At 42.9% G+C, this 121,998-nt stretch overlaps 2 protein-coding genes and 3 pseudogenes across 2 annotated transcripts; 3 read left to right on the forward strand and 2 right to left on the reverse strand.

The window, feature by feature from the left end:
• Positions 1-402: 402 nt before the first annotated feature.
• Positions 403-14,733, forward strand: LOC136377055 (geranylgeranyl transferase type-1 subunit beta pseudogene; annotated as a pseudogene).
• Positions 14,734-16,784: 2,051 nt separating this feature from the next.
• Positions 16,785-19,609, reverse strand: LOC136377056 (large ribosomal subunit protein bL19m pseudogene; annotated as a pseudogene).
• A 3,869-nt stretch (positions 19,610-23,478) lies between these two features.
• Positions 23,479-84,276, forward strand: GCH1 (GTP cyclohydrolase 1). The gene is made up of 6 exons (XM_066342353.1): positions 23,479-23,967; positions 59,222-59,331; positions 67,873-67,928; positions 78,985-79,016; positions 80,160-80,244; positions 81,536-84,276. The coding sequence occupies exons 1-6, from the start codon at positions 23,628-23,630 to the stop codon at positions 81,660-81,662; spliced, it is 750 nt and encodes a 249-aa protein (XP_066198450.1). The 5' UTR covers positions 23,479-23,627; the 3' UTR covers positions 81,663-84,276.
• On the reverse strand, positions 27,661-28,122 carry LOC136376333 (small EDRK-rich factor 2-like). The gene has a single exon (XM_066342280.1). It carries the CDS (start codon positions 28,038-28,040, stop codon positions 27,903-27,905), a length of 138 nt encoding a protein of 45 aa, XP_066198377.1. The 5' UTR covers positions 28,041-28,122; the 3' UTR covers positions 27,661-27,902.
• A 15,354-nt stretch (positions 84,277-99,630) lies between the features above and the next one.
• Positions 99,631-100,510, forward strand: LOC136376697 (translationally-controlled tumor protein-like; annotated as a pseudogene).
• Positions 100,511-121,998: the final 21,488 nt, after the last annotated feature.

Consider the following 121,998-nt stretch of genomic DNA (forward strand, 5'->3'; position numbering starts at 1 on the left):
TTAGTGGGAGAGGAAGGGAGAGAGAGAGAGACAGGAACATCCATCTATTCTTGAATGTGCTTTGACCGGGGATGGAATTGGTAATCTTTATGCTTTGGGATGATACTCTAATGAGCCGATCTATCCAGCCAGGGCTCCTTTTTTTCTTTAAATTAAATTTAGGGAGAAAAGAAAAAGAGAGAGAGAGAGAAAAATCGATTTGTTGTCCCACTTAGGTGCCCTAACTGGGGATGAACCTGCAATCTTGGCGTAACTGGACAATGTTCTAACCAACTGAGTTACCCAGCCAGGCCCAGACTACTTTCTTTTGGTCAAGTCAGAGCAGGGCAGTTAGGTGAGGTGGGGAGGAGACCTGCCACATGCAGATTACAATGAACAGAAGTGCCGGTGGACATTGACAATATGGACATTGGTGTGCATCCCCCTGGAGTCTGGCTGAATGCTGGGGTCTTAGGGCAAGGTAACAGTTAGTAGACAAATGGTGCATGAAAGAAACTGTCAAGATGAGTGTCTGGGCTCCAGGTTGTCAATCCTCAGTTTTCCAGAGCCAACCTGAGGCCAAAAGAGAGCTCCTCCATTCTTTTTTTCCCGAGGCAGGGGCTACATTTTGGGGGAAAATTGCTGATAACTTGGTTTTCCTTTCTTCCCATGGGGGCTAGAATGGTGGCGTGGCCCAGCTAGGGCTTCAGGCTACTCACCAGCTGAACAAGTTCCTGGCATTCTGCAAGTAAAAACCAGTTTCTTCCACTGTAAAATGGGAATAATGATCTTTGTTTTGGTCAGACAAAGAGATACAGGAACATCTAGAATTTCTGCCACATTAGTCAGTATAGGGATCAGCAAATGCTTTGCTTCAGTATTAAAATAAAAAATACTCACATTTTTTTAATTAATTAATTTTTTTTACAGAGACAGAGAGAGGGATAGACAAGGACAGACAGACAGGAACGGAGAGATGAGAAGCATCCATCATTAGTTTTTTGTTGCGCATTGCGACACTTTAGTTGTTCATTGATTGCTTTCTCATATGTGCCTTGACCACGGGCCTTCAGCAGACCAAGTAACTCCTTGCTCAAGCCAGCGACTTTGGGTCCAAGCTGGTGAGCTTTTGCTCTAACCAGATGAGCCCGCGCTCAAGTTGGCGACCTCGAGGTCTTGAACCTGGGTCCTCCACATCCCAGTCCTAGGCTCTATCCACTGCGCCACTGCCTGGTCAGGCAAAAAATACTCACATTTTTTTTAAAACATCAGGCATAAGCTAATCATTCTTTTTTTTTTTAAGCTAATCATTCTTATAGAGAGCTTGCCTTCATGAGACCATGAAGCATGAACCCAGGAATCACCTTCTCACAGGTTGGAAGAAGAAATCCACAGCACGACAAAGCAAAGACTCAAAAGCCCAAACTCATCAGGCAATAGCTGTTATCACAGAATCCAGAGTTCAGCGTGAGGATGATGATGAAGAATGAAGAAAATACATGAAAGCAACATCAAAGCATGGCAGTTAGTGCTACTACACTTTAAATAACCCTGGCTCTGCCACTCACTAATTCTAATTGTGTGATCTTGGATAAGTTACCTAGCTTATCCGTGCTCTGTGCACCTACAAAACTATTATAATAGTTTCCCGCCTACTGAACTATTACAATAATAGTCTTATGTTTTGGGTGGTAGTGAGGAATAAATCAGTTAACATAGTTCTCAAAACAGTGCTTGGCATTCATAAGTATCATTCAAAAAATGTTAGCCCTGGCCGGTTGGCTCAGTGGTAGAGCATCGGCCTGGCCTGCAGAAGTCCCGGGTTCGATTCCCAGCCAGGGCACACAGGAGAGGTGCCCATCTGCTTCTCCACCCCTCCCCCTCTCCTTTCTCTCTGTCTCTCTCTTCCCCTCCCGCAGCGAGGCTCCATTGGAGCAGGGATGGCCCGGGCGCTGGGGATGGCTCCTTGGCCTCTGCCCCAGGTGCTGGAGTGGCTCTGGTCGCAACAGAGCGACGCCCTGGAAGGGCAGGGCATCGCCCCCTGGTGGGCAGGGATCCTGGTCGGGCGTATGCGGGAGTCTGTCTGACTGTCTCTCCCCGTTTCCAGCTTCAGAAAAATACAAAAAAAAAAAAAAAAAGTTAGAAAAAAAGTGCAAAATTTACTAATCTTGGTGGGAAAAAGGTATTAGTTATCATGATTGTCTTATAGTTTTGTCTAGAGCTAGCTATCAGGAAGTCCAACCTAATTATTATTATTATTATTTTTTCCCCCCTGCATTCCCCTGAAGCTAGAAACGGGGAGAGACAGCCAGACAGACTCCCACACGCACCCGACCGGGATCCACCCGGCACGCCCACCAGGGGGCGACGCTCTGCCCCTCGGGGCATCACTCCGCTGCGACCAGAGCCATTCCAGCGCTTGGGGCAGAGGCCAAGGAGCCATCCCCAGGCCCGGGCCATCCTTGCTCCAAGGGAGCCCGGGCTGCGGGAGGGGAAGAGAGAGACAGAGAGGAAGGAGGGGGTGGGGGTGGAGAAGCAAATGGGCGCCTCTCCTATGTGCCCTGGCCGGGAATCGAACCCGGGTCCCCCGCACGCCAGGCCAACACTCTACCGCTGAGCCAACCGGCCAGGGCCCAACCTAATTATTTAATCAATCTGTAAAGTGTTTACTTCCTTGGAGCAAGGCATAATAAATTGGCAGATAAGTAATATAAATTCAACAAAAGCAGGGTGCTTACCTATGTACATTCTGAAGTGAGACAAGGATAAGATAAAATTCTTCCTTTAGTTATTCAACAACTTATTAAATAGTTTCTCTATGCCAGCCACCATGTGAAATACTTGGATTATTCCTCTTATTTATGTGCCTAAAGTAGAATGCATTTTATAGTGTAAAAGGCACAGAAAATATAAAGGATCATTCTTTATACCCAGTAAGAAGTCTTGGGATGGCAAAGCTGTTCTAGAATGACTCGACAACAATATCAACAACCCGGATTCCATCTCTCTTCCTACTCTGTCATCATAGTGATGACTGAGGTACAGCAAGCAAGATACAACAAAGAACATTTTGACCAACTGTCTTGCCAAAACAGTGGCTACTAGCTTTCCAGACCCCAGCTGGTGGACCCGTAAATCCTTGGTTCAAACACTTAGTTTCTCATTTTACTTGCAGCATTCCACTTACAGGTACCAAATTGTATTACTTAGGAACTGTGCTTGGCTGCTAAGGACAGAGACTCAAGCTAGTGGCTCAGTAAGTTGTTGCATTTTTCTAAAGTAATGGGAAGCCTAGTAGGAAGGGGTTCAGGGCTGGAACGCAAGCTTTGCTGTGTTCTCAGGGATTCAGGATCTTATATTTCTGTTCAGTTATTCTGAGCATGTGCTTGTGGTCTCCTGGGTACAAGACGGCTTCTAGCATGGTTTTTGCCCTCCTGCCAAGAGAAAGAAGGTAAAGGGCACAAGGCACCCATTAGCCGAGCACCGATCTGCACCCCTTTCCCAGTCGTGCCACCCAGCAACTGAGAGCTCATGGACAGAACTACATGTCACATGACCAGTGCAGCTGCAGAAAGCTTGGAAAATGTGTTTCTGGCCAAGTCCCAGCACACTGCCTCTCTGAAGTAAGTTGGAGATCTTTCATAAAAAGAAAAAGGGGAGGAAGAATATACTGGGTAGGCATCTAGCAGTAACTGCCAGAAACCAATGGCCCGTCCTGGACAGCACTTCATCTTGCTAGACGGCACCTCTCTGATGAGAGGTCATGGCTGGTCTCTCAGATGCCATCCTGCAAAGGCCCAACCGGAGTCTTGAAACATCAGATCATTACAGATTCACATGTATTTTTTTAGATACCTTCTTGGTAATAAAGATATTTTCCATTTATATAGGATTCTTTCTCCGGTTATTTAACAAGTTAGTACGATTTTAAAATGTATTAAAACAGTTTCAGATCCATTACTGTCATGAATGATGTCAGGAAATATTTGCCAGAAGCCAAACATTTGAATAACTTAAACTATAGCATCAGAAAAACTACAATTACACTCAGGAAAGAACTGTGTGATGTGTGACATTAAAATGCAGTTCCGGTGACGTCACGGAAATGGCGCCGTGAGCAGCGCGTCCGACAGATCTCCCCAAAATCACAACAAATTTATCAACTAGAAACAGGAAAATTTATCTTCGGAGCAAACTGAAGGCAATAGGACTGTTATCACTCGAATCTGAGAGACGAGGGTGTGGAGGAACCTACCGCAGGGACGTTCATTCAAGCCGCGAGAAAGTGCGCCTGTGGTAAATCATCCCGCACTCGGAAGCCGCCGCCGGCCGCCGCCGCCAGCCGCCGCCGCCGCCGCCGTCAGCCGCCGCCGCCAGCCCGGGTCGGTTGCAGAACGAGCGGCGAGCAGCTGCTGGCACGCTCCCGGTCTGGTTGCAGACCGAGCATTGCAGACCGAGCACCGCTAACGTTCCCAGCGGCCCGCGCACGGGGAGCGGGAGAGGCCCCAGGGCGGTACTCCCTACTTGGGAGATTCTCCCCGCGGGCGGGGCACCTCACCCAGCCATTCAAGCTAACAATCAAGCGTTGGGGGAGGGGCGCGCGCAGGCAGCCTGAAATACCTTTGGGAGCACAGCTGCGACCCAATTACTAAAATTAACTTAACCCGTGAAATCTGCGCACCCTCGGTTCTAATTGATAAGATCTCTCTCAGTTCACCGACCCAAGACAAGAGGCGTGATATTTTTTGGTGCCTCTCGCTAAAGGGGCGGGGGCAACTTCTGATTGATAGAGCCTCCATATTCAGGGATAAACGCTAACAAGAAGGACTTGGCAGATAATAAGATCTATAGCACACTAGTCGCAAGCAGAGACTAGTGCCTCTTCTTACCGGCCAAAACAGGCTACAAAGTGTGGAAAGCCTGGGTTGAGAGGTCCAACGGAATGCTAGGTGCTGAACAATCACCTTGACAACAATTGACTCCCACCCCCGCCTGATTACACTGGAGGCCCTGACTGTCAGAGCCCTTCCCAGAGCCTTGCACTGAGTGGGGATAGAGTGGGGATTTCCCAGCTCTTTGAGCCTCTTACTCCCCAGGCAGAAGCAGTGGCAGCCTTGTGGCTGGATCGCCAGGCTGCTGGTTCGGGAAGGGGGGACTGGGAGAGAGAATCCACGAAAGCGAACTCTCTCGTCGGTAGACCCTGCAGACGCCGGCAGGCCTTGACTACCAGCAAGACTAAAGCCAATTGTGTGACATTGCCGTAGAACCCCATCAATTGCAAGTCCCTGCCTGGGTGTGGCGCAGGGGCAGGGCCTGGGGTGCAGAGTCGCCGACCGGGAAGAGGGAGAGAGGAGAAGGAGGAAGAGGTTGACATCTCAAAATCAGGAAAAATCCACAGACTTTGCAGCTTGTTCCACTGTTTGTTTTTGTTTGTTTGGTTTTTTTTGTTTGTTTGTTTTTTGTTTGTTGTTGTTGTTGTTTGTCCCTTCTATCTTATTGCCTTTATTTCCTCCACCTCAGTCCTTCTATTCTCTGCCCATCTTATGCTTCCCTTTTCTTGAACTACACTACCCATAAGTGTTACATTTTATTTCTCTTCTTCATCCTCACCCTCCTTTGGGGTTATAATCCAGGACACTTAATTCTCACTCTCTCCTCTTTTGTTTTTTTTTGCCTTATTTTGTTTTTTTCTCTTCCTTTTTTATTTCTTCCTTCGTTTTTCTCTTTTTCTTATTTTTTCCTTTCTATTCGTTTTTTCTTTTCTCGTTTTACTTTCCTCCCATTTAATCCTCAATCACGAACAAATTAGTTAATTTGGGACTCAAGGGTTTTTTTGGCTTTGTTTTTCTTTTTCGGTTTTGTTTTTGTTTTTTTCTGGTTGGTTTGTTTTTGTGGCATTTTGGGTCCTCCCAACCCAAGGTCTCCATTGTATTTGGTCTTTGCTCCACTTAATACAACGTATTTTTACTTATTATTTTTATTTTTTCTTCTTGATTATTCCTTTTTTTGTCCTTTTTTCTGGTTCCCTCTTGTCCCTCTCATTATATCTCTTGGTTGACCGTCACCCGCAGGCAGATCAACTTATGCTTGTCTAAGATTTTCTTCCTTTTTTTTTTTATTTTTTTTTTTATTTTTATTTTTTGCCCCCTTGAACTCTACACCGCAAACCAGGCCCTCCATTATAGGCACGATATTTCCCTGAGGAGGGGAGAGGAGGGAAGGAGAACAAAGAAAAAAAAAAGGGGGAAATAATAAATTATTACTGCTTTTTTTTGTGGGGTGTTTTACCCTTTGTTTTTTGTTTTTTTTTTTTTTTGTTTTTTGTTTTTTTTTTGTCTTTTTTGTTTTTTTGTTTTTTTGTTTTTTACTTTTTACTCTTTATTAATTCTAATTAGTGCTATCAACAAGACCACCCTCAGATGCCAATAAGAAAGAGGAAATCGAATATTATGGATACAAAAGAAAGAGAGGTAACACAAATAGATGTGGAAAAATCTATGGAGAAAAGACTTAACATATTGGAAGCCTTGGAGCTAAATGACAGAGAATTTAAAATAGAAATCTTAAAAATACTCAGAGATATACAAGAAAACACGGAAAGGCAATATAGGGAGATCAGAAAACAACTCAATGAACACAAAGAATATATTACCAAGGAAATTGAAACTATAAAAACAAATCAAACAGAAATGAAAAACTCAATTCACGAGCTGAAAAACGAGGTAACAAGCTTAACTAGCAGAACAACCCAGATTGAAGATAGGATTAGTGAAATAGAAGACAAACAACTTGAGGCACAACAGAGAGAAGAAGAAAGAGACTCAAAAATAATAAAAAACGAGAAAGCCCTACAGGAATTATCTGACTCCATCAGAAAGAATAACATAAGAATAATAGGTATATCAGAGGGAGAAGAGAAAGAAAATGGAATGGAGAATATACTCAAACAAATAATAGACGAGAACTTCCCAAGCCTGTGGAAAGAACTAAAGCCTCAAATTCAAGAAGCAAACAGAACACCGAGTTTTCTTAACCCCAACAAACCCACTCCAAGGCACATCATAATAAAGATGACACAAACCAATGACAAAGAAAAAATTCTCAAGGCAGCCAGGGAAAAGAAGAGTACAACATATAAAGGAAGGCCTATTAGATTATCATCAGATTTCTCAGCAGAAACTCTACAAGCTAGAAGAGAGTGGACCCCAATATTTAAAGCCCTGAAAGAGAGGAACTTTCAGCCAAGAATACTATACCCATCAAAGCTATCCTTCAAGTATGAAGGAGATATAAAAACATTCACAAATACAGAAAAGATGAGAGAATTTATCACGAGAAAGCCCCCACTCCAGGAAATACTAAAGGGGTTTTTCCAACCAGATTCAAAGAACAAAAGAAAACAACACCACAAGTAACAGCTCCACCAAGAACACAATAAAACCAAACTTAAACTGTGACAACAAAGAAAAAAAAAAGGGGGGGAGAGAATGGAGATTAACAGTAGCAAAGGATGATGAAGTGCAGAAATACTTATAAGATAGGGTACTACAATGAATATGGTAGGTACCCTTTTCATTACTTAATGGTAACCACCCTAGAAAAAACCACCACAAAAACACATGACTTAAAAAAGATAGCAACAGAGGAAAGAAGTATGGAACACAAACAAACAGAAACAAATGATAGAAAAACAAAAGAGAAGAATCAAACTAGATACAAAACTAACAGAAAGCAATTTATAAAATGGCAGTAGGGAACCCACAAGTGTCAATAATTACACTAAATGTAAATGGATTAAACTTACCAATAAAAAGACACAGAGTAGCAGAATGGATTAAAAAAGAAAATCCAACTATATGCTGCCTACAAGAAACACATCTAAGCAACAAGGATAAAAACAAATTCAAAGTGAAAGGCTGGAAAACAATACTCCAAGCAAACAACACCCAAAAAAAAGCAGGTGTAGCAATACTCATATCTGATAATGCTGACTACAAGACAGAAAAAGTACTCAAAGACAAAAATGGTCACTTCATAATGATTAAGGGGACACTGAATCAAGAAGACATAACAATCCTTAATATATATGCACCAAACCAAGGAGCACCAAAATATATAAGACAGCTACTTATTGACCTTAAAACAAAAACTAACAAAAATACAATCATACTTGGAGACCTCAATACTCCGCTGACGGCTCTAGATCGGTCATCCAAACAGAGAATCAATAAAGATATAGTCGCCTTGAACGAAATACTAGAACACCTGGATATGATAGACATCTACAGGACACTTCATCCCAAAGCGACAGAGTATACATTTTTCTCTAGTGTACATGGAACATTCTCAAGAATTGACCATATGTTGGGCCACAAAGACAATATCAGCAAATTTAGAAAAATTGAAATTGTACCAAGCATATTTTCTGATCATAAAGCCTTGAAACTAGAATTCAACTGTAAAAAAGAGGGGGAAAAACCCACAAAAATGTGGAAACTAAACAACATACTTCTAAAAAATGAATGGGTCAAAGAAGAAATAAGCGCAGAGATCAAAAGATACATACAGACAAATGAAAATGAAAATACGACATATCAGAATCTCTGGGATGCAGCAAAAGCAGTAATAAGAGGAAAGTTCATATCACTTCAGGCCTATATGAACAAACAAGAGAGAGCCGAAATAAACCACTTAACTTCACACCTTAAGGAACTAGAAAAAGACGAACAAAGACAACCCAAAACCAGCCGAAGAAAGGAGATAATAAAAATCAGAGCAGAAATAAATGAAATAGAGAACAGAAAAACTATAGAAAAAATCAATAAAACAAGGAGCTGGTTCTTTGAAAAGATCAACAAAATTGACAAACCCTTAGCAAGACTCACCAAGGAAAAAAGGCACAGGACTCAAATAAATAAAATCCAAAATGAAAGAGGAGAGATCACCACAGACATCATAGATATACAAAGAATTATTGTAGAATACTATGAAAAATTATATGCCACCAAATACAACAATCTAGAAGAAATGGATAAATTCCTAGAACAATACAACCTTCCTAGACTGAGTCATGAAGAAGCAGAAAGCCTAAACAGACCAATCAGCAGGGAGGAAATAGAAAAAACTATTAAAAACCTCCCCAAAAATAAAAGTCCAGGCCCAGACGGTTATACTAGTGAATTCTATCAAACATTCAAAGAAGACTTGGTTCCTATTCTACTCAAAGTCTTCCAAAAAATTGAAGAAGAAGCAATACTTCCAAACACATTTTATGAGGCCAACATAACCCTCATACCAAAACCTGGCAAGGATGGCACAAAGAAAGAAAACTACAGACCAATATCTCTAATGAATACAGATGCTAAAATTCTAAACAAAATACTGGCAAACCGAATACAACAACATATTAAAAAAATAATACATCATGATCAAGTGGGATTCATCCCAGAATCTCAAGGATGGTTCAACATACGCAAAACGGTTAACGTAATACACCATATCAACAAAACAAAGAACAAAAACCACATGATCTTATCAATAGATGCAGAAAAGGCTTTTGATAAAATACAACACAATTTTATGTTTAAGACTCTCGGCAAAATGGGTATAGAAGGAAAATATCTCAACATGATAAAGGCCATATATGATAAACCATCAGCCAACATCATTTTAAACGGCATAAAACTAAGGACTTTCTACCTTAAATCAGGAACAAGACAGGGTTGTCCACTCTCTCCACTCTTATTTAACGTGGTGCTAGAAGTTCTGGCCAGAGCAATCAGACAAGACAAAGAAATAAAAGGCATCCATATTGGAAAAGAAGAAGTAAAGGTATCACTTTTTGCTGATGATATGATCCTATACATCGAAAACCCGAAGGACTCCACAAAAAGATTATTAGAAACAATAAACCAATACAGTAAGGTCGCAGGATACAAAATTAACATACAGAAGTCCATAGCCTTTCTCTATGCCAACAATGAAATATTAGAAAACGAACTCAAAAAAATAATCCCCTTCACGATTGCAACAAAAAAAAATAAAATACCTAGGAATAAACATAACAAAGAATGTAAAGGACCTATATAATGAAAATTACAAAGCATTGTTAAGGGAAATTGAAAAAGATACAATGAGATGGAAAAATATTCCTTGTTCTTGGATAGGAAGAATAAATATAATCAAAATGGCCATATTACCCAAAGCAATATACAAATTTAATGCAATTCCCATCAAAATCCCTATGAGATTTTTTAAAGAAATGGAACAAAAAATCATCAGATTTATATGGAACTATAAAAAACCCCGAATAGCCAAAACAATCCTAAGGAAAAAGAATGAAGCTGGGGGCATTACAATACCTGACTTTAAACTATATTATAGGGCCACAATAATCAAAACAGCATGGTATTGGCAGAAAAATAGACACTCAGACCAATGGAACAGAATAGAAAGCCCAGAAATAAAACCACATATATATGGTCAAATAATCTTTGATAAAGGGGCCAACAACACACAATGGAGAAAAGAAAGCCTCTTCAACAAATGGTGTTGGGAAAACTGGAAAACCACATGCAAAAGAATGAAACTCGACTACAGCCTGTCCCCGTGTACTAAAATTAATTCAAAATGGATCAAAGACCTAAATATAAGACCTGAAACAATAAAGTACATAGAAGAAGACATAGGTACTAAACTCATGGACCTGGGTTTTAAAGAACATTTTATGAACTTGACTCCAATGGCAAGAGAAGTGAAGGCAAAGATAAATGAATGGGACTACATCAGAATAAAAAGTTTTTGCTCAGCAAGAGAAACTGATATAAAAATAAACAGACAGCCAACTAAATGGGAAATGATATTTTCAAACAACAGCTCAGATAAGGGCCTAATTTCCAAAATTTACAAAGAACTCATAAAACTCAACAACAAACAAACAAACAATCCAATAAAAAAATGGGAAGAAGACATGAATAGACACTTCTCCCAGGAAGAGATACAAATGGCCAACAGATATATGAAAAAATGCTCAGCTTCATTAGTTATTAGGGAAATGCAAATCAAAACTACAATGAGATACCACCTCACCCCTGTTAGATTAGCTATGATCAACAAGACGGGTAATAGCAAATGTTGGAGAGGCTGTGGAGAAAAAGGAACCCTCATTCACTGTTGGTGGGACTGTAAAGTAGTACAACCATTATGGAGGAAAGTATGGTGGTTCCTCAAAAAACTGCAAATAGAACTACCTTATGACCCAGCAATCCCTCTACTGGGTATATACCCCAAAACCTCAGAAACATTGATACGTGAAGACACATGTAGCCCCATGTTCATTGCAGCACTGTTCACAGTGGCCAAGACATGGAAACAACCAAAAAGCCCTTCAATAGAAGACTGGATAAAGAAGATGTGGCACATATACACTATGGAATACTACTCAGCCATAAGAAACGATGACATCAGATCATTTACAGCAAAATGGTGGGATCTTGATAACATTATAAGGAGTGAAATAAGTAAATCAGAAAAAAACAAGAACTACATGATTCCATACATTGGTGGAACATAAAAATGAGACTAAGAGACATGGACAAGAGTGTGGTGGTTACCAGGGGTGGGGGGAGGGAGGACAGGGGGAGAGTTAGGGGGAGGGGGAGGGGCACAGAGAACTAGATAGAGGGTGGCGAAGGACAATCTGACTTTGGGCGAGGGGTATGCAACATAATTTAATGACAAAATAACCTAGACATGTTTTCTTTGAATATATGTACCCTGATTTATTAATGTCATCCCATTACCATTAATAAAAATTTATTTAAAAAAAAAACAAAAAAACAAAAAAACAAAAAAACAAAAAAAAAATGCAGTTCCTTGCCCTGGCCGGTTGGCTCAATGGTAGAGCGTCGGCCTGGCGTGCAGAAGTCCCGGGTTTGATTCCCGGCCAGGGCACACAGGAGAAGCGCCCATCTGCTTCTCCACTCCTCCCCCTCTCCTTCCTCTCTGTCTCTCTCTTCCCCTCCCGCAGCCGAGGCTCCATTGGAGCAAAGATGGCCCGGCGCTGGGGATGGCTCCTTGGCCTCTGCCCCAGGCGCTAGAGTGGCTCTGGTCGCGGCAGAGCGACGCCCCGGAGGGGCAGAGCATCGCCCCCTGGTGGGCAGAGCGTCGCCCCCTGGGGGGGGCGTGCCGGGTGGATCCCAGTCGGGCGCATGCGGGAGTCTGTCTGACTGTCTCTCCCCATTTCCAGCTTCGGAAAAATACAAAAAAAAAAAAAAAAAAAAAAAATTGCAGTTCCCCAGACAACTGAGAGGGAGATAACATTCGATAAGAACGGAGCTTCTGTGAACGGCTAAGATCTTATAGAATTTGCAACACCTTTTATTTATTTTTTATTGACAGTTAAATTATCACTTGAAAGCATCTGCTGACTAGGAAACAAATTCTCCCCAGTACTCTTAGGCTTCCTCCAGAAATAGCTACCATACTAATTATGGAGGAGATCAGGGAAAGGCTTGAGTAGTGGAAATGTGCAGGTGGGACGTACAGCCTTGTCATCAGACATGGCTGTGTTGGAGATGGCACTTTTTGCAGATGTAAGCTGAGACAGTGTCCAGATAATCTTTGTCTCAGTTGACAGAACGCTGCCTCAGTGTACTCATCATACATGAGTTTGACAACCTTCCTGCCTTCCTTTTTTTTTTTTTTTCTTTTACATGAGAGGACAGGAGATAGAGAGACAGACTTCTGCATGTGCCCCGACTGGGATCCACCCAGCAAACCCCTGTTTGGAGTCAATGCTCTGACCAACCGAGCTATCCTCAGCATCTGGGGCCAATGCTAAGACCAACCAAGCTACCCTCAGGCTGATGCTTGAACCAATTGAGACACTGGCTGTGAGAGAAGAGGAAGAGAAAGTGGAGAGGGAGGAGGAGAGAAGCAGATGGTTGCTTCTCATGTGTGCCCTGACTGGGAATCTAACCCAGGAATGTCTGCATGTTGAGCTGACGCTTTATCCACCGAGCAAACCTGCCAGGGTGATAACCTTTCTTGAATTCTGTCATTTCCACCATGCCTGCTTGAGAACTCAAAGCATGGGTGTTTAAGGCCATGGCAGACAGAGCTGCCATAGCAGCTTGGTGGCCATGGAGGTTGAGCAGCAGGCGGTGGCTGTGAAGGAGAGTGGCTGGACTTCCTGTGGGCAGGCACGGGTGGTTCTTCCAGGGCTGCCTCCACATTCTACTGAAGCATTCTTCTTTGCTGAGACCAGCAGGTTGACAATTACATTTTTTGTGCTCTCCAAATTGGATAGGTTGGATTCCCTAGATGTGGTGAATCAAGATAGTATAATAGGGCCCTGGCCGGTTGGCTCAGTGGTAGAGCATCGGCCTGGCGTGCGGGGGACCCAGGTTCGATTCCCGGCCAGGGCACATAGGAGAAGCGCCCATTTGCTTCTCCACCCCCCCCTCCTTCCTCTCTGTCTCTCTCTTCCCCTCCCGCAGCCAAGGCTCCATTGGAGCAAAGATGGCCCGGGCGCTGGGGATGGCTCCTTGGCCTCTGCCCCAGGCGCTAGAGTGGCTCTGGTCGCGACAGAGCGACGCCCCGGAGGGGCAGAGCATCGCCCCCTGGTGGGCAGAGCGTCGCCCCTGGTGGGCGTGCCGGGTGGATCCCAGTCGGGCACATGCGGGAGTCTGTCTGACTGTCTCTCCCCGTTTCCAGCTTCAGAAAAATACAAAAAAAAAAAAAAAAGAAAAAAAAAAGATAGTATAATTGAGTGGAGGTACTCCCCACAGAAGGCAGAGCAAATCTATATCACTGTGGTTTCCAAGGTTCTTCATACCTGGGCATTCCATTCAATCCATCAAAGAATCCTGAAACAGCTCATGACAGTGGCCACATAGCAAATTACCTACACTGACCTTTCAAGTTTAGTTATTCTTGGAGACATTTAAGCTCAGTAAATAAAGAAGCTTGCGTAGCAGGCTAGAGAACCCTTCAGCTAGAAGGTGAAAGTTTTTGTGCAGTACCCGAAGGCAATGAAAATGACGTAATTTGCATTCTGTGCTTCTTGTGTTCGCTATATGCTCAACAGCTTGTCCAGCATGGATAGGAAAAAAGCCATCAACTATATCTGGAGAAGTATATCCTGTGACAATGGGTTGGAATAGGGAGCTGGACTTGAATCTCAGGGAGGAGCAACTTTTTGTGTCATTGCATTGCTGTGTCTCATGGGTAAACCAGGAGTTTTTACAGAACAAGAATTGAATAGAATAAATACATGGTACATAATAAAGCCACAAAACAGTTATCATGGAAGACCAAATAAGCCTGTAGGCACCTGTCATTGTTTTTGGATGGGAGCAACTCTAAAGCTTCTGAAAAATTTCCAATACACTATGAGAAAAACAGAAATTACATTTTATCATCTCAAGATCGTCTTGTGGGGGGACTTGCCAAATGGCCAGAGAGTCATCCAGATGCTTTGCATACATTTTTTTTTTTTTTGAGATTTGTGGCCTGCCACTGATGGAGGAAAGTGGCATTTGTCAAGTTCATCTTGTCCTGAATGTAAGCACACGGCCTTCTGAATGCCTTTGAGATCTCCATCAGGGCTGGAATACTGAGGAGTCTAAACAATGCTCAGAGAACGTATACATCTCCATTAGATTGGGAGGGTGGGGGGATTTGTGGCATAACTGTAGCTCAGGGTTAACAGCCATGTATAACCAAGTGTTTGCTCTTTTTTTAGGAGGTTAAAGTCTTACAATCAAATCTTGTGCTGGTATCACTTTGGGATATGGCCTTGAGCCAGTATTTATAGTGGATTTCAAGAAAATCTTTGAAGTTTGAACCACACTAGACTGCTATAGTTCTTAAATGTTTATACTGTATTTGTAAGAAGTTCTTTAAGGAAAAATTAACTGTATATATGTAGGCTATCTTATTTATTTATTATTGATTTTAGAGAGAGAAGAAGAAAAAGAAGAAGGAGGAGGAGGAGGAGGAGGAGGAGAAGAAGAAGAAGAAGAAGAAGAAGAAGAAGAAGAAGAAGAAGAAGAAGAAGAAGAAGAAGAAGAAGAAGAAGAAGAAAAGAAATCAACTTGTTCCACTTATTTATTCATTCATTGGTTGAATATTGTATGTGCCCTGACGGGGGATCGAACCCACAACCTTGGCATATTGGGGTAGTACTCTAACCAGCTGAGCTGCAGGCCCAAGGATGTTTCAGTTTAAATATTATTGACTCCTCTTTAGGAAAGATGATTACTGTGCCCAGCTCTCTCTTCCCAATTCTTGGTTTTGCTTCATTGTATTATTATATTATTATATATTTCCAGATTAATACTGTCCATGATCTGTTCTGTAATAATGATTCTCAAAGTCATTTAGTATTGGCTTTATACTTTGTATTTTTATATTAAAATATTTGAAATTGGTTTTATATTTAAATGCTTATCATCACTTGTTTATTCTTAAGTTCTCTATTTTGATTATCTCTTAATTAGCAAGCTCTTATGTCAAGTGGTTTTCTCAATAAGGATTGATAGGAGTTGTGTTTTCTAAGTTCATACATGTTTGAGATGGTGTGTCCTTATACTTGAATGCTTTCCTGAGCAGGTATAATTTACTTTCCTTAAAGCTATAAAGTTGCCTCACCCCCCTCCACCCTTTTTGGTGATGAATGTTCTTATAGAAAAATTGAAGTCTGTGCCTTTACTCTCTACCTCACTGAGACAATTTGTTGTCTTGTTTGTTGTCTGGATGCTTGAAAAACTATCCTTAAAGCTGTTTTTATCCTTGGAGTTTATCCAGCTCAGTGTTAAGCATTCTGTCTTGAATTTTTCTACGACATACTGTTCTAGAAAACTATACACATAATTTTTCAAATTGTATTTTTACTGTTTTAGAGAAATATTTTTTTTTATTGAACTATATAATTCATACACCACAAAATTTGTTCTGGTAAAGTGTGCAGTTCAGTGGTTTTTATATCTTTTTTTTTGTGGCAGAGACAGAGAGAGTCAGAGAGAGGGACAGATAGGGACAGACAGGAAGGAAGAGAGATGAGAAACATCAATTCTTTGTTCCGGCTTCTTAGTTGTTCATTTATTGATTTCTCATATGTGCCTTGACTGGGGGACTACAGCAGACTGAGTGACCCCTTGCTCAAGCCAGCAACCTTGGGCTCAAGCTGATGAGCTTTGCTCAAACCAGATGAGCCTGCGCTCAAACTGGCGACCTCGGGGTTTTGAACCTGGGTCCTCCGTGTCCCAGTCAACACTCTATCCACTGCGCCACCACCTGGTCAAGCACTGCCAGATTATTTTCTAAAGCAGCTGCCCTATATTATACTCCTCCCAGTGTGTAAGTACTGTATTCCAATTTCCTCACATCCTCAGAAACAGTTGTTTTTATCTATCCTTTTTAATATAGCCATCCTACTGAGTATGAGGTAATATTCACTCACACCATGATTTACATTTCCCTGGTGGCTAATGATGCTGAGCTTCTTTTCATATGCTTGTTGGTCAAAGAAATATATTTCTTGGAAGAGATGGCTAGTCAAATCCTCTGCCCATTTTTAAATGAGATGATTGGTTTATTTATTATTTATTTATGTTTCATGTATTTCTCTTTTTAAAGTAATAAGCTAATGTGCTAACTTTATTGTTTTAAACAGTACTCATAAAATAATGAATGCTTAGTTGATTTAATGACGATGTCTTTATATATGAAATTAATTTGGCCTCTGAAAAATCCTCTGAGAGTCAGTATATCCCCTGCAAGTAACTAAATTCATTTTCAGATCAGGACATTTTCGATGCTTTAATTTCATCTCATATTGTAGCTTCAATTTCTGAAGTATCATAGTCCCTCATCACATCAAACTCAAACCACGGTGGACTCTACTTGTGAGCTTCTTTCATTTGTTCTCAGTTAAATAAAGATCAAATCTGATTCCTTTAATATTAAACTTTGAACATTCCCAGCATTTGGATCGGAGCTTAGGCTTCATTTTACTTTCAACCGATTAACAGGAACGTCTTGGCTAGATTATTGTACTGTTGGCTTTACATTAATACCCAAAGCGTTGTATTTAGGAAGGGCAAACTGTCATCCGCCCCTTTCTCTAATTTGACCATCTGGACTCCAGGATTATAAACTTCAAAGCAAATCTCAACATCTTGCCCTTCAATAGTATTCCTTAGGATAAAAGTAGCTCCAGGCCCTGTTTCCTGATCTCTGGATGCAAATCCCTGGAAACTGACTGGTTTTTCCATTAGTGTGTAGGTCAGCCAGTAGTAACACAAAGAATGCTTCTCACATAGAACTCTGGAATGTGGACTACTTTCTCTCTTTTCTAACATATCTTTTCTTTCTATTTAAAATTTCAGAGGATTTGTTCTTCCTCTTGGAGAAATGAATTCAGGACCCAAGAACCTGGTTTCCTGGTGCAGGGGGCAGCACTTATCCACGATGACTGTTTTAGAGGCGGCTGGAAGGCACAGGGCTGGGAAGGTCCAGTGCTCTGCTGCCCACTGTGCTAAGCAGTGGGGGGGGGGGCTCTCTCAGTCTGGCCCTGAGCCCCTTCTGTGCCCTGGCTCACCAGACTCACTCCACTTATGACTGGTCTATTTATTATTTAATTGTAAGTGCACTTTATATATTGTAGATAACTAATCCATATCAGATTTATGATTTACAGATATTTCTCTCATTATCTGCATTGTCTTTCCCTTTTCTGATAGTATCCTTTGAAGCACAAGCATTTTTAATTTTGGTGAAATCTAATTTATTGTTTTTTTTTCTTTTGTGGCTTCCATTTTTGATGTGATTCTAAGTCTAATTGCCTAATCCAAGGTCATGAAGATTTATGGCTATGTTTTCTTCTGAAGTTTATAATTTCTGCTTAGATTTAGGTCTTTGCTCTATTTGAGTTAACTTTTGTATGTGGTGTAAAGTGGAGATCTAACTCCTTTCTCTTGCATGTAGGTATCCAGTTATCCTAATCTCATTTGCTGAGAAGAATTTTCTTTATCCTGTTGGATTATCTTGGCACCCTTGTTGTAAATCAATTTAACATAAATATAAAGGCTTATTTCTGGTAGAGAAATATGCTTATATTAAATCTTGACTACGTCCTCTCTTTTGTTGAGTTCTTTATCTCAGAACCCTAATTACCATATTTCCCCATGTATAAGACGCTCCCATGTATAAGATGCACCTTAATTTTGGGGCCCGAAATTTGGAAAAAAATTACATAAAGTTATTGAACCCAAGTTCTATTCATCATTCATCATAAAATTCATACAACTTCTCATCACTGTCAAAACTCCCATCCATTAGCTTGTCCTCATCTGTCTGATGACGAATCACTGTCTTCAACAATGAGCACAAAAACAAGAGCAAAAAAGTGAGAAATGCAAGTTTGAAAAAATCTACAATCACTGTATAAGACGCGTTTAGTTTTTAGACCCCAAAATTTCCAGAGAAGTTTGCGCCTTGTACGTGGGGAAATGCGGTGTCCTTATGCAGGTCATCTCTGTCTTCTTAGAGGCGGATTAGGTCAGTTGAGGCCCCGGGCGCAGAAGAAAATATTGGGCTCCTTAAGAAAAAGAGACAGAGAAAATAAAAACACATGTTAACCATATTTTTAAATAAATAAAAAATATTATGTACTATTAATGTTAAAATTGCACATATGAAACCAAACTTGGCGTCATTAGAAAAAAGTGTAAAGTTAGAGTTTTGCGGGGCCTTTCCGAAGTCGAGGCCCAGGGCACGCACCCGGTGCACCGGCCGTTAAATCCACTGCAGGTCTTTTCTCCCATCCAAGTACAAACCAGGCCCGACCCTGCTTAGCTTCGGACGGACGAGGTTGGGCGCGTTCAGGGTGGTATGGCCATAGACCGCTACTGGTCTTTTCTTATAGCTTTCATCTTCCTTTTATTGCATTCATTCTTGCACCTTACTTCATGTCAGTAATTGAATTTTCAATAGTGTCTATTTTGTACATGGTTCTAACTGATTCCATTATCATAAGGATCCTCAATTTATTTCCTTAGATCTGCAACTCCTTTGACAATTCTATTATTTTATTATCTTGGTTGTTGTTTTACTGAATTCATGTTTTTTATTAAGTTGTTCTGTAGCAGAAAGCATTTGTGAGGAATTTGCTTTGGTTCTATGAATGTTGTTTTCTTCTTGTTAGGTTCGGGTCCAGTGCTCCTTACCAAAACTCCTCAGGTTAAGGTGATCTGGCGCTAGCGCAGTTCCGGGTGTCAGCGCAGTCCTCGGCCCCCAGCTGCTGAGCGGGCAGCCCCCGTAAGTCTCCACCAGTAAACCAACTCCCATCACTTATCAAAGCATTCTGTTATTCAGCCATTATTCTCCAACCCTCAGACCTCCTACCAGTTAATCATCTCCTATCACTTATCTAAACATTCTATTACTTAGTGAATAGGCATCACCCTGCCCCAAAATTATCCATCAAAACTAACTTCCTTACTAGCCTTGCTCACTAACCCTATAAAAATTTAAATCCCCAGACAGTTGGGGCTGATACATAAATAAATGTTTGCAGATGCATTAGTAAATTTCTCATAAAACTCACCAGGCCTTGTGCGTCCATCCTTGGTGACCTAATACTTCTCAGTTGCATTCTTTACATCTTCTACGTGCTGTATTCTTCCCCCTTTGCTTAGTTTATTCTGTTTGGCTGTTCTGTGTTCACACAATTACCGGGCTGTTTGTCTTCTGTCCATGCCTGATATTACTGAGGGTGACTTCGTTGTGTTTCCCATGATAGTGGATGCCCATTTGTTTTCCTGACTCTGCTACGGTTTTTTATCTTAAGGAGTTTGTGCTATCTCTCTTCTTCTGTGAGGAATTGTGAAAGTTGGGAGTGTTCAGCTGTGGAAGAGTTTACTCTCCATTAGCACCTGTCTTATTAGCATTCTTTCGTTCTTCTGAGATGGTATCAAACATCCTTTACAGTGACATGTGACGAATAGGGGCATGTCTACACTCTTCCCTCGTGAGCTGTCTGGATAGTTTCCTCAATTCAGTATGAAGCCCTTGAGCCTTCCCTTCCATCTCAGAGAGTAAGCACAGTGGCCATATTCTTTCATTTTCTCTCTAAAAGTCCTTCCATTCCTTCTCAGAAGAGAAGAAAGGTAAGGGTCTCCCTTCAATTTGCTATATTTCGGGGATTTAGTGAGACCTCCAAGAATTCCATTAACTCCACAGTCCTGCTTCTGAAAGTTAGGAGAGGGATAAGGATATGTTTCTTGTGTACGTTTCCACCTTGATCCAGAATCTCCTTCAAAGTTTGAATTTCATATATAGAACCTCCATCAAGTGCACTTAAAAAAATGTGCTTTTTTTCCAATTACCATTGCCGAATGCCTAATGTTAGTTAACCTGTTACCCTTGACTCTGTACAGATATCTACATAGATAGCACTGCAGTATTCAGTCTGGGACACTGTGTATCTCACTCACCGGTCTCTGTTCTTTCACTACACTAGAAATGAAAGAATTAAAAAAAAAACAATCCTTGACCAGTCAGGGGATATACAAGAATCATCAAATGAACGCCGAAATAAGTGGAACAACAAATCAATGTTTCTCTCTCTCTAAAAAAATTAATTAATTAAAATAAAATAAAATAAAAAATCAGTGCAGTAGTAGAGCAGTGACCTGGGATGCTGAGGACTCAGGTTTGAAACCCCGAGGTCGCTTGCTTGAGGATGGGCTCATCAGCTTTAGCGCAGGATCGCTGGCTTGAGTGTAGGATCATAGACATGACCCCATGATCGCTGCCTGAGCCCAAAGGTCACTGGCTTGAGCAAGAGGTCACTGGCTCCACTGGAGCCCCCCACACCCCATAAAGGCAGGTATGAAGGCAATCAATGAACAACTAAAGTATCTCAACTACAACTTGATGCATCTCATTTCTGTTCCTGTTTCTCTCTCTTTCAAAAAAATTGAAATAAAATCAATAAAAATAAAAAATTCTTGGCTTTTGGTAGAAAGTAACTCCTAGGTTGGGTCCAAGGTAAAAATGGGTCATGGACTGGGTTAAAAGCATAGATGCTGTCACAATTTCTGGCTGTGAATGTTCATAGCTCTATTGGTGAACCATATTATGTTAATAAATTCTGTGGGACATATCCCTCTTCTTTTAGTTTATTTCTCCTTTTTCTCTTGTTTCTACTTATAACTACCCAACTACCTACATTTCACTGTCAAAATGTTTAGATAATGTTGGCAATTTTAAAGCTTCCTTATATTACCTCTGGGCATTTAGCTAGAAGGTATTGCCTCCATTTTACAAGTACAGTCAATATATTTTAGATTTTGTATTAATAATTGACAACAAATGTGCTAATGTCTCAGTGGCAGTGTTTATAATAAAATGCTAATTTTTAGGGTAAAATTACATTAGGAATTTTCTTTGGTAAATATAATATTAGTTAATTTTTATAATTTTTTAATATTTATTTTATTGATTTTAGAGAGAGGAAAGAGCAAAAAAGAGGAATATTGATGTCTTCCTGTATGTGCTCTTACTGGGGACCGAACCCACAACCTCTGTGCTTCAGGGGGATGCTCCAACCAATAGAGCCATGTGGCCAGGGCTGTTTACAAATGTTTTTATTTTATTTTGTCAAAAGTTTTTTTTTGTTGTTAACAAGTATTTTTAAAGAAGGCAAAAGATCCCCCCCCAACCTTTATTAAAAGCTTCACCATCAAATCCCTCCGTTTTAAAGTACCTCACTTGGTATCTTTGTTTTCCTTTGTTAAATATAAGACCATCCTTTATTGTTGTTGTGTCCAACTATGCTTGAAATAGTGGACAGCAGCAGTGCAGTTAAAGGGAAAAAATGTTGCAGGACCTTGTCAACAGGGGAAAAACTTATAACACATATTAGGAGGGTGACAAAGAGACTTTCCAAAGGATGTTCATATTTATTGATTTATGTAATTTGATTTTTTTTTCTTTTTTTTTTTTGTATTTTTTTTTCTGAAGCTGGAAACGGGGAGAGACAGTCAGACAGACTCCCGCATGCGCCCGACCGGGATCCACCCGGCACGCCCACCAGGGGGCGATGCTCTGCCCCTCCAGGGCGTCGCTCTGTTGCGACCAGAGCCACTCTAGCGCCTGGGGCAGAGGCCAAGGAGCCATCCCCAGTGCCCGGGCCATCTTTGCTCCAATGGAGCCTTGGCTGTGGGAGGGGAAGAGTGAGACAGAGAGGAAGGAGGGGGGGGGGGGTGGAGAAGCAAATGGGCGCCTCTCCTATGTGCCCTGGCCGGGAATCGAACCTGGGTCCCCCGCACGCCAGGCCGACGCTCTACCGCTGAGCCAACCGGCCAGGGCCTAATTTGATTTTTAATATAGACATTAAATCACTATCTTTTTAAAAACCCCACTTACATGATTTTTTCTTCTATTTTAGACTGAAGGTGCCTAAGAGGTCAATTTCTCTTTTTCTTTCCTTAATGTTTAGAATAGAGCAATACCTGGAGCAGACATTCAATGAATACTAATTATAATGACCGAGCTTCTTTATGAGTATAGAATAATTCCAGGGGCTTCCCTCCTGGTTTGTCTGATCCTTTGCTTTCTAATACTTGTTTATATGTCAGAAAATCAGCATTAGAAACTCTCTGGCAAATCAGAAGATAATTTGATACGTCACCTTTGGCATTATGAAATAATCCCTCAAATGAGGGAAAAAGTCCATTTAAAAATCTTAAAATAGTCAAGGCAGATGTCACTGGTTGAGTCCAGTTTGATCAATAACGTTTCACAATTTGTACCAGCATCAGGGGAAAGGAGCTTCGCTTCGCTTGCAAATCAATCTCTCCAGGGTTAAAGTTCTGGCCACCACAAATATCATCTCTCTAGATATAGGGGTCACATGAGGACCACTTGGTGTAACACTCCCTCTGAAACTGGCTAGAGGGTCCGCTGCACATATTTTAAACTAACGAACGTAAGAGTTTCAATTCATACTATTCTCTTGCCCTAAAAGCAAGAGCTTGCCTACAGCTTAACCCATTCTCTTTCTACGAGGCTACCTGTTCGCCCCTCTTTCCCAGGGCGCGGGGATGGGAGAACTTCTGTTGCATTAGAACCTAAAAAGAGAGGGGCTGACCGGGCGTCCAGACAGTGTCTCCTGCCAAGGTTCCAGCTCCAGACACCTGTCTCCTTTCGGATTCCGTTCCTCGCCACTTGTGGAGACCGACTCCTTTCCTCTCCGCCGGAGCCGAAAGAACTCCGGGGTGGGTCGGCAGCACCGCCCCAGACCCGCAGCCTTGCCGCAGCTCGCCCCGCGGAGCCCCTCCGCAGGCCGCCTAGGCAGCCCCGACCCCTCCGGGGCTCCGGGCCAGGGGCGGGGCGAGGGGCGGGGCTAGCTCCGTGACGCGAGGCGGCACCCACCAATGGGAACGCCCTGCGGCGCCGGCCGAGCCGCTAGCCCATAAAATAGAGCCGGGGGGTGGTTCCTGTCACATTATCCCCGACAGGTCGCCGGCCCCTATCCCGGTTTTCTGGCTACAGCCCATTGCCCGCGGCCTCCGGCGAAGTTTAGTTGCAGCCCCTCAAGCATCCCGAGGTCCCTCCCGAGCGGCAGCGGCGGGTCCATGGAGAAGGGCCCCGTGCGAGCGCCGGCGAAGCCGCGGGACCGCAGGTACAGCAATGGGTGCCTGGACGGGGAGCCGCCGCGGCCCGGGCCGAGCCGACCCGCCGAGAAGTCGCCGCGGCTGGAGACCAAGAGAGCGCAGCTGGCGGACGGCTGGAGGGGCGAGCGGCCCCGCAGCGAGGAGGACAACGAGCTGAACCTCCCCAACCTGGCGGCCGCCTACTCGACGATCTTGCGCTCTCTGGGTGAAGACCCCCAGCGGCAGGGGCTGCTCAAGACGCCCTGGAGGGCGGCCTCGGCCATGCAGTTCTTCACCAAGGGCTACCAGGAGACCATCTCAGGTCAGCGAGCCCGCCGGGCGCGGGAGGCAGTCGCGGGAGGCGCGCGAGGGCTCCGGGAAGTTTGGAGTTGCCTCCCTCTTGGCAGAGAGAGTCGAGTGCCGCCACCTTCCGAACCCCGCCCTCGGACTCGGCCCGGCTGTCTCTTCTCTCGAGGTCTCACTTTTGGCAGGTCAGGGGTGAAGCCTTGGCTGTGTGTGCCCGGAGTGATCCCTCGCCGCCAACTCGGGGGACTTGCTAGGCACCCGGGTCTTCGGAAAGTTGTAACTCTCTTTGGGCCACATCGAGTTCACTCTAGCTCAGGACTCTTCCAGAATTTGTTGCAGTTCTGAGCAAAGGCTTCTCGGAGTTTGAGGTGTGAGGTTTCTGGGGCTAGTTTGCTGCTTAAAGCCTTCTGCCTCTATTCTCCCCCAAAGCAAGAAAGTGACTCCCTGGGAGTCAGGCATTTTCTCTGAACTCTGGGACACGGGGTTGAGTTCCTGTCACCTGGTAACCCCCTCCTACACACACACACACACACACACACACACACACACACACACACACACACACTCCAAAATATCTGGGTTGGCCCAGTGCTATCACTCAGAGGCAGACTTTGACCCAAGGGAAGGGAAAGCACAGGGTGGGGGGTGCAGAGGGAGTGGAAAATGACTGGGAACTTTGAGACGTATTTGCTGGGTGAGTGGTGTTGATCTTCAATTTAAAGAGAGAGCGAGAGACAGAGAAACAAAGTGCTCCTGACTTATACAGCTGGGACCACAGGATATTCTGTAGTTCACATCTTTGGTGCCTCATGGTGACATTTACTTCTTTGGCCTAAGAAACTTTATGCTTTAACAGTTTCTCAAAGAATAGTGGTGCTGCTTTTTAGGTAGCCTCCCCGCCACTGTTATTTCCCTGGTGGAGTATCTGGCAACTAACTCCCTGAATAGGTCCTGGGAAGAACCAATCTATTTTTGCCCAGCCTTCCACACCCCAAAGGAAGGGTGGCAAATCAGAGTAGGAGAGGGGTGGGGCCCCAAAAGGAAATGATCCTACATCCTAAAGCCAAGAAATGTGTCCAAGTTCATTTTTTTTTACCCCTTGATGGTAAAAGTTTAGAGCTTCAAAAGCAGAATTTCACAATGCAAAGACTGAAGGATAAACATTCTCTACTTGATGAATATGCTATCCCACAGCAATGAAGAAACATCTTCATAGATGAGGCTTGCTCATTCTGCCTTTTGTGGACACCGAAAGCCGCCTCCTCACTGCACTGGTCAGGCTTTGGGAGTCCTGCCCTAACAGAATTCACTGGAGAGAGGGATTTCTGACCCCGTGACAGTTTACAGATTTTTATCTAACGTGGCTCACAAGATTTTCCTAAGAAATTGTTAGCAGAAGTTTGAGTCATGTGCTATAGGACCGATGAGTCCAAAGAACACTTCATTCTAACTTATAAAACTGCTCTAGTCAAGTGTTGCTTTTTTATTTAAAATGTCTGTGGACCTAGAAACAAAAAGCATATTAGGGGTTGCCAAAAGCCTGGAGAGCAGGGTGGAATGGGTATGAGTTTTCTTTTGGGGTGTTAAATGTTGTGGGAGTAGAGACTGATGATGGTTGTACAACATGCAAAAGTGGTGATGGTTGCATCACCACTGAATTGTCCACTTGAAATGGTTAAAATGATGAATTCGATCACAACGAAAAAGTCCACGAACAATTTGAAAATTATTGAATAGCCATTAACTAAATACATACTTTTATGCCCCAAGTGCTTGATGTGGATGGTCTTGGTTAATCCTCAGTTTGAGGTAACATTGTTCTTTTATACCCATGACAGGGAAACTGAGGCAGAGAGGTTGACCACTTCATGGTAGGGCTGGTGATTGAATCCAGGTAGCCAAAAGGTAGAACTCTTAAACACTTCCTTATGTTGCTACTTAGAGAGATATATCAGTGTATCTTATCTACCAACTTTCAAACTGTGAGTTGCTACTGAGTAGTTGGGTCACCAGCATAAAAAAAAGGTGGATTAGAATGGTGAAGATCCATCTATATCACATGTAGTGAGGGTAGATATTTTGAGGAACTTCTGCGTAGGTTTTATAGGTGTGACTTTTGTGTGTGTACTGGCTCCAGATGTAAAATGTTCTTAATGTGGGTTATGATAAAAAGTTTGAAAACTTCTACCTAGAGGGTCATACTTATATCAATTTAATTTATTATCAATTTCTTAGAGGTATATAGTTAAAGAGAAGACAGAGAAGGGAGAGGATGATGAGGATGATGCTAAACTTAAAGAAATAATCTGAAATGGTGGTCAAGGCCTTGCACCAACCTGGGTGGGAGAGATGAGGAAGAATATCTTAAATCTGTAGAAAATATAGAAGAGAGTAATAGAGAAAAAATTCTTGCACAATCCCTAATTTTTATTTCTTCTGCATCCCAGTCCGACGCTCTCTCCACTGTGCCACCGCCTGGTCAGGCTCTAATTTTTATTTCTTTAGAAGAGAGAATATGCCAATGACACATAGATTGTTTTGGATAGAAACAAACTTCTTTGAAACTATCACTTTTCTATGATTGTAAACAAGCTACTTTATATCATTGTGTATTAATTCTTGGTTAAGAGTGCAGACTTAAGTGCTGTAAAATGTAAAATAAGTTGGTACTTTTTACATGCCCCCAATTACTATTTTTTTTCAGTTCCAGTTGAGGGGATTGATGCTAACTTCTGGTGTTCTGGAGAGCTTGTCAGTTCTCTTTGTACTGCAGCTTTTCTTCCCAGGGGCATGGTACGCCTTTCCCTTTCTTCCCACTGTGTCCCTTATCATGGGCGTAGCAACTCTCCTGGTCACTGCCACTGGGCTGTAGCTCGTAGTCTGGCAGGGAGGACTGGAAGAGACACTGTTACCTCTCCCAGAAACTGCCTGTCCTTTGAATCTAGCACCACAGGGAGATCTTTGGACCAGTTTATCTCTCTTTCTCTCTCACTCTCTTTTTTAGAATTGTTATGAGTTTATTTGAGGCAAATTGATGACAATTGTTGGGAAAGCAAATCTAAATGAATTGAGAAAATGCTCCAGAGAATGGCAGTTTTGAAGCTTATTTTATACATTAGAATCAAAGGAAGAGATAGAGGTAAAGAGGGTTCCTTGAAATCCATTGGTGGTAGATTAAGGAAGTAGGAAAAGGCAAAGCGAGGAAATCTGTTGGGGCAGACTGGAATGTCCAGGAAGCCAAGTGGCACTTGGAGAGTTGGAGAACCAGTTTATTATGCCTGCAGGCTCAGAGGAGTTTAATTCTCCAAAGTCTGAGCCCCGACTGGAGGGCTTCGGGGCCCATTATAGCCCAGGCCGATGCACGAAGCAGGCGAGGTTACAAAAGTACAACTGGAATTAGTGAGCAGAACAGTTACAGGCGAAGCATTTTGCTTTGTCAATAAAGTCATAGCCACATCATTCCTTCTTGGATGCTCTCTAACAAAGTTTATAGGGCCTGAAAACTAAATATGTCTGAAAACACTCATTAGGACATGAGGGCGTGGGGACACTTAGTGGCAGAGTGAGGCTTACTAGGATGAGTTTGATTAGGATTTTGTAAGTTGTTTTAACAGAAAGTTTCCAAAACCTTTTATAGTAACAATACATCCTACTATTAGTATGCGACTCTTTTTTTTTAAATTACAACGCTACTTTTAAAACTTTGGGGTGAGCCCCACAGGAATAAAAAACACTGGGATGGGGTGACCCCCTTACCCCCAGGAGTGGCCTAGAGGGAGAGAGGCTACCTGAGGGGAAGGAAGCACAAAAAGGACCCGCTGCAGACTCAGGGCAAAGGGAATGCCATAGGTGCTGGGACCTGTGAGCAGTACAGGAGGAAACGCGAGCGCGGTGGGACTGGCTCCAGGCACACAGGCGAAGGGTAAGAGGGTTGGACATGAAGCCACAAAGCTACTTGGGTTCCTCCTTCTTCTCGTTTGCCTTTTTCTGCTTCTGCTGCATGATCTCCGAGTCCCTCTGCTTGCGGGCAGCAGCAGAAAGCCCGTTATCTCGGTGCTTTCCCTTAACCGAGTTGCTCTGCTTTTTCATATTCTTCTAGTGGGCGAGCTCACGCTGGTTACCGCGGGTCATGGCGAAGGCAGTGGCTCTGGCCTGCCTTCGTTTCGTCCCCTCGTTCACTCCCAGTATGCGACTCTTAATGATAGTCTCTCTAGTCTACTCCAATCCACGGGAGCGCTTGCAGCTAGTCCTATGCCCAGAAGTAGGGTCAAGATCCTGACAATGATCAGGAATGGCAGCGGGCAGGTCATTACAGTCCTGGTTGTTCCTTGGGTTCTGCTGGTTGGGGCCCTTCATCAATTTCTGGTAGTATGCCCATTATTCTTCACAGCATCCCCTGTAATGGCTTTGTGGGGTCACTGTGAGTGGTCCAGGACTCTGATAGGTCCTCAGTGTTGGCTCTTTTGACGCTGGTATGGCGAATGCAGGGTGCTGTACCTGCAATTTTAATGGCAGTCGGAGTAGCCAAGACAACTATATGATTGGAGTGTTGTTGTTTCCAGTCTTTAACCCAGGGGTCTCAAACTCGTGGCCCGCCGAACAATTTTGTGCAGCCCGCAGACTAATCCACGAAGTTCAAAATATTTTGGATAAAATTAAGTAAGCCTAGGGGCCTACTTGTATTTTTCATTTCTCTAGCATCCTAGCTAGATATTAGCTTAGTTAACAGCAGTTGTGATGCGAACTACAGTTTCTGGTCGTTTTGTGACACTGAGTAAACTGCATGTACGATTGTGCTTATTGTACTGATTTTTTTTTTGTTGTTTTCAACTGCAGTGAGAAAAGTGTTGCGTAAGAGTTGCCTTTTGTAGACCTAGTGCGGCCCGCCGAATGGCTGTGATCTTGCTCTGCGGCCCACATGCTGAGTTGAGTTTGAGACCCCTGCTTTAACCCATACTATGCGTCCAGGCTGATAGGAGTGGACCCAGTCCTAAGGGGAATGGGGCCCTCTCTAGAACATCCTGGGCTATCTTATGGAGCGTTTTCCCTAGCATCTGGAGATGGGTTGAGAGGCCTAATTCTCCTATCTGTCGGGGGGGGGGGGGGTCTCCTCTCAGTTTATTAATGATGATGATGGGTGGGGGTCTCCTGTGTAAGATTTCAAAGGGGGAGTATACTGTGGGTCCAGGAGTGCATCACACCTGCAGCATGGCGAGGGGTAGCATGTCTACCCAAGGGAGGCCTGTCTCTGGCAGAACTTAGCTAGGGTGGTCTTTAGGGTTCGATTCATAGGTTCAATGTCCCCTGAACTCTGAGGCCGGTATGTAGCCTGTAATTTCCAGTTGATTTCTAATACTTTGCTATTGCCTGGACAATGGATGACATGAAGGCAGACCCTCTTTGCCACTTGATCAGCGAAACAGTTTCCCAAGCTTATTGGGTCGGTTCCTTTTTGAAGTCCTTTGCAGTGTACGACTGCTACCCTTTTGGGTGTCCAGACTGCTTCCAGTAGTTGAAGAATCCTTTGGTTTTTTATTTTTTTGCACTGAGCCGTGAGTAGTCTCCTTTCCTAATAAATTACCCCACGCACATGTAGGGTTGCAAAGGCATATTTAGAGTCAGTGAAGATGTTGACCTTCTTTCCCTCTGAATATTGTAGCACTTGGATTAGTGCCCACAGTTCTGCTCTGTGAGCTGACTAAACCTGTGGTAATGCTTCTGCATTGGTGACTCGGTCTCAGGTGGTCACTGCCTAACCAGCTTTCTGTTCCCTGTTTTGGATGAAGTTACTTCTGTCTGTGAACAGGTCCAGTTCAGGTTCATGAGAAAGTGTCTGTTAAACCAGGTCGGCTTGAGTAGACCTCATCCATGCTTTCCTCACAGTCATGATCTGGCGGTCTGGCCTCGGTGAGGGAGGAATGTCTCTGGGTTCATTCAGTGTGTGTACTGTTTCTAGTGACACCCGTGGGTTTTTGCACAGTAGTCCCTGATAGTGGGCCATCCTGCTGCTGGTGAGCCACCGGTACCCCTCGCTATTCATCAGGGTTGTCACCGCATGTGGGACTTTCACATAGATATTCTGGCCTAAGGTGAGCTTGCCAGCCTCTCTGACTACTGTTACCATGGTGGCTAGTGCCCGTAGGCAAGGGGGCCACCCGGCAGCACTGGGTCAAGCTGTTTAGACAGATAGGCCACTGGTCTCTGCCATGGCCCGACAGTTTGGGTGAGGACCCCTAGTGCTACATGGTCTTTCCTGCAGACGAAGAGATTGAATTCACGATTTACACCTGGCAGTCCTAGCGCTGGGCACTGGCGAGCAGTGTCTTTATTTCTTGGCATGCCGTCTCCTGTTTTTCGCCCCAGTCTAGGAGTTCCCCCTCTGGCCCGCTTAGTGCCTCATAGAGGGTTTTTGCCTTCCCTGAGAACCCTGCTGCTCCTAGGAGCTCTCAGGGCTTCTTTTTGTTGTTGGGTCTAGGGGTCGAGCAGAAGGTTTGCTTCCCTTCGGGTCCTAGGGGGCAATGTCCTTCAGTGATGATGAACCCAAGATACGGGACTCGGGGCCGGCATATCTCTCCTTTTACCGTGACACCTTGTACCCTGTGTCGGTCAGCAACTGTAGGAGGATTTTCGTGCCTTTCCAGCAATCTTCTCGGGAGTCGCTGGCCAGGAGATCATCTACATATTGTAGGAGGGCACAATTTACCTCTTCTCCCGGGGAAGGCTGTGAGGTCCACGGCCAAAGCCTCACCAAATAAGGTTGGCAAAATTTTGAATCCCTGAGGCAGATGTGTTCAAGTTAGCTGGGTTTTTCTGCCTGTGTGAGGTTCTTCCAATTTGAAGCCGGACAGCGGCTGGCTCTTGGGAGCCTTCGCAAGCAGAAAAAGGGCATCTTTAAGGTCTAAGCAGGTGAACCAGCTGGCTCCAGGAGGAAGTAGACTCATGAGAGTGTAGGGGTTCGGAACCACCAGGTGCAGAGTGATGACCATGTTGTTGACTGCCCGCAGATCCTGGACTTGCTGGTATCCGCCCCAATTAGGCTTCTTTACTGGTAATAGTGGCGTGTTCCAGGCGGACTGGCATTCAACTAAGATCCCGGCCTCCCTGAGTCTCTTTATGGCTCTCTGAGCTCTATTCCGAGCTGAGCTTCCCTGGGCACTGGGCTTTGTCTCTGTCTTACTGGGACGGCCCAGGTTTCAGGTCCACTACCACAGGTGCATGGCTTTTGCCATCCTGGGAGGATTCTTCTCTGCCCAGACTAGTGGGAATTCTTCTAAGAGTTCAGGCAGGTTTTGCTCATTTATCTCCTGGGCATAGAACTTCCATTCAGCCTCCCTGGCGACCGTTACGGACAGTATCAGAGTTTCCTCTTGTGTTCCTAAAGTTAAGCTGGCAGGTTTTCCAGGAGTCAGGGTTATTTGGGCTCGTAGCTTAGTCAGTAGGTCCTGTCCCAGGAGGGGTATAGGACATTTAGGTAGATACAGGAATTCATGGACAACTTGATGTCCCCTGATTTGACACATTCAGGACTTGCAGAAGTGGAGAGGAGTTTGAGTGCCCATGGCTCCAATTATGGTGGCTTCTCGCTCAGTAAAGGGTGTGACTGGCATGGTGACTACCAAGTGTTCTGCTTCGTGTCCACCATAAAAGTCATTGTCTGGCCCCCTACCATCATGCTGACCATGGGCTCCTGGGGGCCTAATTTCATGGAGCCCGGTCTTACCTAATCAGCATCAACCCCAGCTAACCCCATCAAGTCTTGAACCACTGGTACTGGTTGATAGTTGCCTTTCCTCGACTGAGTGGTTTTGGCCGCAGGGCCAGAGGCTGTTTTCCGGTTGGGGTATTCATTTTGCCAATGTCCGATCTCTTTGCATTATACACATTGATCAGGTTTCGGGGGCTGGTGTCTCAGCATCCTGCCCCTCCTGGGAGGTCCAGGCCTTTTAACCAGGTCAGGGTTGCCGAGAGCTGCAGCAAAGAGGGAGATCTTTTGTGTCATTCTTTTATCTGCTTCTTTCCGAGCTTCCAGTCCCGGTTGATGTAGACCTTGTTGGCAACCTCTAACAACTGGGTGGCATTCATTCCAGCAAAGCCTTCTAATTTCTGGAGCATGTGGCAGCTGTCAGGATAGAATTAGGCTACAAAGGCGGCATTAACTGGTTGTTGATTTTTCAACTGCCTCAGGGTCCAATGGGGTGTAAACTCAGAAGGCTTCACAGAGCGCTTCATAGTAGTCAGCCGGAGGCTCATCAGGGTTTTGAGTCACGGAGGTGATTTTGGAATATTGGTGGGCTTCTTAGCCCCTGCCTGGACTCTGTGGAGAAGCACCTCGCGGTACAGACGTAGGGAATTCCTTCTTCCCTCGGTGTTGAAGTCCCAGTCTGGTTTGACGTCTGGGGCCACAGCCTTGGTCCATGCCTCCACATCAAGGGTCTCTGCTGGAGCTTGAACTTGTAGCCATTTTCAGGTTTCGGTCAGGGTTCGCCTTCACTTTTCAATGTTGAGCAGGGTGAGAAGCAGCTGGCGGCAGTCATCCCAAGTAGGCTGATGAGTTTGGAAGATGGACTACGGGAGCCCGAGGCTTCTCAGAACAGGAAGGCATGTGGTGCTTCCAGTTGAAAAGATCTGTGGTGGTGAAGGGTTGATAATGCAAGGCGGGCTGTCCTGCCCGGACGCTGCCATCTGTATTTAGTTGCTGGGGTCCTCGGGTCTCCGGGAGAAGCATCTGGCAGGCGGATGTCTGCTGGGCCGACCGTAGGCGTCTCCCAATGGGTTCCAGGTCTGGCTGGTCAGGTTCAGGCTCGTGCGGCGGGGAGACTGATGGTGGTGGGCTCTTGGGCAAGGTAGGTGGTGCTGTGGAGCCACGATCAGTCACTCATACCTCCATTCATACAGAGGTTATTGCTTTCCCCCCCTTTCCCAGGGCATCCCTATTTGGTGTCTCAATCTTAAGATCGTGAGAGGTGTTCAAGCTCCCCCTTCTGTCCCGAGACAGGCTGGACTGGGTGACCGGTCCCGGGACCTTACCTTGTCCAGATGCATGTCCTGAAAATGTTAGTCTTTCTCTCTGTTGAGTCCGGTCGGGTCCAGTTGCTCCAGTAATGAGGTCCCATGGAAGATGTCGGGTGGCGCCGCCTCGTTCACACAGAAGGCCCCCTCTGCCAGGTGGTTCTTGTTGCTGGGCTGGTGGCGCAAGGGACCAGCATGGTTGGCTTCCCGGTCAGGGAAGCAAATGTTGCGACCTACTGGCATGTCCAAGAAGCCAAGCAACACTTGGCGAGTTGGAGAACCAGTTTATCATGCGGGTGGGCTCAGAGGAGTTAATTCTCCGAAGTCTGAGCCCCGACTAGCGGACTTTGGGGCCTTTTATAGCCCGGGCTGATGCAAGAGGCAAGCAAGGTTACAAAAGCGGAACCGGAACTAGCGAGCAGAGTGGAACAGTTACCGGGGAAGCGTTTCACTATGTCATCATGGAGTCATAGCCACATCAATTTCCAGATAAAAAGTAAAACGGAGAGACATACACTTCTTTTAAATTGGTGGGTAAAGGATAGCAAATACTTAACATTTATAGCACAGAGAGATGGTATTCTGGGAACACGGTAATAATGAGAGATGCTGTGGTTCTGTGCTCTGGTGTGATGGTGTGCCTTGAGAGGTCTGGAAAAGATTACTCTGACATTTCAAAGGTCTGCTATCTTAGATGTAAAAAGACAATAATAAACAGGCTAGCCTTAGGTAAAGATTGACCTTTGTCAAGAAAGTGACAGGCCTAGCATGAGATAACCCACCCTGATCCGCTTTTAGTTGGGAATATTTATGTTTAGATCATCCAGTGTGGTTGCTTTGAGTCCCTGAGGTTTTAAGGCCCACCATGCAGGCCTCCCCTGAGCTTTTCAGATTTAGTATGTGGCCCCCTTTTCACCTGTACTTTCCCCCTTGGGTCATAAATCAGTCTGAAGGATGCATTAATCTTGGATAATGTCCCATGGTGCTAGGAAGGCTCATTCCTAGGAAGTCTTATTTGTCACAAGTCAATGTCTTGTGGAAAGGGTGGACCATTGGGGATGGGGCAAGACTGTATCCTTGGATGGAAGTTAAGGCTAAATTTTTTTTCAAAAGGGAAAGACAGACAAATGGGAGGCAGTCATGCACCAGCTCATCTTACTCTTGCTATTCTATTTCAGTTTAATCAGCCTTCACCTGCTGGCTTTAGTAGCCAATGGTCATTGCTTAGATCCAGTACTTATTAGAAGTTGCAAAATAATGATATTTTGTTCTTTAATTCTTTCTGAATTTATTAACTGGAGTTCTATAAAGAAGGTATACAAGAACTCTTTAGGCTTTCTTTGCAACTATTTGACAAGTTTAAAAGTATTTAAAACAAAGATTTAAATATGTAAGGTTTTTCATTTCTTTACTACCAATTCTGCAGTGAAGACCTACTTAATTTTGACTCAATCTAGAAGCCATAAAAGAATGTTATTGTAACTTCCACTATATAAAAACTAAGAATTTTTACACATCAAATGACAACCAGAAAAGAAATGTTTCCACTCATATAGTACACATAGAATGATAAAAAAAAAGGTGCTAGAAATTAACGTGAGAGAAAGGCCCAAAAACATCATCGAAAAATCGGCAAGACAGGTAAACAGGCAGATCACGAGAAAGGAAATACAAATGACTGAAACACACAGAAAGATGCTTGACCTCACTCACCCTCAACAAGAAATACACACAGATCAACCCAAGTTACCTTTTTTCCTCTTTTAGATTGGCAAAAGTCCAGAGATTTGATACTATATTAAGTTATTGGAGTGACAGGGAAGCAAGTATTTTTGTTGAGAGTGTAACTATCCTTATGGAGGATAATTTGGCAACATCTATCAAATACAAATGGATATTTTCTACTTGAAAATCCTGCCTCTGGGAATTTATCTTATATAAATACTTGCATACATGAAATGATGTATGGATAAGGTTTTATAGGAAAAAGGTGGAGGGAACAAAAATGTTTATATTGGCCATCAGACTGGAGGATACACAGTTACATGTTTCTAGGGATGTGAGCTAGGCAGATGGCAGACAAGAGTAGAAGCAGGACTTTACACTGTATTTTCAGTTTTGAAGTATGTACATATACTTTCAAATAAATAAATTAAAAGCATTGTGACAAAGTTGTTTCAAATCTAGGAGTAAAAGAAATACAACTCTTCCTAATGGTAAGTTAGCAAGAAAAATCTGGTTACTGAAAACCTTTATCCTGAAATTAGAGAAAAATAGTTAGATATCTATATTTTTGCAAGGTTAATCTTCATTGTAATCTTTTTTTATTTTTTAAGTGAGAGGAGGGAAAATAGAAGGACAGACTCCTGCATGTGCCCTGGCTGGGATCCAACCTGCAACCCCCATCTGGAGCCAATGCTCAAATCTACTGAGCTATTTTTAGCACCTGAGGCTGATGTACTTGGATAACTGAGCTATCCTCAGCACCTGGGGCCAGTGCTGAAACCCATCAAGCCAGTTGAGCCAGTAGCAGCTGGAGAGGAAGAGGGAGAGAAGCTGGTGAGGGAGGGAGAGAGAAGCAGATGGTCACTTCTTATGTGTGCCTTGACTGGGAATAGAACCTGGAATATCCATACACTGGGCCGATGCTCTATCCACTATGCTAACTGGCCAGGGCTCATTGTAATCTTTTTTTTTTCATATCGAAGGAGGTCATCCTCCTTTGAATGTAACCTTGTCACTTAACTATCTGTTTCGTTACTGGCATGTCTCCATACTTAATTGTCATCTTTCCCTTTTTGTAAAGGGTGGTAGGTAATTCCTGCTTTGACTGGGCTCTTATAAGAAATAAGTAGGTATGCAAAAAGCACCTGATATTTAATATATTCCTTTCTAGTGAGAAAGAACTGTGGGATTGAATTAATTGGCAAGTGTTTTAAGAATGTGGGACACTTTGGAGCCCTGAGCCATCAAGTAAAAAGTTCAGTCACTCTGTGGATGCCATGCTGGGAGGAAGCTCTGCCGCTTGGAGAGACCACATGTAGTTGTCGGGCGGATTGCTGTAGCTGAGGTCCCACCCCGAAGCTAGCATCCAGCACTAGACATGTGATAGACTCCTCCAGGTGATTCCAGCCACAGCTGACTGGTCATCCGCACTGAGGCCCTGAAACCAGGAGATGACCCGCAAGTCCTGCTGCCTGTCACCACGAAAGCCAAAGTTGTGAGACAAGTGAGAAGGAAAATGGTTTATTCTAGAGTCAGCAGCCTGAGAAGATGGGGGACTCCTGTCTCAAAGCCCATCTTATGTCTCAGTGCAGGCAGGGGTTTTCTTCAGGAACTCGGGAAGAGGGAATGGCGGGAAGGCAGAACAAAGAGATCAGAGGGAGAGGGGCTCTTCCAAAACGGAAAGTGACTTATTCTTGTCAGTTCCCAAAAGGGTCCCAGCAGCTTCAGCAACATTCTCAAGGTTGAGCTGGCCGTGAACGGGCAGGATAGAGGCCTCTGGTTTCTGCAAATATACTTGAAACATTTGGTTAGCTAGTTAATGAGAGCAAAATCTAATGTGATTAGTCTGAGTCACATGGAATTGAAACCACCTGTTACAAACAGCCGGACACCTGTGGTTTCGTCGTAGCTTCCTCAGGTGTCAGCATTCCTTATTCCTGGAACAGGCTATTATTATTCAACTGTAGCCAGAGCTTGGGACAGATACCTGGCTTCCGATCCTGTTACTTACCAGCTGTGCCTCAGTTCCCTCATCTGTAAAATGGGGGTGTTAATAGTACTCATCCATCTTATAGTGTTATTGTGAGGATTAAATGAGTTCACACACATGAAGTGCTAAGAGAAATGCCCAGCATATATGAAGTGCTATAGATATTTGTGTGAGGTAGCAGTGGATACTGAGATCTGATTTGAAAGTTATGTCAGTGGTTTCAATAGCAGTTCAATGTGACAAGTCAAACTGTAGGCTTTTCGGGAGTAATTTGACAAATTATAGGAAACAAAACTTTTTTAGCTATTTTTTCCTGACTGTCAGCATCAAGTGAGTCCCTGGTGTTGTGTATCAAGACTGCTACATGCTGGGTTCTGGGAATGCAAGCCTTAGGTGTTAAAGAGAAAAGCATGGGAGCCGTGCCTCTGGGCAGGCAGGTCAGGTTGTATACCGGGGGCGTCATGTGATCCTCCTGCCAGCTAGGAGTTCATAAGCATTTTAGAGAAGTGGAAATGGAACTCAGGTTAAGTCACTACCCAGAGGTCACAGCGAGTAACTCAGGTGTGTGTGACTACAGCATTCCTGTTCTAATTGACATTATGCTCCTTGGGTTTTAAGTGCCTGTGTTAGAATGTCATATGAAGAACCCATTAATATGTGAGAATTGTAAGACATGAATTCTACTTTTTTTATTTATTTTTATTTTTTTATTTTTCTGAAGCTGGAAACGGGGAGAGACAGTCAGACAGACTCCCACATGCGCCCGACCGGGATCCACCCGGCACGCCCACCAGGGGGTGACGCTCTGCCCACCAGGGGGCGATGCTCTGCCCCTCCAGGGCATCGCTCTTTTGCGACCAGAGCCACTCTAGTGCCTGGGGCAGAGGCCAAGGAGCCATCCCCAGCGCCTGGGCCATCTTTGCTCCAATGGAGCCTCGCTGCAGGAGGGGAAGCGAGAGACAGAGAGGAAGGAGAGGGGGAGGGGCGGAGAAGCAGATGGGCGCCTCTCCTGTGTGCCCTGGCCGGGAATCGAACCCGGGACTTCCGCACGCCAGGCCGACGCTCTACCACTGAGCCAACCGGTCAGGGCCGAATTCTGCTTTTTTCCTGAATTCTAGCAAAGGGAGAGCCAAGTAATTTTAGTTTTGAGCCATTTCTTCATATCCTGACTTAAAGATATTTCACTAAGTTCTTGATCAGAGGAATTCAGGAATGATTGCAAAAGAATTAGCTAAATTGCATTCAATTGTAAGGTAAATTAATAACTAACAAACCTTTCCCACACTTACTCTTTTGAAGGAGATATTCGAAAACCAAAATTTTATATATTTTGTCTAAGCTCATTTAATTATGTTGTGGGTTTATTTTTTAAATTTTATTTATTGTTTTTAGAGAGAGGAGAGAGAGAGAAGGGAGGGAGAGGAGTGGGAAGTATCAACTCCTAGTACATGTAGTTGCTTCTTGTATGTGCCCTAACCAGGCAAGCCTGGGATTTCAAACTGATGACTTCAGCATTCCAGGTCAGTGCTTTATCCACTGAGCCACCACAGTTCAGGCTGGTGTGGTCTTTATAAATACAAGTCTATTTTAATGACTTGACCATTTGGAACTTTCAGTCCTGCTTTAAATATTTGTTTTTAGGGCTTGTACTTTTTGTTAAATGCAGTTATAAATTCTTTTTTTTAAATTTTTAAAATTTTTTTGTGACAGAGAGAGACAGAGAGAGGGACAGATAAGGATAGATAGGAAGGGAGAGAGATGAGAAGCATCAGTTCTTCGTTGCAGCTCCTTAGTCTCCTTAGTTGTTCATTGATTGCTTTCTCATATGTACCTTGACCTGGGGGCTCCAGTAGAGCGAGTGACCCCCTGCTCAAGCCAGCGACCTTGGGGTCATGTCTATGATCCCACGCTCAAGCCAGTGACCCTGCACTCAATCTGGTGAGCCCATGTTCAATCTGGATGAGCATGAGTTTAATTAAGCTGGTGACTTTGGGGTTTCAAACCTGTGTCTTCTGCATCCCAGACTGACGCTCTATCCACTGCGCCACCATCTGGTCAGGCTATATAAATTCTTAATATTTCCTTTCATTTAAAGTAGTTTTATCTGTAACTACAATGGTGTATAAATTTCAGAGATACACATTTATTTTAACTCCTTTTTTAAACAATTAGACAAACATAATACAACATAATCATGTTGTATCTGTGCTAACATATCTGAATTGTATTCCCTACCTTATATTTGCAATTGTGTCAAAGTGCATATACTTGAAGATTTTATATTCTTTTTTTGTTTTTTTAATTGATGAGAGAGAGAGACAGGTAAGAAAAGAGAAGGGGAGAAGAGAGATGAGAAGCATCAACTCGTAATTGCTTCACTTTAGTTGTTCATTGATTGCTTCTCATATGTGGTTTGACCAGGGGACTCAAGCTGAGCCATTGACTCCTTGCTTAAGCCAGCAAACTTGGACTCAAGCCAGCGACCTTTGGGCTTTAACCAACAACCTTTGGGTCCAAGCCAGTGACCCAGGGATCATGTTGATGATCCCGTGCTCAGGCCAGTGACCCCACACTCAAACTGGGGACCTTGGGGTTTCAAACTGGGGACTTCAGCATCCCAGGTTGATGCTTTATCCACTGCACCACTACCAGTCAGGTGTATATTTTTGTGTTTGTTTGCTTGCTTGCTTTTTATTGTGATAAAATATACATAACAGAAAATTTACCATTTTTAAGTGAATGGTTTATGTGGATTAAGTACGTTCACATTGTTGTTCAACTATCACCACTATCCATCTCCAGAATGTTTTCATCCTCCCAAATTGAAACTTATTAACCAATAACTCCCATTCCCCTTTCCTCCCAGCCCTTGATAACCACTATTCTACCTTCTATATGCATTTGACTATTCTAGGTACCTCAGATGAGTGGAAACAGACCATATTTGTCCTCCATGACTGGCTTATTTCACTTAACATAATGTCTTCAAAGTTTATCATGAACATCATTTTGAAGTTAGAAAAGACCCGTTTGGTCCTTGTTGAGCCAGTAACTCATTCTATAGAATGCTGTATTTTCTTAAATTTCTATCTATTGTACTTTTATTTCCTGACTTTAAGAAATCCTTAGAATCGAAGATGTACTAACTATGTGTATAATTTTCAACCACCAACTCTGTGAATGACCCTGTACCAACTATTAAAAGGAAAGCAAAACTTCGTGGCCAGGTCTGGCCCTCAAGGAGCCCGTGGTCTTTGCTACAAGTACCAGAAGTCTGTGGCAAGAAGACTTAAAACCACACATGACTGTGGAGTAGGTAGTTTTTGAGCTGAATGCAGAAGGAAAAAAATTTTTTTTAACAGAAATAGTTCATGTTGGTTTAGAAAAGATTATAGTCTGTGTGTTCTGGAAAAAAAAGAATACATTAATATTCATAGTTGTCTGTACCATAAAGTTAAAATTAAATGGAGCTTTCAAAGCAATTAGGTTTATTTTATTAAACAGCAGCATGGAATAAATAGGGTTGGCTCCTTTCTCTGATGTTTTAATATCCATTCTGGCCAATTAGCCAGAACTTTCCTTGAACACACATTGCTAGTTGGTCTACTGTAGTCTTTCTATCTGGTCATTTGTTTTGTACAGGAGTCTTTTTTCTTCCCTTGGTTACTCTTGCTCTAAGTCTTAACTCTTGTACTTCCTGAGTATCTTTAGACTTTTATTTTATTTTTTGTTTTGAGACAGAGAGGAGGGGAGAGAGATGGGGAAGGTGCGGGTGGAGGAAACATTCATTTGTTGTTCCACTTAGCTGCATAGTCATTGGTTAAGTCTCATATGCGCCCTGACTGGGGATCGAACCCGCAGTGTTGGTATTTCAGGACACAGCTCTAACCGACTGAGCTAACTGGCCAGGGTCGATTCTCTTATCTTCTCTTGTTCTGACTCTTAAGCATCTCTCACTTGAAGTACAGTAACTTCCCGACTGGCTGCCTTGCCTCCTAGCTTATCCTGCTCCAATCTTTAGGGCTAATGTGATTTTACTAAAATCAAATAGGTCTCTTCCTTCTGAAAACACTTAACTGATTTTCTCTTGTCTTTCCTCACAATGGCTGTGAGGTTTTACTATGTTCCAGTTCTTGCCTGCATTTTCCTCCCTAATCTTCCATCACCATCTCCTCACTAGGGCAGTGTACTATTTTAGTTTAGTGCATAGTATGTCTTGAGAAACCATTCTGTCTTATTCTCACATTGGAGCTGGAGACCAAAGAGAAGTCTAACAGGAGGCTTGTTCTTCTGCAATATTTGACCTTTATCTTCTGCCCTCTTTCTCTAATCGTTTTGGCCTGTCTTTTTGGGTTTGAGTTGCTAATCTTGAGGGAATCACCCCCCCCCCCCCCCCAATTTACCAACATCTATCTCCTATCTGGAGTTCTGAGAACAAGCAATGGCATTTAGGTAAGGAAATTGGCCCTTGCTGAGTTCTGGGTTGAATTTTTTTAGGTCTGGTTGGTCCAAACGCTGTTTCAGTGACTCACTTTGCCAAGAGCACATGGCTCTGGCTGTGAGGCATGATGTGTTTTATCTACACGTATTAGTTCTTATTTGTTCTAAGCAGGAATCAGCCTAGTTCAACAGAGGCCATTGCCAAATGTCCCAAATGATGCATTTCTCCCAAAATTATTTAAAATACAATGATACCTATTATATATTGTAGTTTATGCACTTGTAGTAACATGTGCATGAGCAGTGATGAAGGCGCTGAGTGCTGGAGTTCAACTGAGAGGCTGTAAACCCAGTGAGGACCTTACTGAATTCCAGATTATTGTGCTGTAGACTGTGCTCTCTGACTAACCACCCCTTTAAAATATGAGTGCTTCTGTTAATGCACGGGTACCACTGGAGGTGAGCCACTCTGAATGTCCATCAGAAACAATTTGCTTCTCAGCTGCAAGGAGTAGTTAGCTGGCAGCCTCCAGCGGTTAGTACTTCAGGATTTGCCTTGGTGGAAGCCATGCTTATCTCCGCTGGTTTTTGTTTTTTTTTTTCATATTAATATCTATCTCTTTCTTTCTATTCCCCCTCCACCACAATATATGGAGCTTTTGGAGGGTGGGGTTCTTTACAAGTAAAGCAGCTTAGAAGAGGGTGACACAAGACTTTTAGTTTCATATTTAGTGTGTTAGAAATTATTTTCACTGATGTAATCTTGAGGTCCATTTGGTGTTTCTTAAACTATTTTAGTGTGTCATCCCTGGCCAGGTAGCTCAGTTAGTTAGAGTATCATCCCAGTACACCAAGGTTGTGGGTTCATCCCCTGATCAGGTCACATACAAGAATCAATCAACAAATGCTTAAATAAGTGAAACAACAAATTGATCTCTCTCTCTCTATCCCTCTCCCTTCCTCTCTGTCTCTCTAAAGTCAATCAATCCATCAATCCATAAAAAATTTAAACTATTTTAGTGTGTCAAAGACTCATCCTAGTCTAATGGGAAGAACAACTAGTCTGGACTGGTCACAGCATTCCCACTAACTAGTTTATGACTCCAGACAAGTCACTTCAAGACTTTTATGGGTCTGGTCTGCAAGGAGGGGCTGTTGGACTGGAGTTGAATTGTTATGCTGAGGTCTCTGTCGTATGGGTATGCTAGAGAGCTTTGTCTCATTGCTCACACTGTACCAGGGGTCCCCAAACTTTTTACACAGGGGGCCAGTTCACTGTCCCTCAGACCGTTGGAGGGCCGCCACATACACCGCTCCTCTCACTGACCACCAATGAAAGAGGTGCCCCTTCCGGAAGTGTGGCGGGGGCGGATAAATGGCCTCAGGGGGCCGCATGCGGCCCGCGGGTCAGGTCGTAGTTTGGGGACTCCTGCTTCGGCAGCTAACAGGTGGGATCCTAGCAAGGACGTCAGACTTTTTTCCTTGGCAGAGGTGCTGCTTTTCTCTGAAACATTCAAGCCACTCAAATAGTTCCTATGGCAACAGGTCTCTTGTTTTTCTTGTGATGCAGATTTTTGAAAAGGTTCTTCATCTGTATGCCCTTTAGGATCTGTGGGCTTCTAACCTAAAGCCCCTTTGATTTGACAAAACCTTTCTTTGAAGACTTTACCCTCAGGAATATTGTAGACATGTCTACTAGAAGAATAAGCAGTTGTTAGTCATACTAGCATGTGAAATTTTAGTGGATTAATAAGGTGTCTCATATCAAATAGAAGAGGAATTATTAGATTATTAGTTGGTAGAACAATAATGCCAAGAAAATTAATATTCTTTGTGAGGATCATGACATTTCATTTCACTTTTACTTTTTATTATGTGACATTTTTAAACACAAAAATAGACAAAAATTGTATAATAGACAACTATATACTTACTACTTATATTCAAAATGAACATTTTTGCCGTATTGGCACTGTAAGGCTGGTGGTGGCCGAGGCCAGGCAGGTTCACATTGGATTTGGGCAGATGGTAGAGAAACTGTGGAGCCAGACAGTGTTGGGCTATACCCGTTTATTGGAGGCTCGCAAAGACAGGTGAGCAAATAAACAACAAAAGTGAAAGAGCTAATAAATAAAGGAAAATCTGCTATTTGCAATAAGGGCAAGGGAGCAAGGCAAACCTCACTTCATGGTGGCGGGAGAGCGATCTGGGAGAATAACCACCCCAAGGGAAGCACCCATAGCCTTATCTAGGCCATACACATGTGCCTCTGCCATGTGCTCACACACTAATCAAGTGAAGTGCTTGCAGCTGGTAAACCTGCGCACAAGCCTAACATAGCTGCCTCACGGGCACATTCTATTCCTTTACTGGGAGAAATCAGAAATGTGTATTTAAAGGTGAAATGTAACCCTAGAAAATGTTTTTTCTTGTTAACCACATACACTATGCTTAGTAAAATTAACTATTAATTTGTTCAAATCATTTAATACCTAATTGATATTCAAACTTCCCTAGTGGTCCCAAATGTCTTTTTTTTTTTTTTTGTATTTTTCTGAATTTGGAAATGGGGAGAGACAGTCAGACAGACAGACTCCTGCATGTGCCCAACCAGGATCCACCCGGCACGCCCACCAGGGGGCAATGCTCTGCCCCTCTGAGGTGTTGCTCTGTTGCAACCAGAGCCATTCTAGTGCCTGAGGCAGAGGCCATAGAGCCATCCTCAGCGCCCAGGCCAACTTTGCTCCAATGGAGCCTTGGCTGTGGGAGGGGAAGAGAGAGACAGAGAGGAAGGAGAGGGGGAGGGGTGGAGAAGCAGTTGGGCGCTTCTCCTGTGTGCCCTGGCCGGGAATCAAACCTGGGACTCCTGCACGTCAGGCCAACACTCTACCACTGAGCCAACCGGCCAGGGCTCCAAATGTATTTTACTGGTAATTTATTTGTACCAGGACTCTCTCAAGATCCATACATTTGCATTAGATTGTTAGTTGTCTCCCCTCCTCAGCCCCCGTCCCATTGTTAGGTTTTAATCTAGAAGAATTCCCGCTTACCCCTCAACCCCCTGCCCACACCCCTCCATATGACACTGATTAGCAGAGGCTGTCAGTTGTCCTTTAAGATGACCCACCTTTGGGATTTGCCTGGTTGTTTTCTTCTTGTTTCCATTTAACTTGTTTCTCCCTCATATTCCTGGAAATTGAAAAATAGATCTAAAGACTTAATTAAATTCTGGGGAAACATTTTTAGCAGGAATGTTATTTTCTTCATGCAGTATCACAACCAGGAGACAAAATGTTTGGATGTTGAAAATGTAAAGATTCTAGTTGGTTTGAGAAGCAATTCTTGACTGGTAGCTTAGGATAAACTTCTATAGAGAAATTCTTAAAAAACAACAACAAAGACCTGCATATTAGTTTGAAGATTTAATGGAATTCTTTTTTTCTCTCTTGAAACTGTTCCAATTTGATTTCAAAAAGTAAAGGTCAAAGTAGCATTACATTATTGAAGTTTTCCTCTTATAAACCAAATAAGTAGTTGATAAAACAGCATTTTGCAACTGATACACAGCTCTGGGCTCTAGCAGCTTCTGGGTGTCAGGCTGCTCTTTCTCTCTGTTTGCCTGCACCCTCCCTTCTTGGAGCCCCTATGTTCCTAATTTTACTTTTGATTTAACAAATCAGATTTCCTCCCTTCATTTCCTTTGCCGTCATTGGCTTTAGGCCTTGTTGCCGCACGCATGGCTGAGTGTGACCACCTCCCTCTGAGCCCTCCCTTTGTTCCATTCTTCTGATAGGAGAGGCTCAGACTCCTGGCAGCTGCTGTGATTGGGGCTCTGATCTGGAAGTCAGAGGATGAAATTCAGCTTTTTCACTAATTAGTTGGCTCTTCCTCAGCAGAACTTAATGTTTCCAAACAGAGTCTCAGTTTTCTCATCTGTAAAATGGGGAGGGGAACTGTTTTGACTAGTGTAGAGTGTGGCAGGGCTTGAAAGAGGTCATGAAGTAAAGGTAACATTTAATTTGAAAAATGCTCTAAAATAGAGGGGAATCTGGTTTCTGCCTGAGGTTGTTTCCCATTTCTGTATTTTATCTCATATGGTACCTCTCTTTGTTACTTCCTTTGGAAAACTCTCTCTTCTTCCCCTCCTATTCATTCTTAAGGCTTGGGTCAAATCTTTATCTTCAAAATAACCATATTGTTTCTCCCAGCCCATATTTTTTCCTTTATATAAACTATTGCTTTTGTAGTTTAGGTTCTAGTCATCCTCAAATATTTTTACACATAGGCCTCTTATTTCCTTAGACCTTAGGTTTCTTGAGGTACAGTTTGATATTTTTGTGTCCAGCTCAGAAACTATAGTACAGGACCTCTTATGAAAACTTGATCATGTTACCCTTGAAAATGATTTCTAGTGAGTTGGCTATAGGACCCAAATGGTTTCTTAAGTGGCTTTTTTAGAATATGGGTAGGACTTTTTTAAAATTTAAGATTACCATATTTTTGGCCCTGGCTGGGTAACTTGGTTGGTTAGACCATCATGTCAATATGCCCAGGTTGTAGATTTGATCCCCAGTCAAGACACATACAAGAATCAACCAATGAATATGTGAATAAGTAGAACAGCAAATTGATGTTTCTAACTCTCAAATCAATTAATAAATAAAATTTAAAAAATTTAAAAAAGATTATTGTTTTTTCTTATAAGAGGAGGGTTTTATTTTATTTTCATTTATTGATTTGAGAGAGAGATTGATTTGTTGTTCCACTTAATTATGCATTCATTAGTTGATACCTGTATGTGCCCCGACTAGAGATTAAACCCACAACCTTGGCACATCAGGATGATGCTCTAACTAACTGAGCTACCCAGCCAAGGCCAAGAGGAGTGGTTTTGTTTGTGCTTGTTTGTTTTGAGATAGGCAGGGAAAGAGAGAGACAGGAACATTGAGCTGCTCATGTATGTGCCCTGACCAGGGAAAATGAACTTGGCGACCTCCGCGCTCCTGGATAATGCTCCAACCAACTGAGCTATCAGGCCAGGGCTTAATTTTTATTGATTTTTGGAGAAATAAAAAGAGGAAGGGAGAGAGAGGAGAGGGGGAAAGGGAAGCATTAATTTGTTGTTTCACTCAGTCATGAATTCTTTGGTTGCTTCCTGACCGACCAGGGATCGAACCTACAACCTTGTTGTTTCAGGGCAACACTCTTAACTGACTGAGCTAACCCGCTAGGGTCAAGAGGACTGTTTTTTAACAAATTTGACGTATGTCAATCAACCCTTGTTCAGATTGGGCACATATCAAATCTAGTTTTGTCTTTTTCAATTTTCATGCAATGGAAAAACAAGACCATATATATATATATATATATTCACAAAATTTGGGTAATAGGCACTAGGTAGGCTGACAGTTTGCTTATAGGTGAGAAATCATCTAATAAAAAGTAATCAGAATTTTTTTTAACATCAGTGACTTTCATAATTAAGTGTTATTCTGGCCTGACCAGGTGGTGGCACAGTGGATGGAGCTTCGGACTGGGACGTGGAGGACCCAGGTTCAAAGCCCCGAGGTCGCCAACTTAAGCGCGGACTCATCTGGTTTGAGCAAGGCTCACCAGCTTGAGCTCAAGGTCACTGGCTTCAGCAAGGCGTCATGCGCGCTGCTGTAGCCCTCCCAGTCAAGGCACATATGAGAAAGCAATCGCTGAACAACTAAGGTGCCACAATGAAGAATTGATGCTTATCTCTCTCCCATCCTTTCTGTTCCTGTCTGTCCCTCTCTCTGTCTCTGTCACACATACACACACAAAATGTGTTATTCTGATTAATAAAACTTGGTGCTGACCTTGCCTTTGCCCACTGGGAGCCAGCCAGGGGTTCTCCATGTGCCCAGCATTCAGTGAGACGCGCTGCAAACCTATGGAGAGGACTTGGGCAGAGCTAGGTATCCAGGCTTGGACTGAGGCTGCGGCTCCTGGTGCTGCTCCTACCCACACAGATTTGTTCAAATCAAACAACTGCTGTAACACCTCCTACAACAACAACACCTTGACTACCCCAAAGCCAGTGAATGCCACCACCAAGGCAAGTGGTGGTGCTCTGCAGTCAATAGTTAGTCTGTGTGATCTTATTTTCTCTTCCACATCTCTGCTGTTAAGAGATTCAGGCCAGGAAATGTCTATACTTCTCCATCTTCTAAACCCAGTCCGAATGGCCTCTAGATATCCTGAGTGACAGGGAAAAAACAGGTTTTCATTGAATCTGATAATTCCACACCTAATTTTATTGACACAGAAGATGTCGAGGGTCCCAAATTTGAATGGTTTGAAGAGCACGTGCAGGGTTTGGCTAGATGATGAATGCTAGTATTAAATTTGCTGGAGCTTCATGTACAAGATGAGGAGGGGCATCTTCAAAATAGTTCAGAGATGTTTTACTTAAATGTAGCTTATGAAGTAAGGATACATGAAGCTCTACCTTGAAAATCAATACATTTTATATTATCTAGAGATAAAGGGTGAGATTTAGAACAGAGTCAGTTTCCCTTTGGTTTATTGAAGTTATAGGGCCATAAAACAGGTAATGCAAAATACTTCCATAGTTCTATTTATATGCACATTTGAGGGAACTTCCAGGTGTTTCTGTAAATCCTCGATGTATTGTTTCACAGTACTAATTTAATGTGGCTATAACTGTAGAGAAAGTTTTACATTGTTGTCTGACAATGTGGTGGCGCAGAGGATAAAGCAGCAACCTGGAATGCTGAGGTTGCTGGTTCCCAAACCTGGGCTTGCCCTGTCAAGGCACAAAGGAGAAGCAACTGCTATGATGCTTTCTGCTCTCCCCCCCCACCTCCAATTTTTCTCTGTAAAATCAATAAATAAAATCTTTTTTTTAAAAAAAGTTTTATATTATTAAGCATCACTGTTCTCTTGGGAACTGAACTCTTTGCTCTGAGCCTCTGGATTTGACACTGAATTTGACTATTTGTGTAGTAATTCATACGTGCCAGGGCATTGAGGGGTTGGAATCTACTCCAAATCCAAGCCTAAGAGTCAAGTTTACTTCTGTACTTACCACCTATTCCTATTTAACAAGAGCACCAGATTCATTTAGCTGAACGAATTAAAAAAAGTAGAAGTACACTGACCTCAACTAATTAAAAAAATGCTTTTTATTTCTGCATATGTTAAATACGTTTTACAATTTAAAAAGTGATCTGTTTTGAAGGCAAAATTGACAATTTTTTTTTGAGAGAGAGACAGAGAAGGGGGATGAGGAGAGAGTTGAGAAACATCAGCTAGTAGTTGCTTCACTTTAGTTGTTTATTGATTTTTTTTTAAGTGAGAAGAGGGGAGACAGAGAGACAGGCTACCACATGCCCCCTACAGGGATCCACCTGGCAAGCCCCCTAGGGGCTGCAGTGCTCTGTCCATCTTGCTCTGTTGCTTGGTAACTGAGCTATTTTTAGCATCTGAAGTGGAGGCTCCAGGGAGCCAGCCTCAGCGCCTGGGGGCAACTCACTCAAACCAATTGAGCTATGGCTGCAGGAGGAGAAGAGAAAGAGAGAGAAGGGGGATGGGGATGGGTGGAGAAGTAGATGATTGTTTCTCCTGTGTGCCCTGACCAGGAATCGAGCCCAGGACATCCACATGCCAGGCTGACACTCTACCACTGAGCCAACTGGCCAGGGCCTTGATTGCTTCTTATGTGTACCTTGCCCAGGGCTCAAGCCAACCCAGTGACCCTTGCTCAAACCAGTGATCTTTGGGCTCAAGCCAGTGACCTTGGGATTATATCAACAATCTCATACTTCAGTTGGTGACCCCATGCTCAAATTGGTGAGCCTGCACTAAAGCCATTGTGTCTATACTCTACCTAGAGACCTCAGGGTTTCAAACCAGGGCCCCCAGTATCCCGGCCAGTGCTCAATCTACTGTGCCACCACTGGTCAGGCAAAGTTAACAAATCTTAAAATTGAAAAGGCAAATATGTGAAGGAGCTAAAATAATAAATCAGATATTTGGGAAGTGAATACTGGAAGCTCACCTACATTAAATTCAGAAAAACTTTTATATTCTTTCTGTACATACTTTAAAAAAGCTTGTGACTCAAGGGAAACAAAAAATGTAAATAATTAGGGCTATATCAAATTGAAAAGTTTTTGCACAGCAAAAGAGACCACCAACAAATGGGAGAACATATTTGCCAATGATATATCTGATAAGGGGTTAATATCCAAAATTAGTAAAGAACTTATAAAATTCAACATTAAAAAATCCAGTTTTAAGACGGGCAAAGGATCTGAATAGACACTTCTCCAAAGAGGACATACAGATGGCCAATAGATATAAAAAAGGTGCTCAATGTCACAAATCATCAGAGAAATACAAATTAAAACCACAATGAGATACAACCTCACATGGCTATCATCAACAAATCAACAAATAACAAGTGTTAGTGAGAATGGAGAAAAGGGAATCCTCATGTACTATTGGTAGGGATGCAGATTGGTGCAGCCACTGTGGAAAGCAGTATGAAGTTTCCTCAAAAAATAAAAAATGGAACTGCCTTTTGACCCAGTGATTTCACTTTTGGGACTATATCTGAAGAAACCCAAAACACTGATTCAAAAGAATATACACACCCCTATGTTCACTGCAGTGTTATTTATATACAATAGCCAAGATTTGGAAGCAGCCCAAGTGCCCTGATCAGTGGATGAGTGGATAAAAAAGCTGCGGTACATTCACCCAATAGAATACTCCTTGGATGTAGAAAAGAAGAAAAGCTTACCTTTTGCAACAGTGTGGATGGACTTGGAGAGTATTATGTTAAGTGAAATAAGCGAGTCAGAGAAAGACAAGTACCATATGATTTCACTAATATGTGAAATCTAATAAACAAAATAAACCAACTAACAAAATAGAAACAGACTCATAGAGAGAACAGACTGACAACTACCAGAGGGAGGAGGGTGGAGGACTGGGTGAAAAGCATGAAGGGATTAAGCAAAAACCCCCAAAAAACCCCCCAAAAACAAAAATGCAAACTCAGAGATAGACAGCAGTATGTTGCTTACTAGAGGGAAGGGGAGTGGGAAGACATAGGAGAGGGTAACGGGGGCTAAAGGGTGACGGGAGGGGACTCGACTTGGGGCAGTGAACACACAATATAATATACAGACGATGTATTATAGAATTATACACCTGAAACCTATACAATTTTGTTAACCAATTTTACCCAATAAATTTAATAATTATTAAAGAAAAAAAGGCCCTGGCTGGGTAGGTAGGTAGCTCATTTAGTTAGGGTATTGTCCTGATATGCCAAAGTAGTGGGTTTGATTCCTGGTTAGGGCTGTCACCCTCTGACTTGGTGACTGTATTGAGGGTCTATGGTGAGGAATTGTATTGCTCACTGTTTGGTCTCGCTAAACAGCCAATTAGAGTCCCTTTTCATTTTCTCTCACTCCTCAAGAACCGATTCTCTTAGCCAGACTGGTTATCAGAATCACTTGGGTTTTTAGTTTTTATTTTATTTTATTTTTAAACCCCAATTTTATTTATTAGTTGATTGAGTCAGTGATTTTAGAGAGAAGAAGGTGAGAGAGAGAGAGAAAGAGAGAGAGATCAATTATTCATGGATTCATTAGTTGATTCTTGTGTGTTCCCTGACTGGGGATCAGACCCACAACCTTGGCGTATGAGGACAGCAATCCAACTGAGTTGCCCGGCCAGGGCCTGATCCTTTCTCCCTAATTATTTGTTACTAATGAATGGTGGCTTGCACACACCCTGTTGGTGCTTATTCGTCAGAGTTACAGATGGTTCTATAGCATTAATCTGTGTGAAATCTGATGGAATAAGTGAATGTAGGATAATAAGAAATAAGCCCATTAAAGGCTTTTAAAGCAAATGCATAGTTTATCAGATTGGTATGCTCTTTTTTTAGAACTGCTGTGAACCAGACCTTGTTACCACCATCTGTTTTGTAAATTTCATTTTTAGTTTAACAGCTGGATTGTGAAAGATATATAAAATTATTCAACTAAAAAATAAAATTTGGCAAGTATGCATCTTTTATTTTTTTTTTAAATGATTCTTTGAATATACACTGTTTTCTTCTTTAGCTAGCCTTCTAAGGCTCTAAATTCTGATCTACCACAATCTTTCAGAATAGTAAACTGAGACCAGAATGAGAGTGCTTTCGCTTGGAGAACTTTGAGAGGTAATAATATATATGATTGGCAGCCTTCAGTTTTATCAGTGAATAAATGGGAATAGTTTGAAACCGCTTCTTTTCCCTACCTCAGTGCGCTAGCCATTACTATGCATATCTCAAAGGCTTGACCAGTGTGTGTGGGAGGGTAACCATTGAAATTTGGTGTCAAATTCCAACACCCCAAAGTTGTGCAAGCCTGGAACCCGGGAGTCCTGTTAAACTCTGTCTCCAAAACCATTCAGTTACCTTGAGGCCCCTCTAGCCCAGGTCACAGTCTGCACACAGCTGGAATGAGAACTCAGGTCTCTGAACTCTCCTAATTCATTCCTTATACTTTACCATTGTGCGTGTTTCACTAAGAGCTAGTTAAATAATTGTGTTTGGATAGAAAGATTATATGTACAGTGGTCCCTCATCTATCGTGGGAGTTAAGTTCCAGAACCCATTTTTCGATAGGCGAGAATCCACGAAGTAGTGACCTTATATTTATTTTATTATTTATATATATTTTAAGGCTTTATCAACCCTCCCTACACTCTTATAAACCTTTCCCACACTTATTTTGCTTATTTTACTGCAAAAATAATGAAAATAATAAATATATAAAAATACCTAAATACAGCCCAATCCTGTGATATAGTATAAAATCCGCGATACAAAATTAGATATATAGAATTTTAAAATCTGTGATACAGTGAGACTGTGAAAAGTAAACCGTGATATGATGAGGGACAACTGTACTTCCATTTTTTTCTTTTCAGTATTTCATTAGCTTATAAATAAACTACAATGAACATTACTGCTGTGATCAGGAAAAAAAGTCTCATTTGATAAATATAACTTTGGCCCTGGCCGGCTGGCTCAGTGGTAGAGTGTCGGCCTGGTGTGCAGGAGTCCCGGGTTCAATTCCCGGCCAGGGCACACAGGAGAAGCGCCCATCTGCTTCTCCACCCCTCACCCCTCCTTCCTCACTGTCTCTCTCTTCCCCTCCTGCAGCCGAGGCTCCATTGGAGCAAAAGTTGGCCTGGGCGCTGAGGATGGCTCCATGGCCTTGCCTCAGGTGCTAGAATGGCCCTGGTTGCAACAGAGCAACACCCCAGATGGGCAGAGCATCGCCCCCTGGTGGGCATGCCGGGTGGATCCCGGTGGGGTGCATGCAGGAGTCTATCTGACTGCCTCCCCGTTTCCAACTACAGAAAAATACACACACACACACACACACACACACACACACAATAAATAAATAAATAAATAAATAAATAAATAAATAAATAAATAAATAAATAAATATAACTTCAAACTTGTCCCTCACCAATAGATGCCATGTTGAAGACAGGGCAGTTGAAAGGTTGGGAGTAGCTCACCAGCACTGTATTTGCTGAATGAAACATGCACATCAGTACTATGTTGAGGGAAGCTGGTACATTTATTTCTATAGTCAGAGCTATATATTTTTTCCAGCTTTATTGAGATGTAATTAACATGCAGTGTGCGATGTGTTGATTTGATACACTTGGGTATGGCAAAATGATTATCACCATGGCATTATCAAATATCTCCATCACATGACATAATTATCATCTCTTTTTTGTGGTGAAAACATTTGAGATTTACTCTCTTAACAACTTTCAAATATGTAATACAATATTGTTAACTATAATCAAAAAGCTGTGCATTAAATCCCCAGAATTTAGTCATCTTCTAACTGGAAGTTTGTATTCTTTGATCAACATCTCCCCATTACCCCCACCCTCCTGGCCGTTGTAACCACCACTCTACGCTTTTCTATGAGTTTGGCTTTTTTTGATGCTACATTTAAGTGAGATAGATCATACAGTTTTTCTCTGCCTGGCTTATTTCACTCAGCAAAATACCTTCAAGTTTCATTCATGTTGTCTTACCTACATTTTAATTATTTAAAGGCAACATGAGAATTTATCTGCCAACCATAACAGGAATGGAACTTTCCAAAATAACCAATCTTTTACCTTCTTTTCAATGCTTTGGCTCTTTCCTGCTGACAAACGTGCAGTTTCTGAAGTGAGTTCAGTGCCGTAGCTCAGTCTTCTCCGGCAGATGGTGGGAACGGTGGTCTGAACTCATCTTACTTTCTGCCATTATGTTCGTCTGTGGAGTGTTTCAGTTCAGGCTTATTTTGGCCAGTTTTTACAAATGTTTACTGTTAGCTTTGTCTTAAATGCAAAAAGCTGTGAGTGCTGGTAGTGAAAACAAGAGGCAGACCCTCGTCATGGAAATGAAAACGGAAACAGTCATTTTCTTCCCTCCTTTGATTTGCTTTAACATTACTATTGCTCTTACTTGTAGGACAAATTTTTCCAAACAGGAAATAATAAGCAAAATGTTTTAACACCACTCCCAGGGCAGAAGCCTTTGTTTGGTTTGCAGACTGATTTAAGAGGTTTCTGAAGGAGTGTGCAGCATTGCAGAAGCAGGTTTGTTTTACCTGTGTCATCCTCCTCTGCCACAGTCGTTCCATGCAAAGGTAACCCCAGTTTTTTGCCTTTTTTTCAGGAACAAAACAAAATTAAACAAAACAGGCCCTGGCTGATTGGCTCAGTATAGAGCATTGGCCCTGGTGTGTGGATGTCCCGGGTTTGACTCCTGGTCAGGGCACAAAGAAGAAGCAAGCATCTGCTTCTCCACGCCTCCCCCTCCCCCTTCTCTCTCTCTCTCTCCTCCTCCCACAGCCATGGCTTGATTGATTTGAGCACATTGGCCCCAGGTGCTGAGAATGGCTCTGTGGAGCCTCCCCCTCAGGTGCTAAAAATAGCTCAGTTGCAAGTTGGGCTCCAGGTGGGCACAGCATTGGCCCCAGACAAGGGTTGCCAGGTAGATCCTGATTGGGGTACACTCGGGAGTTTGTCTTTCTTTTTTTTTTTTATAGTTTTTTTTTTTTAATTTTATTTATTCATTTTAGAGAGGAGAGAGAAAGGGAGAGAGGGAGACAGAGAGGGAGAGAGAGAGGTGAGAGAGACAGAGAGAGAAGGTGGGGAGGAGCTGGAAGCATCAACTCTCATATGTGCCTTGACCAGGCAAGCCCAGGGTTTCGAACCAGCGACCTCAGCATTTCCAGGTTGATGCTTTATCCACTGCACCACCACAGGTCAGGCGGGAGTTTGTCTTTCTATCTCCCCTCCTCTCACTCGGAAAAGAAGAAGAAAAAACCCGACAAACAAAAAACACCAGCATGTGTATGAACACTTCAATTAAAACTTTTTTTTAATTAATGAAATGTCTCAGATATGCAAGAAAAAGAATAAAGAACTAGTTAATGTTCTAGAACATGCATCGAGTTTTAACAAATCTTAATATTTTGCTATAATCGCTTTAAAAAAATTCAGATCCTGTTACCCTCCATCCACAGAGTTAACCACTATCTGTAATTAGATCTCTGCTCTCATGCTTATTTTAATACTTGGATTTTATGTGTATATCCACAAACATGTAGTATTATTTCTATTTCATTTAAATGGTCATCCTGTATATATCTGTTACTGCTTCCAATACTTGCTATTTTCATTGGGCATTCTTTCAGGAAATTATAAATGCAGCTCTGATTCACTCGCTTTCAGCGCTGGTTCATATAAAACTGTATAATTGTAGACTGTACCCAGGCTGTGTAATCATTGCTCTGATGTCCATTTAAACTCCTAATATTTGCTAATATCAATAGTGCTGCAATAAGAATTCTTATGTTCCCTGGCCACCTGAGTTTCTTTGAGGCCCCTTCTTTAAATCTATTTTAAGGAAGTAATCACAGGGTAAAGACTGACACATTAATTGGGTAAAATGGAAGGTCTATGTTTAACTCTGGCTCTGTGCATGGCATATAGGACACTGTGTGGAAACCCCGAAGCCTTAAGCTACATTACTTACTTCCAAGGTTGGGAGAAATTAGGACACGTAACAGTGGTGCCAGGAGGTGGAATGAAATAAGTTCTCTATGCTGGTAGATGCAGCTCTAGTGTTGGGAAGGTTTGAGCTAGGGATTCAAACCTTTCTTTACTAAATCAGGGTGGGCTTAACTTCCTTAGCACCTTGAGTTGATTTCATTCCAGCCAAGAGCAAAGAGGCTTGATGCCTTTATAAGTCTTGCTTTCTGTGTTTTGTTCTCTCTTAATTCTGAAACCAGCAGGCAGACTCCGTTCTCTCTTTGCTACCCCTTAGGGTGGACGCCTATTCAGTGTTCCAAGTCTTCTTCCATTGTCTTTTAACACTGTCCTCCAGGAAGCAGCGTCAGGTGTGAAATTCTGGCTCTCTTGGAGATCTCTAATTTTTTGTGCCGATCACCAAACATCCTAGATAGTGCTAGTTCCTGTTACTACTCATTCAAAAAGAAACTCCACTGGACACAATTTTCCTTTTGTGGGAAATATCCCACAAGTTTCCTTTTACCTTCCCCGACCCCAGCAGAAACCGTTCCTTCATATATATTTTGTTTGAGTAAGAGCCTTTTGAAGGTGTGAAGGTTCTATGTACCAATACAAACCATGAAATATGTCAAAATAGGGCCTCTTAAAGTGTGGTTCCTACACTAGGAGCATTAGCTTCTTCTGGGAACTTGTTAGAAATGCAAATTCTCGGCTCTGGCCGGTTGGCTCAGCAGTAGAGCGTTGGCCCGGTGTGCAGGAGTCCCGGGTTCGATTCCCGGCCAGGGCACACAGGAGAGGCGCCCATTTGCTTCTCCACCCCTCCCCCTCTCCTTCCTCTCTGTCTCTCTCTTCCCCTCCTGCAGCGAGGCTCCATTGGAGCAAAGATGGCCCGGGCGCTGGGGATGGCTCCGTGGCCTCTGCCTCAGGCGCTAGAATGGCTCTGGACGCCCTGGAGGGGCAGAGCATCGCCCCCTGGTGGGCATGCCGGTGGATCCCGGTCGGGCGCATGTGGGAGTCTGTCTGACTGCCTCCCCGTTTCCAGCTTCGGAAAAAAGAAAAAAAAAAAAGAAGAAATGCAAATTCCCAGGCCCACCCAGAACTACTAAATCAGCTGCTCTGTGGGTGGGTTCCAATGATTTGTGTTTTAACAGGCCCACTGGGGGAGTCTGAGAACCTAAGCTTCAAAGTGTGTTTAAATAGGTACTGGGGTCATATTGTAGGCCTGCCTCACTGGACTTTCAGGAAGGGGCTAAATACTTGAAAGATGACTGCCCAGCAGGGTTTTTGTTGTCATTAATTATATAGGAAGGTATATTTTTATGCTTTTATTTGTGTATGTGTAATGTTGTTATAGGCAAACCTTTAGCTCTTGGAGGCTACGTTGGTTTCCTTTATTGGTTATAACCTGCAGCAGGAAATAGAAAGCCTGCCATAAATCCCTGTTTCCAGGGTTACCTTCTTGCTGCTGATAACAGGCAGGAAATTAAAACAATCTGTGATAGTGTTTTGTTCTTATTAGTCACAGATGGTAGCTTTCAGATATGTTGAAGCAAAACATAAATATAGTAGGGGAACTTTATTGTTATTGAAAAAAATGGTTTGGCTAGGTCAAGTTTATAGTCTGGGTTCATGTTACTGAAACGGGATGTAGGCAACATTGGTGTTCCGTCACCACACAAAGCGTTAAGGCATACGAGGGTCACTAATTTTGTTCTTTCTGGTTTAATTTTGAGTATGTAAAACATTTACATGATTTCAAAGTCTAAACTATAACAAATTATATTCAAAGATGTCTCATTTCCCTTCATATTTCTTCTCATCTTGTGCTGTCAGTCCTTTATGGGTAATCATTTTTATTTGCTTTTTGATTTATTCTTTCAGGGTTTATTTTTGAAGATAACCATAAATATGTGTATATGTTCGTATCTTCCCCCTTTCTATTATTCACACAAAAGTTTGCACATTATACTAAAGATTTTTTGTTTTCTTTTTTAAGCGAGAGGAGGGGAGATAGAGAGACAGACTCCTGCATGTGCCCTAACTGGGATCCACCTGGCAACCCCTGTCTGGGGCCAATGCTTGAATCAACTGATGCATGAATCAACTGAACTATCCCCAGCACCAGACGCTCAGAGCAACCGAGCTGTCCTCAGCGCTGGGGGCCAACATTCGAACCAATTGAACCACTGGCTGTGGGAGGGGAAGGGAGAGAGAAGGGGGAGAAGGAAGGGAAGAGATGCAGATCATCATTTCTTATATGTGCCCTGACTGGGATTCGAACCTGGGTTGTCTGTATACTGGGCCAACACTCGATATGCTGAGCCAAGTGGCCAGGGCCTTGAAGTAGCACTTTTTCAGGCCCCTTTTAAAGCTGAGATGACTGAGGTACAGAGTGCCTTGCCAAAGACCCGCAAGATAGTTAGTGATGGAACTGCATGCTAACTTAGCCTAACTCGGGGGCTAGCATTTTAATATGGGTCATATGGTTGTTGTCAAAGCTTAGAATGGGGATGCTCTCATTCTTTGCCAGAGAAAACAAACGAATACTTCCTATGTTTGACAATTCTCTTTTGTTTTTTTCTTTAAGAAATATTTTGTTTGTTTTTACATTCAGGAAGATTCCTTGTGTAACTAAGATTTTAGTAAGCTATGTATAGCAATAATATTATATTACAATCTTGGAGAAATCTGGGAGACTCTGGGGAGCACCAAGGATCTATTTTTAGACTTCTTTCAGAAATATGACTGCGGGTTAGGGAAGAGTATTCAGAACAGAAAACTGCTTTTGCAGAAGGAGTATTTACCTAAAGAAAGGCACCAAGCCTTCTCGCTGGATTTTATCACCCTCTCCTGACGGGTGTCGTGCTTGTCTGTGTTGTCTAAACCCCACCTGATCACTTTTGTTGACCACATTAATGACTTTTCTACTACACAGTCAAATGTGTCTCTGAAGAGCCTGACTCAGGGGATGCTAACTGTGGTTAAACAGTGACTCAATATCTGTGAGCCTCTATTCTAGTAGCGGTGGAGCCCTGAAGGTCAGGCTGTGTGGGTGGACGTTTGCACAGCTTCCCTGTGACTCACTCTGCAGCCTGCCTTTATGAGGGGAAATAGCTGTAGGTGGCTGCAAAGCTCTCCTCGTCTCCTCTGCTGTCTCAGCATGCTATGTAGATGGGGTCTCCCCAAGTCCTTGAAATCAAGCTACATTTCAAGCTCAGTGTCTTGAATGTATCTAGTCTCCCAAGCTATCCAGATATCAATGCGTTGTTTTTTTTTAAATAAAGCTTTTTTTTTGTTTGTTTCTAAATGTTTATTGTATATCTGGCCATATGTGCTAGAGTCCACAAGCAAAACACTGCTCGCCACACAAAGCCAAACTGGGCAGGCATCCATATACTGTTGTAGCATTTATTTCCTTAGGAAGGGAGGAAGGCAGCTATTTAGAGTGAGCCTGGTGTTTGCATACAATAACTAGAAATTTTATGAGAGTAGAAAATTATTGGGGAGATTAATGACAGAGGTGAAATGTATAGTTGTCTGGATCTGGCCTCAAGTCAGAAAGCTAAGGATTATTATATATTTTTTCTCAGATACGGTTTTCTACACACCTGTTATAGAGAAAGTGTTCGGTACACAAAATGTAAGGAAAAACGTGAAAGCAGCCAATTTTTTATCACCAGTAATAGCCCCTCTTTTGTTTTGTATAATTTCTCTCTCCTTCCCCTCCCTCTCTCATACTGCAAATATATTTGTAATCCTGCATTCTAAAAAAATGTAACACTATATCATAAGGATTTTTTCCCCCATCATTTAAAGGAAAAGACTTTGCTAATTTGCTGGGTAAAATAACTAGTTTTAATTTGCCTTCCCTTAATATTTTAGTTAGGACTAGTATGATTGTCAGTTTATTTACTTATGAGATGGTTAGTTTTTCTACTCTGTATCTTTTCATAAAATTGAAAATGTTACTAAAGTAAGCCTCTGATTTCAGATGTCCTAAACGATGCTATATTTGATGAAGATCATGATGAGATGGTGATTGTGAAGGACATAGATATGTTTTCCATGTGTGAACACCATCTAGTCCCATTTGTTGGAAAGGTAAGGTTTTTTTCTGTTGTTTCCTAACAATTTTAAAAATCACAATGAAGGTTTTAAAATTAGGATAATTATATTTAAAATTGTCACCTAATTCCTAATATTCCGGATATTTAGAATTACATCTAAAACTTGACTCTTCATCAACCTGACTAATCTAATAGCTTGAAATGAACAAAATAAAAAACAAAGTAGCAGAAGGCCCTAGAGGCTACTAGCATTTCACTGCAAATGCCATGTTAATAGGTTAAAGTAATAAGATTAAACTCTCCTCTTTTTTTTTTTTTAAGGTAGCTGCTGCAGGCTCTCAAAACCTTTGTCCTTTATTTTGACAAAATAATGTTTGATCCAAGATAGACTTTTGTGTAATATGACATGAGCAGTATTGATTGCAGAACTTCTTGTAGCAGGGTTATAGTATTAGTGGCGATATGGCTATGACTCCTTGGTGACAAAGCAGAATGCTTCACCTGTAACTGTTCTTGCTCTGCTTGCTAATTCCAGTTCCGCTTTTGTAACCCTTGCTTGCTTCTTGCATCAGCCTGGGCTATAGAAGGCCCCAACACACACCAGTCGGGGCTCAGACTTCGGAGAATTAACTTCTCTGAAACTTCTCTGAGCCGACCAGTGTAATGAACTGGTTCTCCAACTCTCCGAGTATCGCTTGGCTTCTTGAACATTCCAGTCTGTCGCAACATTTGGTTCCCTGACCAGGAAGCCAACCGTGCTGGTCCCTTGTGCCACTGGCCTGGCAAAAAGAACCACCCAGGCGGAGGGGGCCTTCTGTGTGAACAAGGCAGTGCCACCTGAATTTTCCATGGGACCTCCTTCCTGGAGGCCCCCCCACGCTGGGGGTAACTGGACCCAACCGGATTCAATGGAGAAACAGATTAACTCTTTTGGGACACGCATCTGGACAAAGATAAGGTCCCAGGATAAATCACCCAGTCTGGCCCATCTCCAAATGGAAGGGAAGCTTGATCACCTCCCATGGTCTTAGGATTGAGACACCAGATAGGGATCCCCTGGGAAAGGGGGAGGGGAATGTTATAACTTGTGAAGGAGTGTTTGTGGGAATGACTGACTGTGACTCCATGGAGAAAGCTATGGAGTCTGTCTGGGCCCTAACCTGCAGTTCCATGGTGACATCATAAGGCCTAACGGTGACTTGTCTCCTTTTTGGAAGACAACCAGGCCTGGGGTTTATATGAGTGCACCTTAGCCAAGACATGCCTTAAAGTTTCATGAGAGACACGGCCAGGTGAACAACTGCATGGCCTCTGGAAAGGGGGCTCCCAACCTTTGTCTGTTTCACCACTCCGGACATGGGAAGGATTGCTGGAAGGTCATATTTAGACTAGACATGGGGTCTGGTTAGTCCAAACCCACTGTATTAGATAGTGTGATTAGGAATTTTTTTTTTTCTGAAGCTGGAAACGGGGAGAGACAGTCAGACAGACTCCCGCATGCGCCCGACCGGGATCCACCCGGCACGCCCACCAGGGGGCGATGCTCTGCCCCTCTGGGGCGTCGCTCTGTTGTGACCAGAGCCATTCCAGCGCCTGGGGCAGAGGCCAAGGAGCCATCCCCAGCGCCCGGGCCATCTCTGCTCCAATGGAGCCTTGGCTGCAGGAGGGGAAGAGAGAGACAGAGAGGAAGGAGAGGGGGAGGGGTGGAGAAGCAAATGGGCGCTTCTCCTGTGTGCCCTGGCCGGGAATCAAACCCTGGACTTCTGCATGCCAGGCTGACGCTCTACCACTGAGCCAACCGGCCAGGGCCTGTGATTAGGAATTTTAAGAAGGGGTTTTCTGATGATTATGGCATGAAGTTAACTCCGGGAAAACTACACCCACTGTGAATTCAAGCGGCTCCTCCTTTCAGGTCAGGTGACCCTCGGAAGGAACCCTAGACTTATCAAGTGTCAGAGCAGTTTACTGGGTCGTGACAGGTAATCCTGGCCACGCAGAACAGCTTCCCTACATAGATTCCTGGTTACAGATAGCACAGAGCCTGCCCCATGGGTTCAGTTCTGCGTTAATAAGAAGGGGCAGTGCAAGGTCCTGGTAGCCCGCCCTTCAAAAGTAGGCAAGCCCCTGAAACCTGATCAATATGCATATTGGAAAGATTGGACATTGGAAAATGAATGCCCCAATCAGAAAGCAGGCCTCCGGCCCCGCTGCCAAAGCTGCTCAGTAAAGAAAAGGAAAATGTCAACCAGGACCAGTGGTCCAGGACTTGATCGGACTAGCTGAGGATGATGCTGATTAGGTAAGACTGGGCTCCATGAAATTAGGCCCCCGGAGCCCACAGTCAGCATGATGGTAGGGGGACAGCCAATGACTTTTATGGGAGCAGAACACTTGGTAGTTACCATGCCAGTTGCACCCTTTACCGAATGAGAAACCACCATAATTGGGGCCATGGGCACTCAAACTGCTCTCCCCTTCTGCCAGTCCCGAACGTGTCAAATTAAGGGACACCATGTTGTCCATGAATTCCTGTATCTGCCTGAATGTCCCATCCCCCTCCTGGGACAGAACCTGCTAACTAAGCTAGGAGCCCAAATAACTTTCACTCCCGGATAATCTGCCAGCCTAATTATAGGAACACAGGAGACCCTGATAATGTCTGTAACAGTTCCTAGAGGGGCCAAATGGAAGCCACACTCAGGAGATGAACGAGCAAAACCCTCCTGAACTACTAGAGGAGCTCCCATTAGTGTGGGCCAAAAAAGACACCCCACCCCATGTTCAAATGGGAAGACCCTCACATGGGCAGGAAATTTCAGCTAACCTGGACACGTCTGCCTCAGGGATTCAAGAACTCTCCCACCCTGGTTGGTGAGGCTTTGGCTGCGGACCTCACAGCCTTCCCCGGGAGAAGAGGTAAATTGTGCCCTCCTACAATATGTAGATGATCTCCTCCTGGCCAGCGACTCCCGAGAAGGTTGCTGGAAAGACACGAAAATCCTCCTACAGTTGCTGACTGACACAGGGTACAAGGTGTCCTGGAAAAAGGTGAGATATGCCGGCCCCGAGTCCCGTATCTCGGGTTCATCATCACTGAAGGCCATTGCCCCCTAGGACCCGAGAGGAAGCAAACAATCTGCTCGACCTCTAGACCCGACAACAAAAAGAAGCCCTGGGAGCTCCTAGGAGCGGCAGGGTTCTCAGGGAAGGCAAGACCCCTCTATGAGGCACTAAGAGGGCCAGAGGGGGAACTCCTAGACTGGGGCGAAAAACAGGAGACGGCATGCCAAGAAATAAAGACACTGCTCGCCAGTGCCCGGCGCTAGGACTGCCAGGTGTAAATCGTGAATTCAATCTCTTCATCTGCGGAAAGACCGTGTAGCACAGGGGTCCTCACCCTCACCCAGACTGTCTGAACAGCTCTACCCGGTGGCTGCCAGTGGCCCCCTTGCTCTCGGGACTAGCCACCACAGTGACACAAGTCAGAAAGGGCTGCCAAGCTCACCTTAGGCCAGAATTCTAAATATGCTTTTGCAACCCTACATGTGCATGGGGCAATTTATAAGGAAAGGGGACTATTCATGGCTGGGGGTAAAAAAAAAAATCAAAAACAAAAAAAATTCTTCAACTACTGGAAGCAGTCTGGAAACCCAAAAGGGTAGCAGTCGTACACTGCAAAGGACTTCAAAAAAGAACCGACCCAATAAGCTTGGGAAAGTCTTTCGCTGACCAAGCGGCAAAGAGGGTCTGCCTTCATGTCAACCATTGTCCAGGCAATAGCAAAGTATTAGAAATCAACTGGAAATTACAGGCTACATACCGGCCTCAGAGTTCAGGGGACGTTGAACGTATGACTCGAACCCTAAAGACCACCCTAGCTAAGTTCTGCCAGAGACAGGCCTCCCTTGGGTAGACTTGCTACCCCTTGCCATGTTGCAGGTCTGATACACTCCTGGACCCACAGTATACTCCCCCTTTGAAATCTTACACAGGAGACCCCCACCCATCATTAATAAACTGAGAGGACACCCCCCCCCCCCCCAACAGATAGGAGAATTAGGCCTCTCAACCCATCTCCAGCTGCTAGGGAAAACGCTCCATAAGATAGCCAGGATGTCCTAGAGAGGCCCCATTCCCCTTAGGACTGGGTCCACTCCTATCAGCCTGGGCGCATAGTATGGGTTAAAGACTGGAAACAACAACACTCCAACCTGTTTGGACAGCTCCACATATAGTTGTCTTGGCTACTCCGACTGCCATTAAAATTGCAGGTACAGCACCCTGGATTCGCCATATCTGAGTCAAAAGAGCCAACACGGATGACCTGCCAGAGACCTGGACCACTCACAGTGACCCCACAAAGCCATTACAGGGGATGCTGTGAAGAACAATGGGCATACTACCAGAAATTGATGAAGGGCCCCAACCAGCGGAACCCAAGGAACAACCAGGACTGTAATGACCTGCCCGCTGCCATTCCTGATCATTGTCAAAATCCTGACTCTAACTCTGGACATAGGACTAGCTGCAAGCGCTCCAGTGGATTGGAGTAGACGAGAGAGACTGTTATTAATAGTCACTTACGTGCTAATAGTAAGATGTGTTGTTAACTCTAAAAGTTTTGGAAATATTCTGTTAAAACAACTCCTTAACAAAATCCTAATCAAACTCATCCTAATAAGCCTCATCTTGCCACTAAGTGTCCCCACACCCTCATGTCCTAATGAGTGTTTTCAGACATGTATAGTGAGGCCCCATAGACTTCATTAGAGGGCATCAAAGGGGGGAATGATGTGGCTACGACTTTATGATGACAAAGCCAATGCTTCACCTGTAACTGTTCTGCTCTGCTCACTAATTCCAGTTTCCTTTTGTAACCTTGCTTGCTTCTTTTTTTTTTTTTTTTTTTTTTTTACAGGGACAGAGAGAGAGTCAGAGAGAGGGACAGATAGGGACAGACAGACAGGAACGGAGAGAGATGAGAAGCATCAATCATCAGTTTTTCCTTGCGACACCTTAGTTGTTCATTGACTGCTTTCTCATATGTGCCTTGACTGCGGGCCTTCAGCAGACCGAGTAACCTCTTGCTCGAGCCAGCGACCTTGGGTACAAGCTGGTGAGCTTTTTGCTCAAGCCAGATGAGCCCGCGCTCAAGCTGATGACCTCGGGGTCTCGAACCTGGGTCCTTCTGCATCTCAGTCCGATGCTCTATTCACTCCGCCTCCACCTTGTCAGGCCTTACTTGCTTCTTGCATCAACCAGGGCTATAAAAGGCCCCAAAGCCTGACAGTGGGGGCTCAGACTGGTTAAAACAAGAGAAAGAGTTGTTTCCTCATGTCTCCATGATTGTTGCCTTTATAATGTTAATAATTTATCAGCTTGGTTAAAATGACTCTTATTTTATATTTTTTCTTTCTTCATTTTTCCTCAGCACTTTTTGGTACATATGTGTATGCATTTCTATTAGGAATGGACCTCCGAGTGGAATTGCATGGTCATAGGGTATATACTCCTGCTTGTTTATTAGGAACTGATTTTAGTTTTCCAAGGTGGTAGTACCAATTTACACTTCATGTACCCTCATGTGAGTCCCAGTCACTTTACAACCCTTGCCAACGCTTGGCACTTTGATTCTTTCTGAGTTTAGTATCCTGATGTGTGTGTAGTGGTTTCTCTCTCTCTTTAAAACCTAATTTCAAACATATATGAGGATAAAAAGACTAGTATAATCAAGTTCCATGTTCACATCAACCAGCTTCAACAATTATTAGTAAAGGCCCTGGCCAAGTACCTCATTTGGTTAGAGCATCATCCCAATACAATAAGCTTGTGGGTTCAAGCCCTGGTCAGGGTCCATAAAAGAATCAACCAGTGACTGCATAAATCAGCAGAACAACAAATCAACGTTTCTCTCTCTTTCCCTTCCTTTCTCTAAAATCAGTGAATAAATTACAAAAAGAACAGTTATCAGTAAAGAACCAATCTTATATATACGGGACATTCACATTGGACTATTTGGAGGCAAATCTTAGATACATTATTTTTTCCATAACTTCTTCTAGTATATCTCTCTAAAAGATAAGAATTTTTAAGGAAACGTTACTCCAATTTGATTATCAACCTAAAAATTTAGCAGTAAATACTTTAACATATTAAATAATGCATATGTTATATATAAAGTATGTATAGACAGCATGAGTCTATCATTTATCATTAATATGCATCTGTAACATGATATTTTCATACTTATCTACAGTAGCACTAACATAAAATTAACAGTAGTTCCTAAATAGCATCTAATAACTAACCCATGTTTACATTTTCTAGTTGTGTCAACTGTCTTACTGTTGGTTTGTTTAAACCAGAATCCCAATAAGGGTCATGAATTTACATTGTATTTAGTTGTTGTGTCCCTTAACTCTTTTATTCTGAAATAGGACCCCTGCTCCCAACACCCCCAGCCCCATTGGCATTCTTTTACTGAAGATGCTGGGCCAGTTGTCCTGTATAGTATCCCCCCTTCTGGCCCTTTTTCTATTCAACCTCTGGATTTCTTATAAACTTGATTAGATTTAAAACTTCTATTACCTTCTGCTATCTGTGTTTGTGTTTTCGCTAACACTGTTTTAAATATATTAGTTAGTGGTGATTATCTAAAATGGACATTTAAATGACTTAGGATCTTTGGGAAGACCAAAAAGAGTACAAACACTATGCAAACTATAGTTCTGCATGTAAGTATAAAAATTTCAAGTGGTACCTGAGAAAGGTTTAACTCTGAAATACTTAACATTCTTTGGAATACTTAATGTTTAGGTGCTGCTTTTCCTTCTGCTGGCCAGGAGGGCGGCGCACAGTGCTAGTAGAGGAAAAGTCACTAGTTACAACTGGATCAGCTATTCAAGTGCACAGCAAATATTAGGTGAATAAATGCAACAAATACTGGCTGACCAAGATGTAAATAAGTCTATAATTTTATATTAGGTTAATGGATTGCTTACAAATGACCATTTACTTTTAGCCTTATAAGAGAACTAATGGTTTTTTTTATACTTAATGCACATGGCTCAAAGAGAAGTAACATTTACATATTAGATATTAATCAGTGCCTATTAAGATTATAGAAATGACTTTGCCTTATATTAAATGCTATGAGAACTTACAGATGCATATTGAGAACTTAGGTGTTAGCAATAGCCAGAGGAAAAGTGGGAGAGGGGGGAGGGAGAGGAGGCAAAGGTGGGGAGATGAGGACAGAAAGAGACTCTGCGTGGGACAGAGTGCATGAAGTGGTGTGTAGATGATGTTATATTGAGTTGTACACTTTAAACCTGTATGGTTTGGCGAACCATGTCATCCTACCAAATTAAAAATAAATTAATTAATTTAAACCAACTTAGGTGTTGTTAGGATCCAGATTCTGCACAGTCACATTTGTATCTGTGTCCTTCTCCTGTCAGGAAAATGGTACTCTCCAGGGGCTTAGAAGTGGGGCCACCATGCATGACGAAGGGCATAGAACCCCTCTTTCTGGGTAGCAGGGTGGGGTGTTTAGGGCTACAGTGATGTGTGGAATGGCAGTCTTTATAGTTACAGTTTCGCCCATTTAAAGGAGGCTTTCCTGGCTACATTTTAATGTTGCTACAAGATAATTTGCACTTTCTTGAGATGTTCCCACTTAATAGAGGAAAGACTTTAAGAATTGTATGGAGAGTTTAACTTCACCAAGAAATACCATGACAATGTTTCAAATTTTTTGTTTTAAATAGAGTCGTTCTTATATTTTTTCCTTTTAGTGCATTTATATTATTTATTTTTTTCTTATTTTTTAGTGAGAGGAGGGGAGGCAGAGACAGACTCCTGCATGTGCCAGGACCAGGATTCACCCAGCAAGCCCACTAGAGGGTGATGCTCTGCCCATCTGGGGCCCTTGCTCTGTTGCAATCAGAGCCATTTTGTTTAGCGCCTGAGGCAGAGGCCATGGAGCCATCCTCAGCACCCAGGGCCAACTCACTCCAGTTGAGCCATGGCTGCAGGAGGGAAGGAGAAGAGATAGAGAGAGAGAAGCAAGAAGGGCAGGGGTAGAGAAGCAGATGGGCACTCCTCCTGTGAGCCCTGACTGGGAATCGAACCCAGAATATCCACATGCTGGGCTGATGCTCCACCACTGAGCCAACGGCCAGGGCCTGTGTTATTTTTTATTTTATTTTTTTAGATTTTATTTATTCATTTTTATTAGAGAGAGAGAGAGAGAGAGAACAGGGGGAGGAGCTGGAAGCTTCAACTCCCATATGTTCCTTGACCAGACAAGCCCAGGGTTTTGAACCGGTGACCTCAGCATTCCAAGTCGACACTTTATCCACTGCGCCACCACAGGTCAGGCGGGCCTATGTTATTTTTAAATGCTTATATAAGTGCTTCATATTCTAAGTCTTAAATCTTAATGTCTTAAAGGTACATTTTTATTGTGTTGAATTATATAAGTATTCTATATGATGTTTCCTTATTTTGTTGTTTTGTCACAAGGAAGCACTCTATTTTCACTTAGCTCATTATTTCTGTCTCTTCTCTGAAGGTCCATATCGGTTACCTTCCCAACAAGCAAGTCCTTGGCCTCAGCAAACTTGCCAGGTAAGTATGACTGCATGGTGAATAGGAAGACAGGTGTATAGGTCGTGGCCTTACACAGTGAGAGTCTCACCAGGCTTTCTTTATTGACCAGTGTGGATCTAACATGGAAGTCACATTGCAACTTAGAATTTATAGTGGCAGAAACAGACTTGGAGGACTTAGACGACCCGAAATGCAAATGTCCTTTTCCTCACTCCCTCATTGCCTACTCTCCTCCCCTATCTCCCAGCCTTTCCTCCACTGGCACATCCTTGAAGTCTGAGTTCACACCTTCCCCTGTAGAGCCTGCCCTGACCAGAGAGGATCTGAGCCCCTGTCCTGTAAGGATGGGTTAGCTAATGGGAGGGGTGGGGGAGGAAACCTGGCAGGGGTCTAACTGCACTGCATTGTTTTCAGACTTTTAATCAAACCACCAATTGGGGTCTCAATCCAGCCTTTTACTCTGGGGTACCTTCGGGCGTCTTTCTGGGGTCCTGCAAGGCCAGCCAGGTCACTTATGGTTTCTTTGCCTCTTCAGACACAAGATTCATTTACTCTGCTTTTGATCTGTTCACTATAACCTCGATCAAGTTATTAAAAGTTAGCTTGGTTTATTTTAAAAGGGTGGGGCTTGACTGTATATTTATTACCTATTTCTTCATTGCGTTCCTAACTCTCTCTCAACACACACACTTTCTTTTCACTTGTTTTTCTAGGGATTAAGGAAAAAAGTAAGTAGAATAGAACATTTTAATTTCCCTGGTGTTTAACTTTTTTTTTTTTTTGAAGATTTAACTTATTGATTTGAGAGAGCGAGAGGGAGAGAACGGGGTGGGGGGGAGGAGTGGGAAGCATCAACTCATAGGAGTTGCTTGTTGTATGTGCCTTGACCGTGGAAGCCTGGGGTTTTGAACCAGTGACCTCATCATTCTAGGTTGAGGCTTTATCCACTGCGCTGCCATAGGTCAGGCATCCCTGGTGTTTGACTTTATTTCTGGATGACAATCTTGCCACCAGCTAGAGTTTCTTGGCACCATGAAAGGATGTTATTGTATCAGTTGTAAGTGCTTCACTGCAATAAGACTCTTAACACAAATCCAGAAACACCTTGCCACCTTCCACTGATCTGAACCCCCCTGGCAGAGACTAGGGGTTGCTGAGAGGGTATTGGTGGGGATGGGGTAATCGACCCTACTATAATTTCTATTGCCAATGCTGTATTTTTCACTTATAGGGATTCTGGTTGATGCCTGTCACAGACTATTCATATGCAAAACGTGTGTAGTGGATGGTTTTTATATTATAAAAAAACTTGGCAGACTACGTAAGCCTATGTCTTAAGGAAAGCAGTCTTCTCTCTCTAGAAGACCACACTATGTAGCCCATGGGCACATCTTTATGGAAATGGATTCTGGAGTGATCCAATGAGATCTTGGAATAAATGTATTTGGGTTAGAAGGAATAATCTTTGGTTATTTCCTTTCCTAGTAAAAGGAAAAAATCTCAAATAATTAAGCTTTTATGAAACAATACAAAGGAGTTGATTATTGGCCTAGAGATTTGTCCTGACATTAATAGGATTAAAACTTAAAAAAAAAAAAAAAGGAACACTAAACCAAAGAACTGAGTATGTGTTACTTTCAGATAGGTTGTAAAAAATTTGAATGAAGGGTCTATTAAATAGAAAAGAAGGCTAAGATTTTACCCAACTGCTTCCTCCTTGTAAGAAGTAGGAATATTTAGGGAATGAAGAATAATAAAGCAAGCCGAATGCCTTGGCAAAAATTCACTGCTCATTTTAATCTTGTATGCGAAGTTTGTTATATGCATGCCTTTAAATGAATGACCTTTCAGTGCCACAGAAGTCAAATATCAAACAGTAAAGCCTTAAGTAACAAGAAGATGCCACAAGTGACTTGACCTGGTTTAACTCTAGTAGAATTCTAGAATAAACTTAGTTTTAATAGAAATTCCTTTTGTTGCTGAAAATCCATTCAACATCTATCAGTTTTCTTGCCTGAGAATAACTGAGTGAACATAATTAAATCTTGAATCTCAAATTGCAGTGCCTCGTGATAACCATGATTAGTCTACTTATTGAGCAACTACTGTGAAAGGCCACCATGCCAGAGAGAAGTGGGACATAGCCTCTGCCCTCAAGGAGGGCGAGAGCATGAAGCAGCAGGTGCCACAAAAATGCCTGGTCTGGAGCTCCCAGTTCAGAGGAGCCAAGATGGCTGTGGCCTGGCACGGTGAAGAGACCTGAGGTGGAGGACTGCACAGAATTCTAAATGGAAAAGAAGTTCCTCTAGGTGTGGTTAATACCTAAGCAAACGCAAATAAGAGGGTAGGGGCAAAGCATATTCCAGTGGCTGGGAGCAGATTTAATGGATTGAAGCTAAGATTTAGGCAGGTGAAAGAAAATAGTTAAAATGTTAAAATGTAGGGTAAGCATTAGATTACGAAGTGGAAATTTGTTATCCCTTCTTTTTCAATTATAAAAGTAACATATATACCAGTTAAATTGATTTATTTAAATTTTAAAAAAGATTTTATTGACTTTAGAAAGAGGAAAAAGAGAGAGCGAGAGAGAAGGGTGGTGTGGAGAAACAGGAAATATCAACTAGTAGTCGCTTCTGGTATGTGCCTTGACTGGGCAAGACCGGGGTTTCAAACTGGCGACCCCAGCATTCCAGTTCGACGCTCTGTCCACTGCGTCACCACGGTCAGTCCATACCAGTTAAATTTATATGCAAATGAGTGAGTAAAAGGAAAGTTCTTTTTTTGTATTTTTATTCCCCAGAGTAAAAACTAGATATTTCTTTCACTATCCCTTCAGAAAATTTCTGTGAAAATGCAAACACAAAGGTTTTTAAAATTAGCAAAACCAACCTGACCAGGTGGTTGTGCAGTGGATAGAGCGTCAGACTGGGATGTGGAGGACCCAGGTTCGAGACCTCGAGGTCGCCAGCTTGAGCGCGGGCTCATCTGGTTTGAGCAAAGCTCACCAGCTTGGACCCAAGATCGCTGGCTTGAGCAAGGGGTTACTCGGTCTGCTGAAGGCCCACAGTCAAGGCACATATGAGAAAGCAATTAATGAACAACTAAGGTGTTGAAACAAAAAACTGATGATTGATGCTTCTCATCTCTCTCCGTTCCTGTCTGACTGTCCCTATCTATCCCTCTCTCTGCCTATCTCTGTAAAAAAAAAAAAAAAAAGAGTGGATGAGATCATACCCTATATTTTGTACTACAACATTTTAAAAAAATCTAGAATACATCAAAATCCTTTGTACATCTTTTAGTCCAAAAAGCCCAAGTTCATTTAAATGGTTACATAGTATTTCTTTGATTGATTAACATAATGCATTTAACCAGTCTTTGATATAGATAAGTATAGTCTACAGTTTGAGGCTGTCAAAAAAGAAAGAAATGCTTGAGTGAACAGATTTGTATATATGTGCATCCTTTGAGTCTATCTGTAAGAAAAATTACTAGAGTAAAATTTGCTGGGTTAAGGGGAGGTGAATTTTTTACATTACTAAATTGCTCTCCAAAAAAAGATTATACCAATTCATACTCTAATAATAAAGAGTGTGTCTTTCTCCACATTTGCCATCATTGGGTTTCATTATACTTTTTAATTTTTGCCAACTTGGTAAGTGAAAAATGGTACCTGTTGTTTTAATTTGCATTTCTTCAACAGAGTGAGGTTGAATCTTTCCAGAAACTTCCTGCACTGAGCCTTTGCTCATTTTTCCGTTGGGTTGCTTGTCTTTTTATTAACTGATTTGTCTGAACTCTCTGAATGTTGAAGCAGTTAGGTCAGATGCTGTAAGTCATTTTTCTAGGCTTGCCATTTGTCCTTTGATTTTGTTATATAGTATTATTTTTCCATAAAGAAGTTAAAAACTTATGTAGTCATAAACTCATGTTTCCTTGGTTATGTTTATATTTGAATCTTTGCTCCCTCTGGAATGTATTTTGGGGCTAGGGGTGAAGAGGAAGCCACCCATTCCTGTTGCGTGCTTACCAACTTCCCGCTGCACCCCTGCATCCCTCCCAATACCATGCTACTGCCTTCTTGCTCTCTGCTGACACTCTCTGGTGGATGTTTAAAACATTAATTAATTTATTGATTGATTGATTTGAGAGAGAGAGAGAGAGAGACATTAATTTGTTATCTATGCATTCATTGGTTGATTCTCGTATGTGCCTTGAGCCAGGATCAAACTTGCAACCTTGGCATATCGTGACGAAGCTCTAACCAACTGGGATACCCAGCCGGGACGTGGGCTTCCCTTATGCTTCTCCTGGATTATATGTTAAACTCCTAACTTCTCTTTGCCTCTAATCTCTTAGGGTTCTTAAATCTGCTCTCATACCTGCTAGGATGTTCTTTCTGAAGTGTGGCTATGCTGCTGCTGTGGCTCACTATAGCTTTAAAGAGAAAGTTCAAACTCCTCACTTTAGCTGACAAGTCTGTTGTGATCCAGCTTCATCTGCTGCACATTTGCTCTTTGCTCTAGCCACACCTCAGAATTTACAGCCTGGTGTCAAGTCAAGTAATATGAAGGCATCAAAAATGCTCTTAAGATTTGCAAGGGTTACATGATACCATCCAAGGGTTCTTCCTGCAAAAGTGTCACCAGACTGCTTTCCCAGTAGCCAGAGGAGGAAGAAGAGAAAAAGCATAATGCAAAAGAGAAAACAAAGGACCTAGCACGGAGGCTATAAGACTAGTAAGTGGGCTGTTTAAATAAGATTTACATTGGATTAAATCCTGTACCCAACTATATTCCCTTTATTTAAAAAAAAATCATAAAAGTTCAAAATAAAGATCAAGGCACAATTTATCAGAGGAGACAAAGTGGTTTTTCTTATTTTGATAAAGTTTGTATAATAAAAGTGGTCCTGAATTTTTATATGTCAGATGGGATAAAAAAACAAAGACAGGAGCTGGCTGAAATGAATACAGAAACTGCCATACCTGAAAGAGGTGAGTGGGGACATTAATTACCTCTCCATCTTTGATTGAGGTGGACAAAAAAGCATATGCAAAGCAGAGTAATAAAATTTTGGCCAAAAGAAAACATAAACTTAAAAAAAATTGAACAGATGTAACAAGAAAACTAGAAATTAATACAAAATTATTTAAAAAACCCAGCTATTTAGAAGTTATAGCTCTTTTAAATTTCTTTAACATGATGGAAAATCATAATGATGCAAACACTGTGTATTAATATATGCAATCCAAAGTACAAAGCTGTAGTTTGGGATTAATACCAATTCTCCTCAAACTTTTCCAAAAAAATAGGAGAGAACACTTCTAAACTCATTTTTCAAGACCAGCAATACCCTATTATCAAATCAGACAAGGACCCTACAAGAAAGGAAAATGAATTCCTGATGAACATAGATGCAAAAATCCTCAACAATATATTAACAAACTGAATTCAGCGATACATTAAAATGATTAAACACTGTGATCAAGTGGGATTTCTCCCAGGGATGCAAGGATGATTCAACATTGGCAAATCAATCAATGAGATACACCACATTAACAAAATGAGGAATAAAAATCACAATCATCTCAATAGCTGTAGAAAAGCATTTGACAACATTTATTATCCATTAATGATAAAAAATTTACTCAGAATGGATTGAAGACTTTAACATTAAAACCCGAAACTATAAAACTTCTAGAAGAAAACATGGGGTAAACTCCTTGATGTCAGTCTGAGTGGTGATTTTTTGGATTAGACAACAAAAGTAAAAATAAACAAGTCTGACTACATCAAACTATAAACTTGTGCACAGCAAAGGAAACCATCAACAAAATAAAAAAACAGCCTATAGAATGGGAGTAAATAATTTGCAAATAATATATCTGAGAAAAGTTCAACCCAAAATATATAAAGAACACTTACAACTCAATAACAAAGAAACAAAGAATTCAATTTAAAAATGGGCAGAAGAACTGAATAAACATTTCTCCAAAGAAGATATACAAATGGCCAACAGGTACATGGAAAGATACTCAATGTTACTAATCATCAGGAAACTACAAATCATAACCTATATAGGATATCACCTCACACCTGTTATAATGGCCATGATTGAAAACACAAAAGATGAGTGCTAGTAAGGCTGTGAAGAAAAGGGAACCCTTATGTACTGTTTGTAGGAATGTAAATTGGGGTAGCCACTATAGAAAACAGTATGAAGATTCCTTGAAAAATGAAAAATAGAACTTCCACATGATCTAGCAATCCCACTTCTGGGTGTATATTGAAAGTAAATGAAGACAGGATATCGAAGAGATATCTGTACTTCATTGCTCTCACCAAAATAAGTAAGTAGGTAAGTAAATAAATACATAAGGTGTGGATGTGGGTGGGGGAATGTTTTTACAATACAGGTGCATATGAAATCATCATGAGATACACTGTAAATAGAGTACAATGTTTATATTGATTATGCCTCAAAGCTGACATTTTTTGGAGGTAAATATATAGCCACAAGTGCTTCCATTATTAAGTAAGAAATACTGACAAGAAATAAAGCATTTAATATTGAATATATATATATATACTTATATATATGTGTTTTTAAAATTACAAAGCATCCTTAATGGAACAAATGGGGAAAAAGTGAGACAAAATTTAAATGATTAACCCTTTGAGTAGTAAGTTTTTTCATGCTTGTTGACCCCAGGAGTGAATTTTTTTCAAAAAATGAAATTAGTTCTAGTTCAGTTTTATTAACTTAAAATCATGTTTGTTTGATAACCAGTTTATAGAAACATGAAGAGCATACATATGCCTTTTTAAAATATTGCCTTGCACATTTTTAAAATAAAAATTTTTGTTATCTGGATGGTCAGGAGGCACAAGGATGTACATGAATGTTCGTACTACTCAAATTAATAGAAAGCATAAATTGAAATGTTGAAAATCTCGTATCATGGATTGCTTGGAAGTCTGACTGAGAGGATAAATACTTATATCTTGGGATGAGAGGCTATGTAACTAAAAGTAAGCTTTAAAAACTTCTTTCAGAATAAGATTTTTAAAAAACGAAGATGGAGAGAGAAGGGAATGAATCGCAAGTTAGAAAATATGGCTAAATTAGTAACCGCTAGAAAAAGTCAAAGTAATGTTAGGGGTGGGGAAGAATGGGAAAGGGCAGGACCCAGTCATTTTAACAGGTATTCTTTCAAACTTCCAAGTCACCACAATTTCCATGTTGTATAAATAATCCAAAAGCATTAAGAAACCCGAAAAGCTCTACAATCAATTTGATGAAGTTGCCTATCCCTAATAAAGCTTGATAAAATGAGCCTTATAGACTAATCTCACTAATGAATGTAGTTTTAAAATTCCAAAATATATTTCAAAACCCTTACTTTAACAGGCTACAAGTATTGTTTTCATCATGACCCAAGATCGTTTACCCTAAGATTACAAAAATGATTTAGATTAAAATTGAGAACTACTGATTTTGGCAGTATGGCAAACTAGAGTATAATGATATCCCCCTAGGTATAGCATACTCAGATGTGATGTGGGTGAACATTTCACACTCTGGACAAAATGTAAGGCAATCCCAGTGAGAATCCATAGGAATTAGCCAGAATAGGAGCCAACCTCAAGGATCTTTCCTTCCTATTCACCCCAAATTGGAGTAGATACCTGCTAGCCTTATTCTGGAGATAGCTTTAGAAAGAGTCCACAGGCATGTTCTGTATATATTAGGGTTTGCAATCACAGTTCACATGACCTTTGTGGCCCTCAAAAAAAAAGAAACAAAAAACAAACAAACAAACAAAAAAACAAAATCCAAACCAATAATTTACTGTAAAATGCCACCAAGAGGAGAGCCTGCAATGCTTAGCAGAAATAAGTGCACGTTCTCTGATGCACTTTTATCTATGCCTCAAAGACTTCCCATGGATGATGTTCCAAGGAACATGAATTCAACGAAAATAAAGGAAAACAAGCCACCATGGGTCAGAGTTACCTGAAACAAATGGTCAAAGGGGGCAGATTCTCGAGTTAATGGATGCAGAATATATAAGTATGTTAGAGGATAAGAGTCCTGAAAGTTTGACAAAGGAGTAATTAGCCAGGCATACTGGAAAAATGACCAAAATAACTTCTTAAAAAAAAGGTAATAATTGAATCAAAAGCCCAATGCATTCACATTAAATAGCAGCTTAGGCACAGCCTAAAGGAGCTGAAAGAAAGGTCTGAAATTGTAGAGGATGCAACACAGAGAGACAGGTACAAACATGAATGAGAATGTAAAAGATATGGAGACTGAGAAGATCCAATATGCCCTTAATTAAAATTCCAGGAGATGACAGAGACAATGGGCAGGTGCAATGTTAGAGAAGGTAATAGCTGAAAATGTCTCTGATTACATGCAAAATAGCAGTCTTCAGATTCAGGAATCCTAATAAATCCCAAATAGGGCAAATTAAATTAACTCCCCACCTATATTCAATATGGAAAACTGTATAGTATATATACATACTCAAATATCATAAAAGCAGCCACAGAGAAAACTATTATCTATAAGGTAACATCAATTAGACTGACAATTGGTTTGTCATTGGCATTGTTGAAAGGCAGATAAATATCAGTGTCAAATTAGAATTCTGTTCCCAAGAAATACCTCTCAAATTTTTTGCAAGAATCGGGGCAAATACACATTTTCTTTTATTCAGGGAAGCTATATGATTTTTGTTAATGTTGAGAAGACAGAAATTCAACATCTAATTTTTACTCAAAAAGAAAAATGAATAAACTTGGAATAAGAAATCATAAACTCTCTGAGCATAGGAATCCTGTTCACCACACAATTGTACATCATAAGTACTCAATGATAAACACGAATGACCCTCCTTTGGCGTGACAATGGCTATCAACCAAAAACAGGCAACCCAGGTGACAGTAAGATGTTAGAGGCATTCCTCTGAAAGCATGAAGCAAAATATGAATGCTCAATGTCACCACTGTTATCTAATATTGTACCGGAAATTTTGCTTGAGTAAAGAAATAATAACTATGAGAAGAAAGACATTACTAATTTTTAAATCAATGGCATTTCTTATTTATATAACAAAAATTAATTACCTGAAAAACTATCAGCAGTAATTTTATACAGACATTTGACCCAGCAAGAATGAGACAGGCCCTGGCTGGTTGGTTCAGTGGTAGAGCATCAGCCTGGTGTATGGACATCTTGGGTTTGGTTCCTGATCAGGGCACACATGAAAAGCGACCATCTGCTTCTCTCGCCTTTCCTCTCCCCCTTCTCTCCCTCTTCTCTTGCAGCCAGTGGCTTGATTGGTTCAAGTATCAGCCCTGGGCACTGAATATGGCTCGGTTGGCCTGAGCATTGGCCTCATGCACTAAAAATAGAAATAGCTCAATTGATTTGAGCATCTGCCCCAGACAAGGGTTGCTGGGTGGATCCCGGCTGGGGTGCATGTGGGAGTCTGTCTTACTACCTCCCCTCCTCTCTCTCACACACACAAAAAAGAATGAGACATATATATATTTTTTTTATCTGGGAGCTTGAGCCATCTTTTCTCAGGTTTTTGTTTAAAATAAAAAATAGATATTGGAATTTCTTCAATGTTGTTTAAGGTTTTTAAAAATCAAGAGTTTTGACTAGAAAGGAATTCCACAACAAAATACTCACCAGCTCGAGCTGTTCCGCCTGTCCCCAGCCAAAATTCCCGTAATGGGAATCCCGGGACGAGCCCCCATAAATGTTGCACTCGCCGGGTAAAACAAACACTGGAGATGTTTGGAGAGTTTTAGACAAAGTTTTATGGCCAAGAGAAAAAGAAGAAGAAAAAAAAAACCTGCACAGGGGTGAGCTCAGGTGGCAGTCACCAGAGTCACACCGAGCACCTACAGTCTAGGGGTTTTTATAGCGTAGCAAGCAAGCGGTTCATACAGAAGCTGATTTTGCGTTTAGCAATTGGCTAGGGAGGTTGTGCGCAGTTATGGGGGGGGGGGTATTACTCAGTGGAGAATTTCAAACATAAACTTCTAATAAGGGTCTCTGACTCAATGCAGGATGTTGCTGAACTCTTTGTTCTCAGTGTCACAGGGACCTTGTACACTCTTGGCAGCCCCAGCATGTCAGTACTCCTTGAATCTAACATTTACCTACTGGGAACACAGAAGGATCAGAGTGGATCCTGCCTTCAGGTGGAGTGGTAAATAGGGCAGTGTACCACTTATTGACGTTATTGGCTGTCACAGAGGTATCAAGGAGCAAGCTGTTGGTTCTGAGAGTCGTATTGGGAGGAAGAGCCTTTAAATGCCTCATGGACAAGGTGATCCTTGAGTCCAAATTCACGACTAAAAGCCCAGATTTTAAAGAAAAGATCCTTAATGTGCACTGCTATTCTAAAATGGTTGATTCACGTGACCATCTTTACATTTCACAACTAGAATAAAAGATGTTGAAAGGAGGAAAATCATCACTTGACAGATTGTGTTATAAGCTAGCATCAGTAAGGTTTTATTCTGGGAGGGAGTTAATCATTGAATGCTTATTTAGACCTATTTTATAAAGAGATGTCTGAAGGAGGCTGTTCACTTCTAATCTGATTATACTAATAGGTTTAGTTGGTACAGTAGTTGACAGTGGTCTGCCTATTAATTAACAAGTAGTCTTTTTATTTTTAACTTGATCTTTAAGCTCTGATTAAACAATATGACTAATTAGAACACATGCGATTTGGCTTAGAATGGATGGCTTGGGAGCTTTAAAATTACTCATCTCTAATTGTGGTTTTCGTAAGTGAACTATGTACTCTTAATTCTTGCTGTTTGCGGACACAGGGAGGCACCACTCTGTCATAGCTGGTCTCCCTTAGTCCTTCCCTCTTCTCATTCTCCTGTAGTTTATATATCTTTCTATCCTCCTGTAAGCATTAATCTGCCCGCACCCTACAGTTGCTTCAACAAAGTCCTTTTAGTCTTATGACAAAGCCTTAGCAATTTCAGTTAAAATTTTTTTGTATTAACTAAAACAATTCTTTCTTTTTTAGGATTGTAGAAATCTATAGTAGAAGATTACAAGGTAAATTTTAAAACTATCTTTTTACAGAAAATATTTTTTCTTAAGGAAAACGCATTTAGTTGTTTTAAGTATTATACATATGACTTATGAAAATTAAAACCTCATAGGAATATAAAACAGAAAAACCTGCTCTACATACTCCTTCACATTTTTAGTCATACACAAACATTTTTTTTTAAGATTTTTTTTTCATTTTATTTATTCATTTTTAGAGGGGGGAGAGAGAGGGAGAGAGAGAGAGAGAGAAGGGGGGAGGAGCTGGAAGCATCAACTCCCATATGTGCCTTGACCAGGCAAGCCTAGGGTTTCGAACCGGCGACCTCAGCATTTCCAGGTTGACGCTTTATCCACTGCGCTACCACAGGTCAGGCCACAAACATTTTAAAATCAATTTATTTTTATTACATTTCAGAATGGGCTCATATTATACATAATGGGCTTCACTTATCTTTTCTCCTACTTTTTCTTTTTTTTGTTTTTTTTACTTACATCTTGAACATTCCCCCCCCCCCCACACACACACACACATACATGTAAGTATTGCATCTGTTTTGCCCACTGTTAGCATTCCGTTTCACGGCTGTGCTTGATTTAATCAATCCCTGCTCTGATAGACATTTGGGAATTTTGTCAGCTTTCAAATGGATGTAACACTGCAGTGAATGTATGTACTCAAAGACTAGTTGTGTATTCAGCACAGGAACTGCATTATTTAGGTTGAATCATTGTTTTTCAGCATTGCTGTAAGTATAATTCAGTAGTCAGACTGATGACTTTGTTAACCCTGTTGCCGAGCTATGTATTCCTTGGCTCTGCTCAGTCTCTGTGAAGGTGCTGGTTATCAATATCCTGTTGGTTTTGCTGCACACCTGAGAGACAGCTGCGTTCTAATCCATTCCCTGGAGGGTGCCAGGGCTTTCTGAGCTCCCGTCAGCACCTGCACTGCGGGGCGGGGCGGGGAATTGAACAAGGGCCTCCTGTGGCCCAGGCAGCAGACAGTCAACTGGTAGAGAAGCGGGTGCGTCTTGCTTTTTAAATCTCACAGAAGTCTGCTTTTTAAAGATTTTATATACTCTTGAGACAGCAAAAGCTTTCAGCTGTTTGTGTCAGATACTTAAACTGAGCTTCTTGTCACATCCACAGTTCAAGAGCGCCTTACGAAACAAATTGCCATAGCAATCACAGAAGCCTTGCGACCTGCTGGAGTTGGGGTGGTGGTTGAAGCAACGTAAGTCCGCATTCGCCTTTAGTGATGTCAGAGTAGTGCATGAAAATGATACTCAGTGCTGCTCGGTTTTCACACACTGCCACTGTCACGTTTCCCATCTTTGAGCCTGAAGCACTTTGTCCTCTTAAAATTTATTTATTTATTTATTTATTTTATTTTTTTAGTGAGAGAGGGAGAGAGAGACGGGGGGGTAGAGAAAGAGAGAAATGAGAGGCATCCAAGCTTAGTTCTGTCACTTTCATTGATTCCTTCTCATATGTGACTGCGGGCTCAGTTCGATCCAGTAACCCCTTGCTCAAACCAGGGACCTTGGGATCTTTTCAGTGCTCCCAAGCTGAAGCCGGCGACCCTGTGCTCAAGCTTACAAGCCAGCACTCAAGCCAGATGAGCCCATGCTCAAGCTGGGGACCTGGGGGTTTTGAACCTGGGACCTCAGTGTCCCAGGTCAACACTCTATCCACTGTGCCACCACTGGTCAGGCTCCTTTTATCTCTTTAATTTACTGTGTTGCCAATATGAAAACCAGGGTACAGGAGACTGTATTTTTCTTTTTTGGTGGGGGTTGTGGAAGAGTAGGGGGTCATAAGCTTAGGTGTAGTGATTCGCACAGCCAGCCGTGTTGTCTATCTCCTCTCGATTTCTACTTTAGCTCGTTGTTGCTCCAAGCAGAGTTTTTCAAATATTTTGACACACATTTAAAATACAGAACTAAGAATGGGTACAAAAGGCAACTGAAGACATGTATATAAATTAGAAAGTTAGAATGCATTCTGAGAATTGCAACAGCTTGTGGGCAAGGTTCTCATCCACTCTCCGGGCGTGGCATGCGCTCTGTACTGTGTGTTCCGTCCAGCTTCACCAGCTTGCTTCAACCAGGTGGGCACCGTCCCCTGGATTCCGGCGGTGAACCCAGCACACTGCAGTATCTCTCTGGGCACTACAACCTGCATGGCGCTGTCTTGGTCCTGACAATGGGCCAAGTGGGGACTCTGGATTTCTATTCATCTTAGAGGGTGTTGTCTCTCTGTAGACCACTCGTATTATTTTCACCTAGGAAGACTATCCCATTTCCCCCCTCTCCTGTTGGATGCCATAAGAACTTAACCACTGAGAACAATAAATGCTATAAGACTTTAGAAACTTAAAAAAAGTTTTTTTTTGATAAAATGTGTCTAAGTGACAAACTTGGTCATTGTGAACTCAGTTTAATCAGATTTAAGTTTTGGCCTGCTTTGTATTTTAAAAACCAAACCAGTAATTGTCTCTTTGCCTTTGTTGACTTGTTTTGTAGACACATGTGTATGGTAATGCGAGGGGTACAGAAAATGAACAGCAAGACCGTGACCAGCACGATGCTGGGTGTGTTCCGGGAAGACCCAAAGACTCGGGAGGAGTTTCTCACTCTCATCAGGAGCTGAGCTCGGTGGGCGCCGCGTGCTCTGCAGATCGCGCCTCCGACTAGCCCTGGTCGTCTGGTCTTAACTGTTTGTACACAATTCCATTCTCTATCGGAACAGTCGTGAAACTTACTCCTTGTCACTAATTGTGTTTAATAATTATTTATTGCAACTCAAAAATAATTTTAATATAGGGGTGGACCCTCAACTTTCTTCTTGCCACCATTTAGTAGCAACATTCAAGCACGCTGCCAGTAGTTTTAAGTGATATGCACACTGTCACTGCCATTCGGATAACCTGAGGATGGTGGGAAGGGAGAACTTACGTATTTTGTTCAAGAAGTATGATCATTTGGTTCATAAGCATAGGAGAGTTGGGAATGGAAGAAAGCCATGGCCAATACACTGCTTTTTCCACTCCCCAAACAAAAATGGTGTAGGGCTTAAAACGATTTATTGTACAGTGTGCGACATTGCTCTGTGAATTCAAAGTCCAACAGGCTCCACCTTCATCGTGTTTATTAAGCCACCAATGACACTTTATTTTTTATTTATTTATTTTTTAACTGTCTAGTTGTAACAGTAGTCACCAAGGGAAGGTAGTGAAATACTTGTTTTTTATTTTACTGTGAGTTAAAAAGGCACATTTCTACCTTCTATTCTTTTTAAAATTCATATATATGGAATTAATTCCTGCAGTTGTTTACGAGTGTATTCTCACGTCAACATACAGGGATTTAGACATTTAACTCTCTGTGCCTTGATGAGAATATCACACCATTTGGAGTGTAGATACCTTCGCCTTTATTTAAAAGCCATTATTTTATAAGATTTAGTACTGACACTGCAAATAACTAGTCCTCAACATTTTACCTTTGGAAATTTCTTAAGAGCTTACTTTGTGTGTTTCTTGTAGAAGCCTCAAAACATTTGTTTAAGCTTCTCAGTAGTTTTTCTAAATATTCCAGAAACTTCTGAGTGTTCATCCCTTTCAGGTCTGCAGTATGGTAGCTTCATAAAAGAATGCAGAATGAACTACTGTGCACTCATTATGAGCTATGTCCAATGTCTAATAACAACTGTTTGTTGGTGTCTGTGAAAATGCACCACAATCTTCTGGAATTACTGGAAAATACCAGAAGCCCCCATACTTGTTTCCCTTGTGGTCCATGAGGGTCTTGTCTTCAGTGTAACTCTTCAAGTGGCCCCAGGCCAGTGGTCCGCAAACTCATTAGTCAACAGAGCCAAATATCAACAGTACAACGATTGAAATTTCTTTTGAGAGCCAAATTTTTTTTTTTTTTTTTTTTTCCTGAAGCTGGAAACGGGGAGAGACAGTCAGACAGAATCCTGCATGCGCCGGACCGGGATCCACCCGGCACGCCCACCAGGGGGCGACGCTCTGCTCACCAGGGGGCGTTGCTCTGTCAGGACCAGAGCCACTCTAGCACCTGGGGCAGAGGCCAAGGAGCCATCCCCAGCGCCCGGGCCATCTTTGCTCCAATGGAGCCTCGGCTGTGGGAGGGGAAGAGAGAGACAGAGAGGAAGGAGAGGGGGAGGGGTGGAGAAGCAAATGGGCACTTCTCCTGTGTGCCCTGGCCAGGAATCGAACCTGGGACCCCCACATGCCAGGCCGACGCTCTACCACTGAGCCAACCGGCCAGGGCCTGAGAGCCAAATTTTTTAAACTTAAACTATATAGATAGGTACATTCCTTATCAAGGTAGCGCCCGCACGTGGTATTGTGTGGAAGAGCCACACTCAAGGGGCCAAAGAGCCGCGTGTGGCTCACGAGCCGCGGTTTGCCAACCACTGGGCTAGGTCTCTTCGCCCAGGAAGCTGTTGCCTTATTAATGATTATCTTAAAATTTCCTCTACTGGGGCAGTGTGGGCCAAATTAAAACAAACAAAATAACAACTCCCTGCAAAAACACAAACACAATGAATGAGTCCACAGAGAGGCCTCTTATTTGACATAGTGCTCTTCAAATTTATCCCATTACCTTAAAAAGAATTAACGACAGTGCTTGCTTTAACTTTGGTAGTTTTATCTCTGCCATTTTGATGCACTTTATTTAGCTTATGATGAGGCAAAGTGGTAAAGATTTAAAAAAAAAATCCCCTACTTCTATTTCCTATATTTTTCTATATTTAATATTTCTAAAGTACAGTGGTGGTTGATTTTGAGTTCCTTTTAAAGTCAAAGTTAATATAGTATTTATCCTGCTTTATATTTAGACATTTGGAGGTAGAATTAAGCAATCAACTCATGTTTGGTATTTTAAAGTAAAAACAAGTGTGATTTGGAGTATCAAAGAAATTGTTATATATTTCTCTTTCTGAGATCAATTGTATTCCTTTTTGTAATGACCCTTTGCTCTAACATTCTCTAAATGTTCTATAAAGGTCTAATATATCCATAAGCTGTCATCTTATTGGTAAATGCAAAGTAATTACCTTGTCTGTTTTACTCTGGTCTGTAGTACTTCAAAATGACCTTTTCATATCCATGACCTTGATTCCCATTTGAGGGACTTTTAAACACTGTTCAGTTAAGTTGTCTGAATTTTATGTATGTGTGGGTATGTGTTTCTGAAGTTAATTCTATTTAAATTATTAAAGGGTTATAACTGTTCTCGTGAAAGTAGTTGTTGTTGTTTTTTGAACCACTAGTATAGAAATAGCAATTAATTCCGCTGTTTTCATTGCATTCTGTTTTAGCAAAGGGACCTTCCATAGGGCTTCTTGAAGCTGTGAAGCTATTAGAATATAAATCCCAGTTGCAGTACAAATTAGCCCCAGGCTGTTTCCCTTTGGTGTTTGGTTTGGGTGTTCCTGTCCTTGCCCTTCTGCAGTAACGGGAAGGGGCGGTCTGGGATGAGAATGGGGAATCTGAGTGGTCCCATGTCCCTGTTGTCTGAGTAACTGCAGCATCCCGAGAACGGCGTTTTTCTGTGTGGAAGCAGCTGGGGAAGGGAGGCTGGGGCATGGAGGCAGGCAGGGCGGGAGTGGGAGAAGGGTCACCTCCGCTTCTAGGGAAGAGCCCATCCGGGGCAGAACTTCCAAGTAGGCACAGAGGTTTTGCTGCCTCTTTTTTTCTGTGTCTGGTGACTTCATCATACCCTCTCTCCTGGTGGTCTTCTCCCTTCCCGGCTCCACCCAGGCAGAGGCCCCTGCCCTCACTGGTAGTCAGCACATCCGGGTGCCGGTGCATTGAGGTGACCTGCTGCCCCTCGAAGGACTGTGACCTATTGGGCAACCAATCTCATTACACGAACTGGGAATGCTTACTGAAATAAAACATTCCTGAAACCACAGCTCACAATTGTCAGTAAAACAATGAGCTTCTCACCTGAGCCCCAGTTGCTGCTCCTGAGTTTTTTCATTCAAGAAAAAACTTGGTTGGCTGAGTTCTCTATTTTGTCACTTAGTGGAGAGCAGTTGCAGAGTGCTCTAAATAGGTTTTAGAGAAGGCTGTCTGTCTGACCAGCTGGGTTCATGATGGGCCTGCATCTTCCCACTGAAGGTGAGGAGGACAGGGTCTTAACAGGTGAGCTCAAGGCGAAGTGTGAATTCCTGACAGCTCCAACCCTCCCAGAGGCCCTTGCTTTAGTTTATTTTAGTCTTTATTGTGGAAAAAATAAAAACATACAACAGTAGACTGTATGTGAGTACCTGAACCTACATGTACCAGCCACCCAGCTCCAGTATGTCTCAACTCCTGACCATCTTGACTCCTCTGTAGCTCCCATCCCCACCAGATTGTTTTAAAGCAAATCCTAGGCATCATATTTTTAAACTTTTATTTACTTAAATTAATTTCTTTCTCTCTCTCTCTCTCTCTTTTTAAGAGAGAGAGAGAGAGAGAGACAGGGATAGACAGAAAGGGAGAGAGATGAGAACCATCAATTCATAGTTGTGGCACCTTAGTTGTTCATTGATTGCTTTCTCATATGTGTCTTGACTGGGGGGCTCCAGCTGAGCCAGTGACCCCTTGCTCAAGCCAGCAACCTTGGGCTCAAGCCAGTGACCATGGGCTCAAGCCAGATGAGCCTATGCTCAGGCTGGTGACCTCGGGTTTTCAAACCTGGGTCTTCAGCATCCCATTCCAATGCTCTATCCAATGCGCCACTGCTTGGTCAGGCTAAATTAATTTATTTTTCAATTACAGTTGACACAAAATATTATGTTAGTTTTAGGTATATATCATTGTGATTAGATGTTTATATTCTTTAAAGAGTGAGCAACCCAATAAGCCAGATATTTCCTCCATAAATATTTCAAATTATCTAAATAAAACAGAATCATTTAAAATAAAATACTATCTATTAATCAATGCTTTTGTATTAAACATCCAGTCAGCATTCCATTTTTCCCTATTGTCTCATACATTTTATTTTATTTATTTAAATTTTTTTATTGAGCCTGACCAGGCAGTGGTACAGTAGATAGAGTGTCAGACTGGAATGTGGAGGACCCAGGTCTGAGACCCCAAGGTCACCAGCTTGAGTGCAGGCTCATCAGGTTTGAGCAAGGCTCACCAGCTTGAGCCCAAGGTCGCTGGCTTGAGCAAGGGGTCACTCGGTCTGCTGTAGTCCCCAGTTCAAGGCACACATGAGAAATCAATCAAGGAACAACCAAGGAGTCGCAATGAAGAATTGATGTTTCTCATCTCTCTCCCTTCCTGTCTGTCTGTCCCTCTCTCTGACTCTCTGTCTCTGTCACTAAATAAATAAATAAATAAATAAATAAATAAATAAATAAATAAATAGATTTGGGAAAGAGACAGGAACATTGATCTGTTCCTATATGTGCTCTGACCAGGGATCAAACCAGCAATCTCTGTGCTTCAGGACAATGCTGTAACCAACCGAGCTATCCAGCCAGGGTCATACATTTTATTTTTTTATAGTTTATTTGAATCAAGACACAAATGAGGTCCATACATTGCAATTGGTTGATCTGGGATTTGTGTGTGTGTGTGTGTGTGTGTGTGTGATAAAAAATATATAACATAAAATTTACCATCTTAACCATTTTTAAGTGTACAGGACAGTAGTAAGTATAGGCACATTGCTGGGCAACAGATCTATAACACTTGCAAAACTGAAAACCGATACCCATTGAACAACTCTCCTCTGTCCCTGCCTCCAGCCTCTGGTAACCACTATTCTACTTTGTTTCGGAGTTTGACCACTTTAGATAGATACCTCATATATATGGAATCGTGCAGTATTTGTCTTTTGTTACTGGCTTTTTTTCCCCTCTTAGCATAATGTCCTCAAGAGTCATCCATGCTGTATAATATAACAAGATTTCCCTCTTTTTAAAGGTTGAATAATATTTTGGGGTATGTATTTACTACGTTTTCTTTATCCATTCACCTGCTGGTGGACATTTAAGTTGCTTTCACCTCTGGCTATTGTGAATAATAATGTACAGTCGTCCCTTGCCACATCGCAGTTCACTTTTCATGGTCTCACTGTATCATGGATTTTTAAATTGTGTGTATCTAATTTTGTATCGCAGATTTTCCACTATATCGCGGGATTTTGCGGTATATAGGGATTTTTATATATTTATTATTTTAATTATTTTTTGCAGCAAAATAAGTGTGGGAAAGGTTTATAAGAGTGTGGGGAGGGTTTATAAAGCCTTGAAAGATATATAAATAATTAAATATAAGGTCGCTACTTCGCGGATTTTCGCCTATTGCGGGGGGGGGGGTTCTAGAACCTAACCCCTCTCGATAAGAGGAACCACTGTAATGAACATGGGTGTGCAAATCTCTCCTCAAGACCTTGTTTTCAACTCTTTTGGATATATATGCAAAAGTGAAATTGCTGAATTATACAGTAATTTTAAAAATTTTAAAGGAAACTACTGTTTTCTATTGTGGCTGTATCATTTAACATTCCCACCAGCAGCACTTATAAGGGCTTCAATTTCCATATATTTTTGCCAAAACGTATTTTCCAGTTTGTTTGTTTTTTTGATAGTGTCCATTCTGATGGGTATGAAGTAATATTTCATTGTGGTTTTGATTTGCATTTCCCTGACAATTAGTGATGCTGAGCATCTTTACATGTGCATGTTGTATGTATATATAATATATATATATATTTTTTCTTTGGAGAAATGTCTATTCAAGTCCTTTGCTCATTTTTAAATCAGGTTATTTGTTTTTGTTGTTGTTGAGTTGTAGGAGTTATTTACATACTAACTCCTTGTCAGATAAATAGTTTGCAAATATTTTCTCCTATTTGGTAGGTTGCCTTTCACTCCCTTGAGTCTTTCTTTTGCTGCATAGAAGCTTTTAAGTGATGTAATCCCATTTGTCTATTTTTGCTTTTATTGCCTATGTTTTTGCTATCATATCCAGGAAATCATTGCCCATTCCAGGATCATAAAGCTTTGCCCTCATTTTCTTCTAGGAGTTTTATATAGGTTTGGTTTTTACATTTATGCCTTTAATCCATTGAGTTAATTTTTGTATATAGTGTAAGAGAAGGGAACCCCTTCATTTTTTTTCTTATCCAGTTTTCCCGGCAGCATTTGTTGAAGAGACTATCCTTTCCCAGTTGTGTGACCTTGCATTTAATTATATATATGAGCATTTGTTTCTGGGCTCTCTATTCTGTTCCAGTGGTTGATACATCTGGCTTTATGCCAGTACCGCACTGTTTTGATTATTGTGGCTTTGTAATACAATCTGAAATCAGAAAGTGTGAGACCTCCAGCTTCATTATTCTTTTTCAAGATTGTTCTGGTTATTTAAGGTTCTTTGCAATTGTATATGAATATCATAACATTTTTCTGTTTCTACAAATAATGCCATTGGAATTTGGGTAGGGATTGCATTGAATGTGTAGATTGCTTTGGGTCGTATGGAAATTTTAACAACTTCAGCCTTGCGATTCATGAATGTGGGCTATCTTTCCATTTATTTGTCTTTAACTTCTTTCATTCATGTTTTGTAGTTTTCGGTGTACAGATCATTTACCTTCATGGTTAGGTTTATTCCTAATTATTTTCTTCTTTTTTAAAAAACAGACTTTTTAAATAAGAAGTTTTGGGTTCACAGTAAAATTGAGTGGAAGTTAGAGAGATGTCCCATACACCCCCTGTTCCCATTCACGCATAGCCTCCCCTGTTATCAACATCCCTCAGTGGAGTGAGTCTTTTGTTACAGTCGACTAACTTACATTGACTCATCATTATCACCCAAAGCATATCGTCTGCATTAGGGTTCAGTCTTGGTGGTGTACCTTTTATGGGTTTGGACAAATGTATAATGACTCATATCCACCATTACAGTGTCATACAGAGCAGTTTCCCTGACCTAAAATCTTCCGTGCTCCGCCTAGTCATCACCTATTCTTTTTGACTCTACTGCAAATGAAGTTGTTTTCTTAATTCCTTCTTTGACTTGTTCGTTGGTTAATATATTTTTTTAATTCTTTAATCCTATGGAGTCACCTCTTGTTCTCTCTTCCCTGCCTTTTCCTTATAATTATTTGGTCATTTGTTTTTGGAAAAGCCCTATGTTTACCCCTAAGAAATGTCAATTTCCTGAATGTATGTCTGTGGCTGACCGAATGAAGTGAAACTTCAGCAAGCGGAGGAAAAGGGTTATTCTCTGTTGCAACGCTTGTCCATGTCCTTAAACTCCTACTCCCGGGGCGGCCCAGGTTGGCGGGGTACCGCCCGGCCTTCGACTGAACACAGCACTTCTTTGTTTTGTAACTCAGAGTTCCACTCCCCTCCAGGTATGGAACAGTTCATCCCAGTTTGTTTTTTTCGGTGGTAGGTGTGGTCTGTTTTTCGTGGACAGTCTTCAGTTTTAGAACATCTGCCCTGTGACTTCCTTGGCTTCAGCATGGTGGGTTCCTTGACTGCCAGGATTTTAGTTGAGGTGGCAGGGTGAGTATAGGACTGGAAATACTGAATCACACAAGCCATGGCATCACCTTGAGAGCCTATCCCTGGGGAATTCCGAGGTTTAGGTTGAATGGAAAAAGTGCCTGGGTATCTGACTTCTTCAGTTCCATTTCCGTGGCCCCTGAGTAAGAGTACCAGGCTCTGGATGACCTGGGCGAGGGGTCGGGGGAGTGACACACCAAGTCTTGTATTAAAGCAGCTTCTTTCAGCCACTCCCTAACAGTGTAGTTATGAGGTGCTTACAAGTCCTGTTGGGAGAACTGGCACATGCATTACACAGCCCTAATTTGTCCATCCGTGTTCCCTCTTATTTACACATTCTCCTTGGTTTGAGCAATGTGTCCACAACTCTGACCTTTTGAGAAAACCTTTAACTTTTGGTACTGACTGTGCTGCCCAGAGGGACGTGGTCTGACTGTTGGTCAGCATAGAGAGGGCTGTGTTGAGGGAGTCCTCTGGTGAAATGTTTGGGTGTATGTAAACACATCCTCTGAGGCTGCCACACTTAGGCTTTGTTGATTTTCTACTGATTTTAGGATGAGTTTCTTCTCCTCCTTCCTTTTACTGGATCTCTATGTGTTTGAAAATGTGCTGAATGAATAGACAAATCAGATATTTTTCTTTCTTTCTTTCTTTCTTTCTTTCTTTCTTTCTTTCTTTCTTTCTTTCTTTCTTTCTCTCTCTCTCTCTCTCTCTTTCTTTCTCTCTTTCTTTCTTTCTTTCTTTCTTTCTTTCTTTCTTTCTTTCTTTCTTTCTTTCTTTCTCTCTCTTTCTTCCCTCCCTCCCTCCCTCCTTCCTTCCCTCTCTCCCTTTCTCCTTCCCTCCCTCCTTTCTTTCCTTCTTTCTTTCTTTCTTTCTTTCTTTCTTTCTTTCTTTCTTTCTTTCTTTCTTTCTCTCTCTCTCTCTCTCTCTCTTTCTTCTCCTCCTCCTCCTCCTCCTTCTCCTTTTCTTCCTCCTCCTTCACCTTCTTCTTTTTTTTTTTTGAGAGGCAGGGCAAGAGAGACAGGAACATTGAGCTGCTTCTGTATGTGCCCTGACCAGGGTATCAAACTGGCCACCTTCGTGCTGGTACAACGCTCTAGCCAAATGAGCTGTCTGCCCAGGGTTTTATTTATTGATTGAGTTTTAGAGAAACAAAGAGAGGAGAGGAGAGAGGGGTAGGGGGAGGAAGCATTTATTTGTTGTTCCACTCAGTCATGCATTCACTGGTTGCTTTCTGTGTGAGCCCTGACTGGGGATCGACCCTGCAACCCTGTGTTTTTGGGAGAATATTTTTAATGGACTGAGCTAACTGGCCAGGGCCAGATGTTTTTCTTTATAATTTGTCTTTTTGTGGGGTTTCCCATCATAGGTATGATGATACTAACAGTCAATCTCTGTCTTGACTGTTACATTTCTTTATGGAGACTGTTTTCTGCCATTTCACATCTAAAATCAAGGGATAAACTGAACAGAAAATGGAAAAGCTAATAGATAAAAATCAGTTTAAAGTGACTAGCAGGGATCACAGAATTATTTCATATTGGTCATTTGGAAAGTAGCTTTAAGCAAGGTGAATGAATCTCAAAGCAAAATTTCTCACTTCTCGTTTCTGGGTACTTCTGGGAGGTGGTTTGCCTATGAACAAGGAGCATATGAACTTGAAATCTCTATCAGATCTTATCTGACCTTCTCTTGCTTAGCAGTTGTCAAAATTACCTCATAACGAAGGGGTCTGGGAGAGCGGAATGGCTCCTTATGTCTGGAAACAGGAAGGCAGTCAGACAGACTCCCGCATGCGCCCGACCGGGATCCACCTGGCACGCCCACCAGGGGGCGATGCTCAGCCCATCGGGGCGTCACTCTGTTGCGATCAGAGCCACTCTAGCACCTGAGGCAGAGGCCACAGACCTGGGCCATCTTTGCTCCAATGGAGCCTCGGCTGCGGGAGGGGAAGAGAGAGACAGAGAGGAAGGAGAGGGGGAGGGGTGGAGAAGCAGATGGGCGCCTCTCCTGTGTGCCCTGGCCGGGAATCGAACCCGGGACTTCCGCACGCCAGGCTGACGCTCTACCACTGAGCCAACCCGCCAGGGCCTAAATTTAATATTTTTAAAAAAGAATTATAAAATAAAAAGTTATGTACACTTGAAATATATTTAGGTCAACAATGAACTCTCATGGCCTTTTTAACTCAAACGCTGTAAAAAAAAAGATTAAAATTGAGGACGGAAGGGCATGAAAGGCTAAGTCAGTTTAAAAGGTAACAAAGCTCAGCTATGCAGCTCCTTTGTCAGCTCCCTGAAACGACTTGCAACACAAGCAAGGAAAACAGGGTATGAACATAGACAGGACAAACGGTCTGGACTTCCCCTTCACGCCCCTCCCCCGCCCGGAGACACGAGGTACATGTGGGTCTGCAGAGAAAGCCATGAAAGCTGTGGAAGGTATAGAAGACTCAAGAAAGCCATCGTCGGGGAGCTCGTGTCTCGGTGCCTGTTTGGTCACGCTGCTCCACCAGCAAATAAATCCTCTTCCTCCAGCACGTTGTCTGAGAGTCTTTATCCTCCGAGAGTCGCTTCCTAAATCAAGGTGAAACCTCGAGTTCTGAAAACTGGTAACTTTATATTTTCTGAATTTTAGGTTTTTGGGGGGTGGTACAGAAATCTTCCAGATTTAATATTGTGTGTGTGTGTGTGTGTGTGTGTGTGTGTGTGTGTGTGTGTGTGTTTGTACTCAAAGTGAAATCTGGAAAAGTTGCTATAAGGCACTACATTTTTTATGGCATGTATTAAAGTTTTAATTGTATTTTCCATAAATATTATTTTCTGAACAGCTCTCTTAAGTAAAGAACATTTCCATTTTATCAGTGAGCAAGTTGAGGCTCAGGGAGGATTAAATGACTGGCATCAGTGCCCTGGATTAAGGAGCTAAGGTTCCTGTCTTGACTCCATCTGTTGGTTTTTCTGCTGACCAGTGGGCCCAGGCCATTAGATCGCCTCTGGCTCACCATTGCAGCTGGTTAATCTTTTCCAGTTGACCTCTGTAACACCCCTCCCCCCAACCCCCTCTTTGGAACTGGAATCAGAGTTTTAAAGAGGTATGCAATCAGCTTTGTCCTTTGCACTCCAGAGTGCTTCTGGGAGCAACTTTAAGATAGGAGTTGGAATCAGCCGCCTTAGTTCCATCTGGTCACAGTCTTAAAGGCTCACTTAAAACTTTTTAAATTGGTAATTTATTTACTGTACTTAGCACAAAATTCAAATAGCACCAGAAGGTATGAAGGAAAAGCTTACCTCCACCTCTGTCCTGGAGTGCGCCAGGTAGCTGCTATCATTAGGATATTTTATGAAATGCTTTATGGTAATTGCAAAACGAACACCCTTCTCTCCTCCATCCTGGCTAACTGTATGTACTTACAATGGTAGAATGTGTAGCTCTAAACTGTTGAGTGGTTTCTATAACTATCAGAATGTAAGATCCATTATGATGATTATGTCTTATATTCTTTTTAAGTCAACATTAGATACTTTCTCAGAAAATTTTTTAGCGAAACTTCTGCCAAAATGTGTCCAATTCACAGAGCTTTAACCTCCTTAGCAAAAGAAAGTGCTTCTGGCAAGCTGTCTAAAGTAGTATATGTTATATTTATATCTGCTTATTTAAATCAGGGATTCTTGACCATGTATGCTCATCAGTATCACCTGCGAAACTTTAGACAATGCATGTGCCTTTACCCTATGAAGATCTATTCCGTATTTGTAATTGCCCTTGGTTATTCTGGCGGCCTCCCGCAGTTGAGACTGGCCTGAGATAGAACTATTCAGACCTGTGGAGCCCATCAGGAAGCGAGTAGGCCCAAGCCCAGGTGATTTGGGCAGGGAACAGCTACATGGGTCACTCACTTTGCAAGCGATCAGTTCCACCATCCACTATTAAGAGCGTCTGCAACCACTCAGTTGATAAGTCTGAAGGTAAATTGCCTCATAAAAGGGACTGTCTCCAGATTAATGTAATCAGTGCTTCAATTACCTGCAAATAAATAATTTAGCCCTCTGGTCTGATTTTTCTAAACATATCCTATTTACCCCCTGATTTTTTTGTATTTTTCTGAAGTTAGAAACAAGGAGGCAGTCAGACAGACTCCTGCATGCGCCCGACCAGGATCCACCCAGCATGCCCACCAGGGGGCGGTGCTCTGCCGCAACCAGAGCCATTCTAGCGCCTGAGGCAGAGGCCATAGAGCCATCCTCAGCGCCCGGGTCAACTTTGCTCCAATGGAGCCTTGGCTGTGGGAGGGGAAGAAAGAGACAGAGAGGAAGGAGAGGGGGAGGGGTGGAGAAGCAGATGGGCGCTTCTCCTGTGTATCCTGGCCAGGAATCGAACCCGGGACTCCTGCATGCCAGGCTGATGCTCTACCACTGAGCCAACCGGCCAGGGCCACCCCCTGATTTTTATAGCTGTTCTTTATAGAAAACAGAAGATAACTGTAAGCAAAAAAGATAAAGAGGTACCCAGAATTATATAACCCCAAAACAACTACTGGTAACCTTTGGTTTACTTTACTTTTTAAACTGTGCATGTCATTTGCATAATTTAAAAAGTAAGAAAAATAAAACCAATACCACAGAACTATATTGAAAGCAAATCTGTAGTCATATTTAAAGCAAGTCCATCAAGACATGGTATTATTTTATCTGCATTTATTTGAGTGTGTAACAGTAATGGATAAAGGGTAAGAAAGGACTTACACACACTCACACACATTATTATACAAACAAAACTACAATGATTACTTAATATCATACCCATTCTCACTGACCTTCTCTCAGATGGTCTCATATTTCCTTTCAGAGTTTATTATCAGTTTGATTTGTAGTCTGCAGTCTTTGTCCCCTTCTTTCCCTATAACTATAGCACTTTGGATACTATAAAATACCTCTCTTATCTTGGTATCTTATACTTATCAATTGTCTCAATAACTCCTATTAGTATAAGATATAGTATAGATCGTGTAGCTTTGTTTGAATGGTTACATGACATTTCATGGTAGAAATGTCATACTGTATTGAACATTTTCATAATGGTGAACTTTCGGGTCATTTATAATTTTTTTTATTATTACAAATAATGCTACAGTAAACATCTCTGTTTCCTAAGTACAGGGTTCTAGATATGAATTTACTGGGACAAAAGAGCCACCCTGCTTTTCTCCCCTTCCTCTAAGGAACAAAAATGGCCTCAGATGAACTATTCAGCCCTCCCCAAACCATGCAGTGTATACATACTCTCTTATATGTAACTGTCTTATAGCTAAAAACGTTACAGCACACAAATTAATTTCTTCTTTACCTAAGAGTACCTTTGTACCTCATTTATCTTGGCATGTCCACATTAAAAAAAAATTGTTTAAAAAACAGAAAATTTTGCTGAGACATTGGTAGGTTTACATGTAGTTTTAAGAAACACTGCCCAGAGACCCCCTGTGTACTTCGCTGGTTTCCCTCAACACCAGTTTTAGCAAAACTGTCCTATCTATCACAGCCAGGATATTGATATTGATACAATGCACTAATCTGACTCAGACTTCCCCAGTTTTACTTGTGTTTGAGTGTTGTGTGTGTTGTTTTCTACAAATTTATTACCTGAGTGGGTTGGTATATCCTCCACCAGAGTTAAAATATTGAACGGCTTCAACACCTCAAGGATCCATTGCGTTGCCTCATTATGATCACACACCCTACTCTTCACATTTTAAAAAGACTCCTGAGATTTCAATTTACTTCCTAGCAAAGATATTACCAGAATTGAGTATCATTTTAAAAATGTAATATATTACTAAGTGGACAATATTTTCACTGTCCTATCCCTATGTTAGAGTCTTTTAATACATTTATTATCAAATTGGGTCTCAAAGAGTATTGGAAAGACTCTCTTAGAGGATATAGGGCAGGCGTTTCTTTTCATTTCTCTGGTTTTCCAATACTTCAAAACGTTATTTTCAGCAAAAATCAAATCACCAAAGCTACCAAATGCAATAAACATCCAGACTTCTGTCTTTAACAAAGCTGGTACCAACTTCATAGAAACACCACTCACAGGTTGAGACAATAGTATTTTGCTTAATGGGATTTTCTGGTTAAGGGTAGACTGAAAGACTTTTGCTAAAATTATTTCAAAAAGGAATTTTATCTAAATCAAAAGATACTTACCTTTTCTAAGCCCAATTAATGAAAAATTATATTCTTCATTGAAGGAGGGGCTTTCTCAGTTTCTCTTTTTCTTTCTCTCTGAGAAGTGATCATGTTCTTTCTGCTTGTTACTAGTCAGCATAACCTAAGTCCTTGGGGCACGTGGGCTCCTTTTATGGGCTGGAAATCCTTACCGGTTTATAGTGAATCAGTGGGAATCTACCTTTCTGTATAAGCTATCATTTTTACTTAAAGACAGAATATTGCTGAACTTGGAAATGAAGAGATTATAAATAACAATATAGGGATGAATTTGGAATAGAGGGGATGTAAACAAGATGGGGAGGGGTGGAGGAATAGATGACAGGTAGAATCAGAAGGGACTGTCCTCAGACAAGTATAGCAAGAGGAGGTTATTGGGCCCAAAATGCAATTTATGATAAACGATTCCTCAATTAGCCTGGAAAAATTAATATATATGCTGTATAGAAAATGCAATTTAATTTAGCCATGTAGTCATGCATTTAGATCTAGAAGTCATTGGTGGAGTATAAGCCAAGAAGATGAGATCCTGAAAGACCCTATATATATTTGCCATTTAAAACAATGATGAATGCGTTATCTCCTTTGCTCCCACAAGTCTACATGTATTTGGATGTGAGTGAAAGTGACATTGGTGTGCAAGGCTATTCATTGCAGCGTTGTCTGTAATGAGAAAGCTCCTGTTTACAAGTCAGTGCTGAACCCAAAGTATGTGAATTGACTGCATGTGATTTGAGTTGTGAGTTTTAGAGCCCTTTCATCAGCGTTATCAGACTCTGATCCACTGTCCATGTTTATCTCTTGGGCTCACCCCAAACACATTTCTGAAGTTGGGCAGGATAATTAGTTGGTTCTTGTTTTTTCTTTTTTTTTTTTAAGAGAGAAAGAAAATGGAGGTTGGGGGAGTGGGAAGCATCAACTCGTAGTTGCTTCTCATATGTGCCTTGACCAGGCAAGCCCAGGGTTTCAAACTGGCAACCTCAGCATTCCAGGGCGACTCTTGATCCACTGCACCACCACAGGTCAGTTCGGTTGGCTCTTGTTGAGAAGGCTTCCTTTAAGGGCCTACTTAGCATCTCATTCTAAGAGGAGCATGTGGACTGAGGGTGTGTGTGTGAAATTTTTTATTCTCTTAAACATTAGAGTTTGGAGTAAGAAGGTTTGGGGGAATTTGTCATTTCATAAAGACTTCTGTAAGCAGACAAAGTGGAGATGCAGAACTGTCCTCCTCGCCCCTTTCCTCTTACTCTTTTCCCTTAGAATTAAAAACCGAAGGCCCAAGCTTTACCTCATGTAAAAGCCACATGAGATATTGTGACTCAGAAGGGAAGCTTAGACCTGGGTTCCTATAATTCTGAGCAGACTTGTTTATTTTTAAAACAACATCTTTGTTTCAAAATTTGCTTTATAGATGTGTAATTGCTCTGATAATTTGCAGTGTACTGAGTTTGGGGAAGGTCGGTATTGAAGATCTGGAAGTTCTGATAATATTGGGACACAGAGTTCCCCTTCTTAGCTTTTAAGTGCATGAAACAAAACAAAATGAAGTATAAGTTAGACATAGAACCATGGAACACTGTTTGTCTCTGTTTGACAAATATTTACACAGTCATCACGTCAGCACTGATTGCTAAGTTAACTAAAAATTGTGAGATAATCTCTATTTTGGGAGGAAGGAGTATGAGTTAAATTCTCATCTGTCATGACACAGTTTAGATAACAGCTAAATTGATCAATCAAGAAAGAGCAATTAAGTAACTGCAAGGAGAAATAGCTACATGACTTTTAAGGAGCTGTCTCCTTAAGTGAGGAGGTGGAGGAGGACTCCTGCTTAAATTATAAGCTTTCTGTCACTAACTGACTTTTTAAAAATCATGTACCTGTACTTACTTTGTTAAATTAAAAATATAACTATATTTTTATCTACATATATGGGGCTAGGAAAATAAGGGTAAGTATTGTACTGCAATGATTATTTGAAATATCCTTGAATGTTACAACCAAAGTAATGTTTGGGGGAAACAGAAAGACAAAAGTAAAGTATGTGAGTTCTTGGATAAATAAAAGAATCATTGTTATCATCTAAACTTTTTTGGCCTGAATTTTTGCATTTTATTTCTCTGTAATTTATAGCCTTCTAGAGTCCTAGATCATGGGTTGACAAACATTTCCTGCAAAAGGCTGATGGTAAATATTTTAGTCTTGACTGGTTACATCACTGCTGTTGTAGACCCTTGAACAACCCAGGGGTTAGGGATGCCCACCCTGAGAGTTTGAAAATTTGTGTATAACTTTTGAGTCTTCCAAAACTTAACGACAGTTGCCCTTCAGCATCTGGGAGGTTTAGTCCCAGGGCCTCCCCCTGGATACCCAGATCCGCAGGTGCTCAAGTCCCTTATAGAAAGTGGACGTAGGTAGCCCTCTGTCTGCATCTGTGCACTCCCCACCACAGAGCAAAAATACTGCTTTTCAGTCCATAGTTGAATTCACAAATTTTAGATTTAGAATCCACAAATGCGAAACTCAGGGATATGAAGGGCCAGCTGTATATTTCTTTTTAACAAATCCATGTATAAATGGGCCTGTGCAATTTAAATCCGTGTGTTCAAGGATCAACTGTACTCAACACTGCTGTTGTAGTGTGACTGTCATCATAGACAACATGTCATCAAGTGTGGCTGTGATCCAATGCAGTGTAACTATTTATAGACATTGAAGTTTGAATCTCATATAATTTTTTTTTTTTAGATTTTATTTATTGATTTTTGGAGGGGAGAGAGAGAGAAAGAGAGGGAGAGTGAGAAAGAGGGGGAAGAAGCAGGAAGCTTCTCATAGTAGTTGCTTCCTGTATGTGCCTTGACTGGGCAAGCCCAGGGATTTGAACCAGTGACCTCAGTGTCCCAGGTCAACGCTTTATCCACTAAGCCACCACAGATCAGGCAAATCTCATACAATTTTATGTCATGAAATATTAAAAAAAAAAATTTCAACCATTAAAAAAATGTAAAAACCATTCTTAGCTTGTGAGCCTTACAAAAGCAGTGGGTATGCAAGATTAAGTCAGCAATTTGTAATTTGTGGACCTCTGTTCTAGATCTAATACATTTGTGGGATTCTCTGCCCTGCATAGTAAATGCAGCCTCCTCTTTGGAAGCTGCAAAGAAGAATTTACACAGAGTGGGTAAGCATCAGTTCCCTAGAATTCACAACTATGGAGATGATCTCATTGACGGCTTTAAAATCATCATGGGCTCTAAAGAGTTAAACTCTGTAGGAACTCCTCCCTCTTCTATAATTTACTGTCTAATTATAGAAACATCCCTATGAGCGAAACTATATTTCGGAGAGTTGGAAATTTCATTAGCAGAAACAGAAATAATGAAGTCATAGATGTGAGACTTGGGCTCTCTTTGTTCCAGGAGAGCTGGGTTGGGGCCCCTTGGCTCCAGCAGCTTCTCAGAGGTTGGATGTAAAGGGGCTTCATGATATCAGGCCCTATCTCCACTTACAAGTGACCAGGTGAGACCGGGGAGCGAGGTCCTGCCTGCCCTGAGAAGCCTGCCCTGGAGGCGGCACCAGTGGGTGCCATCGGCACCAGGAGGTGTCAGTGTTCAGAACACAGATCTTCCAGTGGCTGAGTCGGCCTTTTCTGCCACTCTTACAACCTGTTCCCCACCCCCCTGACCCCAGCACCCCTCCAGTTTCTCCTAAGCCAGTGCCCACTGTTGTCTCCTTCCAGCTACCATCTTGATCATCTAGACTAGAGTGACCTCATCAGCCATGATGAGATATTCTCTGACAGCTACAAGATCCAAGAGATCACAGCTGGGCTGTGCCTACAGGTGGAGGGGAAGATGGTCAGTAGGACAGAGGGTAACACTTGATGACTCCGTCATTGGTAGAAATGCCTCTGCTGAAGGCCTTGAGGAGGAAGGTCCTGAAGGCACAGTAATCACTGGTGTTGATATTGTCATGAACCACTATTAGCTGGAAACCAGCTTCACGAAAGACCAGCCTACAGGAAGTACATCAAAGATTACATGGGATCAATGGAAGGGGAACTTAAAGAACAGAGACTAGAAAGAGTAAAACCTTTTATGTCAGGGGTTGTAGAACAAATCAAGCATGTCTTTGCTAATTAAAAAAAAAAAAGGCCCTGGCTAGTTGGCTCAGTGGTAGAGTGTCAGCCCAGTGTGTAGATGTCCCAGGTTCAATTCCTGGTCAGGTCACACAGAAGAAGTGACCATCTGCTTTTCCCCTCCTCCCTCTTCTCTCTCCTCTTTCTTCCCCTCCTGCAGTCATGGCTCAATTGGTTAGAGCTCATCAGCCCCAGACACTGAGGACAGCTCTGTGGAGCCTCTACTTCAGATGCTAAAAATAGATCGGTTGTGAGCATGGCCCCAGATGAGCAGAACATGTGCCCCAGATGGGGGTTGCTGCGTGGATCCTGGTCAGGGAGCATGTGGGAGTCTGTCTCTCTATCTTCCCTTGTCTCACTTGGAAAAGAAGAAACAAAAAACAAAAAAAACCCCAAAAACCTACCAGTTCTGTATTGGTGAAAACATGAATCCACATGGCATGGTGGTTCTTCTGGAACACAGTGAGGATGGTATGACCCCCATATAGGACTCTTTTTAAAGATGGCGTAGAAATGGAAAAATGTTAACAACCTGGCAACTTGGATCTATCACCTATCATCACAACTGGCTTCTGCTTTCCATCCACACGCCAGGACTAGGATGATGGGACTGATGTTATCCTGAGCTCTTTATTTATTTTGACCTTGATTTGTTTGGAGCAGAGGCATTGCCTTTTTTTTTTTTTGTATTTTTCCGAAGCTGGAAACGGGGAGAGACAGTCAGACAGACTCCCGCATGCGCCCGACCGGCATTTACCCGGCACACCCACTAGGGGGTGATGCTCTGCCCACCAGGGGGCGATGCTCTGCCCCTCCGGGGCATCGCTCTGTCGCGATCAGAGCCACTCTAGCGCCTGGGGCAGAGGCCAAGGAGCCATCCCCAGCGCCCGGGCCATCTTTGCTCCAATGGAGCCTCGGCTGCGGGAGGTGAAGAGAGAGACAGAGAGGAAGGAGAGGGGGAGGGGTGGAGAAGCAGATGGGCGCTTCTCCTATGTGCCCTGGCCGGGAATCGAACCCGGAACCCCTGCACGCCAGGCGGACGCTCTACCACTGAGCCAACCGGCCAGGGCCCGAGGCATTGCTTTTTAAGAAGAACATTTTAGTTGTTTAAAGATAAAAAGCATGTAAACTTAAAAAAAAGTTAAAAAAAGACACATCTTCTCTTACATGGCTTTGTTTTCTTAGGTGTAACTGTGTTGTGTTTTGGAATATAAAAATGACTGAGACCACCCTGCCCTTAGGTCTGGAGAGGGATGTATGTGGATAAATATTTGAAGTACATGGGATAAAGAACGCTAATATAGCCTGACTAGGCGGTGGCGCAGTGGATAGAGCATTGAACTGGGATGTGGAGGACCCAGGTTTGAAACCCCGAGGTCGCCAGCTTGAGAGCGGGCTCATCTGGTTTGAGCAAAAGCTCATCAGCTTGGACCTAAGGTCGCTGGCTTAAGCAAGGGGTTACTCGGTCTGCTGTAGCCCCCTGGTCAAGACACATATGAGAAATCAATCAATGAACAACTAAGGAGCCACAAGGAAGAACTGATGTTTCTCATCTCTCTCCCTACCTGTCTGTCTGTTCCTATCTGTCCCTCTCTCTGACTCTTTCTGTCTCTGCCACAAAAAAAGAAAAGAAAGAAAGAAAAAAGAAGTACGCTAATATATGTGGAGCCCACAATGGAGAGGGGTGCAGTAGGGAAAGAGGGCCAAGAGGTAGGGAGGGCAAGATCACTGAAGAGCCTCCTGTGCCCTGTCCAGGGACTGATCCTGAAGCTGTGACAAGCTGGTGGAAACACTTCAAGCAGGAAAATGTGGGTTGTGATCAGAGTTGGAGGACAGGACAGCAGTGGAGACTGTTTCACCAGTTCTGGGAGGATAGTGAGGCCCAGACTAGATTACTGGAGGCTGAGAAGAGGGGAGAGACTGAGGAGGTAGATCCTAGAGAGCTTGTCTGCAAATGGCTGAAGACAAACAGTGCAGACGGCCCCTGGTTTAGGAGCTTGGGAGTCTAGGACTCACAGCAGCAGTGATCACTGAGTTAACAATGAGAGAAATGGGCATTTGGGGGGTCTTCAGGGGGGAAAGGTGGGCAGTGGAGCCTCCTATTAGACATGTTCATAGAGGATCCCTGTGGGACACTCAAGTACAGATATCTAGGAATTAATTTAGGGGTGTGGTCTGGGCTGAAGGCAGAGATGTGAAAGTCAAGTGCAGACCAGTTGCTGCTCAAGTTGTACTTGGAACTGAGTTCAGCCAGAGAGAGGGTATAGGGTGGTGTGGTGGGGGAAGTGAGAACTGCCCATTGGCTTTCTACAATAAGGACTCAGAGAACCATGACAGGTGGGTGTGCTCAGTGTCAAGGACGAGGTTTCCAGAAAGAGAGAACGTGAGAAGATCAATGTAAATTTGTGTACAAATATATATGGATGAGCCCTGCATCTAAAAGAACTAGAAAAAGAACAGCAAGTAAAACCCAGACATAGTAGAAGGAAGGAAATAATAAAGATCAGAGCAGAAATAAATGACATAGAGGCTAAAGAAACAATACAGAGGATCAATGAAACCAGGAGCTGGTTCTTTGAAAAGGTAAACAAGATCAATGAACCTTTAACTAGACCCACCAAGAAAAAAAGAGAGAGGACTCAAATAAATAAAATTAGAAATGAGAGTGGAGAAATAACAACCGACACAACAGAAATACAAAATATTGTAAGAAAATACTATGAAGAACTGTATGCCAAAAAAACAGACAACCTAGATGAAATGGACAAATTCCTTGAAACATATAATCTTCCAAAAATTAATCTGGAAGAATCAGAAAACATAAACAGACCAATTACAACAAATGAGATTGAAACAGTTATCAAAAAACTTCCAAAGAAGAAAAGTCCTGGGCCTGATGGTTTCACAAGTGAATTCTACCAAATATTCAAAGAAGAACTAACTCCTATCCTTCTCAAGCTATTTCAAAAAATTCAAGAGGAAGGAAGACTTCCAAGCTCCTTTTATGAGGCGAGCATAATTCTGATTCCAAAACCAGGCAAAGACAACACAAAAAATTATAGGCCAATATCCCTGATGAATTTAGATGCTAAAATCCTCAACAAAATATTAGCAAACCGGATCCAGCAATATATGAAAAAAATCATACACCATGATCAAGTGGGATTTATTCTGGGGAGGCAAGGCTGGTACAATATTTGCAAATCAATCAATGTGATTCATCACATAAACAAAAGGAAGGAGAAAAACCACATGATAATTTCAATAGATGCAGAAAAAGCATTTGATAAAATCTAGCACCCATTCATGATCCAAACTCTTAGCAAAGTGGGAATACAGGGAACATACCTCAACATGATAAAGGCATCTATGACAAACCCACAGCCAACATCATACTCAATGGGCAAAAATTAAAAGCAATCCCCTTAAGATCAGGAACAAGGCAGGGGTGCCCCCTTTCACCACTCTTATTCAACATAGTTCTAGAAGTCCTAGCCACAGCAATCAGACAAGAAGAAGAAATAAAAGGCATCCAAATTGGAAAAGAAGAAGTAGAACTATCATTATTTGCTGATGATATTATACTGTACATAGAAAACCCTAAAGTCGCAGTCAAAAAACTACTGGACCTGATAAATGAATTCAGCAATTGGCAGGATATAAAATTAATACTCAGAAATCAGAAGCACTTTTATACACTAACAATGAACTGTCAGAAAGAGAAATTAAGGAAGCAATCCCCTTCACCATTGCAACCAAAAAAATAAAGTACCTAGGAATAAATTTAACCAGGGAGATTAAACACTTATACTCGGAAAATTATAAAACATTGATAAAAGAAATCAGGGAAGATACAAACAAGTGGAAGCATATACTGTGCTCATGGTTAGGAAGAATAAACATCATTAAAATGTCTATATTACCCAAAGCAATTTATAAATTCAATGCAATACCAATTAAAATACCAATGACATACTTCAAAGATACAGAACACATATTCCAAAAATTTATATGGAACCAAAAGAGAACACGAATAACCTCAGCAATCTTGAAAAGGAAGAATAAAGCAGGAGTTATCACACTTCCGGATATCAAGTTATACTATAAGGCCATAGTACTCAAAACAGCCTGGTACTGGCATAAGAACAGGCATATAGATCAATGGAACAGAACAGAGAACCCAGAAATAAACCCACACCTTTATGGACAACAGATATTTGACAAAGGAGGTAAGAGCATACAATGGAGTAAAGATAGCCTCTTCAACAAATGGTGTTGGGAAAATTGGACAGCTACCTGCAAAAAAATGAAACTAGACCATCAACTTACACCATTCACAAAAATAAACTCAAAATGGATAAAAGACTTAAATGTAAGCCATAAAACCATAAGCATCTTAGAAGAAAACATAGGCAGTAAGCTCTCTGACATCTCTCGCAGCAATATATTTGCCAATTTATCTCCACGGGCAAGTGAAATAAAAGACAGAATAAACAGATGGGACTATATCAAGCTAAAAAGCTTTTGCATAGCTAAAGACAACAAGACAGAATAAAAAGACAAACTACACAATGGGAGAACATATTTGACAATACATCTGATAAGGAGTTAATAACCAAAATTTATAAAGAACTTGTAACACCAGGAAGACAAACAATCCAATCAAAAAATGGGCGAAAGAAATGAATAGACACTTCTCCAAAGAGGACATACAGATGGCCAATAGGCATATGAAAAAATGCTCAACATCACTAATCATTAGAGAAATGCAAATTAAAACCACAATGAGATATCACCTCACACCAGTCAGAATGGTGCTCATCAACAAAACAACACAGAATAAGTGCTGACGAGGATGTGGAGAAAAGGGAACCCTCCTTCACTGCTGATGGGAATGCAGACTGGTGCAGCCACTGTGGAAAACAGTATGGAGATTCCTCAAGAAATCAAAAATCGAACTGCCTTTTGACCCAGCTATCCCACTTTTAGGAATACCATAGCACTGTATGAAAAGGAGAAATGCACCTCCATGTTTATGGCAGCATTGTTCACATTAGCGAATATCTGGAAACAGCCCAAGTGTCCGTCAGTGGACGAGTGGATTAAAAAGCTTTGGTACATATATACTATGGAATACTACTCAGCCATAAGAAATGATGACATCGGATCATTCACAACAACACAGATGGACCTTGATAACATAATACTGAGCGAAATAGGTAAATCAGAAAAAACTAAGAACTATATAATTCCATACGTAGGTGGGACATAAAAATGAGACTCAGAGACATGGACAAGAGTGTGGTGGTTACAGAGTGAGCGGGAGGAGAGGGAGGGGGTTTGAGGAGGAGAGGGGCACAAAGAAAACCAGTTAGAAGGTGACAGAATCCAACTGGATTTTGGGTGATGAGAATGCAGCATAATCAAATGTCAGAATAACCTAGAGATGTTTTCTATGAACATATGTACCCTGATTTATCAATGTCACCCCATTAAAATTAATTTAAAAAGTAGTTTAAACAATAAAAAAATATATATATATATGGATGAGGATGTTTAGTCTGGAGTTGTCCATAATACTAAAAAGTTGAAATAACTTAAATATCCAATGAATAAAATCATGGCATGACCATATGATAGAATACCATGTAGCTATAAAAATATAAAAAATTTAGAAATACAAAGAAATTGGTGATAAGTATATTAAAATATCTGAGTAGTAGAAAATAATACTATTTAGTAGTCATTAATTATTTGTTTAGTAGTCATTTAAAAATTTTAATTTGCCTTATTTTTCAAATCCTATGCAATAAACATATTGTACATTGATAAGCAAAGTCATCTAAGAAGCAGGGCCATACTGAAGTGCCCATCAGATCTGGGAACGCCATGATCTTGGTAGCGCCAAGGCTGCTTGAGATGTGACTGGGAAGGGAGATAGTAGGCACTGCGAGTTTAGAGTCCCTGTGAAGGGGGTGGATCTGAAGGAAAGGTGACAAAGGAGGCCATAGCTAGAGTGGTTGAGGAACTGAGGGAATTCCTTTCTTAGATGGGAGAGCCTTGACCAAGTTCATATGTGAAAGAAAAAAGTTTGTCTCTAGGGCAAGCGGATTGTTGACAGGGCAGAGGCTCAAAGGAGAAGGGAGAGGGTCTAGAACTCATTTTAGGGCTAACTTTGGGCAGGGTATGGAAAAGAGGATGGACAGAACGAAGAGAAATTCAATGGACTGTGGGTATGGGGAACGGGCCAAGGATGGAGCAAGGTGCCTATTGAAGTGTTTTCAGGTGCGATTTCCTGTCTGGGATTTGCTTTTAAACTCTCCGTTGGGGTTGGGGTAGGTGGGAAGGGTTGGGCTAGATAAAAAAGATAGTAAGTTGTTGGGGGGTTTTTTTGTGTTTTTTTTTTTTTTTTTTTTTTTTACAGTCAGAGAAGGATAGACAGGGACAGACAGACAGGAACGGAGGGATGAGAAGCATCAATCATTAGTTTTTCGTTGTGCATTGCAACACCTTAGTTGTTCATTGATTGCTTTCTCATACGTGCCTTGACCGTGAGGATATAGCACACCGAGTAACCCGTTGCTCGAGCCAGCAACCTTGGGCTCAAGCTGGTGAGCTTTTGCTCAAACTACATGCGCCCTCAGTCAAGCTGGCGACCTCGGGGTCTTAAACCTGGGTCTTCCGCATCCCAGTCCGACACTCTATTCACTGCGCCACTGCCTGGTCAGGCGTTGTTGGTATTTGTAGTGGAGGTATTTGAAGCTGGGTAGTGGAGGTTCACAATGCAATTCTGAATACTTTTGTGAACTTTTAAATATTATCAAGATTAAAAAAGGACCCTATTCTTAATTGAGGATACCAGCTGAGTCTGGTCTGCAGCCTCTAACCTGCAACTGTGAACCCAACTGTTTTCATTTACTCACGTCCCGCACAGCAGACTGGCTTCCCAGCTGCCTTCTTCTTGTCTCAGCCCCTCTGGGGAAAGGGCTCACGGCAAGTCCCTGCTACAAATGGATAGCCATTTCTACAGGAAGGGGTCAATAACCAGACTAGACACCCTGGAAAAGAAAATAACTTTAAATGCAGAACCCCCAAACAGTCCTGGACCTAAAGCATCAGAACATGCAGTAAACAGTGCGCTGTGGCGCTTCCCGCCCCCCCCCCCCCGCCCCGGGTGCTGTGTGGCCCAGAGGGTCTGTGGGCTGACGGGTCTCTGGGCTTGAACTCACAGTGGAATAATAACTTGCAAAACAATAATCAAATTTGTGCTTTGCTCGGGTGTCTGATTCCCAGCCCCAGGAGCTGGACATTGCTCTTAGCGACTTTCTTCTTCTCATGTGATTCTGGTACCCAGAATAAAACCTTTGGGTCTTTTTTTCTCGAGATAATGCTTTTGAAGATTCTGGCATGTAATGAACATTCAGGAAATGCTAGAGAATCACCATCATCCCTGGACTGCCTAGAATAGAACTTTCAAACGTCAAGTGTTAGGGCTGGTGTGACCTCAGAACTCATTCTCCCTAAGTTACTCATTTTGTAGAGAAAGAGACTGGGGGAACTCGAGTGACTTGTCCCAGATCACACAGCTTTTAGTGGCAGGATAGATGACAAACCTTTCTTCTTGAGTATTCCACAGTGAAGATCTAAAACTGCTTGTGATCCTTGCCTCCACTGGGGAGGGTGATATGCCCAGGATCCAAAGACAGCTTGAAGGCAGCTCAAGTCCATTGCCTTCTTTAAAACTGTCACAAGCCCCTTTTCACAAATCACAGAAACAATGATAAAACCTCTTGCCACCAGCTACCACTCCCACCATAGCTCCAATTGCCCCAAAACCCTTCTGCCCTCGATTCCAGCTCCCCCCCAGCTCTGCCTCTCTCTCCATCTTCTCACTCATTCCTCCAGAAGAAAGGGCCCTACCTGCTTGGGAGGCGGAGACAGCAGCGAAGCCTCCTGGCAATTGCAGGCTTGGTTTTAGCAGCCCGGCAGGAGGGGTGAGGCTGTGGGCACTCCAACAATAATATCCTGTCCCATCCTCAGAAAGATAGCTGCGGTGAGAGGGTAGTAATGATGGGTGGGGACACATGCCGAACGTGGGACCTTCCAACAAGCATTCAAAGAAATGCAAGGACTGGAGAGCTCGGAGTCACGGGTGAAAAGATGTTGAGAGTGAGACTTTGGGATACAGAGAAGGTAATCAAATGGAGAAGCTATGTGCTGGTTTCCTCAGCCAATGAGAAATGGTCCGTGCATCTCCCACCCGTGACTTAGAACTGGGCTGTCCCTCTGCACACCCTCCTAGGTCCTTTTCCATCAGCCCGAGAGTCAAAACTGCTAGATGAGGCTTTCCCCTCCACACGGGTGCATGTCTGGTTGGCTTCCTGGCTGTGCTTCCCTCCCGAGGAAGCTTCAGCTTCGGGGCGGGCCATCCTGGCATCCTGGCTGACCTTCTTGTTGAGCTGGGGTGTTTAGCGGCCAAGGAAGGACAGGCATTTAGGACATCACCTGTGGCTGATCAGGGCAGGCTCTGCCCCAGAGGAAGGTGCGTCTGGGTGCTGTGCGGGGCTGCCTGACACGTGCTGCATCCACAGAGGTCCACAAAGGGACCTTCGATGAGTCACCACAGCTCTGTCCAGTCTTTCCGGACGGTCTGGATGCAGTTCGAGTCATGTGGCCTACATTTCTCTGATCCTGTCTATGGGAAAGAAGCATGAAGGGTTAAATCATATCTGTCTTCCTAGGATATATGAGCTTTCCAATAAGTACGAAAATAAAAACCAGGCCAACAAATTCTATGAATGAGTAAAATGCTTTTATCCAGTCTTGTGATTAAGGTTTAAAACGTTCTACTCTCACACAGAACCTGCCCTGCCTCATCAAGACCAATTATAAAATTCATCTCCGTCATGACTAAGCTGACAAGACGGTCACACATCACGAGGGCCTATTCCACACAACAGGTGGGCAAGAAAGAGCAGGTAATCAATCTGGCATCTCACTCAGCTTGTGGTGGAGCTGACAATAGCTAGTGGGGAGGCCTCCTGTCCCCGACATGCACACAGGATGAAGTCGAGGCCAAGGCGCGTGCAACCATCTGAAAATGAAGCTATGGTAACGGCCTATTGTGTGGACCATTCATTTCTTCATTCATTCAACAAATATTTAATGAATTTCTGCTATGTACCACGAGCACCGGGGATAGAAACGAGAAGAAAAAATTCCTACCTCTATGGCGGTGCATTCTAGTGGGAAGATAGAGAGCACAAATACCCGGCATGTTGCAGTGCTAAGTGATAAGGGCGGGGGAGGGAGAGTGATGGGGAGATGGCTCATTGGGATAAGCGGTCCAGGAAGGTCTTTCTAACTGGGTGGCGATTGAACGGGGCAAAGGGAGGGGCGAGAGCCAAAAGGGTACTTGTGGGTAAAGACTCTAAGAGAGCATGAGCGTCACCTGATGTGGGGGCACATTTGTTTCTTTTGAGCAACAGCACGGAGGAAGCAGTGTGTCTGCAGAACAGGGGTGCAGGAGGGACAAGGGGGGAGGTGGGCCCCTTTAGGGCTGGACTCTGAGTGCAACAGGAGCCATTGGAGGGTGGTGAGCAGAGACGTGGCAGGCTCTAACTTAAACTGGTCTGGTCTGGTTGAGAATGCGAAGCTGGGTGTAGCAGGTGACCCATGATACTCAGGTAAGAGATGATGGTGGCTTGGACCAGGGCGGTCATGGTGGGGATGTGGAAGTGGAGAGATATTCTGAGTAGAGCCGCCAGGATCTGTTCACAATGGCATGTGAGGTGTGTGAGAGAGGACGGTGCCAAGGGTGACCCTGGGACTGTTAGCCTGAGCCGCTGAAGGCTGGAGCTCCCACTGACACTCTCAGAAGGACACAAGCGAAAGGTCCCCAATGGGCTGGCACAGCGATGGCTCCTGGAAGCAAAGATGAAAAATTGGGATGGATTTATTGGTGGATGTGCCTTGTTGGTTGACCCTGGGCCGAATCTGGCTGGCAGGTATATTTGGTTTGGTTTTCATAGCATTTGTTAAACAACTGAATTAGTTGCAGATGTTTAAAACTCGTGGTATTTTATATATAAATCTGGATTTCCTAGTTCTTTTAGAACAGTGGAAGATCTGGCAGCCCAGGTGACAGCTGGCTGGCCCTGAATGACAGCAAGCCTCTTTGGCGGGGCGTGCCCTGTTCAGGGGGCAGTCACCCCTCCTCCCCTATCGTCCTCTGGCTGCTGCTCCCCTCAGCTCCTGTCTCCTCATTTGAAAATAGGAATGACAGTAGTGCCTGCCCCCAGGGGTTGTTGGGAAAATTTAACACAGAAAACTTATGTAAAGCAACTAGAATAGAGTCTACTAACAATTCAGAATATTCACTATTACTGCTCTTGTTGTTATCATCTCTCCATCTCGGCTTCCAGGGCTTTGAGTTTGCAACTCTTGAAACATGGCTTTCTGAAAGCTGGAAGGTGATATTAACGAGGGTTGAGAGGTGAGTGAGGCTTCCCTTAATGAATGGTGGCACCAGACCAGAAAGGATGAGTGAAGGCAGCGCAGCCCTGCCCCCTCAAACACACGCTTAGAAAATTGTGTCCGTCCGCATGGTATCAGCCCCACAGATCGGGCTTCGTTCCTCTTCTTCCGCAGAGCCTGGCCCGGTGGCTCGGATCACCCGGTGACTCATCTAATAGCCCCTCGTGTTCGCCCAGCTTGTGGCACCACAAATTATATTTGCAGCCTCCTTATCAGGCAAGCTAGGAAATTAAACCTAAACGGCTATGGTGTTGCTAAGTAATATGGCTGCGTACACAGACACCCGAGGCTGAGACCATCACAGCCCCGTTACAGCAGCATTTCCCACTGTGGCTAATAAGGTTTGGAACCTTCAAAGGAAACCCACTGTTCTTTTTTAAGGTCAGAAAACAGGGTAACTTGGTTATAACAAGAGATAGAATTTCCTTTCCTAGATGCCAGGTGTGTGTGTGGCGAGTGCGTGTGCATATGCACGTGCTTGAATATGGGTCTGCGGGTCTGTGTTGAAAATCTAGAGTCTCATGGCCAGCAGAGCAGCTGGAGGGGAGACCGTGCCCCCCCTTCAGGCCCCTCTGCTGCAGACCATAAAGGCCTGGTCAAAGCTAGCTGTGTCCAGCACCTGACCCTCAGGTGGTGTTTGTTTAGTGACTATTGGCTTCACTCTGCCTGGGGATTCTACTTAGGGGTATGCAGCACTAGGTAACGGGGCATTTCTGGTGATTTCTCCGGCATGAAAGTTTTTTTCTTCAGAGGGCGTTTCTCTTTGTATAACAGAGCCCTGCAGCCAGGAGGGCGGCTCCCAGCCGTGGGATGCTTGGGTAGCTGAGCTGGACTCTTTTTCCTGTTTGTCTCTAGTCAGACTATCTATGTCCAAGCCGGGGTTGGCTCCCCATGGAGCCACCTAGTTTAGCGCTCCCGCGCGGTTGCAGAGACAGAGGCCGTAGTTGATGCAGGCAGGGACTTCGCGCGCATCATCCCCCAGGGCGGCTCCTCTGTAACCCCGCAGCCACGCCGGGTGGTGAAGCATGGTCAGTGTGGCTCGTGTGGGCAGGGGCTGGGGCATCTGGAGCCCATGTGTCCTCCCTAGCTCCCCTCTCTGAAAAATCTCCCCCCATCCTTTCTGATCTGGGCTCGTGTGTGTGTGTGTGTGTGTGTGTGTGTGTGTGTGTGTGTGTGTAAAGAGGGGGTGGTGAAATCCCTCGTCTTTTTTTTTTTTTTTTTATACACAGGGACACACAGGAAGGGAGAAAGATGAGAAGCATCAATTCTTCCATGCGGCACCTTAGTTGTTCATTGATTGATTTCTCATATGTGCCTTGACCAGGGGCTATAGCAGACCGAGTGACTCCTTGCTCGAGCCAGCAACCTTGGGCTCAAGCTGGTGAACCTTGCTCAGACGCAATAAGCCCGTGCTCAAGCTGGTGACCTCGGGGGTCTCAAACCTGGGTCTTCCGTGTCCCAGTCCAACGCTCTATCCACTGTGCCACCGTCTGTCCAGGCTGACATCCCTCATCTTTAATTAGTACCTTTCATCACATCTTTCCACAGTGCTGAGGATTATTTTCCAAGACTCAGTCAGGTAGGTTGGGTCTCATATCACTTCTGGTTGGTGAGAAGAGCGTGGGACTTCGAGGCCGCCTGGAGAAAGATGCTTGCAGCAGGGGATGTGTTTGTCCTGTTCAGGTCTGTGGTCAGACCGGGGCTCCGTTCTCTGGTAGCTGTAGATAATCTGGCCTATCCAGTCCTGGTCTGTACTAAACAAAGAACGTGGAAGAGAATTCCTTTTGTCATTTGTTGTGTGGTATGAGACATAGCTGTGCCTAGGAACAAAGACTTTCAGCTTGGGGTTGTCTCCCGATGACACTTTTATGAGTGCACTCTTTCCATGTTGTTGGCCTTCTGAAGGCTGAGGCCCATCTCCCTGGACCCAGACCAACCCGAGGGGCTGCCTGGGCTGGTCGCTGGTCTGACTGCGTTTCTGGCATCGCCATACCCACCCTCACACACAGCACCAGGAAACACTTGGCCAAGCAGGGGTCAAATTTCAGTCCAGTCTTTTGTTTTAAAATATAGTGAAGATATTGACGTTTAGTCATTAACCATGAACACATCCCATTTTGTAGTGCTTTGCAAACCTTGTAGCTGTGAGCTGTGATTTGTTTCATGTGAATGTGTCACGATTCTTGGGTCTTATTGGTTAGTCTTCATTTAACTATTTTTGCCACATGTTTTCACTACAAATTGGCTGCTTATGAAATTAAATCAAAAGTGCATGATTTCTATCCCCTCTCCCACTAGTTCCACTGAAGGGAATACTGGCGATATTTAAACAGTGCCCATTTCATTTCTCTGAGGGGCCATCACTTACTTGGTTGAATATGTGCATTTCTTGGATGGTTCCTTTATGACTCCTATTGGTCCTGTTTCTGGAAAGACTTCCGAAGCGTGAGCTGGCTCCAAGCTGAGTGTCTTCACCATTTTGCTGGCCTTCTCCTAATTGCTAAGCACATATATCTGCATGGCTAGGTATTTCCGAGATTCCAGCTGAATTTCCGGGGTTGGTTTAGAGATAGGGAAAGGGAACGTGGAAGGCACTACTCCCATTCAGAATGGTGGCATGTTAGCAGAGCAGCCTTGTGTTCTTGGGATAGTCCCACTTCATTCAGAATTGCTTCCATCTCTACCTCTGTCGAAATGTCCTAGCTGAGTCTAGGGTACCCACCCTTCCTTCCTTTCCTTCACAGTGAAGATGGTGAGAACCCTAGAAGTGGTGGTGCACCTTTAACAGTGATAGCCTTTTACAAAATTCTGGTCATAAACTATTATAGATTCATAGTGGAAAATGCTGAAAATATAGAAAAAACACCATGAAGAAGATAAAAAAACCCAACCACCCGTGACCCTCTGTTCGCTGATAGATAACCACTACTAGTCTTCTGAAATATCTATTTCAAGATTTATACTCACACATATTACATATGTATAAAATTGAAAAATAATATTATACTATTTTGTACATTGCCTTTTCCATTTAACATGGTATGACAAACATGTTCCCGTGTAATTAAATTATTCTGCATTATCACTAATTGTCATTCATGAGTGGACACATTCTGGTTTATTTAACCAATTCCTTATGACAAGCCCTTTAGGTTGACTCTGATATTTTTATTTTGCCGTTATAATCATTGCTGTAGTAACATCCTTGAGGTTTCCTCTTTATGTCAAAATTTAGCACATTTAAACTTTCTTTTTAAATTGATTTTTAGAGAGAGAAAGAGAGAGGAAGGGAGGGAGAGGGAGAGAGAAATTGATTTGTTGCTCCACGTGGCTCTCCATGCATTCATTGGTTGATTCTTGTGTGTGTCCTGATCGGGGAGTGAACCCACAACCTTGCTATACTGGGAAAATGCTCAACCAACTGTGCTACCTGGCCAGGGCTTTTAGCATATTTTAAAAAGACTTGACTTGATATCGTCAAATACCTCTCCTGAAAGTGTGGACATATTTCTGACCAGCTGTGTATGGGAGCTTTTTATAGTGATTTAAAATATATTTGTCAGCCTGACCTGTGGTGGCGCAGTGGATAAAGCATCGACCTGGAATGCTGAGGTCGCCGGTTTGAAACCTGCACTTGTCTGGTCAGGGCACACATGGGAGTTGATGCTTCCTGCTCCTCCCCCCTTTCTCTCTCTCTCTCCTCTCTAAAATGAATAAATAAATTTTAAAAATTAAAATATATTTGTCACTTTGATACATAAAAAATGATCATCTCTTGCTAATTAATTTCAGTGTCTTGGATTATGGGAGGTTAAACCTTCTCCTTGTGGTTAATTAGCTGGCGGGGCTATCCTATGCTGCCCTGCTTCCAGGAGATGGAGTGTAAGTGCTGTTAGTTATAACTTAAGAAGATGAGATTGGGGCGTGTTGCCAGAGAGCTGAGGCAGTTAAAGTAGTGCTATTTGCCTTCAGAGCCTACAGCCAATCTTCCTAAGTGTCTGTTTTCAATCAGTCCTGAGTGGGCCTTCTAATCTGAGGGTATCTCGTTCCTCCAGGTCTCCCGCAGGGCAGAGTGGTAGGGATGTGACTTGGGACTCAAGAGGCTGGGGTGGCTTCCTGCAGGGAGGGTGCCTGGCTCACTAATGGATTGATTTCCTGTACCTCCAGTCTTCCCCCCATTTTTTCCCCTCATTTGTGCAGATGATCATGTACTGAATACCGTTCATCGTGTTTTGTGGTGTCCATCCCTTAAATGATGGGGTAACTAGATGTTTGATGCCAGTGTTGATACTTTGAGCCTGAGGTCGGTGGGTTATCTGCCCGGTAGGTAGTTTAGGGCCAGCTGTGCATGGATGCCAGGCTTCCATTGTTCCCAGGTATACAGGCCTGCAGGGCTAGGTGAGGAGAGAGGTCAGCGTGGGAAGCAGGTTTGGGAGGTGGTCAGTACAGGCACTAGACATGCTCGCAACCAGGTTCATGTCATCTGGGAGACGGAACATGCGCTCTGTGGGGAGGAGCCGTGACCCTGGGTGGCTGTGGCTGGGCTCTGAGGAAGAGCTGATGAGCTGTGCTCCTTCCCTGACACATCAACGACCTAGGGTGACTCCTTCCAGTTAGAAGGTCCAGGATGCATCTGGAAGACAAAACCATCAAGTGTTTTGCCAGCTTTAACAGCCAAGTTATGAGGAGAAAAGCAACGGCTATGAGGGAGTCTGCGGGGACGCTGTCTTCCCTCCGGCTGCGGCCGCTGCCGTGGAGGCCGGGCTGGCGTGGCCCTCCGTCACCCCCCACTGGCAGGTGCTCCCACGAGAGCTGCGGGACGTCGGGGACATGGCATCGTTACCTGGAATCTGGGAAAGAAGGCACGGGTTTTATTCTTACTTTTAAGATTATATTTATTGATTTTACAGAGAGAGGAGAGAGAGAGGAGAGAGAGCGGAGCAGGGAGCGAGAAGTATCAACTCACAGTGGCTTTTCTCTAGCTGTCCATTGCTTGCTTCTCTCATGTGCCTTGACCAGGCAAGTCCGGGGTTTCGAACCAGCGGCCTCAGCATTCCAGGTCGACGCTTTGTCCACTGCACCACCACAGGTCAGGCACTGGCACAGGCAGAGGTTTTATGTTTAATTTCTTGTCCTCGAAATCCAACACAGTCATACATAAGCTCAGAGAGACAACCGGCAGGAGAATTCAACAGGATTGCCTGTAGTTTCTGAGGTGCAGGGGAGTGAGGGAAGTCATACTGCCTCTTTCACTTTGGGTTTTGATTCTGAGTAACCAGCCCACAGCTAACTGTAGTCCGTTGATAAGAAAGGCTGCAGGGATGAAGACTTTCCCAAAGGAAGAAGCATGTTTGGCATAGGTGAGCTCTAAACTCTTTGGAGGTGATAACCCCGGACTCTCCATAGCTCTTTGAGAGTTTGAGGTGAAGACTATCTGAGTGTCGTGACAGGGATGACATCAGCCCTCCTTGCTATGAAGGGACTTGGTGTCTCTCGGTGTTGAGTGCACAGAACGGAGGATTGGTGGGGGGGGAGGGGAGAGGGGGCCACACAGACTTGGCTGCCATGGAGAGAAAACTGCATCCTGGCAACATTTGTCTGTTGAACCTAGTGCTGTGTCAGCATTTATTACTAACCACGGTGAAACTGCTTTGCATTTTTCATAGTGCTTTCTTGTAGATATGACTTGATTGTCATAAAATATTTTCCACAGGTGTTTTGAATTTTAGTTTTTCAGTCAACATTTGAACAATTTCTCAGCCTCACAGAAGGGGCAGTTTTATAACAGGGGTGTAGAGGAAGCTAAGCATGTTTTGCCAGCTGTGGTAGCCCATGTCTGAGGCAGTGGTCCCCAACCCCTGGGCTGTGAACTGGTATCGGTCCGTGGGCCATTTGGTACCGGTCTGCAGAGAAAGAATGAATAACTTATATTATTTCCGTTTTATTTATATTTAAGTCTGAATGATGTTTTATTTTTTAAAAATGACCAGATTCCCTCTGTTACATCCATCTAAGACTCACTCTTGATGCTTGTCTCGGTCACGTGATACATTTATCCGTCCCACCCTAAAGGCCGGTCCGTGAAAATATTTTCTGACATTAAACTGGTCCGTGGCCCAAAAAAGGTTGGGGACCACTGGTCTGAGGAGTTGGGCATGTACCCTGGTCCTGATGCGGGCACTTGGGGCGCCGGGGAGCCGCACACGGTGGAGCGGAGGTCAGTCAGCCCCAGACCACAGCAGTCCCACCCCATCTTGGAGGCATCAAGGCCTTGTTTCCTGTCCCAGAATCTGCGTGTAACCTGAACGTGAGACCCTTTGACCTGAGAATCATTGTCTTTGCTGCACGATTTGTAGCAGGTTATTTAAGCTGTCCAGTCCTCAGTTCTCATTTGTAAATTGAAATAATAAGGGTACATATCTCCAAGAATTGTGTGACAATTAACTGAGTTAGTACCTTTAAAGAAAAGAGCACTTAGAGTAGGGAGTTAGCATATTAACCATTATGATGACCATAGCAGTCAAGACCATGAACATTAGATTTCACAGATGGAGGCAGCCTAGGGTGATGAGCAGAGGCAGATTTAATGGTGGGCGCACCGGGCACATGCCCTGGGCCCCAGTTCCGAAGGGCCCGCCCTGCAAAACCCCAACTTTAAACTCTTTTCTAATGACAGGGCCCAATATTTTCTTCTGCGCCCAAGGCCTCAACCGACCTTAATCTATCTCTGGTGGTGAGACAGCTGCCCTGTCTCCCAACAAGTTTTCAGCAAATCTCCATTTTCTATCTTCATGGCTTTAGTCTTGAAGAGCATGGAGGGGAAGGGCTATTGTTCTGTTTACTTCTGAAAGAAGTTGATGGAAAAATAACCCCTGAGTTTATGAGATAAAAGGTCAAAATGGGAAACAACCTTGAGAATGTCAGTCTCTTCAACTACCGTATTTCCCCATGTATAAGACACCTCTTTTTTCGAAAAATTTTGGGTCTAAAAACTGGGTATGTCTTATACAGTGGTTGTAAATTATTTTTACTTGCATTTCCTGGGGGGTTTTTGTGCTTGTTTTTGTGCTTATTTTTGTAGATGAACAAAACCTGAGTTCAATAACTTTATGTAATACAAATTAAGGTGCGTCTTATACTTGGGAGTGTCTTATACATGGGAAAATACGGTACATTGAAGGCAGTAGAGAAGTGACTTCTCACATGAGACCCCATGAACTGAGAGTACATGCTGTCTTCTAACTCTTGGCTTTGCCACTTTTCAGCTATGTAACCTTGGGCCACTTACTTATTTCTTCTGAGCTTCAGTTTCTTTATTTGTAAAATAGTGTGGGGGAGGAAAAAGGTTCCTTTACCCTCAAGGTTCTTTTGGTTGGTCTAATAATCAAGTAGACATGAGACAGACTAGCAAGAGAAAATAATCACATTTAATACATACATATATATGGGAACCTCATATACATGAGAGATTTGGAGACTCCACATACATGAGAGGTTCAGAGATAGAAAAGGTAGCTTGAGGTATATATTTATAATACTTCTGAACTAGGGATAAAGTAATGCACTTTAAGAACTTCACAAGTCATTGCAGAATGATAAGAATAGACATTTAGATGCTCAGTTGGCTCTGCAGTAGAGTGTCAGCCCCCACCTGTGGAAGTCTCAGGTTTGATTCCCAATCAGGGCACACAAAAGATGCAACCATCTGCCTCTCCACCCCTCTCCCTTCTCTCTCTCTCTCTGTCTCTCTCTCTCTCTCTCTCTCTTTCTCTCTTCCCATCCTGTAACCATGGCTCCAATGGTTCGAGCAAGTTGGCCCTGGGCACTGAGGCTGGCTCCATGGACCCTCCTCAGGTGCTAAAAATAGCTTGGTTGCTGAGCAACGGAACAGCATCCCCAGATGGGCAGAGCATTGCCCAGTAGGGGGCTTGCCAGGTGAATTCTGGTTGGAGTACATGTAGGAACCTGTCTGTCTACCTTCATGCCTCTCACTTAATAATAATTTTTAAAAAGGAATAGACATTTGGTAAATAGAAGTTTGCCAGTCTTACAGATAAGTCAGAAAAGTTATCTCTGATAAACTCTTACCATGGGTAAGGTCCCAATTCAAGTTCTTCTAAGTAGATAAGGGGAGAGACAGAAGTTTCTCTTGAGCCTGTGGTTAAAATTGCTTTTAGCTCAAAGTAATCTGAACCCCTACAATGGGATTAATACTTTATAGGGCTGTTGGAATTACTAAATCAGATGATCTGTAGAGTTAAGTTCTTCAAACCTGGCGAGGGCTCAGTAAAAGCCTATTATCATGCCTATTATTATATTTATTATAAATGCTTATAATTACAGGCTTACAGTTTACAATTTACAACCCAAGGAACATATTACAATGGATGGTCCTCTCCCTCACCTCGAAAGTCGTTAACAATCATGGGAATTCCCCCACTTGGCTAGCCCTAACCCTCTGTGCTCGATGTTGTCCATTTGAAGATGTTCTGGTTGCAGAAGGTCTGGGCAACTCATCCTGCCTCTGCAGGTGTCTAATGCCCCCCAAAAAGGGAATGGCCCATGGCTCCCATGGGGGATCAGGGCTTTTTCTTTGTTGTTTTTTTTATTATTTTTTTTTAGATTTTATTTATTCATTTTTATTAGAGAGAGAGAGGAGAGAGAGAGAGAGAGGAAAAGATAGAGAGAGCAGGGGGAGGAGCAGGAAGCATCAACTCCCATATGTGCCTTGATCAGGCAAGCCCAAGGTTTCGAATCGGCGACCTCAGCATTTCCAGGTCAACGCTTTATCCACTGCGCCCAGGATCAGAGCTTTTAAGGGCTTTTGAGGTGTCTGCACTCAAATGTTTCTCATCAATGACTCCTTCCGCTAGGCAAATTCCTGAAAGAATAGCAGGGTTATAGGGTAGGTGTATGTTTAATTTTTAGGAGAAACTGCCAGCTGTTTTCCAGTGTGGTTGTACCAGTTTACATTGAAACTGAGCAAAATGTTGGTCCACTGGGCGCTGCAGATAGCCCATTATGCCGACACGGGGTGGGGGCAGTGGAAGAAAGTAGTGTCTATTGCATGGGGCTCCAGATCACGGGCAGTTTGCACTGGAAAAACCCGAGCACCCCGATGGTTTACAGACAAGAGGCGTTATAGAGCAAAAACCGTAAGTCATCATGAGTAAAGGGTCTGGGGTCCTGGGTGAAACCGATTGGTCAAGAATGAGGAAAGGGCAGTAAATCCTAGTTTCAGGCCCTTGGGTCAGCTTCAGCATCCCTCAGTCTGGTTTCATGGGGAAGTGACCAGGATGTCATTCCACTTTCGGACTCTGGCTGAAACACAATTGAGGGCATGATGTTATCTTCAGCTTAACAAAACACATACCTTGTGACCATTAGATAGCCCGGCCATCCACCATCGGTTTCTGGCTGCCCCAGGGAGTAGAAAATGTGAGGGGAAAGGCCGGGGCTTACCAGGCACACTGGGACGAAACCAAATTGAGTGCTGGGGTGACATGTCAAATCAGGGCCATACATTACAGCGGGGCCTCCGGTTCACCTTCTCACCAATTCCCTGTAAAATCTCCCCAGTCACATTTTAACATTCTTTCCCATATATCAAAGTCAGTGCCTTTCAAACTTTAAAAACGTACATGCATTTTTAAAGAAGCAGAACCTTAAAAAATAAAAACGATCATATCTAGACCCCTAATAAATGAAGCAAGTGGGGAGACAGAGGCTTTGGTTGCAGGGTGGGGAGTGGGAGGTTTGTCTGCTCACTCGGGGGGCCCCGGGGAGGGAGCACATTGTGAAGTCCCCACTCCAGGTCACCAGCCTGCATCAGTCCGATCAGACTGAATTTTCAGCTGAGTTCTAGGCCTGCCAGAGTCGTGCCCACCCTGGCAGCCCTGCCATAGCTCTCTGCGGAGCCGTCCACGCCGGCGGGCGACAGAGGGCCAGCCGTTCGGGGACCTGGCCATGCAGAACACGTTTCTCGCGGATGGAAAAGGTCTTTCACAATCTTTATACTCCCTTTCCAGCACCGTGGCCTGATAGTCCAACTTACTCCATCCAAGACAAATATTAGAAGCTGTGCGACTCCAGATACCAGGAACCAAAAAAACAAATTGGGAACATAGTGTGTGGAAAAGATTTTAATAAAGATTGAATCGGCTCCACTCCTAGTTTCTGCCATTCTTCTTATTGTGATCTTGACAGTGATGCAGGCTGAAATTGAAAAGGCTGAGCCTGAGGCGACTCCCATTCCTGGCACTGAGGGCCGCACGCAGCCCGGGTGGCAGGGGACGACAGACAGAGGTACCTTGGCGGGCGCCCCTGGGGCACCTCCGGCCCTCTGGGCTCTCCACTTCGGCCCTCAAGCCCCACGCTGAGTTTTCTCACACGCTGTGGGAGCCTGAGGAAAGCAGATACCCAGGCCCTGCACCTTCTCACAGCATCGCCAGGGGCGGGGCCGGAGGGACTGTGTTCTCACCCTGCTTTCGCATGCTCCTTCCTCCTCCTCCTTCTAATTTTTATTATAGAAAAATGTAGGCCCTGGCCAGTTGGCTCAGCAGTAGAGCGTCGGCCTGGTGTGCGGGGGACCCGGGTTCGATTCCCGGCCAGGGCACATAGGAGAAGCGCCCATTTGCTTCTCCAGCCCCCCCCCCCTTCTTCCTCTCTGTCTCTCTCTTCCCCTCCCACAGACAAGGCTCCATTGGAGCAAAGATGGTCCAGGCGCTGGGGATGGCTCCTTGGCCTCTGCCCCAGGCGCTAGAGTGGCTCTGGTCGTGGCAGAGCATCGCCCCCTGGTGGGCAGAGCATCGGCCCTGGTGGGCGTGCCGGGTGGATCCCGGTCGGGCGCATGCGGGAGTCTGTCTGTCTCTCCCCGTTTCCAGCTTCAGAAAAATACAAAAAAAAAAAAAAAAAGTAACTATTGGGCCCTGGCCGGTTGGCTCAGCGGCAGAGCGTCGGCCTGGCGTGCGGAAGTCCCGGGTTCGATTCCCGGCCAGGGCACACAGGAGAGGCGCCCATCAGCTTCTCCACCCCTCCCCCTCTCCTTCCCCTCTCTCTCTTCCCCTCCCGCAGCCGAGGCTCCATTGGAGCAAAAGATGGCCCAGGCGCTGGGGATGGCTCCATGGCCTCTGCCTCAGGCGCTAGAATGGCTCTGATTGCAACAGAGCGATGCTCCAGATGGGCAGAGCATCGCCCCCTGGTGGGCGTGCCGGGTGGATCCCGGCCGGGCGCATGCGGGAGTCTGTCTGACTGCCTCCCTGTTTCCAGCTTCAGAAAAATACAAAAAAATAAAAGAAGAAAAAAAAAAGAAAAATGTAACTATTTACCAAATAAGGTGGAGTAGTATCGTGAACCCCCAAGTACCCACCACAGCCCAGCTGCAACAGTTACCCATAGGGACACTCATGCTTCCTCTCGACCCCCACTCACACCCACATATTATTTTGAATCAAATCCCAGACATTATATTATTTCAGTCTTAGGTCAGTATGTATGGCTGAGATAAGGGCTTTTTTATTTAAAGACATAACCG

This window comes from Saccopteryx leptura, chromosome 6 (assembly GCF_036850995.1).
Source record: "Saccopteryx leptura isolate mSacLep1 chromosome 6, mSacLep1_pri_phased_curated, whole genome shotgun sequence".
Taxonomy (NCBI): Eukaryota; Metazoa; Chordata; class Mammalia; order Chiroptera; family Emballonuridae; genus Saccopteryx; species Saccopteryx leptura.

What these genes read in the sequence shown, in the direction of transcription:
- GCH1 (XM_066342353.1), top strand. Translation starts at nt 23,628, where the DNA reads ATGGAGAAGGGCCCCGTGCGAGCGCCGGCGAAGCCGCGGGACCGCAGG. An exon ending in TAGTCCCATTTGTTGGAAAG is followed by an intron (nt 59,332 to 67,872) that starts GTAAGGTTTTTT and finishes TCTTCTCTGAAG; the next exon opens with GTCCATATCGGTTACCTTCC. An exon ending in CTATAGTAGAAGATTACAAG is followed by an intron (nt 79,017 to 80,159) that starts GTAAATTTTAAA and finishes TCACATCCACAG; the next exon opens with TTCAAGAGCGCCTTACGAAA.
- LOC136376333 (XM_066342280.1), bottom strand. Translation starts at nt 28,040, where the DNA reads ATGAAAAAGCAGAGCAACTCGGTTAAGGGAAAGCACCGAGATAACGGG.